General features: G+C 47.0%; 4 protein-coding genes across 29 annotated transcripts; 3 read left to right on the top strand and 1 right to left on the bottom strand.

The window, feature by feature from the left end:
• Positions 1-13748: 13748 nt before the first annotated feature.
• Positions 13749-33006, bottom strand: LOC116449259. Of its 21 annotated transcripts, XR_004242312.1 has the most exons (15): positions 32915-33006; positions 32497-32562; positions 29484-30650; positions 29122-29242; positions 28960-29001; positions 28741-28865; positions 28537-28616; positions 27769-28459; positions 25510-27690; positions 17200-17427; positions 16977-17080; positions 16028-16241; positions 15042-15237; positions 14052-14966; positions 13749-13968 (listed from the first exon to the last, which is right to left on the bottom strand). XR_004242312.1 is itself a non-coding variant. In XM_032120597.1 (7 exons), the coding sequence occupies exons 1-6, from the start codon at positions 22492-22494 to the stop codon at positions 15108-15110; spliced, it is 768 nt and encodes a 255-aa protein (XP_031976488.1). In that variant the 5' UTR covers positions 22495-22959; the 3' UTR covers positions 13749-13968; positions 15042-15107. The 21 variants fall into 21 exon arrangements, 9 of the variants coding, with proteins under 9 accessions (XP_031976488.1, XP_031976484.1, XP_031976485.1 ...); XR_004242314.1 differs by lacking the exon at positions 32497-32562 and having other exon boundaries at positions 29484-29546; positions 32915-33000; XR_004242309.1 differs by lacking the exons at positions 25510-27690; positions 27769-28459; positions 28537-28616; ... (4 more) ...; positions 32497-32562; positions 32915-33006 and adding exons at positions 17577-17771; positions 18153-18277; positions 18858-18999; ... (2 more) ...; positions 20640-20745; positions 21546-21818.
• Positions 33007-33130: 124 nt separating this feature from the next.
• MAJIN (membrane anchored junction protein) lies at positions 33131-48753 on the top strand. 5 transcript variants are annotated; one of them, XM_032120602.1, is made up of 11 exons: positions 33131-33215; positions 33747-33874; positions 35747-35792; positions 37039-37114; positions 39615-39740; positions 41039-41070; positions 41797-41951; positions 44411-44465; positions 47262-47334; positions 47441-47585; positions 48398-48753. In XM_032120602.1, the coding sequence occupies exons 2-11, from the start codon at positions 33774-33776 to the stop codon at positions 48441-48443; spliced, it is 855 nt and encodes a 284-aa protein (XP_031976493.1). In that variant the 5' UTR covers positions 33131-33215; positions 33747-33773; the 3' UTR covers positions 48444-48753. The 5 variants fall into 5 exon arrangements, with proteins under 5 accessions (XP_031976493.1, XP_031976494.1, XP_031976492.1 ...); XM_032120603.1 differs by lacking the exon at positions 33131-33215 and adding an exon at positions 33458-33555; XM_032120601.1 differs by lacking the exon at positions 33131-33215 and adding an exon at positions 33536-33627.
• A 3743-nt stretch (positions 48754-52496) lies between these two features.
• LOC116449524 lies at positions 52497-61263 on the top strand. Its single transcript, XM_032121143.1, has 11 exons — positions 52497-52651; positions 52962-53219; positions 53378-53659; positions 53780-54064; positions 54171-54267; positions 57879-58042; positions 59278-59538; positions 60075-60359; positions 60445-60729; positions 60852-60948; positions 61079-61263. The coding sequence occupies exons 1-11, from the start codon at positions 52573-52575 to the stop codon at positions 61122-61124; spliced, it is 2139 nt and encodes a 712-aa protein (XP_031977034.1). The 5' UTR covers positions 52497-52572; the 3' UTR covers positions 61125-61263.
• Positions 61264-72503: 11240 nt separating this feature from the next.
• Positions 72504-133425, top strand: BICD2 (BICD cargo adaptor 2). Of its 2 annotated transcripts, XM_032120590.1 has the most exons (8): positions 72505-72937; positions 108525-108737; positions 113996-114148; positions 116966-117418; positions 118390-119409; positions 120472-120623; positions 127971-128181; positions 131316-133425. In XM_032120590.1, exons 1-8 carry the CDS (start codon positions 72698-72700, stop codon positions 131319-131321), a joined length of 2448 nt encoding a protein of 815 aa, XP_031976481.1. In that variant the 5' UTR covers positions 72505-72697; the 3' UTR covers positions 131322-133425. The 2 variants fall into 2 exon arrangements, with proteins under 2 accessions (XP_031976480.1, XP_031976481.1); XM_032120589.1 differs by having other exon boundaries at positions 72504-72937; positions 127971-133425.
• The last annotated feature ends 497 nt before the right edge of the window (positions 133426-133922 follow it).

Raw genomic sequence — 133922 nt, 5'->3', positions numbered from 1 at the left:
ACCCTAACCCTAACCCTAACCCTAACCCTAACCCTAACCCTAACCCTAACCCTAACCCTAACCCTAACCCTAACCCTAACCCTAACCCTAACCCTAACCCTAACCCTAACCCTAACCCTAACCCTAACCCTAACCCTAACCCTAACCCTAACCCTAACCCTAACCCTAACCCTAACCCTAACCCTAACCCTAACCCTAACCCTAACCCTAACCCTAACCCTAACCCTAACCCTAACCCTAACCCTAACCCTAACCCTAACCCTAACCCTAACCCTAACCCTAACCCTAACCCTAACCCTAACCCTAACCCTAACCCTAACCCTAACCCTAACCCTAACCCTAACCCTAACCCTAACCCTAACCCTAACCCTAACCCTAACCCTAACCCTAACCCTAACCCTAACCCTAACCCTAACCCTAACCCTAACCCTAACCCTAACCCTAACCCTAACCCTAACCCTAACCCTAACCCTAACCCTAACCCTAACCCTAACCCTAACCCTAACCCTAACCCTAACCCTAACCCTAACCCTAACCCTAACCCTAACCCTAACCCTAACCCTAACCCTAACCCTAACCCTAACCCTAACCCTAACCCTAACCCTAACCCTAACCCTAACCCTAACCCTAACCCTAACCCTAACCCTAACCCTAACCCTAACCCTAACCCTAACCCTAACCCTAACCCTAACCCTAACCCTAACCCTAACCCTAACCCTAACCCTAACCCTAACCCTAACCCTAACCCTAACCCTAACCCTAACCCTAACCCTAACCCTAACCCTAACCCTAACCCTAACCCTAACCCTAACCCTAACCCTAACCCTAACCCTAACCCTAACCCTAACCCTAACCCTAACCCTAACCCTAACCCTAACCCTAACCCTAACCCTAACCCTAACCCTAACCCTAACCCTAACCCTAACCCTAACCCTAACCCTAACCCTAACCCTAACCCTAACCCTAACCCTAACCCTAACCCTAACCCTAACCCTAACCCTAACCCTAACCCTAACCCTAACCCTAACCCTAACCCTAACCCTAACCCTAACCCTAACCCTAACCCTAACCCTAACCCTAACCCTAACCCTAACCCTAACCCTAACCCTAACCCTAACCCTAACCCTAACCCTAACCCTAACCCTAACCCTAACCCTAACCCTAACCCTAACCCTAACCCTAACCCTAACCCTAACCCTAACCCTAACCCTAACCCTAACCCTAACCCTAACCCTAACCCTAACCCTAACCCTAACCCTAACCCTAACCCTAACCCTAACCCTAACCCTAACCCTAACCCTAACCCTAACCCTAACCCTAACCCTAACCCTAACCCTAACCCTAACCCTAACCCTAACCCTAACCCTAACCCTAACCCTAACCCTAACCCTAACCCTAACCCTAACCCTAACCCTAACCCTAACCCTAACCCTAACCCTAACCCTAACCCTAACCCTAACCCTAACCCTAACCCTAACCCTAACCCTAACCCTAACCCTAACCCTAACCCTAACCCTAACCCTAACCCTAACCCTAACCCTAACCCTAACCCTAACCCTAACCCTAACCCTAACCCTAACCCTAACCCTAACCCTAACCCTAACCCTAACCCTAACCCTAACCCTAACCCTAACCCTAACCCTAACCCTAACCCTAACCCTAACCCTAACCCTAACCCTAACCCTAACCCTAACCCTAACCCTAACCCTAACCCTAACCCTAACCCTAACCCTAACCCTAACCCTAACCCTAACCCTAACCCTAACCCTAACCCTAACCCTAACCCTAACCCTAACCCTAACCCTAACCCTAACCCTAACCCTAACCCTAACCCTAACCCTAACCCTAACCCTAACCCTAACCCTAACCCTAACCCTAACCCTAACCCTAACCCTAACCCTAACCCTAACCCTAACCCTAACCCTAACCCTAACCCTAACCCTAACCCTAACCCTAACCCTAACCCTAACCCTAACCCTAACCCTAACCCTAACCCTAACCCTAACCCTAACCCTAACCCTAACCCTAACCCTAACCCTAACCCTAACCCTAACCCTAACCCTAACCCTAACCCTAACCCTAACCCTAACCCTAACCCTAACCCTAACCCTAACCCTAACCCTAACCCTAACCCTAACCCTAACCCTAACCCTAACCCTAACCCTAACCCTAACCCTAACCCTAACCCTAACCCTAACCCTAACCCTAACCCTAACCCTAACCCTAACCCTAACCCTAACCCTAACCCTAACCCTAACCCTAACCCTAACCCTAACCCTAACCCTAACCCTAACCCTAACCCTAACCCTAACCCTAACCCTAACCCTAACCCTAACCCTAACCCTAACCCTAACCCTAACCCTAACCCTAACCCTAACCCTAACCCTAACCCTAACCCTAACCCTAACCCTAACCCTAACCCTAACCCTAACCCTAACCCTAACCCTAACCCTAACCCTAACCCTAACCCTAACCCAAACCCGAACCCTAACCCTAACCCTAACCCTAACCCTAACCCTAACCCTAACCCTAACCCTAACCCTAACCCTAACCCTAACCCTAACCCTAACCCTAACCCTAACCCTAACCCTAACCCTAACCCTAACCCTAACCCTAACCCTAACCCTAACCCTAACCCTAACCCTAACCCTAACCCTAACCCTAACCCTAACCCTAACCCTAACCCTAACCCTAACCCTAACCCTAACCCTAACCCTAACCCTAACCCTAACCCTAACCCTAACCCTAACCCTAACCCTAACCCTAACCCTAACCCTAACCCTAACCCTAACCCTAACCCTAACCCTAACCCTAACCCTAACCCTAACCCTAACCCTAACCCTAACCCTAACCCTAACCCTAACCCTAACCCTAACCCTAACCCTAACCCTAACCCTAACCCTAACCCTAACCCTAACCCTAACCCTAACCCTAACCCTAACCCTAACCCTAACCCTAACCCTAACCCTAACCCTAACCCTAACCCTAACCCTAACCCTAACCCTAACCCTAACCCTAACCCTAACCCTAACCCTAACCCTAACCCTAACCCTAACCCTAACCCTAACCCTAACCCTAACCCTAACCCTAACCCTAACCCTAACCCTAACCCTAACCCTAACCCTAACCCTAACCCTAACCCTAACCCTAACCCTAACCCTAACCCTAACCCTAACCCTAACCCTAACCCTAACCCTAACCCTAACCCTAACCCTAACCCTAACCCTAACCCTAACCCTAACCCTAACCCTAACCCTAACCCTAACCCTAACCCTAACCCTAACCCTAACCCTAACCCTAACCCTAACCCTAACCCTAACCCTAACCCTAACCCTAACCCTAACCCTAACCCTAACCCTAACCCTAACCCTAACCCTAACCCTAACCCTAACCCTAACCCTAACCCTAACCCTAACCCTAACCCTAACCCTAACCCTAACCCTAACCCTAACCCTAACCCTAACCCTAACCCTAACCCTAACCCTAACCCTAACCCTAACCCTAACCCTAACCCTAACCCTAACCCTAACCCTAACCCTAACCCTAACCCTAACCCTAACCCTAACCCTAACCCTAACCCTAACCCTAACCCTAACCCTAACCCTAACCCTAACCCTAACCCTAACCCTAACCCTAACCCTAACCCTAACCCTAACCCTAACCCTAACCCTAACCCTAACCCTAACCCTAACCCTAACCCTAACCCTAACCCTAACCCTAACCCTAACCCTAACCCTAACCCTAACCCTAACCCTAACCCTAACCCTAACCCTAACCCTAACCCTAACCCTAACCCTAACCCTAACCCTAACCCTAACCCTAACCCTAACCCTAACCCTAACCCTAACCCTAACCCTAACCCTAACCCTAACCCTAACCCTAACCCTAACCCTAACCCTAACCCTAACCCTAACCCTAACCCTAACCCTAACCCTAACCCTAACCCTAACCCTAACCCTAACCCTAACCCTAACCCTAACCCTAACCCTAACCCTAACCCTAACCCTAACCCTAACCCTAACCCTAACCCTAACCCTAACCCTAACCCTAACCCTAACCCTAACCCTAACCCTAACCCTAACCCTAACCCTAACCCTAACCCTAACCCTAACCCTAACCCTAACCCTAACCCTACCCTAACCCTAACCCTAACCCTAACCCTAACCCTAACCCTAACCCTAACCCTAACCCTAACCCTAACCCTAACCCTAACCCTAACCCTAACCCTAACCCTAACCCTAACCCTAACCCTAACCCTAACCCTAACCCTAACCCTAACCCTAACCCTAACCCTAACCCTAACCCTAACCCTAACCCTAACCCTAACCCTAACCCTAACCCTAACCCTAACCCTAACCCTAACCCTAACCCTAACCCTAACCCTAACCCTAACCCTAACCCTAACCCTAACCCTAACCCTAACCCTAACCCTAACCCTAACCCTAACCCTAACCCTAACCCTAACCCTAACCCTAACCCTAACCCTAACCCTAACCCTAACCCTAACCCTAACCCTAACCCTAACCCTAACCCTAACCCTAACCCTAACCCTAACCCTAACCCTAACCCTAACCCTAACCCTAACCCTAACCCTAACCCTAACCCTAACCCTAACCCTAACCCTAACCCTAACCCTAACCCTAACCCTAACCCTAACCCTAACCCTAACCCTAACCCTAACCCTAACCCTAACCCTAACCCTAACCCTAACCCTAACCCTAACCCTAACCCTAACCCTAACCCTAACCCTAACCCTAACCCTAACCCTAACCCTAACCCTAACCCTAACCCTAACCCTAACCCTAACCCTAACCCTAACCCTAACCCTAACCCTAACCCTAACCCTAACCCTAACCCTAACCCTAACCCTAACCCTAACCCTAACCCTAACCCTAACCCTAACCCTAACCCTAACCCTAACCCTAACCCTAACCCTAACCCTAACCCTAACCCTAACCCTAACCCTAACCCTAACCCTAACCCTAACCCTAACCCTAACCCTAACCCTAACCCTAACCCTAACCCTAACCCTAACCCTAACCCTAACCCTAACCCTAACCCTAACCCTAACCCTAACCCTAACCCTAACCCTAACCCTAACCCTAACCCTAACCCTAACCCTAACCCTAACCCTAACCCTAACCCTAACCCTAACCCTAACCCTAACCCTAACCCTAACCCTAACCCTAACCCTAACCCTAACCCTAACCCTAACCCTAACCCTAACCCTAACCCTAACCCTAACCCTAACCCTAACCCTAACCCTAACCCTAACCCTAACCCTAACCCTAACCCTAACCCTAACCCTAACCCTAACCCTAACCCTAACCCTAACCCTAACCCTAACCCTAACCCTAACCCTAACCCTAACCCTAACCCTAACCCTAACCCTAACCCTAACCCTAACCCTAACCCTAACCCTAACCCTAACCCTAACCCTAACCCTAACCCTAACCCTAACCCTAACCCTAACCCTAACCCTAACCCTAACCCTAACCCTAACCCTAACCCTAACCCTAACCCTAACCCTAACCCTAACCCTAACCCTAACCCTAACCCTAACCCTAACCCTAACCCTAACCCTAACCCTAACCCTAACCCTAACCCTAACCCTAACCCTAACCCTAACCCTAACCCTAACCCTAACCCTAACCCTAACCCTAACCCTAACCCTAACCCTAACCCTAACCCTAACCCTAACCCTAACCCTAACCCTAACCCTAACCCTAACCCTAACCCTAACCCTAACCCTAACCCTAACCCTAACCCTAACCCTAACCCTAACCCTAACCCTAACCCTAACCCTAACCCTAACCCTAACCCTAACCCTAACCCTAACCCTAACCCTAACCCTAACCCTAACCCTAACCCTAACCCTAACCCAAACCCTAACCCTAACCCTAACCCTAACCCTAACCCTAACCCTAACCCTAACCCTAACCCTAACCCTAACCCTAACCCTAACCCTAACCCTAACCCTAACCCTAACCCTAACCCTAACCCTAACCCTAACCCTAACCCTAACCCTAACCCTAACCCTAACCCTAACCCTAACCCTAACCCTAACCCTAACCCTAACCCTAACCCTAACCCTAACCCTAACCCTAACCCTAACCCTAACCCTAACCCTAACCCTAACCCTAACCCTAACCCTAACCCTAACCCTAACCCTAACCCTAACCCTAACCCTAACCCTAACCCTAACCCTAACCCTAACCCTAACCCTAACCCTAACCCTAACCCTAACCCTAACCCTAACCCTAACCCTAACCCTAACCCTAACCCTAACCCTAACCCTAACCCTAACCCTAACCCTAACCCTAACCCTAACCCTAACCCTAACCCTAACCCTAACCCTAACCCTAACCCTAACCCTAACCCTAACCCTAACCCTAACCCTAACCCTAACCCTAACCCTAACCCTAACCCTAACCCTAACCCTAACCCTAACCCTAACCCTAACCCTAACCCTAACCCTAACCCTAACCCTAACCCTAACCCTAACCCTAACCCTAACCCTAACCCTAACCCTAACCCTAACCCTAACCCTAACCCTAACCCTAACCCTAACCCTAACCCTAACCCTAACCCTAACCCTAACCCTAACCCTAACCCTAACCCTAACCCTAACCCTAACCCTAACCCTAACCCTAACCCTAACCCTAACCCTAACCCTAACCCTAACCCTAACCCTAACCCTAACCCTAACCCTAACCCTAACCCTAACCCTAACCCTAACCCTAACCCTAACCCTAACCCTAACCCTAACCCTAACCCTAACCCTAACCCTAACCCTAACCCTAACCCTAACCCTAACCCTAACCCTAACCCTAACCCTAACCCTAACCCTAACCCTAACCCTAACCCTAACCCTAACCCTAACCCTAACCCTAACCCTAACCCTAACCCTAACCCTAACCCTAACCCTAACCCTAACCCTAACCCTAACCCTAACCCTAACCCTAACCCTAACCCTAACCCTAACCCTAACCCTAACCCTAACCCTAACCCTAACCCTAACCCTAACCCTAACCCTAACCCTAACCCTAACCCTAACCCTAACCCTAACCCTAACCCTAACCCTAACCCTAACCCTAACCCCTAACCCTAACCCCTAACCCTAACCCTAACCCTAACCCTAACCCTAACCCTAACCCTAACCCTAACCCTAACCCTAACCCTAACCCTAACCCTAACCCTAACCCTAACCCTAACCCTAACCCTAACCCTAACCCTAACCCTAACCCTAACCCTAACCCTAACCCTAACCCCTAACCCTAACCCTAACCCTAACCCTAACCCTAACCCTAACCCTAACCCTAACCCTAACCCTAACCCTAACCCTAACCCTAACCCTAACCCTAACCCTAACCCTAACCCAAACCCTAACCCTAACCCTAACCCTAACCCTAACCCTAACCCTAACCCTAACCTAACCCTAACCCCTAACCCTAACCCTAACCCTAACCCTAACCCTAACCCAACCCTAACCTGAACCCTTAACCCTAACCCCTAACCCTAACCCCTAAACCTAACCCAACCCTAACCCTAACCCCTAACCCTAACCCAATCCGAACCCTAACCCGAGCCCGAACCCTAACCCTGACCCCTAACCTGTAACCCTAACCTCTGCCCCTAACCCTGTAACCCTAACCCTACCCCTGTGACCCTAACCCTAACTCGTGACCCTAACCCGTGACCTTTAACCTGTGACCCTAATCCGTGACCCTAACCCTGACCGTAACCCGTGACCCCTAACCCGTGACCCTAACCCGTGACCCTAACCTGTGACCCTAACCCTAACCCGTGACCCCTACCTATGATCCTAACCTGTGCCCCTAACCCCTGACCCTAACCCATGACACTAACCCTAACCTGTGACCCCTAACGCGTGACCCCTAATCAGTGACCCTAACCCATGACCCTAACCCTGACCCTAACCTGTGACCCCTAACCCTGCCTCTTACCCTGTGACCCCTAACCCTAGCCTGTGCTCCTCACCTGCACCTGCACCCCTGGCCTGCACCTGCACCCCGAATCCTAGCCTGTACTCCTACCCTGCACCTGCACCCCTGGCCTGCGCCCCTAACCTGTGATCCTCCCATGCACCTGCACCCCCTAGCCCGTGGCCCTCACCTGCACCTGCACCCCTAACCTGTGCTCCTCACCTGTGCCTGCACCCCTAGCATGCACCTGCGCGCCTAACCTGCGCCCCTGGCCCGTACCTGCACTGCTGCCCTGCAACCCTAACCCTGACCTGGATACTGGGCCGTGACCTGTGCCTGGACCCTGACTGGGTGCCTGGGTCCTGACCTGGACCCTATGCCTCAGAAACCCTCAGAAAAACCCACCTGGAAAACCCTAAATGTTCACCTGGCAGGTGCATACGGATTCCTAGAGGTAGGGGGTGGGGTTATGGGAGGGGTGGGGGTGTGGCATGAGGGGAGGGGCCTGAAACCTGACACCTAGCGCTGTCACCTGACCTGAAACCTGACACCTGGCGCTATCACCTGACACCTGTAACCTGACATCTGGCGCTGTCACCTGACCTGACACCTGACACCTGGCGCTGTCACCCGATGCCTAGCACTGGTCTCTACCTGTGTCACCTGGCCCCTGATACCTGGCACCTACTGCTGACCCCTGACCCCTACTGTGGTCATCTGGCCCCTGCTACCTGGCTTCTACTCCTGATGGTGGTGTGTGGCACCTAACATGGCACTGGCCCCTGGCCCTGTGCCTCTGTGCTCCCTGCCCCTGTCCCTCTGCCCCCTCCACCCTATGTACTACTGTCCCACTTGGCCCCTGAACCTTACCTGCTGGTCTCTGGCCTGCGTGCGTTGTCTCTTGTGTGGCGGGCTCCTGGCGTGGTCCTGGCATTGTATTGGTATTGGGGCTATAGGGTTAGGGTCAGGGCTAGGGTTAGGGGGTTGGGGTTAGGGTTGGGGGTTAGGGGTCATGGTCAGGGCTAGGGGTTAGGGTTAGGGTTAGGTGGGGAGGGTGCTGGCATTGGCTCAGCATTTGGGATTATTGCCTCCAACTGTGGGGAGGGTGCTGGCATTGGCTCAGCATTTGGGATTATTGCCTCCAACTGTGGGGAGGGTGCTGGCATTGGCTCGGCATTTGGGATTATTGCCTCCAGCTGTTGGGAGGGTGCTGGCATGGGCTCAGCATTTGGGATTATTACCTCCAGCTGTGAGGAGGGTGCTGGCATGGGCTCAGCATTTGGGATTATTACCTCCAGCTGTGGGGAGGGTGCTGGCATGGGCTCAGCATTCAGGGTGATTGCCTCTGGCTGTGGGGAGGGCTGCTGCCTGTGGCTGCTTTTGGGGAGAAAGGGGTGTTGTTTGGGGTCCTGGTTAAGGTTAGGTTTAGGGAACAGGGCTTGTGTGTCATACCCCTTGTGTTTGTTGTGTAGTGTGTGATTTTTGAGCCCTTTCTCTTTATTCCCTGGACTCCCCCCGGGCTCTTGGCCTTTATTATGTTCTCCTGCTGCCTCCTCCTTGGGCTCTTGGCCTTTATTATGTCCCCCTGGAATGTCCCCCTGGGCTCTCGGCCTTTATTGTGTCCCCCTGCAGTGTCCCTCCTTGGCTGCCACCCTCTGTGTGTTTTTCTAACCTTTTTTCTGTGGGTGTTGTCCTTCCATGGGGGCTGCGGTGTTCTCCTGGTGCTGGGGGGTCTGCCTGCTGTGGCTGGGTGGGCTAAAATGGTGGCCTGAGGGGTGCTGTGGGGTAGTGCATAAATGGCGGGAAGGGGGGGCTTGCGGGAGGGGGCGCCCTGAGGGGAGCCGCAATGGCGGGAAGGGGGGCCGTGAGGCGGGAAGGGGCGGGGGGTACCCTGAGGGGAGCCGCAATGGCGGGAAGGGGGGCCGTGAGGCGGCGGGGGCTGCCCTGAGGGGACCCGCGGGCTGCAAGGGATGGGGGGGTACCCTGAGGGGAGCCGCAATGGCGGGAAGGGGTGCCGTGAGGCGGCGGGGGCTGCCCTGAGGGGACCCGCGGGCTGCAAGGGGTGGGGGGTACCCTGAGGGGACCCGCAATGGCGGGAAGGGGGGCCGTGAGGCGGCGGGGGCTGCCCTGAGGGGACCCGCGGGCTGCAAGGGATGGGGGGGTACCCTGAGGGGAGCCGCAATGGCGGGAAGGGGTGCCGTGAGGCGGCGGGGGCTGCCCTGAGGGGACCCGCGGGCTGCAAGGGGTGGGGGGGTACCCTGAGGGGACCCGCAATGGCGGGAAGGGGGGCCGTGAGGCGGCGGGGGCTGCCCTGAGGGGACCCGCGGGCTGCAAGGGGTGGGGGGGTACCCTGAGGGGAGCCGCAATGGCGGGAAGGGGTGCCGTGAGGCGGCGGGGGCTGCCCTGAGGGGACCCGCGGGCGGCAAGGGGTGGGGGTACCCTGAGGGGAGCCGCAAAGGCGGGAAGGGGTGCCGTGAGGCGGTGGGGGCTGCCCTGAGGGGACCCGCGGGCGGCACGGGGCGGGGGATACCTTGAGGGGACCCACAATGGCGGGAGGGGGGAGCGGCGGGCGGCGGGGAGGTGCGGTGGGGCGGTTTGAGGCGGCGGAGCGGTGCGGGACCGGCGGGGGGGCGGCGGCGGCTCACGGGGGGCTGGCGGGTGGCTGCAGGCGGCGGCGGGTGGCTGTAGGCGGCGGCGGGTGCCGGACCGGTGGGCTCCGGGTGGCGGCAGGTGCAGGAGCGGCGCGGGACTGACGGGGGAGTGGTGCCGGGGGCGGGAAGCGCTGTGAGGGGAGAGGGGCGGGGCTGGGGGCGGAGCGAGGGGCGGGGCTACATTACGCGCGCGCGCGTGAGGGAAGGGGCGGAGCGTCATGACGCGCGCGACGGGGGCGGTCCCGGGGGCGGAGCGGCGTGACGCGCGAGGCGGGGGCGGTGCCGGGGGCGGAGCGGCGTGACGCGCGCGACGGGGGCGGTCCCGGGGGCGGTGCGGCGTGACGCGCGAGGCGGGGGCGGTCCCGGGGGCGGAGCGGCGTGACGCGCGAGGCGGGGGCGGTCCCGGGGGCGGAGCGGCGTGACGCGCGCGGCGGGGGCGGTCCCGGGGGCGGTGCGGCGTGACGCGCGAGGCGGGGGCGGTCCCGGGGGCGGTGCGGCGTGACGCGCGAGGCGGGGGCGGTCCCGGGGGCGGAGCGGCGTGACGCGCGCGACGGGGGCGGTCCCGGGGGCGGAGCGGCGTGACGCGCGCGACGGGGGCGGTCCCGGGGGCGGAGCGGCGTGACGCGCGCGACGGGGGCGGGGCCGGGGGCGGAGCGGCGTGACGCGCGAGGCGGGGGCGGTCCCGGGGGCGGTGCGGCGTGACGCGCGAGGCGGGGGCGGTCCCGGGGGCGGAGCGGCGTGACGCGCGAGGCGGGGGCGGTCCCGGGGGCGGTGCGGCGTGACGCGCGAGGCGGGGGCGGTCCCGGGGGCGGAGCGGCGTGACGCGCGAGGCGGGGGCGGTCCCGGGGGCGGAGCGGCGTGACGCGCGAGGCGGGGGCGGAGCCGGGGGCGGAGCGGCGTGACGCGCGAGGCGGGGGCGGTCCCGGGGGCGGTGCGGCGTGACGCGCGAGGCGGGGGCGGTCCCGGGGGCGGAGCGGCGTGACGCGCGAGGCGGGGGCGGTCCCGGGGGCGGTGCGGCGTGACGCGCGAGGCGGGGGCGGTCCCGGGGGCGGAGCGGCGTGACGCGCGAGGCGGGGGCGGTCCCGGGGGCGGAGCGGCGTGACGCGCGAGGCGGGGGCGGTCCCGGGGGCGGTGCGGCGTGACGCGCGAGGCGGGGGCGGTCCCGGGGGCGGAGCGGCGTGACGCGCGCGGCGGGGGCGGTCCCGGGGCGGAGCGGCGTGACGCGCGAGGCGGGGGCGGTCCCGGGGGCGGAGCGGCGTGACGCGCGCGGCGGGGGCGGTCCCGGGGGCGGTGCGGCGTGACGCGCGAGGCGGGGGCGGTCCCGGGGGCGGAGCGGCGTGACGCGCGCGGCGGGGGCGGTGACCGGGGCCGGGACCGTGTGACGCAAGCCAGGGGGGCGGCGACCGGGTGCGGGGGGGCATGACACGGGCCAGGGGGGGCGTGACGCATGTGTGTGGGGTGGGAGCCTGTGATGAATGGGGGGTAGAGCTTAGGATGAGTGAAAGGTGTGGGTGGTGTGTGTGCGCACGGAAAAATTGGCTAATTAACTAATTATCCAATTATCTAATTCAATTAATGCTCCAGCTGGGATATATTAGATTTGACAAGGAAATTCAACTCATTTCCTTGACAGAGAATAGTCAAAAACAGCAGTGAGCAATGGCTACAAGAGCCTACAAGAAAGATGAGGAGAGACTGTAAGAGTGGAGTGATAGTGACCCACAAAGACCGTGCTGTACCCGGGCCCGTGCGTGGTCCTCGCACTTTTCCTGCATTCTGATTTTCTGTTCAGAAGTCACTATGTGGCCAAATCTCTGGGTCTGGCTAAACGGTGTTTAGTGCAGAACTGATGTGATGGTCACTCGGAATCGCCCAGAGCAGAAGCCAACTTGCAACTCTGGTGAAACTCAAGTGACACCAGCTGAGGCACATGCTCCAGATAACACACTGTGGGTGTGCCAGGGTCAGGGGCAAATGGTCAGGGCTTACCTTCTCCTAGTTTGAGGCCTGGTTTGGCAGCAACACAACATTCCAGTGCAGGATCAGTGCCAAAGGGAAGGGCTGCACAGATGCCCTGAGCCCCAGTCTCTGCATCAGCAGCAGTGGGTGGGTGGACCTCACCTACTTCCAGATTCAAATCCATTTGTTTGTCACTCCTGCTAGTTTATAGGCTCTGAAAGCTCATTTCAGCTGTTCAGTGACAGCACTAGCTGGTCCATGGATTTAAGGAAGCAGACAGTCTTTGGGAATGTGTGTTGCCATTTGAGACTTGTCCAACAAAAGGGGCACAGGAGGAGGACAGGTGTTAGGGACCGAGTCCGGAGAGCTGGCCGCATAAACGACACGTACACCGATACGATTAAGCATCCTTCTCCCTTTATTGTTCAACTATGCTGACTTATATCTACTTTTGCAAAGATTCATGCCCAGTCCCTCTAGATGGCCTCTAATCAGAGGGGGAGCCAGGCAGCTGTATACCTTGCCAAGGACTCTCAGGGCTGCCTGCAGTCAGGGGCCTGTTCAGGGGCTTTTCCTCAGCAACCCTGCATTGTCCAATCTTTCCAGGGGTATCATATGCCCTTGTTCCATAAGGAATCCCTCTACAGACAGGGAGTTGTCACCGGCCCCGTGCTCATGGGCTGCAGGGGACACCTGCACTGAGGAGGAAATGGAAACGGGAAAGAGGGAAATGCAACCGGATGGGACGCACCTCTGGCACCACACCTCCTCTTGTTCCTGCTGTCCTGGAAAGGCCCAAGTAAATCCAGTCCCTCAGACCTTGCATCCCTGAATGCCAGGAGAGCTGGTGTTTTACCCAGATCCCAGTGCCCTGCACGGCTGCGCTGACACGAGCACAGGCCGATCGCTCCGCCCAGCACCATCCCTCATTTGCCTCCCACGGCTCCCCAGGCGGCCCCAAACCACCCCAGCGTGTCTGTGCCAGGGCCAGGGCCTGCCCCGAGCCCGACCAGAGGCTGTCACCCAGCTCTGCACCAGCTGCCACCCCCGGGAGAGCTGGGAATGCACTGAGAGCTCGGCTCCCCGGGCTCCCCAGCACCCAAACCGGTCCTCAGACACACAGAAATGCCCAACCTGCCCCTCTGGGCACAGCCAAACACCACAATTCCATCATCCCCAAGGAACTCTGGCACTTGCCTCTTCACCTCTGCCCATTTCCAGTAGCCGGGGCTAGGACCGGCCTGTCAGAAAGAGCATTCCCTAGGCAGTTCATCCCAGCCCAGAGGAGAAGAGGAGCCTGTCCCTGACCCACACCATGGGCAGGACAAGGGGGGCCCTAGCTGGCTTTGCCTACTCCAACACCAAAGCTCTTGGTCCCAAAGATGGGGCGAGTTCAGTGGTTTTTTCCTGTCCTGAAAGAGAGCAGAAAAGGGAAGTTAATCCCACTGTGGAATCCAAGACTCCTGCATTTCATATTTCTGCTCTAATTGCTCACCGTGCAGTTTTAGCTATGGAAAAAAAAAAAAGAGAATGACACCATATCAAATAAAAGTGCCCTTTTCCAGCATTTTTATTCCAGGTATTCAAAGGATGCTTATTTCTCTTCTAGCATTGTTTCCCTCATTTTAGGAGAACCGTTTTCATCCCAGACCCCACTCGTCAGTTGTTCGATCCTCTGGCACTGGATTTGGACAAAAGAAGGGACGCACCTGGACTGCAGGAAATCACTGAGAGAAAACCCTTCCAAAACCTGACAGAGAAAAAACAACAGGACACGCAGGAAGACACATCCCTCATTTGCACGTCTGGAATGCTTTTCTAAAGACTTCTCTGCATCTGGACGCTCTTTGCTCTTGGCTTTCTTCACAAGAATGCATTTGCTGCTAAACACGTCTCAGACCCTTATTTGATCGGGATAAGGTGGGATGGAGATGAAGACTCCCACAGGGAATAGCCAGGGAGATGCAGGGCCTGGGAACATCAAGGATGGAGAAGAGAAGGAACAGGGATTGTTTTTCTTGTTTAGAGCCAGCAGTGCTGTGAGCTTGGAGAACACACGGCACCGCAGGGATCCAGGGCAGGAGCGGGATAACTCCGGGATAAGGGGAAGCTGCTCCCACTCCAGGGCTGTGCCAGTGAAGGAGGGGAATTTTTTAGTGCCTTCATTGCACACAGAAACCAAACCCAGCACCACTGAGCTGGACTTCCGTGAGCTGCAACACAAAGCGGCCCCTGGCCTTTGGGGGAACACAACCTCCCCGAGTCACGGAGCCAGGGGATGACACTTGGGAATGATCCTTGCTGCCTGCAGGCAAATCAGATGAGGGAGCCACAGGAGCTCTGGGGTTTCCTGCTCTTCCTGCAACGCCATCGGTCCAGACCAGGAGACCTTTCCTGGAACAGATCTTCCCTGTAAAGGGAGCTGCACCAAAGCTCAAGCCCTCATTTAGAGACCCTTGGAAAAGCAAAGGTGAGAGGGGATTACCTGGAGCCCCAGGGGACCGAGGGGAAGGCGATGAAGAAGCAGACAGCAAAGTGCTTCCACTGCTTCTCACTCCAGCAAGGGGAACATCCCTGGAATTTCACGTCCAGCGTCGCTCCCAAACCCCACAGGTGAACCCACACGTACTCCAAGGCTGATCTCCTTCAAACTTCCAGCAGCACAGACCCACCGGGAGGAACTGCAATCCAAGGACACACATCAGCAACCATCTTCCCGCTTGCCGCTCTCTCCACATTTTCCCTTTCCAGTGGGATGCAGGTGCCACCCCCCAGAGGCAGAAGAACTGCCTTGCAATCCAGTACAAAACCTGCCTGGAAAGCCCAGGATGCCCGGAGCCAGCAGCCGTTTCTCCTGGAGCTCCTGCTGACAGGCATTTGAAGCCTGCTGTGCCTCACAGCTGCTTTTCTGCCAAGGGCATTCCCATCTTTTCTTTTTTAGCCCAAATAAAGGTTTGCAAAGCTGAGTTTTGTGAGAAGTGCTTCATATTTGGATTATTCTTAACTTGGAGTTTCCCTCAGCACCAAAATCGGGGGGTAAACCCAACATGGCCTCAAAGGGCCATAAGATCCCAGATATCTAATCCCCAGTTCCCTCAGGATTGGTTCATTAAAGCTTTTCAGGGGTAATTTGGCAAACTTCAGGGTTTGGTGATTTCACCATCAAAGCCACATGAAACCTGTGCAAAAGGAACTTAACTAAAGCTGGCTAAAAGTGGTCCCTGCTGATGACTCATTAAAACACCCCCTTAAAAAGGAGCTAGGATTGATTCCACACTCACAAACCCCCCTTGCCACGATCGGCGCTCTCTGCCCGCCAAGGACACGGCACCGGGCAGGGACATTTCTCCCACTCCCCGGCAGAGACCTCCTCCTGCCACATCCAGGGAATCGCAGCCGCTCAGGGAACACCAACTTTGTCCTGGGCTGGGAACAGGACAGGGACAAGGAACACTTTGAAGTCATTCCCACCTCGGTGCTGTCCAGACCTGGCAGAAAGCGCTTCCCACACCTCTCCTGGAATTCTCTTCCCCGGCCCTTCCAGCTTCGGAAGGCTTCTGGGGGAGCCTCAACTTTCGGTGCAGCTCAGAAGCTGCACGCGCCTAAAGCATCCCCACGGGAACACGAAGCTTCCCTCGGGCATTTCGTTTCTTTATCCCAAATATTCTCCCCACTCAGCCACAATCTAGAAAGAACAAAAGGGAAAAGAAGGAAGACCAATTAATTCTGACGTAAGGAGTCTTGACTATCCTGACACACTGCCACGTGAAAAAACATCCCTGCCCCTCTAACAAATCCCTCTGATACTGGCTCCATTCAGGATCAATTATTTAAACGCTGTATTAAGGAGCGTAAGGACACAACGCTTGGAATTCTCAAAAACGGCTCAGCTCTCGGCTACTCCAAGCACTTTCCCACCCGGGGAGCTGAGCTGTCCCAGATTTAAACGCCACGTTTGATCCAAATCCGACAGAAATCTGCTCTTGTTTGGTTACTGAGCTTTCCCAAAAGCTGTGCAGTCAAGCCTGGAAATCCTCACTGAAGCTTTGCCATGTCACATCGGGATTTACCCTTGGGAAAATCCCACTCTGAGCACTTGGGTTTCAAGAGGTTGCACCCGATGTTACAGACGCAGAATTCCTGTGGGGTTTGGCATTTCCTGCACCTCCAAACACGTGAAAAGAATGAAGTGCAGAGTCCCAAGGCTCCATTATTGCCATTCTCCTCACATCCCTTTCCTCAGCTGCACGTGGCTTTGTGCCTCCTCTGAAGGGCTGGAAAGGAATTTGGGAACCCCCCCTCAGCTTCTTCGGTTTTCAGCCTTTTCTCTGAGGCAGCCCAAAAGGCAAACAGGAAAAAAAAAACCCCAGAAGTGCACAAAATCCCAGCCCCTCCCAAGATGCAGCTCCTCACACCAAACCTTGGGAGAATCCCTGGTGCTTCCAACACCGCTGCAATCCCACCTGGAGCTGAGCTTACAGGGTGCTCTGCCTAATCCACATGCAAGCCTGGATAGCCCAAAGCCTGCAAGAAAAGAGGAGGCAAAGTGAAGGGGAGAGGGGAAAAAACGGAGTTTTGGGTTTTCCCCGTGTTTGCAACAGGATTGAAGGGCAGGATGGAGAGGTTTCATGGAAAAGAAGTACCAAAGGCTGCTTAATTGCCAGCAATTAGCGCTGCTCAGGTTGAATCCAAGAGGACAAATGCACCGGGATCAAACAGGAGCGGCCGACAGGATGGGTTATGACACAGATCTGTGAAGCTGGAGCCTTCTTTCTTCTCCCGGGCTCTCCCAGAAATTCTCCATGGCCGGACGTGCTCCCGCTCTCCCCGCTGGGGAGGATGGACTTGGATAGCCCGGGTGACTGGTGAGCCTGAAACAAGAAAGTGATGCAGTGATCCAAGTGTTTTTCCAAGGAAATGACATATTCTCTGGACCTGGGATAACCCATATCCCATGGCCTTCTCCAGGAAGGGTCCCAGCTGGATATGGTCTCCCAGAAAGGATTCCATAGGGGCTCACCTTTTGCTTGGAGCTTGGCTGAAGTCCTCAGCAATGCCAGGGAATGTGGCCATTGGAGGCTTTGGGCAGATTTGGCTCATTTGCCTTTTTAGGCTTTGTTTCTTTCTCTCAGCCTTCCCACTGGATTGTGGCTTCCGAGGAATACGTAAAATCCCATTCCATTCCTATTCTTTCGGACAATTTTTTGTACCGTTCCTGTACAAAACGAGGGCCCCTGTTCGGATGCTTTTCCCCACCGTTCCCCAGCAGTTTTATCTGCCACTGCATTCCCTGCGTTGCTTGGGCTCTTCCCAGATCTCTGAGCTCCTTCACAAGGCAGGAGATCGATTTGGCCCAGGAACTAAACCCTCCCGAGGAATTGTCTGATGCCATCTCCGCATTTGACAGCTGATCCTTGTGCTCAAAGGATCCCTCTTTCTTCCCTTCAGCCAATTCCAAGGCTCGCTGCCCCCAGCTGGGATCAGTCCCCAGTCTGATCCCTGCAGTCTTCCCTGCCGGGATCTCCATGGGCTACAAATGTAAGAATTAATTCTTCCCACCCCTGCCCAGTTCCAAAGGATTTGGTGTCTGCCTTACCCGGCTGGAGCCTGCTTCCAACTCTGTTCTTGCTGCTTCTGCTGCTTTCCATTTCCCAGGAATTCCACCAACGGAGCGACAGCGTTTTCCAGCTCCGCCAGGATTCCCTCTGTTGCGTTTGGGTGCTGGAAGGATATCAAAACCAGGGTCTCTGGGGCTTTACTATCAGGAAATTACATCCCCGGATTTGTTCATTTCCAAATATTATCTCTTCCCAACAAAGCACTGGGCATCCAAGGAATACAGAAAGTGATGGGCTGACCACTGCTTACTCCTCTGGAATGTCAGAGCTTGGAAAAAAAGGGCAGTTGAGGCTTCTCCTGGTGCTGCCCGTGAGGTGTATTTTACTTAACAGCCCCTTCCTGTGTCTTTCCCTGTATCCACCAAAAATCCACCCGTTCATTCCCCAGCTGCTTGCTTCCTGCCTCTTTTCCTGTATCCAACAGAATTTTAACAGGTGAATATTCCCCTCTGGAAGAGCACCTTTCATTCCAAACTTAAGAACAAATGAATCACTTCCCTTTGACCGTCCTCAGTAGGATTACACTGAGAGCAGTGGATGGAAAATGATCCTCTCCTGGTCCCTGCTGGATTCCCGGAGCAGGGATTCTTTCCCTCTTTCACCCCCCCCACGGTGCCCTCCTCCCCCTCCCGCCCCACCCCGCACCCTTTTCAGGCTTTGTTCCACAGCTTTTGCCTCCAGACCTCAGATCCTTTCGTTCTCCAGGAGCTCCCAGCAGCTCCACAGCCATTCCTCTCCCATCCTGATCATTTCTCCAAGAATGGAGCTCTGCATTTCAATTGCCTTCTCTTTTCTCTGACAATTCCCACCAATCCAGACCTAAAACTGACACAAGGAACACTTGGTGCCCACAAATCCAAACCCAGACCCGGCCATCCCTAAACCAGCAACTCCCGGACAATTTGCGTTCATTCCAACCTAACACTAAGGACTCACCCAATCCTTCAAAATTCCCAAGAAATATCCCGTTGCCTTCACAGCTCCCAGGGGATTCTGCTTTGTGCTCACAAGGATTTGGGACTTCCCTGAAAAAAACCGTGCAGGGCACGCTGGAATCCCCGATCCCGTGAATCCGGGGAGCGTTAAAAGCTCGGTCCAGCCTGGGCCCCCGGAAATTTTTGCCAAATATCCCCCAAGTCCTTGGGATAACAGAACTCTCTGGTACTGCATTTTTGGCGTTGGAAAGCCTGGAATTACTTTATTCCTAGCGCTGGGCTCTGCATATGGCCGAGAAAATCCCACACAGACCCAGATTCCAAACTTTTTGATACATTTCAGCAAACCGAGAAATTCACCTTCCCTGCTTCTTCTTAAGGGCATCCTTCTCTTCCCTTACCCGGCAGGCTCTCTCCCACTGGGGGTGGGTTTTTCCCTTCCCATGCTAATTAGTCCCTACTTCTAGGAGGTTTAGGCACCTTTCTTCCCTGCGAGGGATTTCTTAACACAGCTACCGAGGCTTTGGGAGTCTTCTTTATCTTCTACTTTCAGGAAAAACACCCTGTGATCCATAAATGCCACAATCCAGACGCCCAACTTCAACAAGACATCCTTTTTACCTAAAAACACACACTCTCAACTCTTAGATCTTTTAAAGTTTTACCCCCGCAAAATTCCCCTATCTTTCCACCACTGAATTCCTCAGTCCTGCTTCCAAGGATTTCTTGAATACCACGGGGCTTTTCTCAACATTTACCCCCCCAACCTTCCCTACGTGCCCACTGCTCATCACCTCATTTTTCCCTCGATGTGTTCGTTCTCCACCCCAGAGAGTTTGTCAAGTGTTGCCTCCAAAATGTTCCCCTTCTGTCCACTACTGAGTTCCCCATTTTGCCTCCAAAATATTCCTTCTGTCCCCTCCAGATTGCATCCACTTTTACCCCCAACATTTTACTTCCTCTACAATATTGATCAAACCTTTTCCACCCCAAGAATGTGCATTCTCTCCCTTAAACAGCACCTCAGCTTTTCCCTCGAAAATGCCCCAGAGGGAAACTCAGATTCAGCCCCCAAACTCCCATTTTCCTACACAAACAGTTCTTGTGGCCCCTCTCAATTCCCCCAGGCTTTCAGCTAAAGGAAGAACTGGAAGCCTATTCCCTCATCTCTGCCCTTGTTTTGCTTTCCCGGAAAACCTTGCGATCCCACACTTTCTCCAAGAGATCTGCTGGGAGTACTGGAAGGTTTGCTCTCTCAGAGCGCCAGGGGGGTTTACAGCACTTGTTCCTCTGCATCTTTACCCTTTTATCAGGTTTCCCCTGGAACGGTGTTGTGGGAGAAGCTTGGAATTACCAGAAATGGATCAGGTTCACATTTCTGCCCCACCAGTTTTTATCTGGTTTGAAATTCCTGGAATTACCCTCAAATGTGCCCTAGAACACTGCTGTGAAAGGATCAATGAGAAGAACAGCCGGAAAGCAGAAAACCACCTCCAGCAGCAGCCAGAATGATCCCATTTCTCTTCTTACCTGGTCCTGCCAGAGCTCCCAACAGCCATTCCCATTCCAAAACAAGAGCTGTGGAAGACATTCCTGCTGTCCGTGAGGGTGAGGTGGCAGTTCTGGATGTTCTTTGCTGTGGAATCAGACAACAAACAGAGTGTAAAGGATCTTGGTGGTCCCTTCCAAGCCAAACCAGCCCGTGATTCCATGCGTGGATCAGCACCTGTGCCAGCTCCATTCCAGAAACCTCCTCCCACTAACCCAGAACTTTCCTTTTTCTGCTCAACATCAGGGATTTGCTGCCGAGTGCCCCGAGCAGGGGACGCCTCAGCCTTCCCTGGGACCGCAGCATTCCCTGGGCTGCCTCAGCACTCCCTGCGCTGCTGTTCCACGCCGATCCCGTGGCCAGCGCCTGTGCGGGCTGCAGTGCCGGGCTCTCCCCACAAGGCGGCAGCACCGGGAGCGAGCAGCCCCGGCCGGTCCCGCTGGCTCGGGGCAGCTGCGCCTTGAACCCGCCCTGAGCCGGCGGGGCTGTGAACACAACGAGAAAAACCCCACCGCTCCCCTTTATTTCACCCTCAGAGGCACAGGATCGCAGCATTTCCTGGGCTGGAAGGGACCCACAGGGAGCATCGAGTCAAAATCCTGGCCCTGCACCCCAAGAATCCCACCCTGTGCCCGAGAGCCTTGTCCAGACCCAAACTCTTCCCCCAAGATCCTGAAAACACAGCGGGGCTGGGAGAAGGATGACCATGGAGGATTTTTTATATAGCTCTCCTTGTATGATCGTTATATAATATTATTAGATAGTCCAGGAACCCATCCCTGTGCCGGGACAGCCATCCCTGTGCCGGGACAGCCATCCCTGGGCCGGAATACCGATCCCCCGCGGCCCCCACCGTCCGCTCGGGGCTGTCCCCGTTCCCCGCTCACCTCCGAGCCCGGAGCACCCGCCCCGGTGCCCCCGGCCCGGCAGCGCTGCTCCCCGGGCTCCCCGCCATTGCCGCTCCCGGCGAGGAAGGGCGGAAGTCGCCGGTACCGCACCAATGTGGCTATTCGACCTTCTCAAGATGGCGGCCGGAAGGACCCCGCTCCGTCTATTCGACTGCCTGAATGCTCCCGCCTGCCCCAGGCGCCGCTGACCCCACAGTCGGTGTCCGCATAGCGGGAAACGCCTCAGAAAACTGCGTGCAAGCGCTGGGCTGGCGTCGGCATTGCGTTCAGGCAGCCAAATAGACGCAGCTTGGGGGGGAGGGGGCCTTCCGTGCCGCCATATTGAGAAGGTCAGAAAACAGCGTACAAGGTCGCCATCTTTAGTGTGGCGGTGACGTAACTTCCGCCCTTCGCCGCCATCTTGGGTGCTGGCAGAAGCCACTTCCGGTCGAGCCGCCATCTTTAGTGTGGTACACTTAAGGGCCCCCGCCGCCCCTCACAAGGGCTTCTGTCTATTCGGCTGCCTGAATCCGGCCCGGACTCCGACGCCGGCCCCGCGCTTTCCGCGCGATTTTCCGCGGTGCTTCCCGGTATGAGAACACGGCTGGTGGGGTCAGCGGCGCCGGAGGCGGGCGACTGCTCCGCGACCGGCGGCAGGCATCGGCAGGGACACCTCTCGCAGGGGCCTAGTGCGTCCGCCATCTTGAGTGTGGCGGAAGTGTAAACCACCCTCTGCAAGGTCCTGGCAGGTTCTAATAAAAACGTCACTTAACGCCGTCCCGAGAGCGCGGAACTGCGCCTTCCTTTCCGAGCCGCCTCCTTGAGAGCGACACGCGGGCGGCTCGATTCCAACCGTGCCCGCCCGGTGCTCCCCGCCCGGGTCGCGCTGCGACCGCGCCTCTGCTGCCCGGCAAAACCGGCCCCGCCGGGCCGCCCCCCGCGCTGTCATTCCTCGCGGTCACCGCCCCGCACGGCGCCCACTCCTTTCCATAGCTGTGGCCCCGCTCACGCACGGCCGTGTCCCTCGGCGCTCCGAACCGCCCTTCGCCCCTCCCCTCCGCTGACAGACCCAGCCCCGCTCGCTCCCGCTCCTTGCCCTTGCCACGCTCGGCAGCCGCCGAGGCCGCCGCCTTCTCGGCTCAGCCGGCACCGGGCGGCAGCAGCGCCGGGGCGCCGTGTCGGGGGCGGCAGTGCCGCGCTCTCGCCACCAGGCGGCAGCAGCGCCGCCCAGCTCAGCCCGGGGGCAGGGACAGCAGAGGGAAAAGCCGGCTCTGGGCGCTCTGCAGCTCCTGCAGCCCGAGCGTCTCGGCTCCTGGGACCAGGCACTTGCTTCTTTCCTTCCTACAGAAAAACGCCGGCTCGTTATTCGCAAAACTTGCTGATCTCTATTCCCAGCTTCTTATATCCCTGTATGCGACAGAGTAGAGAGAGAGGGCTGGCTCATTTCAAAATGAATTTACATCTAAATCAGTAGCACTTGCCTATAGATGTAAAAGTGAAGAACTTAACAGGTTTTAGTATTCTGCACACATCCCTCGCTGGGAGGAATGGTAAAAAGTTAAAAACAAATGAAATTTAAAAAGAAGAAAGTTAGAAACAAAGTTACAACGGCAGAAATTTATAAACAAACAAAGAGGTAAAATACAAGAAACAAACAAATTTCCAAAGGTCGAAAGTTAAAAACAAACAAAGTTAGGAACAAAAAAAAAAAAAAAAATTAGAAACAAAATTAGAAAGGTAGAAATTCAGAAACAAACTCAGAAAGGCAAGTGTTGAGCCTTTGACAGGGTACCCTTCCTTCTCGGACCAGGGTGAAAGAGCAGAGGAGGCTGCTGTTCTGCCAAGTTCTTTATTTCACAGTCTCACAGCTGTCTTGAAGGCAGAGTTCAAATGGGGTTACATGATAAAGCCAAGCAGCAGCAGCAGCAGGCAAAACCAGCTTCTTCTATATGCTCCATACACTGTATTTTTTCTTACAGAAGAGTGGATTCTATTTGTTAATTGACCAGTAAGATTAACACACCATTCTAGTTTTCTTTTTCTTAACCCATCCTGGTCTAATTCTAACAGTCGTAAGCCTCACACAAGTGTCATCTGCCCTTGTTCCATAAGGAATCCCTCTACAGACAGGGAGTTGTCACCAGCCCCGTGCTCATGGGCTGCAGGGGACACCTGCACTGAGGAGGAAATGGAAATGGGAAAGAGGGAAATGCAACCTGATGGGACGCACCTCTGGCACCACATTTCCTCTTCTTCCTGCTGTCCTGGAAAGTCCCAAGTAAATCCAGTCCCTCAGACCTTGCCTCCCTGAACGCCAGGAGAGCCGGTGTTTTACCCAGATCCCAGTGCCCTGCACGGCTGCGCTGACACGAGCGCAGGCCGATCGCTCCGCCCAGCACCATCCCTCATTTGCCTCCCACGGCTCCCCAGGCGGCCCCAAACCACCCCAGCGTGTCTGTGCCGGGGCCAGGGCCTGCCCCGAGCCCGACCAGAGGCTGTCACCCAGCCCTGCACCAGCTGCCACCCCTGGGAGAGCCGGGAATGCACTGAGAGCTCGGCTCCCCGGGCTCCCCAGCACCCAAACCGGTCCTCGGACACACAGAAATGCCCAACCTGCCCCTCTGGGCACAGCCAAACACCACAATTCCATCATCCCCAAGGAACTCTGGCACTTGCCTCTTCACCTCTGCCCATTTCCAGTAGCCGGGGCTAGGACCGGCCTGTCAGAAAGAGCATTCCCTAGGCAGTTCATCCCAGTCCAGAGGAGAAGAGGAGCCTGTCCCTGACCCACACCATGGGCAGGACAAGGGGGGCCCTAGCTGGCTTTGCCTACTCCAACACCAAAGCTCTTGGTCCCAAAGATGGGGCGAGTTCAGTGGTTTTTTCCTGTCCTGAAAGAGAGCAGAAAAGGGAAGTTAATCCCACTGTGGAATCCAAGACTCCTGCATTTCATATTTCTGCTCTAATTGCTCACCATGGAGTTTTAGCCATGGAAAAAAAAAAAGAGAATGACACCATATCAAATAAAAGTGCCCTTTTCCAGCATTTTTATCCCAGGTATTCAAAGGATGCTTATTTCTCTTCTAGCATTGTTTCCCTCATTTTAGGAGAACCGTTTTCATCCCAGGCCCCACTCATCAGTTGTTCGATCCTCTGGCACTGGATTTGGACAAAAGAAGGGACGCACCTGGACTGCAGGAAATCACTGAGAGAAAACCCTTCCAAAACCTGACAGAGAAAAAACAACAGGACACGCAGGAAGACACATCCCTCATTTGCACGTCCGGAGTGCTTTTCTAAAGACTTCTCTGCATCTGGACACTCTTTGCTCTTGGCTTTCTTCACAAGAATGCATTTGCTGCTAAACACGTCTCAGACCCTTATTTGATCGGGATAAGGTGGGATGGAGATGAAGACTCCCACAGGGAATAGCCAGGGAGATGCAGGGCCTGGGAACATCAAGGACGGAGAAGAGATGGAACAGGGATTGTTTTTCTTGTTTAGAGCCAGCAGTGCTGTGAGCTTGGAGAACACACGGCACCGCAGGGATCCAGGGCAGGAGCGGGATAACTCCGGGATAAGGGGAAGCTGCTCCCACTCCAGGGCTGTGCCAGTGAAGGAGGGGAATTTTTTAGTGCCTTCATTGCACACAGAAACCAAACCCAGCACCACCGAGCTGGACTTTTCGTGAGCCGCAAAACAAAGCGGCCCCTAGCCTTTGGGGGAACACAACCTCCCCGAGTCACGGAGCCAGGGGATGACACTTGGGAATGATCCTTGCTGCCTGCAGGCAAATCAGATGAGGGAGCCACAGGAGCTCTGGGGTTTCCTGCTCTTCCTGCAATGCCATCGGTCCAGACCAGGAGACCTTTCCTGGAACAGATCTTCCCTGTAAAGGGAGCTACACCAAAGCTCAAGCCCTCATTTAGAGACCCTTGGAAAAGCAAAGGTGAGAGGGGATTACCTGGAGCCCCAGGGGACCGAGGGGAAGGCGATGAAGAAGCAGACAGCAAAGTGATGCCCCCTCCCCACAAAGGGCACTCTGACAAGAAGAAATTCAGGAGACTGCATCACCAAATAAAATCCTAATGGCAACTGCTTCAATGCACCAGAAGAACAAAGAACTCCCACTCTGCATCCAGCAATCCCTGCTCTGCAGCCTGTCTGCATCTGCTTTTGTAGGGCTTGTGGGGCTTTTGCACTCACTTCATTCTCCAGGGCAGTTCCCACAAACAAAGAATGACTGAATTTCTGCAGACTGTCACTCGGCAATCCAGGGAAACGCACGTCCAAAAGGGAAACAAACGCACGTCCAAAAGGGAAACAAACGCACGTCCAAAAGGGAAACAAACGCACGTCCAAAAGGGAAACACTTTCCTTTGAGCCCTTTATTTCAAGGGGTCTCCTTTTTACTGAGCATCCAGTGAGAACAGTGCCCAGTTGTGGCTGTTATTATTTCTCTGCTTTTGCTGCGTGGCAATATTGTGCTGGAGCTCTGCAGAACACCCACTTCAGCCCTTGTCTCACTGGGGCACACCGAATTGACAAAAAAAAGGCACAAAGATGAAACTCCTAAAGCAGCAGCAGCCCCAAGTCACTGAGCTGCTGCTTCCCAACACCAACACTCTGTGTCTCAGCAAACACTTGCAACACATGAGCCAAGGCCACAGGGGAGTGAAAAGCCCAGAGCTGCAGGCAGGACAAGCACTCCATTGATCAGTAACAAACCAACACAGCTCAGCTGGATGGTGCACTTAAGACTAGACCTGGAAGCATCAGGAAAAGCCATTGGAACACAAGCTCAGCAGCACAGAATCCATTTGTCACCAGCTGATGAGATGGGATGCTCTGTGTGGGACATGTTGTGCATTCAGCTTCAACAATGCCACAGCAGCGCCGAAAAACTTCTGCTTTTAACAGTTGGAGAGGATTTTCTCAATGGAAGTGAAGTTGTCATTAACAGAGGAACAGCACATGATGCACAGCATAACCTGCAATAAAAAGCTTTTGCTTTCCAGCATGTAAACATCCAGGTTACCGGACTTTAGCTCATATCAACGAATCTGATGATAGATTTTTTTAAAATTTTTCTTGGAACTAAAAAAGTAAAATCTTCCATAAAAGGATAAAGCACAAAAATACTCTCTCAGTAAGTCTCAGGAAGCCATTTAATACCTTCCATGTCCTAGGAACAACTAGGCAAAACACTTGGAAAGTGTGAGCAGTAGAAATGTTGACCATTGAATGTTTGGCAGCCGTGTGCTCCAGCCCCTGGGAGGGGCTTGTCCCCCACTCCACACCAGTCCTGCAGCTCCCCAGCTATTTCTTCTTCTTCTTTGGGGGCTCATCCTCAGAGCTGCTGCTGCTGCTGCAGGAGGAGCTCGGATCCGAGCCGAAGTCGGAGGAGGAGGAAGAGCTGCTGGAGGAGGGGGAGGAGGAGGAGAAGGAGGAGGAGGAGGAGGAGGAGCTGTCCTCACTGTCACAGTCCTCGGAGGAGGTAGAGGAGTCCTGGCTGTCAGAGGAGGAGTCGCTGGCTGAGCTGTCACTGCTGCTGCTGCTGGAACTGGTCACACTTTTGGACGTGGGAGAGAACAAAGAGCTGAGCACAGCCCTGCCAGAGCCCATGGCACCGTGTTCTCTGCTCTGCTGTAATAATCCAAAGATCAATTAGTTGCCTTGAAAATTTCCAGGCCTCACCATCTAAGATGAATTCCTGTGCCCTCCCTCCCTTTTCCACTCCTGGATGAGTGGATTTTGGCCATTTGAGCAATGGCAGAGTGGCCCCAGGGCATGACATAGCCCAGCAGGACTGCAGAGAGGGGCAGAGAGGGAAAGCTGGCCAGGATCTCGTTCCTAGCCCTGAGCAGGGGCTTTACTGGCCTGACTGTCCTGTACTACCTGAGCTCTGGGGACAATGAACCTGGCTCAGTCCCTGCCTCACCACTGCCACCGTGAAATTCTGGCACTGCAAGAGTCAAGGGAGGTTTCAGCAATGATTTCAGCAAGGTCAGAGCTGTCCCCAGTAAAAGCTGTTCTTGGACTACTCCTGGCAGAAAGCTTCATTGCAAAGTCCCTTAAAACTTCTGGAGGGCCACAGGGGCAGCAGGCTCACTTCACTTTGATTTCTGCTATCTGTCTTTACCTCCTAAAAATAAAGACAAAGAAAAATGCTGTAACATAGGCAGCATTTACACTTGCCCTACAAACACAAACAGTGACTCACCTTCTTGCAGGAACCCCCTCACCCGGTGTGGGGCGCTCTGCCACGGATTTAATCCATCTGCATCTGAAAGAAAGTGATGACAAAAGTCAAAGGGCTGCATGAGAACTTAACAGCCCCAGCCATCCTGTGTCCATCTAGGAATACCATCTAGATGCCAAAGTACACCCTATATTACAAATTTCAAGTCCCGGGGCCTTGTTCTATTATACCTATAGGCGAGACTGCAGCAGGGCAGAGCAGCTCCAGGCCATACCCATGCAGTGACACAGCAGATGACAAATGAGGGGATGCAACAAGGAGAGAGAACTCTCAGTGAGAAGCATGACTGCAAGCACAGCTAAGGGCTAAGGCAAAAGACCTGCAACACAAGATGCCCAAACACAGAACGCACAATAGACAAGTGACACAACATGCACTGGGACTGCTCTGCCCTGCACACCTCAGCATTGTGATCAAATGTGAGACTTTCCCTTTATGTGGCCTAAGTGGCCGCTTCTTGGGTATCCCCATCTCCAAAGCTGACTCAAAACTCCCTCCTGGCAAGTCCCGACCCAACACCCCGCTTTCATTCCCTCTGTGGGTCATAGCCCTCAACTTATCTCTCGGACATCTGGGGATGTGAATCTGCCTTGGGCCGCCTCTCGCTATCCAGGAAGTTCCTGCCATCGCCACGCTGGTGTGTCTCAGTCAGCTACAATAAAGAAAACCAAACATCAGTACAGGAACTTAGTGGCACATCGGTCAAACCCCAACAATTCTGCTACTCACCGTCTCCTAAGAGGGCCCAGGTCCTCGGGCTGCACGCTCTGGCCATGCTCCGAGGCTGACACCATCATCGCAGGGTATACCTGGGTTGAGTGGAGATAAGGTGTTGTGGCACTGCTGGAACTTGAGTGGACCCTTGCTCCTCCTCCCTCCCTCCCCGACTTGCCACAACTCCTTGGCTGTTGCCGAAGGCTACCCGGATGGTACCTCCAAAAGGAAAGTGTAACAACTTCATTGCAGAGTCCTGTAATACTTCCAGAGGGCTTACGAGGGCAGCAAACTGGGACCATCAGCCAGTCAGCGAGGAGATTCAGCATAAAAAAGTGGACCCCCTATAACACATAAATGACAATGGATGCTTAGAACTGCACCAGAAATTGATAACTGAGCAATAACCACTCATTCTGTCCACCAGTCACCGCTTACCTCACTCACTTGACCTTGGCTGCTGAGATCCAGCTTTACCTCCTAGAAGTAAAGACAAGGAGCAATGCTGTAACATAGCCACTATTTACACCTCCCCTGAAAAGCCGAATGATGACCCACCTTCCCGGGCAAGACGGGGCAAAACAAAGGAAAGGCATGTACCCACATAGGGTCCAAAGGCATCACATTAGTGTGGCAGTTTTCATCTGAAACGCTTGACCGTGACCTCTTTCCGCAAGGGTCTCTGTCATATTGGAATAGTGGTTTGAATGCTGCAGACCACCTGTAAAATACAGAAAAACCAAAGGATGCTTACAGTTTTATCACTAATAAAACAACTCTGGTAGCATTTACTTCAGTGCTGGAATCAATACTTGTCTTGGCCACTAGTACTCAGCCGGCTCACAGTCTCCCCTGTGCCGAGACCTGGCCATGCTGAGCACTTCACATCTTCAAAATGAAACGAAGAGCCGAACATAGAGCCAAAAGTCAGGCCATCGCTCAGAGGTCAGGTGCCAACTCACCTGGTCGCTATGCTCCTCTGGCCTCCTCCATTTGTGCCAGGTTTACATCCTATCCCTCTGCCTCTGCAAAAAAATTATTTGTCAAAGTCACTCAGACACACAGGGAAAGCTTAACTTTTCCCAAGTTCTCATTTGTCAAAGCAAACTGCCTAGGATCTGACAACGGCATACATTAAGACGAACAGCTAGAAAACTGCGAGACGCTGCCGTACCGCCAAACCTCACACGGACTGGCCACAGTTGCTGTGTCCGAGGTGTGACTTGGGTGGCTAAGCAAAGCTAAAGCTTACCTGTAGAGTCTTCTTTCTATTCCACCTACTCCCCACTCTATTCCACAGGGCAGAGCAGTTCCAGGCTAAACACAAACAACACGTTATGCTACAAACAGCATAACACAAGAATGATAAAAAAAGCTCCCAGGGAGAAGACTGACAGCGAGGACTGAGACAATGCCAACAGAGATGACCGATGGTGTGGCAACAATGGACAGAGGAGGCTCTAAGGAGCAGAAAACACGACTGTAACAGAGTGACCTGTTAGAAGAACAGCCGGTCACAATGATCAAGACAGCTGCGAGACAATGCTACATTCAGAATGCTCCTCATATCCTTACAAGCCCCAGGACATTACAACTCACAGGTGGAAAGGATAGATAGCAATACAGCCAGGGACAAGGACACAAAAGGCATCCGACTCTACGCTTCTGAGATGCGATTCCAAGATGCGGCCAAGCCTGCCAGTAAAAGAACAAACGAACATCATGCTGAGAAGCGCGAACACTCAAGAACCTAGAAATGATGAACAATGCTTGCAAAAAGGTCCTCGAGGGAAGAAGGCAGAGATAGGTGATCCAAAGGATCCCGAAGACACGCTAGACAACACGACACAGGCTGGAACTGCTCTGCACTGCACACCCTACGGTTGCAATCAAAAGTAGAGCCGCTACCTGTAGCGGTCCTAAGAGGCCCCTTAGAGGACATCCTTTACCCCTGCACTAATTATTAAATCTCTCCCAGGAATTTCCACCTGGCTACCCTGCTATCATCCCATCTCCAAGTCAAAGCCCTCGACTTATCTTTCGGATGAGTGGCAACATGAATCCACGTTGGATGCAAAATGAGTCCTCCACAGCCATCTCTAAAGATCCCGTGATAGCCTCTTAGTCAGCTAAGATGAAGAAAACCAAAATCAATGCACAAGTTTAGTGGTACATGGGCCCAGTACCAGCAACTCAGCTACTTCCCCTCTCCTAAGTGCACCCAGGTCCTAAGTGCACCCTGGCTTCATCTCAAGTCAAAAGCTGTGGCCATTATTTCAATAGACACCTGAGTTAGCAAAGGACAAAGTTATATGGTGTTCCTGTGAGCATAGTAGATGCATTTATGTGCTTTAAGACATGTAAATGCATCTACTGTGCTTAAGGAAAAGCCTCATGGGGCCCCAAATGGATACCTTTTTCTACCATGCAGCCTTCAAAAGCCCTCTCAGTGCTTCCTAAACCGGCTACCCTACTCACATTCACTCTCCTAGACACAATCCACAATTTACCTATTGGAAACCTGGATTACAGATGTCATCTTTGACTTGGGGCAGGTCCCTTTTGTGCTACAATGAATACATTGAAAAAATTTGCAATTTCATACTTGATGCAACCAGAAGTTACAACACTTCTAAAAAAAAAAAAAACCCAAAACACCCCAAAATTACAGAAGCACCTTACCATCCCTGAATGCTCAGGCCAAAACCACGAGCTTAAATAGCCTCTGTGTTCAATGCTATCTTCTTCGTGATGTCTTCAAAGCCTCTGTTACTTTAGAGGCCAAAAGCATCCACCGAAAAAAAATGCTGAGATAAGCCAAAACATCCCCTCTATTGAAATAAGAGGAAAGCCCTTACTCCCATCCAGCCTAGGGAGGGAATAAACCCCTTTAGCAAAGGCTGAGGTTAATATACCCCTGGCCGGGCCCGCCTCTCATTCCCATGATGCCTGGGAAAAGGGAGGAGTTAATTACCACAAGGTATAAAAGCTCTCAAAGGCGCTACAGCCGCTTGGCTGCTCTGACTTAAATTCAAGGTGAGTAAAGGGCTGGAGAGAGAAAAAAACTCTACAGAGAAATGATCATACTCTCTTTTTTGCTAAAGCTGTACTGAGTAAAAGGGCAGGGACTGGGTAAAAAATAAAAATTTGTATTTTGGCAGCATAGATAGATAAGTGAGATAATTAGTTGTTAGTTTGCATAATTATTAGAGTACAGCTGCAAGAAACAATGCAACAATTTTCTTAGAGAAGGGGAATGGAACCAATTTTTCTCCTTGTTTATTCCTATCAATGGAATATTGAGCACAAGAATGCAGTGTATAAAATGTATTGGTCCTCTTGGATGTGAAAACGTTGGAAAGACAGACATACATCATTAAAGGTGGCTGTGGGCTAGACTCTGTGAACTACATCTGCAAGCCTTCCCCCCTCAGCATTTTCTCTAGTATGGCTAAGAGAGGGAGGTACATAGACTGTTCCAGGCACAATCAGAGGACATCAAGAAGCACAATTGTGGTAAGACCTCTAATTAAAAGAAAAAAAAATTGAATTGTATCTCCAGCTTTTGAGGTCACTTTATCTGGCAGTAGTGCAGGATTCCTGAGGGTGCTGTTCTACTGTTCTAGAACCAACTTAGAGCCTCCCATCTGCTATCGAAGAGCAGCTCAAACAGGACACAGCCCTTCTTGCTGAGATGCACCTCAGAATGCTGGGCTCGTCATTATTAGTGAAGGCTAGAGTCATTAGCGAAGCTGTGTTTTCCACCAGGTTATCTGCTAGAACATCATTTCTGCATAGTTACCGATGTCTTGCTTGTGCATAAAATTGATTTACTTCCTGACTCCCTAAGCTTATTTTGCTTTTTTAAAACAAAAAACCAGTGAAAATCAATTTAAAATTGTTCTGCAGCTGCTGAATTATTCTCTGTATCGTGTCTTTAGCAATACTGAGGGGCGCCATCGTGCAGCTGCTTACAGGAATTGGACTTCATCTCACTGACTGGATGGTGAAGGATGCTGTATCAGTCCCTGGATATCAACACTGTGGGAAAAGGGAAGATCTTTTAGTGCTAGTCTTTCTTAAAGAGATGTAGTATATAAAATGTTCCGGCTATAAAGGGAGGACAACAGGGGCTGCAGAAGAAGTGGAACAGGGAGCTGTGTGGCTCAGAAAGGGAAAAGAAAGAGATGCTGTAGCAGCTAAGGATCGACCCCTAGCCCCTCTCGCAGCAGGTCTAACGTCTCCTGGAGCCTCTGGCTCATCTGAGATGCCACCTCAGCAGTCTAGACCCGGGCAACTCCAGCACCCGCCACCAGCACGTCCTGCCCCGCTACCCCTCAGAGGAAAGGGGCTGCAGAGCCCCATGGCTTTGGGCCATGTCCTTCCCCCTCACCTGCAGCTGGGCTTGGCTGCAGTAGGCTGGGCTCGCCTTGGTTCGGCTCCATTCGGCTCGGTTCGGCTGTGCTCGGCTGAGCGCCATTCGGCTCCGCTCGGCACCGCCCAGTCCGCAGCCCCGGTCCGGCCCCGCCCGAGGCGAGGGCTTGGTGGGCGCGGCGGGGCCGGTGGTCGTGGAGCGGAGCGTGGCCGGTAGGAGCCGGAGCTATCCGGAGGCCTTTCAGGCCGCCCCCGAGCCTAGGAAGGCGGCGGCATCTCGCGTCTGGCAGGCCAGACACCGGAACGGCATCCGCAGCGAGGTCTGATCTTGCCCCAGCGGGCCTGGGCTCTCCACCTCACCCCGGGAGCAGCCGGGCAGTGCCCGGCCGCGGGGCAGCGGAAGGGTGCGGCGGGGGTGGGGAGAAACGAGTTCTCGCGGGCCAGACTCGCGGGCGTTGCGGGGATCCGCGGCAGCGAGGTCTCTCTCGCAGCCGGTGCCGATCGCGGGCCCCACAGGGCTCTGCAGGAGGGGGGGGGGGGGTGGTTAGGGAGGGGAGGAGGGAGATAGTTTGCATTAGTTTTGCCGGTCGAGCTCCGGGGACCTCGGCAGAGATAGTTCCAGGGCTGTGCAGCTGAAGACGAGGTGGCCGTCTGTTCCAGGTCTGTCCTCGGATCCTGCTCAAAAACACCTCGCTATTGGAAGGAACACTCAGATCAGGCGTTTGCTGACTAGTAAGAGTTCTCGCTGCAGATGTCCTCTGGAAGAAAAACTGCGTGTAAACTTTTTATATGACAGAACGAGACATAACGAGGGTTATAGGAATTAACCTTTGTCTCTCATGCTTTCCTAGTCCCGGCATTCAGGGAGAGAGAGAGAGATGTCGTTGAAACCATTCGCCTATCCGTTGCCCGAAACAAGATTTCTTCATGCTGGCAGGCTTGTGTACAAATTTAAAATCCGGTATGGCAACTTCAGCAGGTACGTGTATTAAAGCCAGGAAGTCAGCCTGCAGTTTTTTGACTGCATGTGGCAGTGAGTTGATACAAGACCTTAAATTCATACCTTGGGGGCTACTCATTTCCTGCCTATCTTTCACTGACCAACAAAGTGGCCGTTTAAAAGCTGCTGCTGCACTTCCACGTGCTGGGTAATTTGAGCTGTAGCAAACGCTCCTGTTTCACTACCTTGTGGGAATTTTGTGCTGTTTGGTGTAAAAAGAGTCACTTTTTACAGATAGCATTTTGAAATTCTGTAAGCTTTTGAGAAACTTTAGAGCCTTTGTAATGTTTTAATGCTGTCTGGCAACTGAGCATCACGTGGCAGCTTGCTCTGCAGTGGAGTGAGGGAGAGAACTGGAAGGGTAAAAGTGTAAAAGTAAAACTTACGGGTTAAGATAAAGACAATTCATTCAATGAGTAAAGCGAAAGACACATATGTAAGTGAAGGAGAATAACGAGTTTAGTTTATTCACTGCCTCCCGTGGGTAGGCAGGTGTTTAATCTTCAGAAAAGCGGGGATCTGTCACGCGTAATGGTTGCTTGGGAAAAAACCCGCCACGGCGTTTCCCCCGTATTGTTCTTCCTTGTGTTTTATTCCCGAACACAACATCCTAGGGTCCGGAATATCCCTTGAGTTGGTTGGTGTTAGCCGTACCATCCTCGTTCTCTCCCAGCTTTGTGCGCACTCCCAGCCTGCTCACTGGTGGGATGCATGAGGAGCAGAAAAGCCTTTGATGCTGGATAAGTACTGCTCAGCAGTAACTAAAAGTATCCATGCGTTCTCAACACCGTTTTCAGCACAAATCCAAAACACAAGCACATGCAAGCTGCTACATAGGCTTAAAAGAAAACCATGTCCTCTTCTTCAGTCCCTCTCATGCCTTTGATCCCAGCCCAACCAGTGAATCCCCTGCAGTCAGAGAGCAGGTCTGACATCCTTGTCATTAGTGCCTTGCCTTCTTCCATTCTTTCCGCCCTCATTTCCTTGCCACCATGGCAGTATCCTTTCCAGAATGGTGCTTTTGTTTCCCTGATGATTCATGACCACAGCATAAGCCTTGGGTGGGTGGTATATGTCCTTCTGCTTTGACGCCGAGTAATTCCTTTCATCGAGTCGTTCCTTACAGAGCCAGGAGAGAACCTTTTCGAAGAGGGACTTCTTGTGTCTGTCCATGTTCTGGCCCCTGAATTGTGATCATGGCTGCCTGCCAGACCGTAGACCAGAGAATACTTGCATGCCAGGATTCCTTGTACTCTATTTACTTATTTCCGAGTGACCTTTATGTAATTTGTTTGCTTTTTAATAGGTTCAGATTTTCTTTAAGACCTTCTCTCTCCCTGTGTGTTTGATTATTGGCTGATACCTGGCAGCAAACAGCTTCTGAGAAGATGGCTTCCAGAAGCTGTAGTTGGTATTTGGGAACAGTTTGAGGTAGGCGGTACACAACTCCCAGCATCGCAGGGCCTAGCTCCGGTGCTGTGAAGGGCCATTTCTCTGCAGGCTTGCACAGAAGGGGATTAACAGACATGTGCTGCTAGTTCCTCCTTTCAGTCCCTGAAGCAGAATGTCAAAAAAACTGTCCTGAGGGTTACTGAGGATTGGTTGAAGAGATCTGATCTCTCATCCGTTGTATCCTCAGGCACAAAGAACACAAGCGGGTAGAAAGTTCACAAGGAACAATCCTTGTGGATGAAGGATGTTTAAGAGTAATAGATTAGGAATTTACCTGCCTGCTAAGTACTTTTTCCTGTTCAGTGGGAATTATGTTTTGTTGCTCTTTAAACTCTTGCGTGAAATGTAGCTTCATTGCATTTTGACTGGGATGGTTCAAACTCTCTCTTTGTTTCACAGCCCTCCTAACCTCAATCTCACTGAAAGTGCTGCCAAGGAGTCAGAGGTAGGAGCTGAGACAGGTCCTTAAATGGGTGTTAGGCTGAACAAATCATATCCTTATGGGACTGAGAATGTCATTTCGAGTGTGAGTAATGGGGAGCTTCCCTGGAGAGTCTGAGGGTGAAAAAAAGAAAAATTACATAAATGAAAAATGTTCTTCGACAGGCAAAATTTAATGTAGAAGAGTCATGCTTTTATTTGAAATATTCCAAAGAAGCTACTGACCGTTGAAATTGCACAAATGGAAACTCCTGTTTGCTGAGCTAGTTGCACCCAGGTCCTGTCTAGATTCCTCTTCAGAGTCATTCTTGCAGGAGCTCTTTCCCAGGCTTTCAGTCTCAACCTCAAACCTGACTGTCACTTTCAAGTTGTCAGGCTTGACTAGCTGTAAAACCCTCTTGGTTTTTCAGGTGAGCTGGCTTGATGGAGGCAAATCTAATGCTAAATTGCATGTGCTCTCCTTGCAACTCTCCGTGGAACCAATGGGTGTTCTTTTAATGATGCCATTGCTTTGTGTCCAAGCACAAACCGACGGTCAAAATTGATGAGTTCCATTGTTGTTGTCTTCCTGAGACGGAAGAAAGCCCCTGCCATTACTGAGAAATTGAGATCAATATACTGCCTGCTTAAAAATGCCCCTTCCTATGACTTAGTTTTTAAAAACGTTCCGAGTACAGTAATAGCACAAAAAATATTAGTGAAGAAGATATGCTGATTTTAAGTGATATGAAGAATTACAGGGGTTTTTTTCACTTTTGAAAATATTGAAAGGTATTACTAGAAAGTTTTGTGTTTGTAGAGGAGGAGTTCGTTGGGGCTTAACTGCAGTTCCCTAGTAACTGATTTGGGTCAATATTCAGAGAAAGAGGAATATGTTTATTTTCAAAACAGGTAAATGCTATGTGTGTTTTGCTGGGGAAAAAAAGTTACTTTTTAAACTTAAAACTTACTAAATTTAAAAGCACACCTCCACTTCCCATAGTAATTCTTCTATGTTAGTTCAAGATTAAGATACTCATTCACCTGAATTTCTATGAGTCTGTCAGTGCAGTGCACTTTGAAATGATGGGAGGGAGCGGGGCAAAGAAGGGGAGGAGGAAAAGCAGAATATCTAGAACCTGGTCTTCCGTGATTCATGCAAGCTGTAAAGTAATGTTAATTTTTTCCCAAGCCTTGAAAGCATACTTGATGGTGGAATTGTGACTATGTTTTTAACAGTTTTCCTTTGTTTATTTTTTTGGCCTCTCCAGGAAGTGATTCGAGTAATCCTTGGAAATCTTGATGATTTGCATCCATTTTCTACGGACCACTTCACCATCTTTCCGTGTATCCTTTCTTTCCTACTCGTAAAAGATTCAATGGCTTGTATCTCTTGGGCATTGCATAATTCAACATTTATGTGTAGGAGTGTGCAGATCTTTAGCTGGAGTAGGAATACTTCGATCTTTGTGGTTTGACGTTGGCTGAAAGTATTGGGAACACCTGAGGTGTTACTTTCACCAGAGAACTGATGTGACAAGAGTGTTTTGCGGTGTTTTCGTCCAAATGCCCCTGCGTTCCAAATGAGGTTTAGCCAGAGCAAATCAAGGTGTATATAAAGTGCCAGGAAGCCCACCTCATGCGCTCGCAAGCTCACTCAGTGCATCGTTCCCAAAGGTTCGTGGAACGCAATACGCTCCTTCCAGGCCCAGCAATGCTGGCCCATGGGCAGGGAAACTTGTGAGGTCCCTCAAAGGTTAAACCATGGTGAGCCTTTGGGGATGGAGGGTGGGAGCGAGTGTGAGTCTATGCTCATGTTTCCACAGAGATGGCTGGGAGAAGCCAAAAGCACCTCACATAGTGAGCTTTACAAGGAGCAGTGGTTGAGCTGGGATAATTGGAAGTCCAGACAGACTTTTGAACGCGCAAAGCCTGCAGGACTGTCACCCAGTTATCCTGGTCCCCTCTTAGCGTACATCTTTGAAGCCTAGAAACAAATGTGAAGCAAATGTCATCTGCATAGTATTCACCTTACCGTGCTCACCCCCCTCGCTCCTGTGGGACCGGTCAGCGGATCTTTTCCGTCTTCCCTAAAGTTTGCAGAGGCATTGAGCTGCCATCAGTCTGGCCCGCTGTCCGCAGACAGCACTGTAAAAGCTCTGTGCGATTGCACGGCATAATCGTACAGAAGCTGATACTCGAATATTGGCATGCACAGGTTTTGAGGAGTGTAGTTTCCTGGGATTTCACTTTTGATATGTAAGTGCTGAGGCATTTGAGATTGGATTATTCTAGCTAGCAGCCGTACTACAGGCTCCTCTGCTTTCTAGGTGTTTTTTCATCAGAATGCACGAAGACTGGCCTTCATTTTTTTTTTCTCCTGGCTTGCGCAACTGCAAAGAATTTAGCTGCATCTGCTATGTATTCTGCAGAGTATTAATTTAAATTGACAATAATTTGATTAAAGAAATTGTGACCATTAATATTTCTGTTGCAGTTGCTGTAGTGTAATGGGTTAAGAAGTTACTCTCCTGGGGCTCCTGTGGAAGAGAAAAGTAACTCAGTTAAATGTTAGGGTTTTCCAGTCCTAAAGGTGTGTCAGCTTTTGGATCAGATCTGGCATCACCTCCCGTGATTCTGAGTGCCCAGGGGTAATGAACACCTCCAAGGCATTCCACTCCTGTCTTAGAAGACTGCATTATGCCGCCTAATAGCAGGCAGGAATGAGGCCATCCTCTTTCTCTGTCCAAAGCAGGTACATACGACAGCAACTTAGTCCTGTTGCTGTCAAGAAGAGAGGGTAGCCGAGAGCATCATTATATGGGAGACACCCAACCCAACCGACATTATTGGTTTGCTTCTCTAAAGCTCAGCCAGTTTTGCCTGTGCGTTGAGGAATGTTTGGTTCGCAAACTTGTATTTCTAGAACTTGCAAGTCCATCCAGATGCTCAGCTACCGCTGGGCCTGGTAGAGAACTGTGAGCTCAGAGGTCTGGCACGAGAAGTCGTCTTGCAGTTGGTGTCTCGGGCTCCTCTCTGTAGAGTGGCTCTTTGTTAATCACCAGCTAGGAGTCCTTCAAGCCAAAAACCAGGCAATTTCATTCCTTAAAGGAACTGATTGTATCAATGTTTCATCATCTTCTGTCCCTGGGGTGTTAGTTTCTGCTAGCAAATGTAGACTAACGGTATTTGTTTCACCTGTTTCTCCCTGAGATCAGAGGTGCGTGGGGAGACTTAAGTCCAGCACTGTTTGTTCTTCCAGGCAGAAGCTCCTGGATGTCAGAACTGCACCCGCATAAAGGAATGGCTGTAACTTATCTGTCAGTTACCTTTTTTCCCCCATTTTGAGCTGTGAAGTAAATTTAATGATGCTGCTTCTACAAATCCCAATCCTTTTCCATTTTAAAATAAAATTTTAATATAACTCCCTTTTAATTAGGAAGACTTCTGAGGGTTTTTTGTATTCATAGGTTTGGAAGAGCCTGACATGTTTTTTTGCAGGAGGGTGTCAAGACTGAGAGCAAACACAGTTAAGGGAACGCTATTAATACAGGTGACTGATGGGGCGGTGTCACCTGGATAAGTGTTTCCTGTAGTGCGTTACTGGTGCAGTTTCACAAGTTCATAGTAACAAGGCCGTATTTGTTTCCTTGTGCGCATGTGTAGTGTGCTGTGACTTTTGAAGCTTTAAAAGACATTGTCAGGACTTGTGCTCCTTTGAAATGTTTGTGTTGTGTTTTTAAGTCTTGCCATTCTTCTCAGATTTGAGTAAATGGAAGCGAGTATCAAAGGTGAAATTCAAACATGAGAATGTCCATCTTGTGCCTTATCTTGCCATTCTTCTCAGATTTGAGTAAATGGGAGCAAGTATCAAAGATGAAATTCAAACATGAGAATGTCCATCTTGTGCCTTATCCCTACATTTGCACGTTGTATCTAGAATTGAACTCATTTCAGCAAAACTTCTCTTGCGGTAAGTCGCCGTGGTTATGTTTGGGTAATTTCTGGAAACATCTATGTCTTGCTTTTCTCTTTTCCTTCGCCTACTGTACCTGAATCAGAGAGAGCAAAACCGCATGTGGTGTGACTGTACAGGGAGTTTGAAATAGAGCATAACAGGGTGCTCTTTATTGTCTCGTATTGCTTTTTCCTGAATTTTCCTTTGTCTTTCCAACCACTGCTGACTCTTTAGCTGGTATTTTTGTGAAGCGTTGCCCAGTGGTTCCCAACCTTCATTTTTTAATGTCAGTCACTGGGCTGGAGCTGGCACTGTATATGGAACGCATGGTTTTCTTCCTTGTGCTTGACTACATTTGTTGATGTCGAACATCACACTCTTCATTGCTATTTTCCTAAAGAAAGAATGGATTTTTATAAAAAAATAATGATAGTAATTGTGGTAATAATGTCCTTTGTATAATTAGAAAACATTTTCACCTCCATAGTGTCTCGTTTTCCAGGTTTTCTGTGAATTCCTTGAACAACCTCAGGCCACAGCTAAGGCCTCTGGGGGACTCTTCATTTAAACTCCCCTGTTGTGAAAACTGAGTATTCTTACTATTTCCTGTTCTGATTATCAGGCTCTGAAAAAAGTTACTGGTTTTTTTTATGACTGCTTAGCAGGTAACCTGATCTTTATAAAATGGCCAACTAGTAATTTCTTAGTCTCGCCTATTTGTTTTCCCTATCAAACATCCCATGTTTGGATGTAAAATCTTATAACCGTGGAGAGTTTGCTCACTTCCCTGTATACCTGCTTCAGTATTTAATTGCCCTCTCCAGATAGTACAGCATTGCTATTCTAAAATTAGGAATATGTAAGGCACTGTTGCTTTCAGACTTGATGTCTCAAGTTTCTGTTGGTGAGGACTTTTCTTCAGGGAAATAGGTGTGAATCCCATACATCCTATAGCTGGCCAGTATTCTCTAGAGGCTGTGTTCCAGATGTCTTTGCATCTTCCATCTGGTGCCCAAAGCACGGCGAGACGCTAACTGTTCGTTGGGCCCTTCTCTTCTGAAGACGCCTTTGACGTCTTCAAGACGAGCAACTGTCCCATCCCATTGATACCTGGTGTTCATAGCCAGGAATTCTGGTTCGGAAAGAGCTGTATTTGAAGGTTTTCTATTTCAGTGTATCATATTCAGGTCCAGACTGTTTCACAGTAGTTTATCTTGCTCCCAGAAGAGGAAGTGCAGTGCAAAAATGTATTCTTCAGTTGGTTAAAGAAAGTCCAGTCTAAATATTCACCAAATTTTATACCTCTGTTGCAGGTAAAGAAGTAAACAAGGGCAGCGATGAGCTTGTAAGTTGTGCATTTGGTTTTGTTTTGTTGTTTAATTTATATTCTAACTATTCTTGAGGAGCAGAACACATGTTTTTTGGCAATGCTAGAGTTCTCCTATCTCTAGCAGTTAGTCAGTGTAAAGTGGCACTGAATTCTCACCTAGAACCATCCAAGGGGAGAGAGGTTCTTCTGGCAGTTCTGCTGGGCTTGGAATGCAGTCCTGTATCAGGACCCGAGAGGACCCTGCTGCTTTCAGTTCCATGAATTTTGTGCGAGCCTGACTGAGTGAGCTGTCCAGTGTTTTCTTCACTGGAAAAGTCTGTGAGGTTGATATTGCTGAGTAATTAAGTAGTTCCCTAGGTACTGTGTATGTCATAAACAGCAAAGTTAAGCTTATTTGAGAAGTTTTTGTGTAATGAGAGCTCAGGGTAGGTTTATTTTCAACGTGGTAAGTGTCTGAAGATGGAGCGAATTAATGAAGAATAATTCAAATCCAAATTCCCCCAAGGAATTTTTCTACCTCTGCATTCCTGCTCCTTACATTCCTTGGCGGTCCTCCAAAAATGGAGGAAATAGGATGTCCTAGAAAGAAATATTTTGTTTAAAACTGTTGAGCATAATTCTCTGGCTGGCCTCCCAGTGCTTATTTTAGTCCTGAATCCTTTTTTGCCTTTCAGTGTATAAGCAGAAACAAGTCTTGCAAAATATGAATGTATATTAATTATGAATTTTGTTCTGAAATAGAGAAGTCAAAATCAGTTATCAGTACCAAATTTGCAATGTTTGAAGGTCAAGAGAAGAAATGAAATGTCAGAAAGTACCGCAGTGGAAGAAGCAGTGAAGAGGAGAAGAGTGGAAGTCAGAGCTGAGACCTCATGGCCACAGCCATGTGTGGACAGGTCAGTTGACTCCAAAGGAGTATGCCAGGACACATATTAATGTTTTTAATGTCTCTTGTACCTTCCTCATATTTAATTTCTGTGCAATCCTTTGCCCCATTTTTCTTCTTCCTTCTCTTCCGTAGGTAACAGAATGTAAGCATCATTGTTCATATTGGGAAAGAAGTGGTCCCGTGCTTTCCAAGTTCCCGTACCATTGACCAGAGCTCTGCCTGTTTAACTCCACTGTGTTCCTATCCCTTTTAAGTCACAGTGAGGTCATACCTCAGCGGCCAGATAGAGCAGTGCACTAGCTTGCACACCTGAGCCTGGGACAGCAAGGGAAGAACTGAAACAAGTTTTCCACCTGCTTCCCAGGATGCTCCATTGAGCCAGCTGATGAATGCTGCCCTCTTGGCTCGAGGCCGGTGGCAAAACACGTTGGAACTTGCTCTTTTTCAAGTGCTTTAAAGTCTCCCGAAATCGCACGTGTTGTGCGTACACAGGAGTATTTTTGCACAACTTCACCGTTTGTTTCTTCGGTAGCTGAACTTGTCATGGCGATTCCCAAGTAGGTCTCTGTCTCTGGATTTTACAGAATGGTTGAGGTTGGACAGGTCCTTTGATATCATAGAGTCCAACCCCTCCTGCTCAAGCAGGGTCACCCTAAGCAAGTTCCTTCAGGTCTTGAGTAGACTCTGAGGGTGGAACCAGTGCAACTGTGGGGAGCCAGTTGCAGTGTATGACCCCCGTTCTAGTCAAAAAGGTTTTTCTTGTGTTCAGATTTGATTTCATGTTTTGCAATTTGTGTCCTTTGCCTCTTGTCCTGCCAGAAGACAAGAGGGCTGAGGAGAGCCTGGCTCCCTGTTCTTCATTCCCTCCCATCAGGTGTACATTGGTAAGATCCCACCCAAGCCTTCTCCAGGCTGAACAGCCTCATCTCTGAGCCTTTCCACTTAGAAAAAATTCCCCAATCCCATCATCGTGTTTGCATCGTGGCCCTTTGCTGGGTTCACTCCACTGACTCCCAGTCATGTGCTGGGGTTTCCAGTCCAGACAGGGCACGCAGAGCAGCCTCAGCAGCCTTGAGCAGAGGGGAGAGATCACTGCCTGAGGGCAGTGATTTGTCAGAGCTCTGCCTAATTCAGCTCAGGGTGTTGTTGGATGCGTTCAGCATGAGGGTACAGGCTGGTTCACGGCCGACCTTGGGCTTAGTTCTTGACTACCTCTCAGAGACCCAGTTACAGGCTAGTTACAGGCTGTCAGGCTTCTTTCTTTAGAGAGTGTATTTTTTTTTTTTTAAAAAGAAGAAAATCTATACTGGTACCGAATCCTCAGGACTATGTGGCAAACAGTCCCAGATCCATCACTGGTTGGAAGTGTTTATGCGTACCTTTCCCCTACTGCGTACAGACCGTATCCAATCGTCTACCTTGTTGCCTTATTTCCTACCCAATTCCCAAATGTGTTTCATGCAGAGATTTTAACAAAGTCTGAAGCCAGTTCTTTTCCTGCTCATACAAATGTAGTCCTTTAATCCCACCCCTGGCCCCCTGGCCTGTTTCTAGTCACGGTACAGCTGTTGGAAATGAGGGAGGAATGAGCCCAGGATTCAGAATGCTTTTTGATTTCTTTTAGCCAAGATGCAAGCTGTAGATTAATAAAATACAAGGCCAAAAAGGGCTGTTTCATGGTCCAGTCTGGCAGTTCTCTCTAGGTCCTGTATATTGCCACAGCAGTTACGATTGTAACAATCTGTAGTTCTTAAGTGTATGCTTGAATTCAAAATCAAATTGGTGAGCGCTATCTTCAAGCCTTATGTAATTTTTTTTTCCAGTTGTTACACTCTTAGGCTGAAGAGCTCATTCAGGCTGAGCATCTTCCCTGCCCCGGGAAGGAGTGTGTCTGCTGTAGTGAGACCAGCTCTGTCTTCTCTTCTCTCTGGACAAGCTCTTTTGCTTCTAAAATCTCTTGGGGGATTTGGGTTTTCTTGGCGTGCTACTGAGTGTTGAGAAATCAGAATCTCCAAGTGACACTCCCAGTGATACCGATCACCCCAAGCGAAGCCAGGATGGTTTCTCTGCACGTACATCCCTTCATACTTCCCCATACAGAGTTTCCGCTGCCATTTTAATGCTCCGTGACCAAGTCTTGCCAGATTTTTCTGCGGTTCTTTGCTACCTGCCCTTGTAAACCTTTTAGGATTCACAAGCTTTCTCAGATATCTGCTCATCCCCCTTTTCATGTAACACTTTTTCTCTTTAATTGCTTGTTTGTCTTAGTAGAAAAGCAGAACGAGTGCCTATTTTCATTTTTAAGGAAGACTTTGAAACATGAGTACTAATATAGATTAAAGGTATGTATCTTGAGTAGAGGTACTAAAGTCCTGGTTTCTAGTGAAATACTTGGAGTAGCCATTTACAGGATTGCTTCCTTTTTGTGACTTTTTGTAAACTCAGTTTTTACTTACTTATCTTTAGCACTGGAGCTGACGGTGTTCACCACATGAGTAAACCAGAGCATGGATTTAAAAAGGTAAGCAAGAGGATATTCAGAAACAGACACCACCACCTATTTAGTCCTGGACCCTTACAGTGGCAAGCATGAAAATCCCTGCAGGTCATTTGTCCCCTTTTTCCCTGCTTCACCCTCATAATTTTTGATATTTTTGACTCCTCACCAGACTTAGCAAATGGATGAGTTATATTTTTTTGAGGCGACACAAACTTTTCTGACTGTTGAGCCACAAGCTCAGGGGTAAGCTCAGCCCCTGAGAGCTGAGCCTGAGGGATGCCCTGCCTTTTCTCCAGTACTCCAGTCCTCTGTCATCTCAGATGCCCCTTTATGGAGAACTCCACAAAGGGCCAGCAGTGGGTGCTGGCATCTTGCCACTGGCTTTGCTGTGACCATGTGCCACTCCCCACCAGTGTCCTTCTGTTTGCTGATGGCCATGCAGGCATCACCCTGTTCCTGAAACAGTGCCATGCCTTTTCTCGCTATAGCACCAGAAGGCAGATTCGTGACAGGATTGTTCCAGAGGGATTGGCTGTTGCTCTCTAAAGCCACTGTTTCTCCAAAAACCTTGTTAGGAGGAGAAGATTCTTTCTCTTTTAGCCCACGGGCTCTGAGGCTGCCCTGACAGAGCTGCTCTTAGAGACGCCCTAATGCCTGTGTCCTCCTGGCTCTTGCGCATCTGCCCATGTGCACTTCATCTGTTTCCTGGATGCTCGTTCTAAATTTAATTGAAATCCCTGCCATGCTACCACCTTCCTGGCCTGTTCCCCCTCTCTTAACTCTTTGGAAGAGAGTTTTTTTCCGAGGAGGCAAACACCTTTCTCTTGGGTTTGCCCACAAAGGAAGCCCAAAATTTTCTTTCAGAACAGGGTTTTTTGACAGGTTTGTCGGATTTTCAGGATAGGAAGAAGACTACCTGGTAACTTATTGGGAGCATGCAGTAAAGAATAACTTCTCTAAAACAAGCAGATTTATTTGTCTCTAAAACTTTTATCATCCCCCCCCTGCTTACATTTGCAGGTGTCTGCACATGCCCTCTCTGGCTTCTTTTCTCAGGTACTTGAAACACTCTCTTGGTGAGATAAGGGTCATCTTCTGAAAGATGCTTTTTGTTATAATCAGGGTCTCCAAAATTCCTCTGTTGCTTGTACAGTTTTCAAGATATCAGAGTCCTTGAAAGCTGGAGCTCCAGGTTAGCAGGTTGGACCCTGAAAAATAATATGGCAGGTGGCAGAGATCGGTGCAAGGTCCTCTTGTGTTAACTAATATGGGAGGGCATGTCTTGAGTGCTTTCCGGGTAAACTGGAACTGTGATGCACAAATCAACTCAGCAAATAGCAACTCAGGTGAGAGGAACCTTCTCCAGAACAGCTGCTTGTGCCATCATCATGACTTATCCTTGAAATTGCACTAGTCAAGGCGCCATTGCGCCGAGAGCGATGTCTGGACACAAACTGTTCTGTTGATGAACGCTAGATCGGGTGTCACAAATACTGTGTGAAATCATGGCCAGAATTCTTCTTCCTAACGTGCATTTTTAGAAGTTGAGAGCCAAGTACTTCCGTGACATGCTTTCCATTTGGGTTTTGTTTGGTTTTTTTCTTTTAATTCGGGATGAGAAGAAAGATTAGGTTTAGGATAAAAACATGTCAGTAGCTCCTGTACTTTATCGGCGTTTTTCTGGTCGTTCTTCCAAGGCTCTTGCTCAGTTTATCAACAGTGTATGGCTTTGGTTTCAAATTCACCTGGTGTTTTATAATGCTTCTCAAGAAGGGAAGGGTCTCATTAAACAGGAATGAAATCTGTCTACATAGAACATGCGGGATTGACTTTGGGACGTGTGCACTGGATTCGGAATGAGGAGCATAGAAGTGCCACAGGCACATGACTGTTCAGTGGATGGCATTTTCAGCTGTCATCCAAATGTCTCCCAGGCCTGTGATGGTGACATCTGGTCAGGATGAATGTGGTCAAACCTGCATATCTTTCCACTTACACAGTGCATCAGTAAAAGTCAAAGAAAGAAAGAGATGCTTGGCCTGTCACTCCAGAGAATTTTCCAAACTTCGTTAATGCTCTCAGACTAAACTGCAAAAATCTCAGGCCATCAAAGGTTTGGAATTTTGTGTTCACCTGAGCTTAGCTGTGGTATTTGGGGACATGGTTTAGTGATGGCCTTGGCAGTGCTGGGTTAGCAGTTGGACTTAATCTTACAGGATTTTTCCAACCTAAATGGTTCTGAGATTAGTGCAAGGGAAACACCATCAGGATCCGCCTTTCTTTTAGGGTTTACTCTCTTGTAGAAGCTTACCTGCTGATTTGTTGTGGTTTTATATGCTTATCTTGGTCTTTGTGGTACTTTGCTGATCACCTTCCTAATGGGTATTCCTGGCCCACCTCTTGCTTCTGGCACTTTTCATTTTTGTCTCTTCCAAGTTAAGTCTGTGTCCCAGGATTACGTCTTAGAAGGGCTAATATCCAGGGGCCTGCACTGTCCAGGGTCTATTGTTTCCCACAGCTCTTCTGTTCATGTTTTTTGAAATCTCTGCCTATTGCATAGCTACTATTAGTTCACTGTCTGGTATGCTAAAGCCTTCTAAATGAATTACAGCTTTATGTTATGTCCTGAGGAGGGAGGTGTAACAATACCTTGGTGAAGAAGGTCCTCATAGTAGCAGAAAAAAATTCTCAAATGAATCCACACAACAAAGACTGTAGACCTTGCTTTTTAATACTTTTAGGAAGCAAGCAAACAAAAATCTCTGTACAATAGAATTTAGCATTATGTAACAGTTCTTGGGTTCCTTTTCCTTTTAGAATTCCTCCAATGCAAATGGGCTTGAGTTTAGCCTGGCATCCCATACTAAAGACTGTGACCAAATGAGTTTCTGTGAGTAAGGAGTTCCTGGATCCCACTGGGTTTCATTCCATTGGGTATGCAGGGAGTGTGTAGAGAAGCAAGGTTGTGGTTTTGTTCTTGCTGCTGTTTCTTACAGGGGAACCTGTGGAATTTGCCCTCGAAGAAAGAGTAGCCAGTCAGGCTGAGGGTGCAGTGCAGCTGCTGCAGCAGCAAGTGGACCAAACAGGAAAGAAAGGAAACATGAAGTCAGAAGGAAGAGGTCTTTCAAAGTTCTGGAGAAGGTACTAATCCTGCACAGATGAGCAGATGCAGTCCTGGCTCTGTCCAAGCCTGTGTCAAAAGCTGATTCTGTCAGTTCTGGGTGGTTCGCTATCATTTTGAAGGATGGAGACATCTTTTCTGTGGTTAAACCAAAGTCTCCCAAGGCAAAAAAAAAAGGGATGTCACTTTCTCGTGCTAAGGGGCAGCATTCCCACTAAATGTTCCTCTTCTGAGCTGTCTTTGGGAAAAAAACTCCTGATAAGAGAGGGTCACTGAACCTCCATCACAGCCCTTATACAAAGTGGCTTCTCTCAGCTGAGAAGTGCCAGCTAAAAGGGCCTTCCCGGATGGTCCTTCGGCCCCATGAAGGTGCATGTGACCTTTATTTGGCCACTGAGCAAATCTGGACTTTGTAACTCTGACTCCCAAAGGCACCGTTTTAAATGGAAATTGGTGTCACTGTGCAGACACCTGCTGGCTGCCCAAAGGAGTTCTCTTGTGCTGCTGAGGCTGGATCGTGTGAGTGCTGTCCATCACTGCATGGCACCAGTTGGACGTTGGCAGCTGCTGTTTGGTTGGTTGTTTCTTCGTTAGTTTTTTAGAAAATAAAACTCCTTGTTATTTGTAGTGTGTGCCATTCCTTTAATGACTGAGACCAGACCATTAGTGCACAAGTTATCCATTGTTGCCTCTATTTTTTCAGTTTCCTCCTGTATTGTTTTGTAGTGGCATTGTGTCTTTCTGTGGGATAGAAATTAGATTAGCTCTTTCCCAATTTTCAGAGAAGTATTTAAAGTCTAATGTGCTCTTTTTGTTGTTATTGTTTCCCCAGCATCATCTTTTCGCCACTACAACATCTTTTTGGTGGAAAAAACTGACCTGGAAGTACTAATTGTTGTGGAAAGGTAGATTTGTAGTATGAATGTTGGGTTGCACTGTTTCTTCTGTAATTCAGCTTTTCACGTTGCCTGTCTCAGCTATTAAATGCTTTAAATTAATTTCTACTTTGCTAATATTTTCAAAGTAACGTTCTGAAGATGTTGGGTTAGAACAACATGCTGGGGTTTTCTTCACAGCTCAGAGGGTTCAGAAGAGAGCAAGAAACTTTTAAGATTTTGATCTTTAAGGGTCATAAATTGTGAATTTCACGTTATGTGGTATTCTAATAAAACAAGCATCAGCTTGGAACTGTGTGTTATTTTAATCAGACTTACCCATGCAGAAGATACTCTTTCCCTCCAAGAAGAAGCAGAGGTTTCTAATGCAAGATGGACTCCAGTGCTATGCTTCACAGCATTAAAAAGGTCAAGATTATGGGTAATACTTTGCATTAGATATTGCCACTACACTACAACTTGGGTAATTTTTTATGCATTCACTATGTAATGGGATGAGGCTGGAATTGAAGATTTCAGACATGCCAAGTCCATGCTCAGGCAGCTTTTTGCTGCCATGATTATGCTTTTTAAATGATCTATCATTCTGGAACTACCCCCTGAACCGGGACCCCTTGAGCACATACCTGCCCAGTCTCACATGGAACACTGAGGGGTTGGTACTGTACCAGGAGCAGCATGTGGCTGTTTAACTGTGTCTCAAGTAACTTGCCTGGCAGGAGAAGACTATGCTCTGAGTCAGACAGTGCAACACCTGGGCCCTTTGGCTTGTTCCACCCTGGCCCACAGGCATCCACCCTCCATACTGACCTGTTCTGGTCTGGACTACCCTCAGCAGTGGAACAAAGCTTTCCCTCCAAGAAGAATGGAACAGTTATGAAACTGGTTCCATTTATCTTTTTCTCCTTAGTCCTTTCCCACAAACCTAAGTCAAGGCTGTGTGTACCAATTCAATCCCTTCTGCCCGAGGACTGTGCAATGAGATGCACAGGGCGAGGGGGGACCAGGAAAGGGATGAAGGGTTGATAACAAGCCGGAAGTAAGAGCTTATGTCAGAAGATGACATCCCACTTCCTTGATCTTAGCATAAAAAAGGACCTTTACCAAGAGCTGGCAATGTGCAGCCTGGAGAAGAAAAGGCTCAAGGAGGCATTTTATCAATGTTCAAATGCCTGGAGGGAGAGAGCTGGGACACCAGAGCCTGGCTCTTGGCACTGGTGCCCAAGGGCAGGCCCAGAGGCAGAAAGTTTGACCTGGGACACAGGAGGTTCTGTTCCCCATCAGGAAACATTTCTTCTGTGTGAGAGAGACCAAGCCATGGCAGAGGTTGAGCAGGGAGGTTTTCCTACCTTGGGGATACTTGAATGTGGTCCTGGGCAGCTGGCTGTAGGTGACTCCACTTGGGCAAGGGCTTGGGCCCAATGGTCTCCAGAGTTCCCTTCCAGCCTTGGCCACAGTGTGATGTGGTGAAGAAGTGTTTCCTGAGAGAGTTTCTTTCCCTTGTTAAACCATCTGTATCTTGACCTCTGAGTGTTTTCTCACATTTGCCTTTGTGACTCTCTGCCCTCTCCCCCTGAGGGGGTGGGTGAGCAGCAGGATGGGGGCATCACCTGCCAGCCAGGACCACCCCCTCTTGCCCCTGAGGGGACTGCAATCTGCAGAGAAGCCAGGGGCGAGCACAGGCAAAGCAAGAGGCCTTGCTGTGCACAGACCCTGTACTCTGCACTTCCTGGTGCTTGGCCGGTGGCATTGAGTGTGACTTGCAGCTGTAATGAGCAGGAGAAGTCTGAGGGGAAGCTGAGCTTGGGAATGGGCAGGAACAAAGCCAAATTGGTCTACTTCAAATGAAGTGACCGTTTTGGGTTTGTCTTTGGTCCCCTGGAGTTTGTGGGATTTAGCAATTTTGTATCTAGTGATTACTTCCACCAGTAAGGAGAAATGAAATATGAGTAGATAGAAGTGGATTGATGCACCTCATCTGGACCTACTGGGGACTGCTTGTTATTTGAGTTTTGTCACATGCACCTGTGCAGGACAGAGGGCTGTGAACGGCCTCTCAGCTGCTCAGCAGGAAGTGGCCAACAGTCATCTTAGGGGAGACCATGGGGACAAGTGATCACCTCACAGGACTGCAGAGACAAAAGTCCCCTTGTCTCTTCCCCCCCTGTTTGCCCCGTGACTGTGCTTTGCCATCCTGACAGCCAAACACTCTCCTTTGGGTCTAGGACGAGTGGGAGGGATGCGGACTTTGTGGTATAGGCGGACATCCCCTGTGTCATGCCGCTGGGGAAGTTGGGGCCATTTCTGGGCCTACCAGGCCACCGCAGCAGCCCGACTTCTCTCTGGGACAGCTCCGTGGAAGGGAAGGGGTTCGGTGTCCTTTTGTCCTCATGTCTGACTCAGTGCCATGGGGTGCTGGAGCTCAGCCTGCAGCAGCCCCATATGGGCCTTCCCCATGTCCCTACAGAGGGAGACACCAAAAATGGCAACATGGAGCAGTGACACCTGGTCCCAGTTGTGCTTGGAAGGGTCACATACCAACGTGGATACCCCTGCTCCTGTTGTGTTTGGTTGTTATGGGGTCACCCCGCTTCAGACTTCTCCTCGGCTGTGGTTTCAGCTCTGCCTTTGCCCTCAACATGAGCAGCCCCCAGGAAAGGGGGAGAGAAACTGCAGGTGATGGAGGAGCAGTGGATAGGGGACATCGTGGGGGGAGGCTATCTCTGGTCACCCCATCGTCCCTCTAGCACTGGACACTGGTGCCAGTTTGGACAGAGCAGGGGCATGGCTCCCACCATTTCTGTTCCCATGCACAGGGGACTCTTGGGGAGGTGGACCGGATTCCTCACCAAAGCTGCTGGGAAGGAAAGGGGAGTTGCCAGGCTGCAGCCAATCCTCAGGCCCTCCCCTGTGGGGGTGTTTAGGGCAGAGTTCAGGCTCCCCGACACTGTGGGGTGCAGGGAAGCAGAGAGGCAGCTCCCAGGCTCCATGGCATAGATGGAGCTCCATGGAAAGGGGGAAGCTGCATATCCACTGCAACTCCCTGGAATGGGCCCGATGGTGGGGGTCTCATCCCCATCCCAGTTCGAAGATCCTGTCCAGCCGAGTGCCACTGCTCCAGGAGTCTGATGACTGTCAATGGGAAACGGTCCTTTCCAGCCCCTGCAGCCCATCTTTCCCCTTGGCGGAGACCACCACACTATAGCTGCTCTTCGCTTCTTGCACCCCAAGAAGAGCTCCTGGAGGACTGCTTCCTCCAGCTGTCCCTGCAGCCATCCCTGACCCCACAGCTGTGGTCCAGGCTGGAACTGCTCATTACCTCAACCCTGGGAAGTCCCTTCCCCAGGATCAGACCAGCAGTGCTGAGGGGTCAAGGGATATTGCCATCAACTTTTCTCCATCCCTCTCACCCCTCACAGCTTTCCAAGGCCATGGCCCAGCTCTCCTGCAGGTTTGCCACATCGCTGGCTTATATAACTGTTGCCATCACAGTGGCCTGGCTGTGGGACAGTTGGGAGGTAACAAAGAGGCATGGGACCAGTGCACAGCCTGGGAGCACAGAGAGCCCAGACGTGAGGCCCCATGGTGGGAATAGGGTTTGCCTGCCCCCTGTGGGAAAGACAGCCACGTTGTTGTGAACCCACCTGGCAGCACAGAGCAGGTGGCAATGCCTGTTCTATGTGGGGCCAGATATGCCAGGCACGAGTAAGGGACGCTCCTATCAGGACAATGGATGCAGCGCATGGCCAAGTGACACGTCCACCCGAAAGGGGGGTAGAAAAGAAGACTCAGTTCACCCACATCACCCTGATTGGCAAGGTGCTGCTGCAGCAATGAGGGACTGCTCCTGCATGCAATGGGATGACCTTGCTCCCAATCAAATTCCCCCAGCACTCACAGCCATACTCAGGATGCCCCAGCTCACTCCAAGTGGGAACCTCAGAGCCCTCCCCTAAACCTCAGTGCCAGCCCCATTGGCTGCCAGGGCCATTAGCACCAGCAGAGATGCCCAGGCAGAGCCAGTCTGAGGAGACATCCGAGGCCACATCTCTCAGCAGTCTCCCTGCTGCTGCACCCTCTGCTGCACACTCTGGGCCTCACTGCTGGAACCATGCGGTCCCCTTGCTGCTGCCTTCTCTCTCTCCTCCTCCACCTCTTCCTCCTCTCTGGGACATGGGCAAACCTGGAGGGTAAGTAGGACCTCTGGCTCATATACCTCTACCTCCATGGCAGTCTATAGGGGAGAGGCTTCTTGCTCCCCACCCACCTTGGGTACTCGCTTTCTCACTTGTCCCCTGGCTCCACATCTCCTCCCCAGCAGGGATGTAGCCACGCCAGGTGGGTGCAGGGGATGGGAACTGGGGCTGTAAAGGGTGTAAGGGGCTTATGGGGGGCCCATGGATCCCTGCAACCTCAAGGACCCATCCCTCAGCCCCTCCACTTTGCTCAGCCCTCTTCTCCCAGTCATATCTCCTCCCTGTCAACCATTGTCTCATGTAGGGACCTTCACTATCCGGCTGCTCCAGACCACCACCTTCCAAAACACTTCATTTGTGGACACAGAAGGGCTGGGCCTGCTGGAAGACATCGAACTCGGGTCTCTTGATAAACACACATTCTCCATCCGCTTCTACCAGCCCTGGCTGCGCCCAGCCCTGCCCCAAGCGGACTGGGACACCCTTGAGAACCTGGTTAAGATCTACTTGCAGCAGTTCAACCATCTGGTCAATGAAGGGGCCAGGCAAAGGGACGTCCCCTGTGAGTGCCCAGTCTTCACTGCATCCCCTTTCTGAACAGCAGCTGGGAAGTGGGGAAGGATGTGATAGTGCTGCTGCTGTATAGGAGACACTGACCATGTCTGCAGGAAGGCAATCCCAGCCCCTCATGCAACCTCTCTCTCCTCTCTGCCCCACCAGACCCCTTTGTGGTTCAGTGCATGGCAGGCTGCGAGCTCTACCCCAACAGAACCTCCCGGGCCTTTGCCTATGTGGGTTACAATGGTCAGGATTTCCTCCAGTTGGACACAGAGAATGCCACCTGGACCTTCTCCCAGGACACCAACTTGTCACGGTATGTCCAGTCATCTCTCCAGAACTACACTGCCTTCAGTGAACTGGTGGAAATTCTCTTCAATGAGACTTGTGTCGAGGACATGGAGGTGTTACTGCAGTATGGGAGGGCAGCTCTAGAGAGACAAGGTGAGACCACCCTGATCCTGCAACAGCTGCCCCAAAGCCCCCCCACACTGGGGCCAAGCTGTGCCCCAACGGGGCTTGCCCCATCCTGGCTTGCCCCACCCCTTTGCTCTCATTCCCCAGAGCTGCCTGTGGCCACGGTCTTTGCCCGCACCCCCAGCCTAGACCAGCTGCTGCTCGTTTGCCACGTCACTGGCTTCTACCCCCGTCCCATCAGCGTGGCGTGGCTGCGGGATGGCCAGGAGGTGCCTCCGGGCCCGGTGCTCAACACCAGTGCCGTCCTGCCCAACGCTGACCTCACCTACCAGCTCTGCAGCGTCCTGGCCGTGACCCCCCGTGATGGGCACAGCTATGTCTGCCGTGTGCGCCACCAGAGCCTGGGCACCCGCGCCCTTCTCATCCCGTGGGGTAGGTGCCACCCATGGGGGATGACATGGGGCTCCTGAGCCACCCTGCCCTGCAAGATGGAGCAAACCCCAGAAAGTTCATGGCAGCTTCTCCTTATGTTTCCCAGGGGACTCAGAAGTGGTGCTGATCACAGGGCTCGTGGCTGGGCTGCTTGCAGCCATGGCCGTAGCCGCCATGTCAGTGCTTTGGGTGTGGAGACAAAGGTGAGTCCCTGTCTGTCCCGTGGAGCAGCAGTGAGAAAGGAGGGGAGGAGATGCCCAGGGGATTTCTGCACTGAGCAGCAAAGCTCTTGCTTTGGCCCTGCCAGATGCTGTCTTGCACTCCCACAAGGTCTCTGCCATGGAGCATCCATCAGCTGCTCCCCTCTCATTTCAGAAAGCACCAGCAGATGGAGGAATCAGAGTCCAGGAACTCCATCCTGAGCAAAGAAGCTTAGCTCAGAAGGGAGCCAACAGTCCCCATTCCCTTCCACTGCCTTCACAGCAACAAGAACTACCTTTTTCTGCTTCACCTAAGTTCTGGGCATTGCCAATTACAAGACTAACTCCATTCAGAGATGCACAAGAGAAACCTGGGCAGCGTTTGACTCACTTGAATTTTCTAAACAGACACAAATGCAAGTCGGAGACCTCCTCACTTGTTACACGTGATCATCTCTTAGCTTGTGGCACTGGCCAGTGCACCCACTGACGCTCGAGGGCACCTCGATGCCCAATGGCAAATTCTCCCAGTTCTGGTTCAGTAACACTTTTGTCAGAAGGTGGAAAGCTGTACCCTTCTACTGTCACTTTCTGGTATTTTTTTTCCCCTAAAAATTGCCTTTATTAACCATATTCCAGAAATATTTGCGCTGAGACTGAGCTGTTCCATACAGACTAACAGAACCTGGCCAGAAATGGCTTTACAAAGTGCTGAGTAACACTGAAACTCTGGTGTAATGTGTGGGAGCTGCAGATGTGTATGAAATGAAAATAAACCATTCATATTTTCACTAAGATCACGTGCTTTTCCTTAGCAGTTGCGTGGGCTTGGAGAGGTTTTGATCAGCCACGTATGGAAGCTGAAACACCACTGAATTATTGGCACTAATTGCAGAAAGCACCAAAGCACGGGGAAAAAACAGTACATGTGTGCCTGTGCATATATGAACATATTCTTACATATTGCATAGAAATAAGCAACTGTGCACACGGGGGTAAAGTGACCCCGAGGCTCCTAATAAAGGAGAAAAAGGAAGCCCGTGTCCCATCAAAGATAGCACACACACACACACACACACAGAAAGGCATGTAGTTCATGCTCCCAATCAACTTGAACATGTAGCTTCAAAAGGTTTGGTTTTATTGGACACCTTCCTGCAAAGTTTCCCAGGATAAGTCTGGCAGCCGTGTGCAAGCCAGAAAACCTGGCTGCCTTGTTGCCATGTCCACCACAAATCCAATGGCCAGACCCTGGAAACCACAAAGCTGGGGTCAGGACTGCATTTCTCTGGGAGCCAGAGTCACCTGCTGACATGACAGGGCTCAAGGACCTCACTGCAAGAGGAGTGACACCAAGCCTCTCCCAGCCCCTGCTGACTTGGGACAGACAGATGAAACTCTTAGGTGCAGGCATGCCTCCCTGCAGCCTTGGCATCCACAGGCAAATGGGGCAATTTCTCTCCCAAGCAGAGTGGAACATCCTGCAGCACTCATGGGACAGGGCAGACCAGGAGAGCAGGTGCAGCCAGTGAGGAAACCTGTTGAGGAAAGGTGTTCATGTGAATGACCTCCCAAGAGACCCTAGAGTACCACACCCACAAACACCTGGTACCAGGGAGGTGTCTGCAAGTGTTTGCTCACATTCCCTAAGAGACCTTACAATAACACACCTCACCCAGGCATTTTAAGAGGGTTCTTAAGGCACCTCATCCCAGCCCAGTGCACTGGGTGCTGCTGCCCACCCACTCACCCACCCAGAGTGACACCCAGTGGCACTGCATCGCTGTCCACCCCGTCCCAACTCACCCAGGCACGGCTCAGGGGGTTACAGCCTTCACCCCAGGGGAGATTGCAAGGACCAGTGTCACCTGCGGGGTCTTTGAGGACCGGGGGCCACATGAGCACTTCAAAGTCCTACAGTCCCCTAGGGCAGGGGGAAAGTGAGGACCAGTAATCACTTGAGAGGACTGTAAGGACCAATGTCACCTGAGAGAACTGTGGGGACCAGTGGTAACCTGGGGGTGACTCTGAGGACCACGGTCACTCGAGAGGACTGTGAAGACCAACAGCCTGTGTGGACCAACAACCCTCTGTCCCCTTGGGTCATTTTCAGACCAGAGAAGTGACAATACGAAGGAGGAAGAAGTTGTGAGTAAAAAGGAAAGTGAAAAAAGCTCCGAACATGAGAAGTATATTCAATAGAAAAGTGCAAGGGCTAAAGCAGAACTTTAAAGCAGATCCACTGCAACAGTGGGAGACATCTGGAGGAAATTCTGAGGGGGCAAAACACATCGTGACCACCTGCACAAGCCAGGTGCCCGGTCCTGTCCCATCAGCAACTCAGACACCAGTAGTGTCACATGCACCTGCGCAGGACAGAGGGCTGTGAACTGCCTCTCAGCTGCTCAGCAGGAAGTGGCCAACAGTCATCTTAGGGGAGACCATGGGGACAAGTGATCACCTCACAGGACTGCAGAGACAAAAGTCCCCTTGTCTCTTCCCTCCCTGTTTGCCCCGTGACTGTGCTTTGCCATCCTGACAGCCAAACACTCTCCTTTGGGTCTAGGACGAGTGGGAGGGATGCGGACTTTGTGGTATAGGCGGACATCCCCTGTGTCATGCCGCTGGGGAAGTTGGGGCCATTTCTGGGCCTACCAGGCCACCGCAGCAGCCCGACTTCTCTCTGGGACAGCTCCGTGGAAGCGAAAAGATTCAGTATTTGGATGCTACCGAGGTGCACCCCCCAGACTTCCCCTTGGCTGTGGTTTTGGTTCTGCCTTCCCCCCCAGTGCAGGCACCACCCAAAAAAGGGGAAGAGAAACTGCATGCTGAGGAGAGGAGTCGGGGAGAAGCAGTCGATCAGGGACATTGTGGGGGAGAGGCTGACTCTGGTCACCCCATTGTCCCTCCAGCACAGGACACTGGTGCCAGTGGGGACAGAGCAGGGGGATAGCTCCCACCATTTCTGTTCCCATGCACAGGGGACTCTTGGGGAGGCGGACCGGATTCCACACCAAAGCTGCTGGGAAGGAAAGGGGAGTTGCCGGGCCCATCCCCAGGTGTTTAGAGCAGAGTTGGGGCTCCCCAGCAGTGTCCTACAGCTCGGGACTAAGTGGAACAGCTTGTCACCTCCTCCTTGGGAGCCCCATCCCCAGAATTAGGCAAGTGATGCAGGAGTAGCCTGAGCTGGAGGTGCCAGGAATGGGAAAGGGGGTGACCCAAAGTATCCCTTCTCCCTATGTGGGGGCTGAGAGGACAGCAACCATCTTTCTCCAGTCAGGTCTGAAATCCAAAAGCCATTGTCACCTGCATTGGAGCTGATGCATCCCACAAGAACAGGGATAGGACAATGTAAAATTTGTGGGGAGGGGGAGTCAGGAGAACCCAGCTTAGATCCTTGAAAATCTTTTTTCCTAGTGCTGTTTCCTGGGACTCTCTTTCCCTGCCTTCTCCTTCTGGCTAGGCTTTTCCCAGCCCCAGCCTGTCACGGCACTTCATGCTCAAGACCTTATTTCATCTTTTGTCCCTCCCACACGTCCCCAGCCTTCAGCTTGGGACCTCTGGGCCCCTCCCTGACACATTCATTCTCCTATTGGTGGAGAGCCACTGCAGTGACGGCTGGGCTGGGTTGAAGCTTGGGATCCCACAGGTTCTTCCTCCTCCCACGGTCACTGCTGCTGCTTTTTCAGCCTTGCCGCATGCACCATGCAGCCCCCTCACCTCCTCCTCTTCCTCTTTCTCCCGATCTTCCTCCTTGGGATGTGGGCAGACCCAGAGGGTAAGTGGGAGCTCTGGCTCACCTCAACTGCTTTCACCCCCCCCCCCCAACACCCTGTCAGAGGACCCCACAAATTCTCCTCAGGGGAGGCGTGGCCAGGCCACTGTGCCGTATGGGGGGGACAGATGATCCCCAGCATTGGAGGGCCACCTCCTACTGTGCACCACCCGAACATGTTTGTCCTTGCCCACCCTCTCTCTTCCTGCCTCCAGCTCAAGACTTCTGCCCCACCAGCTCCAACACAGGGCCTTGGATCACAAGCAGATGAGACAAGAGTGGTCCCCAGCCGGGCCTTGGGTGTTGAGTTTCCCCCCAAGATGTCCTCCCCCCGCAGAGAGCCCATGGGTGCCAGGCAGGTCGCAGCTCCACGTGGTGCTGAGGGCCCCTTCCGTCAGCCCCTCGTTCGTTAGGGAGCTGCACCTGCAAGAGGCTGTTTTGGGCACTGCTGTCACACAGAGTGTTTTACCACAACCCCGTGAGACCTTATGCTTCCAGGGCAGGCAGCATCAGACACGGAAACGCCGGATTGATCTCTGGGCTGATGTCCTGGCTCTATCAGGGAGCCCCAAACCTGGACAAGATACCCTTTCCTTCCAACCATCCTCTATATCCTCTGCACTATGTGCAGGTCTTTGGCAGATACAGGTCCTGGCACAGGTGCTTGTCCTGGGGGGAAACATCACCCCAAATGAGCAGCGAGGTGCCCCTTCATCTGCTCTGCACAGTCAGAGAGCAGCACTGGCCAGGAGGGAGGCATGGAGGGGAGGGGACAAAATGCCTAAAATCCTCTGCAGGAAACAACCACTTTGTTGAAAGTAAAATAGAGAAGGAAAAAGAGCAGTGAAGTCAGAGGAAGTTCAGACAGGAAGGCGACCCTGAGCAGAATGAAAAGCTCATATGATCCTATGAAAAGGATCATAGAAGTGCAGAATGATTTGGAGTGAAAAGGACCTTTAAAGGCTATTCAGTCCAACCCCTCTGCCATGGGCGCGGGCACCTTCCCTGCTCAGAGCCCCGAACAACCTGGCCTTGAATGTTTCCAGGGATGGGGCATCCACCATATGTCTGGGTAACGTGCCAGTGTCTCACTACCCCTCGCACTAAAAAAGATCTTTCTTATTATCTAGTCTGAATCCCCTGTTCCGCCTCCAGCACTTCCACTTCCCCCGTTTTCCCTTTAGCACCTCCACACATCTCCTTCCTGCACCCTTTCCCATCTCCATCCTTTCTCCTAGCAGAGCCACAGGTTATCCAGTACCTCCTGACTAGCTTCTTTGCCAACATCAGCTCTGCTGAGGTGTCATGCGTGGCAGTTGTGGAGGACATACCCATCTTTGCACTGGATCCTGCCAACTGGAGCATCCACTTCTACTGGTCCTGGGCCAGCCAGGCTGCAACCGAGGGTGACGGGGAAAAGATATTGTCCCAGTATAGAGTCGCTCTGCGCAATATGATCCGATTTGTGCACGACACAGTTCAGCAGACCAAACAGCACTGTGAGTATGGGAACGAGCCCTGCCAGAGCCCTAGTCCTTCTCCCCAGGTTCCGTCTGTGGCCTCCTCCCCATCAGGATGGCATTTGCACGGTATCTCACAGGGTGCAACAGCTCCTGAAACACTGCAGCTGCTGGAACTGGCAGAAGTGGGTAGGGCAGCAGACCAAAAATACCCCTTGGGGCTTCTGCCATCTGGCACAGGGAACCCCTCTGCATGTCAGGGAGCTGCCGCCAAATTTACTGGAGCTGCAGGATTGACACAGCAAAGATCATGAAAGAGAAAACTGGGGGCAAGTATTTTGGGGAACAGAATTCTTTCTAAGCAAGCACTCCACACTGGTATCCACTCCATTCTTCCAAGGGGCCTGAGGGCTTGCAGGGTGTCCAGGGTCTCCTGAAGCATGGCGTTATGCCCTGCTGCCCATTGCACCCCGCTCTCCACTGCACCCCTGTATGTGCCCTCAGCCACATCCCACCTCATGCCTCCCACGTTTCACACGCTCATGAGACCTCTCCACTGGCTTTGCCCTTGGCAGACCCATTGGTGGTCCAGTTACGTGCAGGCTGTGCGCTGTACCCCAACAGGACAAGCCGGGGCTTCCTGGATATCGGCTGGGATGGCAGAGACCTCGTAGCTTTTGAGGTAGATAAACAGCGCTGGGAGGCCCGGCAGCCATTCCAGCTGGCAGAGCTGGTCAGCAAGAGCCTCAACAGGCAGAAGTCCGTCACAGTGCTCTTGGAGTACCTTCTCTCCATCAAGATCTGCCAGAGCAATGTCCTCTCCCTGAAGCGGTATGGGAGGGCAGCACTGGAGAGACAAGGTGAGACCACCCTGACCCTGCAACAGCTGCCCCAAAGCCCCCCACACAACGAGGCTTGCCCCACCCCTTTGCTCTCATTCCCCAGAGCTGCCTGTGGCCACGGTCTTTGCCCGCACCCCCAGCCTAGACCAGCTGCTGCTCGTTTGCCACGTCACTGGCTTCTACCCCCGTCCCATCAGCGTGGCGTGGCTGCGGGATGGCCAGGAGGTGCCTCCGGGCCCGGTGCTCAACACCAGCGCCGTCCTGCCCAACGCTGACCTCACCTACCAGCTCCGCAGCGTCCTGGCCGTGACCCCCCGTGATGGGCACAGCTATGTCTGCCGTGTGCGCCACCAGAGCCTGGGCACCCGCGCCCTTCTCATCCCGTGGGGTAGGTGCCACCCATGGGTGATGGGATGCAGGCTGCAGATAGCAGCCACTGGCCCTGTGAAAGGCAGCTCCTGACTGGTGCTGCCATCCTCACACAGATGCCCTCTTCTCTCCCTGTCTCAGAAAACCGCAGCAGAGCTCCAACTGCCAGCATCACCATTGCAGTGCTGCTTCTTGTGGCCATAGCCTCTGCCGGGGGATTTTGGTGGTGGAAGCGCAGGTGAGCTCTCCCTCCCATCACCTGCTGTAAGATTTACGGGCATGTAGGTTGGTCCAGGGGTTGCAGCAGCAGCTCCGTAGGGGTGAACTCCCTGGCTGTCAGCATGGTTCATGGTGTCCCTCCTTTGCAGGAAAGGTAACGAGGCTACATGGGAGACCCAGGAATTCATCATTTGAGACCTGGTTGTCCACTCAGCAAAAACCGCTTGCTCTCCCTTCTTACTTCGTGTCCCATCCCTGACCCATCAGGACCGACACGGTTTTGTTCTGGAAAACCACCGCATTAAACAGCTACAAACTTCCCCTAATGCACATAGCTCTCGTGTCTCTCACCCTTCTTCCCCCTCAGGAGCTTTTCCGAGGAAACCCCTCAGTGCACTACAGAGACTCCGTATTGCAGCCAGGAAGACTCTTCCTTTCCCTGGACTGTGGTTGGTCTCCACCCGGCATGTCAGGAGAAGCCAGTCCTCTGACAGCCCCTCCCACATCTCTCCATGGCCAGTGCGTGCCCCTGACAGGGCAGTCACAACCTGAGACCAGACCACTATGGGGCTGCTGAGTGAGATGTGGGATGGAGCAGGCCACGAACCAGGGAGAGATGGAGAGAAGTAAGCTGTTTCACTGAGGAGAGAAGGGGAAGGGAGGACAAGTGACACCCCTGACATAGGAAGGCATTTTGAGCACATCGAGCTGCTCCAGGGCTGATCTCATCCTCTGTCCAGAATGGTTTTAGATCAGGGTCTCCTCCACTCCTGACTCCTGCCCCCATGCCTGCCTCCTGTCTCTGTAAAAGCTGGAAGGATGGGGGATTGTCACCCTTCCACTATGCCTGAGAGCCATGAAAGAGAGACACTGAGGCTCTGGGAGGCTCTGAGCAACACACCTCACAGCAGGACATGGAATGTGGATTGTCATCAGCTCATTACGTATTGTCCGTTGCTCCTTCCTCCTCATCCTGCTCCAGTGTGGAGTCCCACTCATAGGAGACAATCTTCCACAAATTTCTTCAGCATGGGTCCTTTCCATGGGCTGCAGTTCTTCACAAACTGCTGCAGCATGGGTCTTTTCTATGGGGTCAGTCCTTCAGAAACAGGCTGCTCCAGCATGGATTCTCCTCAAGGCCACAAGTCCTGCCAGGAACCTGTTCCAGCACAGCGTCACAGTCTCTCTCAGGCACACCCCCCTGCTAGGGCATTGGGCTTCTCCAAAGGCTGCAGGTGGATGTCGGCAGGTGTGGACCTTCATGGGCTGCTGCAGGACAGCTGCTTCACCATGCTCTTCACCACAGGCTGCAACGAGCACCATCTCTGCTCAGTTGCCTGGAGCCAACAGAGTCCCTGCCTTAACGCGCCCGAGCGAGCTGCCAACGATGACCCGTGCGACACCTGACGTCACCTGGTGCCCAGCAGATCCCCGGCGCCACCGCCCCGCCCGCTTCGCGCTTCCATTGGCCATATCACGGCCCGTTCGCCAATGGCATTCGTGCTCCTCCTGCATCACCGGTCGCCGGGCGGGCCTGGGGCAAGCACGGCGGAGTGGTGGCGCTGACCCGGACCCCCCATCCCTGCCCTCGGCCCCATCCAAACCCCGGCCTGCGCTTCCAAGCATTCACTATGACTTCCCCCCGATTCCTCAGGCCGCCAGATCCAGGCCTCAGCCTCCCCTAGTACTGAAGAGCCGGGAATGACCCCAAGGTGTTTCCCGCCTCAGCTCTAGATTTCAAGATAAAGGCAAAAAACCAGGAGGATGTTTGCAATTGTCAGGCCTGCTTGAAAACTCAAAGCCGTGCTGCGCCACCTGTCTGGGGGAGCCAGAGAGACACGGTGAAATAATCCAACCATTTGGTCCAGAATGATCAGAGCTCTGTGGACCTCACTGTCATCCCATTGTTTCCCTCTCTCTTTCTGTATGCACATACCTATGTGTATGTACACAAAGTGTGCGTATAAAAATAATGAAAAATTAAGCTTTCAAATTTCATACTAAAGCAATAAAGACTCCATTTGGGTAGGTTATCCTGCAATTCCCACTTCTTCTGTGAAACATCTCTCATACCCATTGCCAGTGGGTATGCCAGGCAAGAAATCTGAGACACCAAGGTACAGTCATCTTTGGGGACTGACACCAGCAAAACTGCTTCTAATAAACTCAAGGGTAAAGCCTTTATTGTAAAATAAATTAATTGATGGATATTATAAACGGAAAAGATTAAAACTTACCTGATCTGTGAACCTTTTGTCCCTCATTCAAACATGGTCTCTGAACGCATTCAAAACCTTCTCACCAGTACCTGTTTATTCACAGCTGGCTGCAAACCAGGCACAAACGCCTCAGGGGCCGGAGGGCACCTTTGAACGGATATTTGGACTCTGATCTAGCCGTACCCTATAGCCCTACTAATGACCTTGAGAAAGAACAAGGCCTATACACTAATAATCAGGGTTTCTTAGGCCTTTGGTTTCTCCCAGATGGTCACTAATCCCCAGAAAATGCTTTCCCGCCTAAGTTGTTAATGCCTGATTAACCCCACATATCTCTGCCATAGATACAAGTTTTCTATTCCCCCTTAAAGGCACTGAAGACCCCAATACTTTCCAATCAAGGCACATACTTTCCAAGAGGCACAGCAGCCTATCAGTTACAATCCAGTTACTGGGAAATAAGATCCATGTGGAGTATACCTATGTCAGATGACACTTTGTACATCTGCAGAAAATGCATTAGCCATTAAAAACCTGCTGATCCCAGGACTGTATATACATTCCAGATCCCTCTCTCAGTGTTCCAATGGAAGTTACAATGCAGATGAAGACTGTCAGATTTGGTAACCTTTCTTGAAAAATATGTTTTCTCAGGACTTCCTTCAGCTCAACCAAGCTGAGCAGCAAAGAGCAACCATGAATAAGTGGTTAATAAATTACTTTCTTTTCACTCGTAGTGGGCGACTCAAGTCTTACCTCCTGCATCCATGATAACTGTTAAAAATTACCAAATCCTTCTGGCTATGGCACACGGCACAGGTTTCACAGCATCTTTTTTCAGCCCTGTGGAGAGAGGGGGTATTTTGAGCCCCATTTTAGAGAGAAGGAGCTAAAGCAAAGGGAGAGGAGTTAATCCTCCCTCATTTTGCATGCTCATGTCAAATAAACTGATCTGGTTTTCCAGAGCACATGAAAGGATGTAGGTGACCCTCCCACTACTCCTCATATGGGGGAGATACCACATGCATTTCTGCCAGCAAGGTGTTAAGCTTTTCACCTGATGCCAGTTCCTCCAGACCTGCTTGTTAAGCTTTTCTGTCTTAGGCAATTTCTCCATCACCTTCTTCAGCAATGCCTACCGTATTCCTGGTCTGGAAAAACGAATTACCACCTTCCCTTCCACGCTTTCCACAGTAGCTCAGCAGAGCGGGAAGTGCATTTGCATCCACAATTTATGACAGAGAAACCTAAACTGTTCTTTCCAAGCTACTTCCTGTTTGGAGAAAACATATTTAGATAAGGAGGGAGAGCTATCTCTCTGTCATTTATTTCCTACAAATTATCTGAACTTAGTTAATTCTGGCCTGACTTCTGGAAGCTCATCCATCCTTGGCTAATTACACATCTCTTTATTGCCTTCTCTGGTTTGTAGAGAATAATCAGTAGCATGCTTATTTTAGCTTATCTGGCTGCTGGAATCACTCAGTCCCGTACACCACATCATCTTCCACCAGCTCAGACCCATGTCCATGGTCCATACAGCTCACTTGGAATGTCTCCCTGACTGTAGCCTCTTTTAGCTTCACTTTTGCTACCCGCTCACAACTGTCTGTACTGGGACTGCAGCTCCTGTGAATCCGTGCTTGTGCAAATGGGTTGTGCCTGATGTTTTAAAGATTTGTTTCCCCAGACCTAAAGGCAGCATCGTGTGGAACGGCAGAGAGATAAAGGGCAGCAGTTCTGCTGTGGAAGCCTGGGACCAAGGGCTCTTGCCAGTAGAGGCGACAGTTTGCCACCTGGGGAAGCTGCTTTTCCTTTGCCTGTCTTTCTCATGCTGCTGGAAAGAGAAATGGCTTCTGTGAAGGGAAGAGGAGCATTTTAACTGGCAGTGAGCAAAATTGAAGGCAGTAACAGCTCTAGCAACTGTAATTCTGAGGGCAACACAGATGGACTTAAATACCAGAGTAAAGCTGAAATCTGAAAATCTCTCTCTCTCTCCTTCCTCTCTCCTTTCTCCCTCTCCCACCAGCCAGAGCGATCTGAGCATTTGTGCTAATTCATCAGCTGATTCAGATCTTTGCTTGGAAATTTTGTTGCAGATGACAGAGGTCACCTTAAGTCAACAGTCATAGTCCCTATGATAATAGCCTGAGGATGGAGATACCAGCTTCCTTTAGGTACTGGGATCTGATTTCCTTCATACTGGCGTTTTGGTTTTTTTTTTTGGCAGGGTGGATTTTTGTTTCGGGTTTTTTTTGTGTTTTGGGGGTCTTTTTAAATTTCTTTTGACAATCTGCGTATAGAGACTTCAACCAAAGAGAAATACATAGTATGCTGAGCAATAGTATGCTAAATTTTAATCCTCACAGCTGTGATAAACAGGGAAAGAGCATTCAAGTCATTACTGCAATCTTCATTAAGTATGTTGGTGCTGACAGACTATTTCTCTGGAATTGACTGTGGTTGTTGTGTAAAAGAGAAGGAAAAAGCTTTTATTCTCCTAAAACCCCCTTTGGATATTTCCAAGGTGATTCCTTTTTTTTTCTCCAGAATGAGTTTTAATACTTTGAAAAAGAATGTTTTTTTTTTCTCTGGCATAGGCTACCTGTACTGAACAGTCTAGAGGATTTTAAGTTCATTTTCACCTAGCCGTGAATTTTCTCTGATCTACTTGTTCATCTAAACTGTGTATTAGCTTCAGTGGAACTGTAACCAGGTTCATAAATGATCTGGTCAAAGTTTAAAACCTATTCAAACCTACAAGAGCTACCCGAACCCCACCTTAGAATGAAAGATCTGAATTCCAAGGCACCACCCCCTTGGCAAGCTACACTAGCAAACTGCACTCTCGAAATTTGGATACCTAGGTCGAAATTGGAGAGGTTTTTTCTCCTGGATGAGCTGATCCCCACCATACTGATGCAGAAAAACAGGGTGCCTCCATTTTTAGGACGTTTTTATACCACGGTGAGAAAGCAACGACATTCTGTGGCCCAGCCCTGATGCAAACAGCCTGGAGCTGGCCTGGATGCTGAGTGGGAGCATTATCTGGTCCCTGCATGGGGAGGGACAGGATTGCCTCTTGCAAGGCTGTCACATGGACTGAGAATCCACCAAAACTGAAAGGCTGAGTTGGGGCTGTTCAGCCTGGAGAAGAGAGGGCTCCAGGGAGACCTTAGAGCCCCCTCCCCAGTTCCCCAAGAGGGTTCCAAAAGAGCTGGAGACAAACTTTGGACAAAGGCCTGGAGTGACAGGACAAGGGAGAATGGCTTCACACTGACAGAGACCAGGGTTAGACGCGGTATTGGGAAAGAACTGTTCCCAATGAGGGTGGTGAGGCCCTGCTACAGGTTGCCCAGAGAAGCTGTGGTGGCCCCATCCCTGGAAGCATTCAAGGCCAGACCGGACTGGGTTTGGAGCAACCTGGTCTAGTGGAAGGCGTCCCTGCCCATGGAGTTGGAGGAGTTGGAACGAGATGATCTTTAATGTCCCTTCCAATCCAAACTGTTCTGTGATTCCATGAATCCCTCTTGGTGTCCCCACTGGCTGCCTTCCCCTGCCCTGGTGCGCTTGGCTCCATGGAAGTTCACTTATGCTTCCCACTGTGGGATGGTTTGTCTTGGAATTCTGTTACAAGACCTGCACAGAGATATGGGCAGCACTGTGCGAGCAGTTAGGGCAGGAAAAGACAACAGGCAGCAGAAACTAAACAGAAGACAATATTTTTTTCATCTCTTCCTGGTAGTCATCACCTGAAAGCCAAAGAAAACAGGTTTACCCCGCCTTTGCCTGTTGCTGCCATCCTCTCCCCAGTTATTTCTTTACTTCTGCCCTGTTTTTCCCTTGTCTTTCAGAAGCTCGAGAACTGTATGAACATTGGTTTATTACTAACCAACTAATAACACTCTTGGTTATTACAGCCACCTCTGGCAGTTACATGGCTGCTTCTTCTGTGGCATCGATGTTGTCTTGGGGCGACTTTATGATGTGTATCCCCTATCGCTGCTTTATGCCCAGAAATTAATTTTGTGCCTTTATGTGCCTTTAAACTGAGCCTGAGAGGGGGGAGAGGAAAAAACAGAATGAACTTTTCAAAACAGTTGTTCAAGGACACAGATGCACACTCCTCTGCGTTCTCCTGCTGCAGCAGCCAAGAGCAGAGGAAGCACCCTTCTTGCTTTTCAGCCAGCTTTCGGCTCCTTTTCTCCAGAGGGAGACAGAGAGTTGAACTTTGTTTTCCTGGGATGTCGTTTTTTTCCCTTCTTCTCTTCTGGACTGTTTCAACATCAGAACACACTGGGAGAATTTTCCACTGAGGCCCAGGAGGTGGGCGCACATCAACCAAGCTCCGAGGAGGAGGAAAGAGACCACACCTACAGAAGGACTCTGAAATCTTCCCAGGTTTCTCTTCACAGCGAGAGGTTTTATTATTTAGCATTATTATCCTTTTCTAGTGTGTTTGTTAAATAAATAGTTTTTTATCTCTTTCACTTTCCTCTGAGGAAATTTTTTTTTTCCCCCAAACCTCGTGGGGGACGGGATGGTTGTAGCCTGGCTTCTATCAGAGGATATTTTCCTCTGAATTTGTCCAAACCGGCACAGATGTCCTGCGCTCTCTTGCCTGTTTGGTACTCCTATGCTGAAATGACTTTTCCTTTTTGACAATTTTTCCAGAAAAGCTTTGGCTTTTTGAGTAATTGCTCTTCTCTTTTTCTCCTGCTTAATAACCTCCACGCCCTTTCTTCCCTCTGCTCTTGTCTCAGGTCTGATCATGCTCACCTTCATTTGGAAACACCCCAAGGCTAGGGAGTAAGTGTAATTATGAAAGGCATGATCCCATTACTCTGAAGAAATCACAGCTAATAATGTTCTTAAGAAGTTATGAAAGTGTGTATTGACTCAGTGATGCTATAGGGTGAGGGAAGACTTACTATGTGACATTTTTGCCTTTAAAGTATCACTTTCAAATGAATCTTATTTTTGTCCAAAACTGGGTAAATCCCTTATAATCTCATGTTGTCTTTATTCTAAAATAAAACCAAAAATCTCTGCTTGTGGCAAGCTGCCAGATCAGATTCTTTAATACAGAAGAACATTGTAAACTGTGCTTGAAGAAATTAAAATATAAGTGTTATACTTGGGAAACAATGACTGTATCAAGAGCCATCCTGGCATATAACTGGCACCATAATCGATCTAAGGCAGCCTTCCTGTTACTGTCAGTATTTCCTTAGTTATTGGCAAATGCCGCTATCTGAGAGAGGAGCATTAAGCAGTACGTCAAAATGTAAGCAAAACCCTCTGAATGCTGCTGGTGTGCTGGGGAAAAGGTTTGTCCTCATCAAACTTAGGGAGGGTTCATTTCAGTTACTTTGCTGTGATGCATCTTGCACCCACAAACTTCTGTCCTTGGATTTTTTTAATGACTAAATATTTGAGGGAATCACTCAACACTTCAATATACGATTAAACCTGTTTATACCAGTGCAAGACCTACTGGCTTTCAACAAAGTAGGTGTGGAGTCTTCTCTGCTACGATGCATCTTTTGGTCAGGTCCTCACTCCTCCACACCGCTCTGCTGAGCCCCATCTCTTCACCTGCATTCCCTCCGTGATGACAGATCTTCCTAGGCAGCTGCACCTTCTGTCTCTGAGCATCTAACTCCAGGGTGTGTCCTCTCTGATGTTTGCTTTCCCACCTTCCAGCACTTTGGATTGCCCACCAAGCTTCAGTGAGACTTGCCCTAGCAGATGGGCTGGCTGGGCTTGGGGAGACAGGACCTGCTGTCACACAATGCTAACGCCAAACAGACAGGTTAGCAAATACAAAGGACTGGATGAAGGGGGTTTAGCTGAAATAACAGTTAAACAAAGGACCTCTTGCACTAGCAACAAGAATGTTAACAGCCTTCTTTGTCTCAGTCTTTAAAATCAAGACCAATAGTCCTCAGGATAACCAGCCTTCAAAGCTAGAACTCAGGGATGGGGAGCTGAGTGAAGCCCCTGTAACGCAGGAGGAGATGGTTAGTGATCTGCTCTGCCAGTTAGACACTCACAAGCCTATGGGCCCTGATTGGATCCATCCCAGAGTAATGAGGGAACTGGTGAAAGAACTTGCCAAACCACTCTCAATTATCTGCCAGCAGTCCTTGTTAACTGAAGAAGTTCCAGCTGACTGAAAATTAGCAAATGTAACACCCATCTGCAAGAAGGGTTGGAAGGGATCAAGGAAGGATCCAAGGAACTCCAGGCTTGTCAGCCTTTACCTTGGTTCCAGGAAAGTTTATGGAGCTGATCATCCTGAGTGCCATTACACGGTACATGCAGGACAAGGGGATCAGCCAACATGGATTTGTGAAAGCAAGGTCCTGCTTGACCAACATGATCTTCTTCTATGGCAAAGTAACCCACTTAGTAGAGAGGGAAAGGCTATGGATGTGTCCATCTAGACTTCAGGAAAGCATTTGACACTGTCTCCCATAGCATCCTCCTAGAAAAACTGGCTGCTTGCAGCTTGGATGGGTGGACTCTTCAATAGGTAAAAAACTGGCTGGATAGCCAGACCCAAAGAGTTGTGGTGAATGGAGCTAAACCCAGTTGGGGCCGGACGCTAGTGGTGTTCCCCAGGGCTCGATTTTGGGGCTGGTCCTGTTTAACAACTTTATTGATGATCTGGATGTGGGGGATTGAGTGCAGCCCCAGTAACTTTGCAGATGACACTAAGTTGGGTAGGAGTGTTGATCCTCTCGAGGGTAGTGTTTCTTCTTGTGGAAGAAATGCTACTCAAATTTATTTTGGCATTCAAGATGGTTCCTGTATAATTCTACCACTTTGTTCTCAGTGGATAGCTTTAAAATCTCAACAGGAAAAACAAGAGCAACAATCTCCAGCTGTTGCGCAAGTCTGTATCACCAAGATACACTTGGCCATGACACCTTGAATCAGTGGGGTGGCAGCCAAGCCTTTGCATTCATGGAGTTTGGGGACAGTGGCCTGGGGAAATGGGCAGTGGTCTCTGGCTGTGCTCAGGAGCAGGTGATGGGCACTGGCCAGGCTGCACTCCTCCACTCATTACAAGCTTTTATTACCCTGCATCATTACCTTGAAGGATGATGGGAACCTTAACTTTGACAAGTGACTCTGGTTTTCTGAAACTGGGCAGAAATGATTTTGAATTAGCTATTGCAGTATTTATAAATTCTGCCTTTGCATCTTGGGCAGTTTATAAAATAAAAAAGTGTGAAACCTAGCAACAAGCTATAGTTCTAGAAATGACCTAGAAAACAAATTACACAGTGAAGACCCTTGTGCTATGACGAGTTGATCAGCTCATCTCTATTAACCCCCCCAAACTGGTCAGATGTCACAATTCACTTGTAATCCCAGAAATATCCAGGATGTGAACTGACGCTCTGTGTCCTGAGAGCAAGTCATTACATGCAGGTTTCAGTTTAGAAGAGGGAGGAGTACTGAAGGGTAGCAAATGTGCTTGAGCCCAGAGTTGCAGAGAAAACCTGGAATGAAGGCTCAGAAAGTATGAGGTAAAAGAAAAAAAGCCAGTATTTATTATTAAAAATATCTTAATGAAGAATCAATTGTAAATGGGTGGGACTAGCAATGCTACCTACTTGGGCAGACAAAAGAAAAACCTGAAAGGCCATGAAGAAATCCTAATAGTGAAAAACAGAGTGTGGAGGAGAGGCAACACTGTTATTTTCCTCGCTTAGCTTTATAAAAGAATCAGAGTATTTAAACCCCCTAAAAACATTCTGTGACAGTCGTGATGGTACAGAGGCGCACGAGAGTGAAAATGCCTTTTCCTGAGAATTCTGAAAATAAAAAACTAAAGGAATTTCACAGGAATTTCACATGCACACTATAGGCTGAGGACATTGATTTACTACTTCTAAGGTCCAGGTGACTGTTTGAGTGTCACATCAGTGCTCACGGGACAAATGCATACCTGCACTTGATGCACAGGGAGCTCCAGGCAGTGCCAGGGCCCTGAAGAAAACTTGACGGAAGCAGCCTCGTGACTAACAGGCAGCATTCAGCCATTACACAGCTTATTAAAGGGATAAGTGCACAGGTAGAAGTTCAAAGTAGCTTGAAAAAACCCTGCAGCTGTGAGCAAATATGTTGCTTTATGTTTGAGACCTTGTGGAGTGCTCAAACACGTAATTGTTTTTATTATGCTTGCTATTTGCTCACCAGTTCATTACCAATTGTTTTTGACGCTGGAAGAACGTCCAAGCTGTACTTGCCGTATGAAGGGAGGGTGAAGCTGCAGGGATCCCCTGACCACGGAAGTGAAGCATCTCCCCACCCCACAGGGGCACACACATTCCACCTTTATGGAGCTGTTTAGGAATTGCAATGGCCCAACTAGTAGAGGTTTGCCTCTGCTCAGTCTTCATAACGCTTTAGAAATCAGTTCTACCCGTGGTGCCCCAAAGAGTGTCCCAATCCCTGTACCTTTGCCACCAACTGTGCCCAATGGGTGTAACTTGAAGCAAAGGCTGATGGGATTTTCCTCACAGGCTGGCAAATCCTTTCCAGGCAGCACAGTACAGCTGCCCAAGTGTAACTGTCCCACGGCTGGTCACGGCGGTGAGTCCGTCCTATCGGTCCTTTCATCGGGTAGCTCAGACACCTTGTCCCGTAGCCGTGGTTATCCTCAGGACGTCGCGGGAGACACGGTTTGGTCCCTGTGGGTGGGCGGAGAACGCCTTGCAGCAGGAATTACAGCTCTAGATGCAAAACACCGGGAACAGTGAGATGCTGGAAGCTCTCGGTATGGCGTGGGACTGGTGCCAGCCTTCTCCTGTGACCTTCTGTTCTCTCCGTGCTGCTGTGGCACCGCCCGCCGCATCGGAACGTCTTTCCCCCCCACACGCTCAGGTGCACAGGCCCCATCTTTCATACCGAGTCGATCCCGGCGCTTTCTCAAACCCACCCCGAAAGCCCTCCTGAGCGTGGTCCGGGCCGTCGGGGGGTGTGCACCGGCTGTGTGCACGGGGTATGTGCCCGTGGTCCGGGGGCCTGTGCCCGAATGTGTGTCCGGGGGCACTGGCGGGGGGGGAAGGGTCCCGGGGTGCGTTCCCTGTCGGGCTGGGCCGCCCCCGGGCACCGCCTGCCCTACACTCTCCCCGCCGCGCTACCCGCGCCGCCCGGCAGAGGTCCCTCTCCCCTCCGCCCGCCACAACCCGTGCCCATCACGATGCATGCCGGGAGCTGTAGTCCGGCGAGCTGTGCGGCGCGCGGCGCGGCGGTTGCCGGGGACTCCCGCTCCCAGCGTGCCGCGGGGCGCCGGCCCGGCCGTGCCTTTTGAATGATTTCACTGCGTTCGGCGCTTGCGGCGAGTGCGGCGGCGGGCGGGATTCAGGGAGGATCCGCGGCGGGAGCAGCGCGCGCCTGGCCCGTCGATGGCGGCCCGAGCGGGCCCTGCCATGGCCGCCTGCGGGCCCTGCCGCTGTTAGGAGCGGAAGACGGGCTGCGCGTTCGCCCCTTCGCCCATCCGCCTCGGCGGCCGGCGGCCCCCCCGCCGACATGTCGCTGGCCATGGAAGAGGAGGAGTACGCCCGACTGGTGATGGAGTCGGAGCCCGAGTGGCTGCGGAGCGAGATCAAGCGTCTCTTCCAGGAGCTGGGCGAGACCACCCGGGAGAAGATCCAGGCGGCGGAGTACGGGCTGGCAGTGCTGGAGGAGAAGCAGCAGCTGAAGCAGCAGTATGAGGAGCTGGAGCTGGAGTATGAGACCATCCGCACCGAGATGGAGCAGCTGAAGGAGGTGAGGCGGGGGCGGCGGCAGGTTGGCGGCCTGGGCCCGAGCGCGGCCGTGGCGGGTGGAGGGGCGAAGGCGGCGCGGAGCGGTGAGAGTGGGGGCGGCAGGTTGAGGGGCCCCGGGGCTGCTGAGGGGCGACCGGCGGGTTCCCAGGCTTCGGCCTGGCTCCGACAGGGCGGTTGCACGCTTCCCGAAAATGACAGCTCCGAGGCGCCTGGCTGCAGGCCGGGCCACGACAGGGAAGGGATGGAAAAAAAGGCCTTTCTGCCCCGACCCCCGCTCCTGTGAAGGGGAACGTGGGAGGGAGGTGGGTAAACGCTTTTCTTTCTCTTCCCGTCCCCTTCCGTTCCGCCTCGGGGTCCGGTAGGTGGGCCACCCCAGGGCTGCTGTAGGGCGAGGAGCCGGGCAGGGGTTGCCCCTCCCCGGGGCTGGGGCTGCCTCCACCGCGCCCCCGGGAGAAACCCGAGCAGGCGGCGGGGGGCGATGGCCGGGACCAGGGTGCGGTGGCGATGCTGTCATATGCCTGCTTTTGTGTGGAAGGAGAAATCTTACGTTGGTGTTAATCACTTCCTCACTGGGGACCACCACGAAAATAATATGGCAGACTTCAGTTCACATAGCTTTGTTTTGTTGCAGGTCCTGCCGTTGGCATATTTTTTAATTACGTTATTTTGTAAAGGAAATTCCAGATCTAATCTGTACAGTTTATCAATAGAAACGCTGTATTAGGCAATTGACACATTAAGTTTTTCTCATGCAAGATCTCCTCTAGGTGTAGAATGTGGGAAAAGTGCTGCCCGGGGGACAGTCCGAAAATGGTGGCTTGTGTTCCTTATGAGCTGATCCCGTCAGCCCACTGTAGGGCATGGCCCATGGGAACTTGTCCTGCCTATAGCCTTGTTTGGTTCCGTGATTTGGCATGCAGGCAAACCTTGTGCTGCTTTTAAACTGATTTAGGCTTTGCCTTGATTACAAAACATCTGATATAGCCTAAGAGGTGCATATAGGTGGATTTATTTGACCTGTGAAAATAGTACCCAATGGGGCTTAGCATTAACTTACTCAGTTGGAAATGGATTTTAAGTAAAGTCAGAATACAGTATTTCAAAGGGAAAGTAAATCCTTTTAACAGACTGGTACAAAATCACCTGAATCGGTGAATGCCCTCCCTTCCTGTGTACTGTGTGTCTTTTGGTCTTGTAAATAAAGCTTTCTTTTGCTTTTATTGTGTTAAACAAGCATAAGCAAAGAGGTTAATTACTTTGAATTACATGGCTATAAACTTGTTAACTAAATATGCAAGCTGAACTGATGTGCTGCTGTTCCTAGAGCCACTTGAGACCAGCACGGTTACGCAGCATACAGGAGCAGAAACTTGGAAGTCAAGGGCAGAGGCAGCTGTGGAGTTGAGCTCAAGGGAGAGAAAAGTCAGTAAACCCAGCTGGTATGTGGGATGCAAAACACGGCTGGCATGGAGAGGTGATGGCCCAACCTTATTCAGCAAGGCAGTGCCTGACACACCGGTGGGAGCCAGGTTGCCTTGGTCACAGGTAGTGCTTTAGTCACTGGGCTGTGCCATGTGTGTTTGGACATTATATGTTTTGACTTTCAGATGGAAAAAGGCTTGATGATATTGTCTTTTCATTCTTTTAGGGCTGTAACAATTGAGAAGCTTGTAAAAGAGATTTAAAAGAAAAGGGAAAAAAAAAAAGGCAGAATCAGCAATGACTCACTCCTTTTTGCTTTTAACATTTTGAATGATTTGCTTTGTGCGTGCATGTTCCATTCTAATTAAGTCAAAACCTGGGAGGCAGACAATTCTGGGAACAGCTTGAGGACTGTGATAGCCTACTCAGAGAAAGAGCATTGCTCCTCTAGTTTTCTTGTGATGCTGTGCAGGAGTCTGGTCTGCTGTAGATCTTGTAAACCTTTAGCCAGATGTATGAAGCATATGCTCAGAGGAGGAGTTTATCATCTTTGCTGTTTTATGCAACTTCTTGTTTTTCCCACACTCAGCTAGAGGAGTGCTGCATACAAGACTTACTTCGTGTCAAGCTCCAACCTAAAGGGACTCCACCTTGGCTTACTTAAGTTGTTCTTGGGGAATGTGGGAATCTTGGGAGATTGATGTCAAACTAGAACAGGATTGCTTTCCATCTCTTGCTTCTTAACTGTGACTTCATGCAGCCTTTTAAAATATAGCCCTTTTAGTCTCTGTAGATCTTACTTTGTTCATCTATGTTGAGAGAGCTAAGTGGCACAAAGCAGGGTGCGGGGCAAGCACACAGCGGTCTTCTGTCCTGCTGGGTATTGCAGATTTGGATATGCTTTAATTTGTTTAATACTATGAAGCATCCCTGTATCATGGCCCTGTTCATACCATAGGTAAATGGGTTTTGAGCGTGGGAACTTTGTAATGCAGTTTGTTGAAAGTACAGGCTTTTCTGCTACAGTCATCAGATCTTTCTGGCCAGGTTCTCCTCCCTGCCACACAATCCCTGATGTGGCAGAAATTCAGACCCTTAACCTTCACTGTTGTACCCCTTTGGTGAGTGTCTTTGGTCAGAGCTATACCCCATTTTGTAAAGATCTCTGTACTCTCAGTATTTGCGATCCAAGGTGTCCTGGTGAAAGTGGGGAGCAGCTCTGTCCTTGCGCTGCTGAGCCTCCGCACGAACCCCTTTTTAACTGGGGTCAAGTCTTCTCTAAGTTTGTTCTTTTATTTGTATGTGTGCTGACTTGATCTCATATATCTTTTAAGGTACTTTGTGCTGCATTTCTTCTATAATTTTATTTGACAGAACAAAACTGAAATGCAAACTGTCTCCCCAGGTAGACTTATTGTTATTTTCAGTACCACCTTTGCTTTTGTAAAAGGGAATTAATGTCAAACTGTAATAAAGATTATGATAAATGTTTTCCGTAGTTCAGAGAAATAGGATACTGGTTTTCTTGTAGTGAAATACTACATTGTGTTGTGAACAAATGATTTTATTCGTTTTTTACTCCCTCTAGGAGGTGAACTAACAAATTTTTTTCTCTAGGCTGCGTTTCAGCTGGTAAGTCACCCTGCAAGCCTTTGTGATGGTGCTAACTGTATAAATTACAGGGCTGCCTACCTACCTGAGCTGGGACTTTTTTCCTACATGGATGATGACCTCTTTGTACACTCCAGCTCACAAAAGTGGTTGTCTGAGGATTCAGTTATTTCTTTCCTGATGATTTGTTGGGGAATGTGGCATGGAAGGCATGCTTGAAAAAGAGGTTATCTGTTTCTCTCAGTACTCTGGAGTTGCTTGAGATGTCAGATTTATAACCACCTACTAGCTCAGTTATGAAACTGGCTGCTGTCCAAAGCTCCTTTCTGATTATGTTGTATTCTGATTCTGATCTGGTTATGTTGTATTGGTGGTGGTAGAATTGTGTTTAAACCCTTGGAAAACATGGGTGTTATGATTAATTATTTCTGTAATAATGTGAAAGTTCATAAGTAAACTATGTCTATCCTTAAAGTCTAAAAGCACGTGTCAGTATGTCACAGTTAGCGTGATGTATATGGTTTGTGGTTTTTAAGCGGAGAACAAACTTACGAGAATACTGGCAATGATCTGCACAGGGCTCTTCATTTCTTTGTATGGTAACAGTGGCCCTTGTTTTTGTTTTTTGCCTTTAAGAGTCATGTATTGACTTTAATGCTGCTTTATGACTTCTCTGTGGATGATTCCTGGGTAAATTTGCAAGCTGACTTTGAAAGAAACATTCAGGTAACACCTTGCTGCTTCATTTCCCGTGAAGCTCAAGTGGGGTGTATGATGCAGCTAAGGTAATGTGTCCCAGGCTGTAGTATTTGTACTGTTTATGTTGAGGTGGAGTGTACGGGATCTGTGATCGCTGACAGAAGTTTTGCTTTGCTTAATTGACTTACATATGTACTAGTTAATTGGGTATATTTTATCCAGGCTGGTTTAACATTTTGTTATGTTACATGTTATTAATGTAACATTTAACTGTGCATCTTCAGAAGTGAAGGAGAAATCATTCTCTTTCCTGTCTACCTCACGTAGTGTTGTGTGCCTTGTAGACAGACATTGTAAACTGCTCGCTGACGTAGCAGTGATTCTCCCCACTGGATTTATCAAAGCATTTTGCCAGTTGTACTGCTGTGCTCATATTGTGTGTAAGAACATAAGGGCAGAGAGGGAAGAAACGGCTAGGCTAAAGTTACCTAACAAACCCATGACAGACTGGGATTAGACCCTCTGTGCTCATGAATCAATGCTGAATTGACCAAGTCTTTCTGTTTAATCATGGTAAATAATGCTGTTCAGTTACCTCTAAGGTATACCTCTAAGGCCTCAGGTACACCTCTGCAACCTCTTCCTAATACATATTCAGATGATATATTGATTCCTGCTGAAAGGAAAGGACATTAATGTCATTTGAGATCACCTCTAGCTTTGCAGCACTGTTAAAATCAAAGGATTTAATGCATAAATTAAATGTTTCTTTAAATAGACCTGTTTAGGTGAAATTTAATTCTGGTTGTACATATGTAAATCTAGACTAGGGAAAGTACAACTGCAAATTGAATTTATGAAACTGATACCAATTTTGCACATACTAATAGAAAATGTTATACTTTCGTAAATCTGTCTTGGGGACTTAATGGTGATTGTTACTTGGAGTCCAACACCTGCCACACTTGAAATGTTAGAACACACTTGCTGTCTCTACTGTCAAATCAGACTGAAAACTGTGGGTAGGGTAAGCAAAATAGTCCTGTGTAAATTAAACCTCTTATATTTTGATAAATCATAGTTGCTTTTCCTGAAGAATAGAGGCACACCTAACAGTAATCTGATGTTTGCAGTGATATAGACACTTAGTACTGTGTTTTGGAAAAGCTACATTTCTCACATATCCTTACTTACGAAAAAAACAAAATGGGAAAAATCAAATGTTCCAATTTTTCCTGGTGTACTAGAAATAGTAACCTGTAACGCTTCATGTTACTAAATTAATTTTCTTTGCTAGTGTTCCTTGAACTGCCTTTCTTAAAAATATGACATAATATTCTTGAAGTGATGATTTCAGATTATTTTATGAAATTGCTGAATGTTCTTCTTGGGCTTTTTCTGATAAAATTAACTATACCTTATGTATTAGAATATCCATAAATGTTTGGGTGAATAGTAAGGACCTTCAGGTGGAATTATTTAAAAAACCCCCAAGTTTCTGCAGAAGTGGTTTTCCCTAAACTGGTGTAGTCTCAGCTGAGAGCTGGGTCTTGGGGAAAAGTCACGTTTTACTTTTGGTTTGTGGTGTTTGTGTGTGCCTTGGCCCAGAATGAGGGCTGTCCCTGACCTCCAGCAAGCATTAGATAATTTGTTTCTAAGTTTCTACATTAAGTTAAACCCAAGGTTTCAATGTTTGGCAGCGGTAGTGCAATTTGCTGCCTGTTTTTTCCTTGGAGGTGTGGCAGCACTGAGCATTTGCTGTCCTGTGTGGGGGATATAGTAAAATTACACTGTGGAACCGAGCCAGATTTTCTTTGTTATTTTTCTTTTTTTTTTTTTTTTTTGGTTTTGTTCTTGAATTAGGCCAATACCCCAGTTTGGGTCACAGGCGTGTTGCACGTGGTTGTGCAGGTACCACCTCACCCGGAGTCTGTTAAAGCAGCAGCAAACAAGGAATGAGAGGAGCATCTTAAGCTAGTCTTGCTGCTGAGCTTGGCGGTGAAGCTGCTGCCTGAGCAGCACAGACAGCAGCTGCACAGTGAGCGGGGTCTGTCTGGCCTGGCTGCTGGGAATTAGCAGTCCTGGGGATGCTGCAGTGGTAGTGTTATTGTCAGGCTGGTGGCTTTGGTTGAGGTCTGTCCTGGGATGTAGTCTCTCTTGCAACATTTCTTGTCTTTACACAAATAAATTATTCATTAGAGCCTTGCATTTGGCATCCTTCAATGTGCAGTCCCAGATGAGGGCACCTGAGAGCTGGGGCTTGAAGGTGGAATGGGAGGCTGCCTGGGTGTTCAGAGAACAGGGGCAGACCATCTTAGCATAAGAAACACTAGACCAAAAGCTGCATGCTGGTGGCCTCTCTGCACAGGTGCTGCAGGGGAAGATTCCTTCCAAGCAATATTGCTGAGGGCTGGAGTGAACCCAGAGGGCTTCACAGTGGGGGACATGTGTGTGTTCCCACAACCCTAAGGCAGAAGTTTGTGCAGCCCCTGATGTGGCAGACATCCTGCCTGGAAACTGAAAGTCTCAAACCTACAGTCGCCTGTGTTTTGTCACATGGGCTGTTGCGGTTTCCTCATTTCAAATCTTGATTCATCCTTACAAAATCTATGGGAACGTGCTTGCTAGTTTCAGGGGTATTAATACCCAATTTATCCCTTTGACTTAGGACTGTATTTCTTCTAGTCTGCAAGAGAATGCTAATGATTTGGAAAATTGCCTGATTTTACTAGGAGGGGGCAGGAGGGTGGGAACAGTGGTTCTCAAGTCTGTGCACTGCCCCCGGACTTAACAGGTTCACCATTTCCTCTTTCAGTCTATGGTATGTGAGCTTGTGACTAATCTGTAGCAGCATGGGACCGTAAGATGACTTCCAGAGGGTGATGCATACTCCAGGCATTCATTTGCTTTCTTTCTCTGCTTTTGGCAGACTGCAGAGAATTGTTTGTTCAGATTTGGTAACCCAGCAACAGAGGAATATAATGTGGGTTTGAAATATGATCTGCAAAACCTCAGCAGAGGGAAATGACATAAATCAACTTTGGCATCCAAATGAATGGAGGAGCGTCCATTTCAGAGAAGAGCAGAAGTTTTAAGTACAATAACTGCAAACTGGCTTTTTTTCATAGTTTCCCCATTCTCCAGCTCGTTTTCCTTCTTTCTACCTCCTACTTTCCTCCCCCTTCTCTCTTCTCAGCTGTTTTTACTAATCTGGCTAAAATATACACTAGGCAGCGGATGTCAGGCTCACCTTACTTTGGAGTGGGGACTTGCCTGAGGAGTCTGCTAAAAGATGTGGTCTGTCTTGGCCACAAACAGGTGGTTTTGCTGCTAGGGCTCTGGGCAAGCAGGGACCCACGTGGTGTCTAGATGTGTGCCTGGACATGGGGCTAATTGGGAGTGTTTGGCCCCGACATAGTTGAAGGTCAGTGTGGGATTGGATGTGGATTCTCTGCAGTCCTGTGTCCGTGTTCGGGAAGCAGCTGTGCCATATGAGGACCTATACAGCTCTCACTGAAACAAGTGGTGTGTCTGGTGGGGTGCTGAGTTGTGCTGGATGGACCAGACTCTGTTGTGTGCTGCAGTCCTTGGTCTCCTTAAATTTTTTCTTTTCACCCCTCAAATGCTGCCGGTGTGCAGTGTGAAGCTTGGCGAGCTCCCAGCATGGTGCGGAGTGCTGTGCTGTAGGCAGCAAGACAGTATTTGGTAAGTTCATTAGGAAGTCCTTCTTCATGGTTCAGCCTGTCAGTGCTGCGCAGAACTGGGCCTGTAGTTCATCTCTGACTTCAAGACAGAGAAGTATACTGACCTAAGACCATAACTGGCATCTAACCTGCCCAAACCAAACAAGATTCATTGCTTCCTGTGCACAGAGAGTTTGTTACATCTGATTTTAGTCTCCGAGGTCAAAATTCTCTGTATTTTCTGATGATGAAGGATGATGTTTTTTTGGAACTTGTTCTGTTCTATGAATGGGTAACTCTAAACCATAAGGGATTTTCTCACATCTTGCTGCATAAGGCTGTGTATGTTTTGAGGGAGAAATTTGGCTGTGCTGCCCAGAGTGGCTGAGTAGCATGACATGTCTGTAGTCCACTCAGCCCTCTAGCTCTTGGAAGCTGTGTGAAACTTCTCAACAGTGCAGTGTTAGGAAGGAGATGGAAAGAATGCATTTTCAAGCAGTCAGTATATGATTATTTAGTGGTTTTCTCCAATGTTGTTTGGAGAGAGCATTTGGCCTTTGAAATAGAAGTTGGCTGTTGTTGGATGAGTGTGACTGTCCCCACCCAACAGGCTATGAGCAGAAACAAGCGTGTCATGTAGCGTGTGTCCTCAGCTTTGGTGCATACTATCAAGTGAAGGAAGGTCATCTTGCCAAAACATACCTCCCTAAATAAATTTAGGTCTCTGATTCAGCAGAAATCATCCAGCCGTGGTCCTGATTTAAATTTTTCTCTGGCTCAGTTTAAAACAGTAGCTGAGACTTGTATCCACGTGAGTAAAAGCTTCTAACTTGTATCTTGGTTCACGGTGTTCAACAGCTGTGCAAAGCAATTCCACTTGGCTCCCTTTTGGGGATGCTTTCAAAAAGTATATGGTTTTAACCAAGAAATGGCTAAAATCAAATGTTCCCATGTGTTTTAACTGGATAATAATTTTTCACAGAAATAATTTCTCTTGAAGTGAAGAACAGGGATTGATCTGTTTATTTCCAATCCAAATTTTCTTCTGTCGCTTTTGAATTTTTTACAAACGTACACAATTTAATAGCTGTACTATCACTAACAGCAAGGCTTGACCTATAACAAGAGGTGTTATTTTGTCTCAGCAAATGCCTTCTATGTGATTCTCTTTGTCTTAAAGCTTTTGTGGCTTCCAACTCTGACATTTCTCATTCTAGAAGTCCAGTTTACACACCTGGTAATGGTTTTCCCTCTGTCACTCAGCAGTACTGGGGTATTCTTCCACATCGTACAGCTGTGGTGGTGGGCAGAGGATTTTAAAGAAGAATTTGCATTACAAATACAGCAGCATATTTAGTGTGACCAAATGTATAAGAAAATGCAAACCTTTATGCATTCTCTGAAGCATCAGTATGCTCAAGAAGGCTTTGTGCTGGCTTCGTCCTCTAGAAAAATATGCTGATTTTCTTTCCTCCCCATTATAATGGAATGATAAGATAAGCTCTATGATCTTAAATCAGTGTAACGGCTCTAGCTTTTGATGGCCAGCTTTTTGGTCTTTCATAACAACATGGATGGTTGTTTGTAAATTTGAATGACTGGTTGGTGTTTGAGATGAATGAGATCTCCTAATGTAAAAATCTGTCATATGTGTACATAAAAGATTAAAGGCTGATGTGCAGTTGGGCTCTGTAGCATACAGCATAGCTACACAAAATGTACATTCAACAAAGTGGAAATTAGTTAGCTTGAAATGCATGCAAACCAGAATAGTTTGTTAAATTGAAAAATCCTCTTACTCTGGCAGGGTTGGTTATTAGATGTGTGTTTGGGGAGGTGTTCCTTGAGATTAGCTGCATTGGTCAGAGTATGGTGCCAAGGTTGTGGGTTCAATCCCTGTATGGGCCATTCACTTAAGAGTTGGACTGGTGATCCTTGTGAGTCCCTTCCAACTCAGAATATTCTATGATTCTGTGAGAAGTAGCACAATGCAGTAGATTGCAATTTCAAGTGTCACACTGGATGTATTTCTTTCGTTGTGTATCTTTATTAAGAATTTTACTTAAATCTAAACCTTGCTTATTTTGGTATGATTGCATTTGGCAAACATTTCTGAATTTTTCAGTCTACTTGTGTTAGGGTATGACTGTCTTTTCCTTCTGGCATTTGAGTGATCAAAACATTTCAGGTGGGTAGGAAGGCACTTAGCTGGCCTGTCATGTCAGCTGCAAAGGTTTCATAGAGCCTATGAGGGCAGAATTATCAGGTACTTTTCCTAATGAGTGTGATCCATCTAACATGTGATTATTCAGTTGTGATGAGATCCTCTGGGAAGTCAATGGGAGCAGAGACCAGTCCAATACGACTTTGTTTCGTAGGTGAGTTACGACAGTCTTGCCAGAGAGACTTACTGAAGTGACAGGGACTTAAGAAAACATTTTCTGCCATGTGTTGGGCTCACACAGAATGTGCCAAGATCTGTGCCCTTACCTGTGCAGCAAACCTGTTCAGGGGAGACAAACGGGAGAAATCTGCCCCTGTAGCCTTAAATACAGGTTTTCATTGACAACATCTTGGCTTTGCGCACTCTCTGTTTATTGACTGTTGCCAATCTTAAATGACAAAGTAGCAGGGATTGTGCCTTTAAAAGAACCCCCACAACTAGAGTTGTCTTGAAAGTTAAGGTGACTTGTTTCTTACGTGGACCCAGAGAGGCTAGAAAGTACCTGAACTGCCCTTGTATTTTCCCTTTTTCCTCTCCTGTAGAGGAGGAATTCCATGACTCCAGTAGCTGTATTTTGAATGTCAAATAATTTAAGACTTCTAATACTCATGAGATGGTTTTGTATATGCACATCTGAATTATTAATTGAGCATCTCACCTTGTACAGATGTCTGTGCTCCTAAACCCCTAGTATAAACAAACGCATCCACAAACCCACACCTGTAACTCTGCAGCTGCTTTGAGGTTTTTTTAAATTAAGAGCCTCTGGTGCAACTTTTCTAAAAACAGCTTAGTCTGTGTTGTTCTCTAACTGCTTACAAGCTGGGAGATCTAATGGAAATGCAGATGGACCCTGAAACCTAGTGGCCAGAGCTGCAGTGACCTTTATTCCCCATCAGCAGGAAAGTTATGTGCCAACATGTCCTTGGAGCTGTGCCCTGGTGTTTGGTAGGAGTACAGGCACTGCAGCCTGGAAGTTCAGCAAGGCACCCTCATAAATACTTGGATTTGGTTCTGCAGTTGCAGCACCAGATTTTTGTCTTTTCTCCCTCCTTTATTTTAACTGGGTTGGGAATGTTTTATGGGCAGGAAACGGGAATGTCTGTTTTATGAGCACAGCTGTTTAAACTTAAACCGATGGTAGTATGTTGAGCTCTCTCCTTTTGGAAATGGCCAAAACCCTTATGAAATTGGAATAGCTCACTTGCTGTTTGAAGCAGCAAACTTTTAAAACTGCTGTCTTGTGTCATCAGTTTACAACATCACATATTTCCTTACTGTGTCAATGAGACTGCTAGGGATGTTTCCCTAATTAAATTTGTGAAAAAGTAAATTGAAGGAAAGGGATTTTAGATTTTATGTTTACTTCTGGAATTTAATCTTATTTTAACATGCATTCCTTCTTCAATCCTGTTTAGGGTATGAACTCCTAATTCTTGTCACCTTTGCTCTTGATGAAACTTCCATAAATACAGTCCCTGAGTCAGTGCTGTCTCTCACAACTGTGCTACAGTACAGGCAGTTAAATACTGAATGGATGGATTTGCCTTGGTTTAATGTGACCTTGGTGAAAAATCTTTGAGCACATCAAACCTAATTGTAAATACAAGTTTCCCCGTGGCACATAGCAAACACAATGCTGAATTCTGTATTATACTGGGAGTTAATAAAGTATAAACATGTACTGAATGTCTTGTAACAGGAGGCAGCTACTTGTATTTTTATTCCTTTCATGTGTATGCACATGCATGTCTGGTAAATTCTAGCATTATGAGAAGACTGAAAAAGCTTGAGTCTCTTTTTTGCAAACCATAGCTAAACACAAGAAGAAAAGACCTTTAATCTACTGCTCTTTTTAAGAATGGATTTTGAAAGATGTCTGTGGTCATTCACTTCTTTATAATGAAAGGATGCGTAGCTCACTCTTTTATGTAAGTATTGTCATCTGCCAGTTGAATGGTGGGAAGGGATAAAGGAGAGCAAAAATAATATATGAGCTAGTAACTGGGCTTAGAACTTGTGTATCCTGAGCATTGTCAAAATATTCCCCATGGCTGCCCAAGTACTGTGTTCAACAGGAGCATCCTTCCTGGAGCTGTTCTGGTGGAGGATGTTGCAACCTTCTCTGATACCTTTTGCTGTCTCACACCCCACCTATCTTCCCCCAGCCCTCCTATCCCCCTTGCCCTTCTAAAGTTTTGAAAAGGGTGATGTGTCTGCTTCACAAATAAACTTTCCTGGAGAGTTTAGTTGGATCTGTGAAAGGATTTTTGAAGGCATCTTTCCCAGAAGTGTATTGTGTAGTTGTAGAGCTACGGCTCTCTTTTCTGGCTCCTTGTAATTCCTTCCTTGCCATTACATGGAGGTTTGGCCCTTTTGTTAAGAACCTTTTTGATTATGCATGCTGAACCCAATCTTCAATTTAATATGTATCTTTTTGAGAATTCTGTTTGGTCTTAAAATTGCTTTGTGTTCAGAAGGTAAAAGGGAAGCAATGCATAGAAAAGACAGCAATTCAGGTGGGTTTTTTTAATTTTTTTTCCTCCGAGGATGCTGTTTTCTCTTGCCCTCCTCTGCCCGTTCCTGCATGTATTGTGCACTCAAGAGCCTCAGTCTTCATAGGTTTGGAAGGGAACCTCTGAGGCTGGGGATAGCCTGAGCTGGACAGGCTGGAGAACTGGGAGAGTGGTAGGGAGGTGTGTCTGAGCTCCCCACTCCCCAGTGGAAGATGAAACTGTAGTTGCTTGGTTCATCAACCAGCTCCAGCCTCCTTCCTGCCTTCAGTTGTATGTTCCTCTGTAAATCCTTAGGGCTTTGGGGTTGTTTTGGGACTATTGCTGGTTGTGAAATTGCTGCAGGTGGAGAGCAGAGGACTTGACGTAACCTTTATAAAGTTTCTCCTTTTTCTATTCGCAAGGGGCTTCTACCAAAAGACTTTCAGAAGTGAAGGTTTTTTTAAAAGCTTTTTAAGAAGTTAAAAAAATATTAGGAGTATTACTTGAAATTTAATATTAATAACCTGTTACAAGCCTGTCATTCTTAAAATGTTAGCAATTGCCGTGTGTAACTTGCTTTCAGCTGTGCATGTATTCCAGGTTTTGTCTTGTGTGGGTTTTTCTGTCTTGCTGCATGGGTTTGTTTATGTAATAAACATTACATGGTAATTTCTGTATTCACTATATTAATGTTATAGCAGTGCCACGTGTACAAGTATATGCACAATTGGCTTTAAAAGGAAATAAGCTTTGGCCCAGGGTACTTTATCTAAAGCATAGTTAACTGGAAAGAATGTTGTTCTGCCCTGGGGCAAGTAATGTCCAGACAACAGAGCTGTCTCCTGCTCTTGTGACTAAATACTCCGAAAACTATCTCTAAATACTAACACTAAATTCTAGCCAGCTTCAAATGAAAATTTGTCTTTGCAGACAGATGAGTCAAATCTGTCAGTGGTGGAGAGCTGATGGTGGTCTTACACAAGATTTGCCTGTGAATAGCTTGGTGTTTGTCTTCTCTTGCTCAAGATGGTTTATTGGGGTAAGCATGCTAGGTGCTGTGATGATGAGCAGCAGAGATGGGATGTTCCCATGGGAAGGTGCCACACTGCAGCACGTAGCTGACTTAGAAACTGATGAGAGACTGTATTTTTTTTTGTGAGAGTGAGAGTCAGGTTGCAGTGGTTGGTGTAGATGAAACGGGTTCAGGACGTACTGATGAGGAGCATCTGCTGGTAGGAAGGTTCGTATGTATGCTCTAGACACTTCTGGCTCTTGGTCCAGTTTACGGGGTTGAGTATAACATCTGCTTCCTCCTGAAGCTCTGTCAGGCTTTATTTCAGACACGTTTGACTCAGACACAAAATGCAACATATAAGGCATTTTTGCAAATTTCTTCTTTTAGGGGTTATTAATAACTTCTTTTTTTTGCATGTATGTTCTCTACTAATTGAGTCCAATTTGGGAAGCTACTTAAAGGTGGGCTGAAGCCAAATATCCAAAGTAATGCCTGGGAAAGAAGACCACTTGCACTTAATGGCTAAATTAGAGCAGTGTTTGGGTAGTGGGATTCTTTTAAAACATTTCCCCCTCCCCCCATTGGATACAATGAAGTCTTGTTCTAAGATCGTTCAGTCATCATAGAAATATTTTAAGAGCAGATTTGAGTCATTTGGAACAAATCAAGCTGTGGAGTTGTTCAGCTCTAGCCTCCAGTATTATTTGTGTTGCTGCAGAACAGTCCGGAAAAACTGAAGACAGAACGCTAGCACATACACAAGTAACCATGAACACAATGTGCCATGTGTAACTTATTTTCTATTCTTTGCCCATAGGTTCTGTGGCCTCCATCTTTGGAGCCACTGAAATCCCAACTGGGCAATGTCCTGAGCACATGTCTGGTGGTGACCCTGCTTTAAGCAGGAAGGCTGGAGTAAATGACCTCCAGAGCTCCCTTCCAGTCCTCAGTTTCAACAGTTCTACAGCGCTGTTATTTTGTTGCTTATGTATGTATGTTTTTTGCATATCGTGCTTTAAAATATGCCCCATCGTTTAAGTTCTAAAGTTTGAACTCATTTTTATGATTCATCCCCTCCAGCTCTATTTAGTCAGTGAATACACACACTGAAGGATTGAGTAGCTGAATCTAGATTTTACCAAGTGGAGCATGTGAGACATACTAGTTATTTGTCTGGACTTCTGGAGGGCTGAAGGAATGCTGACTACTATGACACTTGCAGTATTACCCCTTAGGAAAGGAATGCAGAGAAGAGTTAGTTGTCTTCTGTCAGTGCCAGGCATTTAATGGGCTCTATAGCTTTATTCCTGCATGTAGGCTCTCACAGTGTTCCTACTAATCACTCTGATGTTTGGCAATTTTGAAGCCCTTCTCTCGCCCCTGCATGTATTCTGCATCATTCTATTCTCTGTCCTTGTGAACTGCTAATGAAACTCCTTAAATGATGTGAATGAATTGTGGTTACCTTTAACTTCTGTGGGATTCTGGGGTGGGAAAAATTCTGTATTCCAGGATTAATTTTCACTCATGTGAGCCATTACACTTTTGTGTCCTCCTGGGTTCACAGTGGAGGTAAGCACAGTAGTGAATTGGAGGGAAATTGTAGCTAGGACTCTTCATGGCTTGAATAAGGCTTAAGTACATATCTTGTGATTTCTCCTTTCTGAAGTCTGGGAGAATTTTAGGAAGTAGAGAGGGCCTCTGAGGGCTGCGTTGTAGATGTTTTTGCCAAGGCTGCTGGGATAGTGGACTTGAACATTGTCTGTCCTGGAAGTTTGGAGGAAAACTTTCCCGTTGAAATATTCTGTTTTCCAGGCTCACATGGAATAGTGAAAGGTAGGGATGCACAGCTTTCCTGGCAGTTTAATGTTTCAGACAGCTCTTCCACCTGACACTGAATAATAAATCAGCTTGTTCTTATCCTCTCTGTGGAAGGAGACAAGGAGAAATATGCCTACTCATTTCACTTGGGAAACAGGTAGAAACCAAACAATAAGAGTACAGTAAAGAAATGTGGTGGGAGAGAGCTGCTAGTATATGCAGATAGATATAGATATATATATATATATAAAAAATATAACTACTCCACTGGTTTGTAGCTTGTTGTTCTAATGTAGCCTTTGTGGCCTAGTGCCCTAAAATATAAATGACTTATTGGGACTGAAGCAAATGGACCCTTTTAATGTGACACAAAGCCTGTTAACATTAAAATTGGTCTGATGTTCCCTTTGACCTCTCTATTGTTAGGGTTTTGGGGGAGCACATTAAGACATTCATTCCTTTCATGCTCCTCAGTGTGAGGGACTGCAGCTGGGGAACATCTTGGAATCTGGCTCATCTGGGGAGGCTTCTGGGGCTGGCAAAGGCCCTGTGAGGCATCTGTTTGCTTTTAAGGGTCTTGGCTCTGGGAATTGTGAGAACTGGCTTCGAAGAGCATTTATCAGCCCTGTGGTCTGCCGCTCTCAATGTGACTGTGTATGCCCTTTTTTCCACAACAGGCCTGAAAGAGCATTAAGGTTGACACTATATTTCTATGTGTGCGTTACGAGAAATGTATTTTCTTGTTTTTATTATCATTGTTCTCTGTGACAAGGGTCATCTCCATAGAAAGTGATTAATTTGATGAAACTATTTTTCTTGCCCTGGGCTCCATTTGTTGCCTGGTACCATGCTAGTGTTGTCTGCCATGACCGTGCTAGTCATGTGTTAGCTTTGTCTTACTGCACATAACGTTAGGCTTTGTATGAAGAATGTGGCCTTAATCTTCAGTAGGCACTGCTGTAGAAGGGAACAGAGCCTCCACGAGATGTGGAGTTCATGCGGATCCAAGTTTTATTCCATTGCCTCTTACTTCACCGAGGCTCTAAAGCTGGACTTTACTTCTGAAGGATTCCAGAGCTATCAGGAACAGCGCAATACTTGGTGTCTGTGCACCCAGGAATGCTCTCCGTTGCTCAGGCTTAGATTGTTTAACTCCTGAATTGTTTAACTCCTCTTCTTGCGTTTTAAGATCTGTCTTAATGCTAGCTTTGGAACTGGTGCTGCAGCAGAGTGTAGTTGTACTGTTTTCCTGTTGGGTTACTGGTGTAGTGTCTTGAAATTTCAGGTCTGTAGATAATGGGTATATGTCTGTTTCTCTTTCTTATTGCAGTGCAAAAGACTGCAGTAATAATGGAAAAGTTATGTTCGAGGAATTTGAGTAACATCTGTGGGGATGGCTAGAGTTGGTCTTACTTGATTTCTTTCATTTTTTTCTTTAACTTTCTGGCTTTTGTGTGCATAAAACTAGTGTCTGTTTATAATGCAACAAATCAACTTGCTCAAATTCAAGCTCTAAATATGAAATGAACTCCTGGAGAGACAGAGAATTCTTCCTTGTAGTCTTAAAAAATAAAACTGGTCTGCTTCAGTTCTATGTTGGGATCACAGTTTTATTTTGAATTAATTGTGCTTTAGACATTAGTCCTGTATAGATGTACCCAGTGTTTCGTTTGAGAATGAGCAGCAAGGGTAGCAGTGACAGTGAATGCAAAGAAGTGTAATAGTGTCCAAGGATAACTAATAATATACTCTAAAGTTTCTTCTAAGGTGTTTTTGAGTGCAATGCTAGGCTACTTGGTGTTGAACTTTCGAAACTTAAATGTTTAGGAAAGAATGCCCTGAGCAAATGACACAATTACTGGTCAGGTTTTCTTCCAGCATAGGAGACAAACTTCAGCCTTTGGCTGAGAAACTGGAAGCAGTTAGGGCACAAAGAGGATGAGCCTGCCCATTCATATCTGAAGTGGACAAACAGCTACAGGCTCATGTCTCTTCTTCCCACTCTACTTCCTCCTGCACTTGGTTTTGTTCCTTTTCCTTGGTTTTCTGCTGAATTCCATTGCAGTCGCTGATCATCCTGCTGCCGCTGTTACCCTATGCCACTGTCTTGGCTGTCATCTCTTATCGTTTCCCTTGGACAAATACTCTTTGCCTTCTCCTTACAAGATTTGCTTTCTCCCTTTACCTAGTACTTCTCATGGCTCCTCATCTAATTGGTCTTTTTCTGACAATTTTCTTCTCCAGCTCACAGCCTTCTTCCTGTAGAACTCTTTCTCCCCTCACTGGTTCCCAGTAAGTTCAGATGACTCAGCCAGCTGGGCAGTGGCTTCATCTTTCAGGCCTGAGGCTGTCAAAAATGCCAGGCACTGCCAGGCATGGGTGAGGAGTAGAGAGGAGGAGGGTTAAACCTTGGTTTAAGGCCTCGTCTGTGCGTAGAAATCACTACTTTCCATTGAACTTTTAAAAATAAAGCTGGGTTGAGTTAAGCTGAAGTAGGCTTTGGGATGTCCTATGCCAGCCTAAACTGGGATTAATCCAGCACAGATGTAAAACAGACATTACTGCTGCAGCAAAATCTGTTTGAACAAGAATTACATTTTCCTGGGTGCCACTCTGGAAGAGCGTTTAGCTTTCCTCCAAATTAGAAGACATTTGGAATGGGCTACTGGGAGCCCTTGTCAGGGATCTGGCAATCTTCTGTCTGAGGCATGTCATGCATCTGCTTTAGCAGAGTTCTTGTTGCCAAAAAATACAGCATGACACCTCTCTTGCCCTGTCACCAGAGAATGGCAGAGCTGAGGTCAGTGGAAAGCTTCCTCTGCTGACCTGGCCAGACTGATACCAGAAGGCAGGAAGCGGGCATATCCCTGATACTGGATCTCTGCCCAAACCAGCTGGGTCCTGCCGGGCAGAGCTCTGGGTGGTACTGGCAGCTGAGCCCTTCTGAAGGCTTTGGCTCCTCAGTGCACTGTGGCAGCCCCACATGCCCTACCCAGTCTGAATGCCAATGAATGAAGGGTTTGTCTCTGCAGCTGTGATGCAGCTGTGTGCCCCCTGCATTCCAGCTAGTGGCCTTGAGCAGCTGGCTGGGGACAGCACGGGCTGGCTCTCTGCTGCTGGCCTGGGAGCTGTCACTGACCGCTTGGAAGCTTTGCAGGATAAAGGCTTTTCATTGCTGCCAGTGTCTGCCAACTCCTATTGCAATTAAAGGGTAATCTTTTCTAAATGGTGCTAAATTAAGGCTTAATCCCTCCCTCATGCCACATAAGAGGATGAATCCCTGATTTTATGAAAACAGCTTATTGTTTGGGCCACTGTCCAGCCAACCCATACAACAATGGTCCTGGATGGTTTGTCTGTGGAGAGGACTCACACTTTTTAATCCGTCTGCCTGTAGATCCCACTCCAAAGTCCCCTATGAGGTGTATGGAGAAGTAGAGGAGTTATTTACCACTTCCTTGTATGGTCTCTGGTATGAAACTTGCGAGAAGGTTTCCTGTTGCTGAAGTCCTTACCCTGGATGCTGTGGTGGTGGAAGATGACTTTGCCTGTGACTGTGTGTGCTGGGTCCGTGCTGTTGGCTGTCCACTCACTAGCCACCAGCTGTGTGCTGTGTAAGTGTTGCATCAAAGCAAACAGTCCTGGCAGTATGGGTTGGTTTGTTTTAATTAAGGCAGCTGTGTGCATAAAACTGTAGTTAAAATTATTGTTATTTTACATAAGGCTGCTGCCACAATATAAATCAACGAGGGGGTTGACTTTTCACCTCTCTTGCAATTGCTGATCTGGATTAATAAACAACAAATTTCATCTTTGGGGACAGGAGGAGACTGCCTTTTGAGCCCTTGTTAAGACTAGTCTTTTATGCCTCTCCGTAGGGGAACTACTGTGTCTGTAGAGCAAGATGCAGTCAAAATGTTTATTTGCTCGTAAATACATGGATTTGTTTAAAGAAAGTGCAGTCAAATAGGATGGAGGGAGGGAGCAGTAATGAGGACACAAGTTTGTGGGCAGCTCATCTGTGAAACATATCCAGAAGCTTGCTTTGATTCCATGTTTTTACACAAATTCCTTGAGGGGAAAAAAATAATTTGGAGAATTTCAGTGGGATAATTCTAGCAATAGGATCTGAAATATACTATTACATAAAATCCTCTTAAAATCCTTATTATGTAAGACTTTTTTTACCATCCTGTTCACTTATGATTCTATATAGCAGTGTCTGTAGCATTACTACAAAGATCAGACCTGGTGTGGGCTTTCTTGATCTGTCTGCAGCCCAGAAGTAGGTGGCTCCTGAATAATATGGTCCTCACCCAAGTGTAAGAGTGAGTGGTTCTGGCTGGATGCTGGCAGAGGGGTTCACACTTATCACCTTCTCAGGCATGTGACCTTGGGCAACTGAGCTTTCATAAGAGATGTTTAAATTATTATTAGAGGCAACAAAACCTGCATTATGTTCCTACTGAACGTGAGGTCACGTGTTTATCTGTTTTAAGATGCATTTTCAGTTAGCAACCACGTGAAGGGCCCCTGGCTGGAGGATGGTGACAGACATGAATGAATCTGTGACAGACATTCCCCATCTAAGAAAACAAAAACATAGGCAAAACAGAAGAGCTGGCTGGACAGCTGTTATGGTGACAAGTGGCCTTTGAATTTATCCTTGGAGCAGTTAAAGATACTGATGTTGAAGGGCTTTGTGCTTTGATTGCCAGCTGATTGCTGTTACATAAGCATATTGCTGGTGTAGCTGCATTTCATAGCTAGAAATCCAATACTGTCATGAATTCTTTTTTCTTTTGTGCACCCTGCACCTGGCTGCATGGATTTTCTGTATTTTGCATTCTAGCTTGTAGCTTCCTTGGCTGTTCATCTGTATTCTTACTCTAGCCTGTTTGTGTTTCCAACAGCCTTATTCCCTTATAGTTCGGGCAGGATACATAAAATTACATAAGCTTTAATGTCTTTAATGTGCAACCCATTTGGATCAATGCCATGCTGCTGAATTGTCAGGGAGGAGAACCTTCAGCAGTAGGGAAGATTGCCTTTGGGCTAGATTTGGCTACTGATCTCTCAGTTTGACGGTGTAGACTTTTGTCAGGCAGCATGTGTGCAGAGCACAGGCTGGACACTGGCTGCAGCTGGTGACTTGCATTGCTTCAGCTTTGCTTTTGCAGCAGTTCTGTGCTGGTGAAGATTGTGCTGTATTCACAATGGCAATCTTTGTGTGTGTGTGTTAGACTAAAACCTTGTGAGGAGATGTCTACACTTAGGGCCAATAGATAAACTGGAAATTTGTAAGATTCTGGGTTAAACATAGATCTGATTGAAGAAACGTGAATTGGCCAAAGGAGCTGCAAGATTTCATAAAGTGACATGGTTTTGGTTGTTTGGAGAGTTCTAACTGAGGGAATGCTTGGCATATAAACACAAGGGCCTTGCACAGTGCGAGAGGGGCAAGCTCTAAACGGTTCTTAATGGAGATCTGAAATTCATAGCAGCACGACCCCTGCAGTCACTGCCTGGAACTGGTAGTCTTTTGTAACTCTGAACAACACACGATGCTTATTAAAATCATTAAGAGCTGAAGAATGAAGACTTTGTTTTGAAATATTTTTTTTTTTGGCAGTGACCATGGAAAAAAATTAGTATCTGTATTGAGTGAGGTTTTTTGAGTGTGTTTAAATTGTTTTATTAAAACCAGCAATAGTACCAAAAAAAAGTGTCAAAAAATCCTGAACAGAATGGCATACTTGCACATCTGGGAAAGATTTCAAATATATTGAGTACTTGTGTTTTTCCGTGATACAAACAGGATGTAGCTATGTAGCATGCAAAATGGCTTAGGTATCTCTTTTTATAGGGTCCATTTTCTATACTTGTGTTTATTAGTCAAAATCTCTACTATCATTCACTTACATTCCTGTAAATGATAGCAGAACTTAAGCCCTTGGTATAAAATTTAGGGCAGGTAGTGGAAGCAGGAAAGACTTTGTTCTAAAGTTGTATTTCTGAGCCAGCAAATATGACTGAAAATGGCAAAAATGGTACTTGTCAATAAGTTAGCTGGAAGGCCCTTGCTTTTTGCTCCTATGAGGCTGTGGAGTTACTGAGTAGACTGAGGAGGAACGCCTTTCCCTCTCAGTGGCACAGCTAGTTAATGTGTTGCTCTGACAGCCATTAGACAAGGAATGTAGCTTATCCATGCTTTAGACAGACCTCAAGTTTTGTTTGGGAATGTCAAAGTGGTTACGGTTAGGGATGCATTTTATTCTGGCTTCATGTGGAATTTCAAGGTTCATTTTGATGATTATATGTCAAGGAAATAAAGGAAGAGGCTTGTGTTAATCTTGATTTCATCAGTACCTTGGTGTTCTTAAAAAAACCTTTGAAATTCTGCAGAACTGAAGTTGTTCGTCGTAATCGAAGAACCCAGTGTTAATGAACAAAGCCCAGGGCTGGAAGGTTAGGTTGTTTGTGTTTGCCTGAGGGATAACAGGAAATAAGTGTCTGCTTGTTACTTGATGCCAAATGTGGACATATTTATGATTTGAGTGGAGTATGTGATGAAGTCCGAGGTCTGGATGCCAGGTAGGTGGGTATCTGTTTATCATTCCTCAGGTGGTTGGAAAGTGAGTATCTGGAAATACAGTGTTCATGTATCTACAAAATGGAGGTAAATGAATGTGAAACTGGTATAAGGAATTTTTTTCTATCTATAGTACAGAACAAGAATTTACTTTATATTTCAGGGAATGGCCCAGGAGCATAAAAAGCAAGCAGGAATCTTTCTGATGATAGTACTTGCTAACATTCTTTAATTATTAAAACAAGATAGCACTTGAAAGAATCTACATTAGAGGTACTGAAACTGCCCAAGGTACCATCAGGCCTGAACTTTGGAGACTGTGGGTTTGCTCATAAGGTAGAAAACAAAACTGAACTTAAATCATGAAAAGTGTTTCAATGTTTGGAGAGAAGAGGCACTTGCTTTGCAGCTGATAGTCTCATGAGAAAGTGGTGATGTAGGACCTCTCAGATGGCCACAGAGCAGTGACACATCTGAGGATAACCTAGGTGCGGTCACTTTAGGTGCGCTGGATGCTGCTAGAGTGGGCTTGGACAAAGGGGCAGGATCCATAACATCTTCAGCACGTATGTGACGGTGTGCAGGTCCCTCTGTTGTGCTGTTTTAGCCAAAAGTCTTGCTCTTGCCAGTAAGGAAAGTGCCTGTTATTGCTCTGTTTTGACAGGTATTCTGCTCCAAAATAAGCAGAGACTGCTGTAATCCTGACAGGGCCCTGTAAAAATAGCTGTCAGCTTGCTTGTGCTGCCGTGTGCTGGGGGGCTTCCTCCCCTCCTGTGTGGTGCTGCTGGGACCCCTCCAGAGACGGGGCCCTAAGGGAAGCCTCTGCTTCCTGTTTGCCAGTGTTTAAGTCATGCACCGGGGCTTCACTTCCTCCTGTATTTTGTAGTTCTCTCTTTCCTAATCCTCCCCTTTACTCCAGAAAGTGTCCCATGGAGTTGAGCAGATGAAAATGCACTTGTCCTCCCTTTTTTAAGTGATGGTAAAACCCTGTCCCTGAATTGTTTCTGACACTGACACCATTGACAGGCAGACATCTGAGGGCGCTGGGCAGTACCTCACCAGCCACACGGAGTATAGATTGAGCTGGGTGCTCCGGATTAACTGGTGCACACCAGTGACTTGGCTGTGTGGCTGTTGCAGCTGGCAGTTGCTCGCTACAGGGTGTTTGTAGAAATTGCATTATGAGAAGAAGTTTTGTCCCTCTCCCTTCTTGCTTTTTAACCCAGACCTTAAAACAGAGGCTCAAATATGTCTAATGTTTATTTTTTTAAGCAATACACGACCATAATGGGCAATGGTAAGTGAACAAGCTGTAGTTCAGTGTGAAGCGTGGATGTAGGCTACAAGCAGAGGGAATCGAGAGACTCCTCTGGAGTTGTAAGTACTGTGCTAGTAGGACACAAAAGATTATGCTGTTGTATTTGGGTTAAACTCTCTGGATTTTTGCTTAGGTTCTAGGGGGGAAATGAGTTTGTTATTTAGGTGTAACAAATCCTTAATGAGAGGTCAATTAGATAACAAGAAAGTGTCTGCTTTTGCCATGCAGAACTAGCTACCAGTGGTACATTTGATGATATGCCTTGTGCAGTCGTGTGTGCGCATGTGCGTGTGAGAATGGTGGAAGACCACTAAAACCAAAAAGCCTGACTAGTAGTTTAGGTTTTTATAAAGCTCTTCATGCAAAGGTCCATGAACAGCAGAGCTCACATGAGCACAGGTAATTTTGACATATTCAGGAAGTGATTCCACACTTAGCATTAGTCTCCTTTAATACTTCAGTGATTAAAAATCTGCTCAGGTATTTTAAATAATTAGTCTGAGTTTTTAAAATTTATTTTGTTTTCCCCCAAAGTGCCTCATGTCCTGGTTCGTTCTGCTACCAGCAACTAACAGGTATTTATATGTACTGGGCTGTGTTTATGCAGCCGTATTTCTGACTCCTTGTAGAGCAGGGTTTGTTCACAGAAGCCTCTACTATTGTCACATCAGAGGAAGCCTCTATGCTGATAAACAAGCAGCAGGGTAATAAGCTGTACATTACATATGTTTTTCAGGATGCAACTTACTTCCTTGTGTTATTTCTAGAGTGGGTGTGCCTGCGCAGCAGGCAAGCATTGTTCTTAGGAGGATTCCTCATGCAATGAGATCCTAATGCTATTAGCTATTGTATTAAAAAAAAAAAGGAAGACATTTACTTGAGTATCACTGAAGGATTTCGTGCTTACTGATAGCCATACAGATAAAACGTCCTTGGTTAGGGAGCAAAGCCAGTGAAGAGGATGGAAAGAGTTTTCTATCACCGCTCTGTGTGTGTGTGTGGTCCTTTGGTTACCAATAATTAAAGAGCGAGTGGAAGCTGTGCCTTCGCATCCCTAAACTCTCAATCTTGCTCCCAGTTAAAACAATTGTCTTCTCGGTTCTCTAATTATTCAAATGCTGGGTTGGGGCAGAGGAGGTGAGAGAGAGGTTAAACTTAATTTCTTGGCACTGGCTGCGGAGCCAGGGAGCAGTTCCTTTGGTGCCAATTTAAACTCTTGGTTGACCTTGTAGAAGCCTGCAATTAAACATCGGTTGCGTAAGTAGATTGTGCTCATATGTAGTAAGTAATCTTTCTTGTGTGGGAACAAGGATGTTCTATCTTATGCTTTATTTTTATGCTCCTTTTATAGAAAAGTAGTTCATAATATTGCAGTAACTCTTTTTTAATTCTGGAGTTAATCACATTGAAGCACGTTCAGCAGGCTTTTACGCCAGTACATGGGCAGCCTGATACTCCAAATTTCTACAACGTCACTTTGTTTCCTTACTGTGTATTACTTAATGGTCACCTAAGGATAAGTGAGCTCTGCTGCAGGGTTGCGCTGCAGTGACACTCTGGAAGGTGTAATCCTTCTCCAGCTCACACCACAGCATTTTATGGAAGGCAGTGTAGAATTATTTTGTGTGTTAGCTGGGCTTTCACCAAAGAAAGTGTAAACCATTATTTTAACAAAATGAAAGCCAGACCAAGGACTGGATTCTCTCCTGGAGTGTGCACAAATCTTCACCATTGCATGACCTCTTGGAAAGTGCTTGCTGTCAGTATGGAGTGGGCTGACATGGTGGGAAGTGATGTAATGTTTTGAAAAGCCTCACAATTTCACTGAAGGTGCCAGATCTCCTGTGAGCTGTTGTTTGTGAATCTATGCCTGCTGCTTAGTTAAGGTTTCTGTTTGGTCCCTGGAGATATTTGAGTCCTACTCCTAAACTTGTGAAAATGTGAGAGCTTTTGCCATGGTGAGGAACAAATGAGGAGCTGAGGCCTGTATGAGTGTACTGGCATCCAAGTGGTGGCTGGTCCCAGGCTGAGCATGGGCTGGGGCTGTGGATGAAGGAGGTGGTGGTGCTGGGCTGGAGATCCAAGATTGCCAGGAAGAACTTGGTCACACCTGCTACTTGCAGGGCCACACACATTCCCAGTGCATACGCCCGACAGACTTCAGGAAAACCGTTGTGTTCAAATAGAAAAAAAAGATTTTTCTTGCGAGTCATATGTGGGGCAGTTAAACTATTTCCATTTTGGTCTAATGTGAAGGACAGAATGCATATACTGGCTTTGCTAAATATAAGTTGGTTTTAGTAAGTTTATAAGTTGTCTTTGGTAAGTATAAGTCCTCCTAACTTTAAATACAGCTACATACACGTTTAGAGGACTGAGATCTCATTTGATTTTTCTTTCATGCTGTTGCAGAATCTTTTAGTGGTATTGTTGTGTTTTAACTCTATCCAGCCTCCAAACCCCACACAGCCACTCTCTCACTCCCCTACCAGTGGGATCAGGGAGACAGTCGGAAGGATAAAAGCTAGAAAATTTGTGGGTTCAGATAAAGACAGTTTAATAACAAAAGCAAAAGCTGTGCACACAAGCAATGCAAAGCAAGGTATTAATTCACTGCTTCCCATGACTGGGCAGGTGTTCAGCACCTGCAGGAGAGCAGGGCCCCATCCTGCGCAATGGTGACTTGGGAAGACAAATGCCTTCACTTCATATGTCCCTCCTAACCTTCTTCTTCCCCCCAGCTTTATATCCTGAGTATGTATCTGAATATGATGTCACATGGTCCGGAATATCCCTCTGGTCAGTTTGGGTCACCTGTCCTGGCTGTGTCTTCTCCTAGTCTGCCAACTCTCTTTACAATATGGCAGTACAAAAAGCAGAAGAGGCCTCGTCTCTATGTAAGCCCTGCTTACCAATAAACAAAACCAAATTATATCAACCCTCTGTTCAGTACAAATCCAAAACATAGCCGCTTACTAGCCACTGTGAAGGAAATTAACTCTATTCCAGCTGAAACAAGCACAATAATGAAATTTCAGCTGACCCTGAAGATAGCATTATGATGCACAAGGCTCAGTGAAAGGGGACACATTAGCATGTGCATGGCTGGTGTTACTGAGCATTAGTTAGCACGTACCTCACTGTCAGGTTATGTCTGTAGGTTGAAGGTGATATTGAAATTGGCCAGATAGAAACCTTCTAACACAGTTTTGAGTATTAGAAAGCAGGCATTCTTTATTGCAGCCGCGGTCGCTTGGAGTATCCCTCCTCTGTCAAGTGCCCTGGTAAACAGAGTTTTTAACATACGCACTGGTTACATATTCATTAGCTATCCCTGCTTACATCATGTGTACGTGTTACTTTATTTTACATAGTTGCACTCGTTATTGGAAGTCCTTGTATGTTCTTTGGGGTATTCTTTGATGGTCTTCAATTTCTGTTGTCTTTTTAGGTGGCTGTTTCTCAACCGCTGCTTTTGAGTAAGTGCAATATCATTGTTTTGCATGGCTTCTGCTTTGTCAGCCTTATCTATTTCTGCAAGGCTGCATTGTTCCCTTTATTTGATAAGAGTAAAAAAATTGTTCTATTCTACTATCCTTATCAAAGGTGAAGATGAGGAGGAAGGCAGTGATGTCAGCAGAGGTACTCCATGATGCGTTTGCTCAGTTTCCAGTGATTTATTGATCAGGTGCTTACTGAATAGCAGTGGGTATCTTTTCATTAGTAGCACTAGATGAAAGTTTTTTCTTCTATGAATTATGACAATAAAGGCTGTGTGAGGCATGTACTTAAGATAACCCTGCATTGTCCTTTATGAAATGTGTAATTTCAGTAAGATGTTGTTGAGTTTTAAGTAAAGAGCTAACATTTTAAGAAGGAACAGGCTGCTTCTAAGTTTCTAGTGTCCACTGCACCCTTTGAAGGTTCATAACATATCTTCTCAGGACTAATTATGGGCTTTAGTGAAATTATTCTTAAAGGTCAGCTGCGTGTAATACTTAGAGATCACTGCTCCTGGTTTTCAGTTTCTAAAAATTATTTCATTATAGGTAATACCTACATCAAGTTTCTGCACTGTTATTTGTAATGCATGTCCTGACAGGTGCTTAGTTCGAGTGCCTGCAGAGGAGCGACAGTCTTAACAGGACACCACCGTTCAGAGTCCATTTGCAGTCACTTCTTGTTTCATATGCAGGGAAAGATGACCCAATGACCTGCTTAACAGGATCAGCTGATGTTGTGAACTGGCCTGTATGAATAAATAATTCCATCAAATTTAGCAGAAGGGTTTAAAAATTAGCAATTGATGATCAAATTTCCTGCAGCATGACTTCTGGGAAGAGTGAGTTTGAGCTGCGTTTTGATACCACAATGGGCAGGTAAGGGCACCCTTTGCACTTGTAGGTAGAAATTTCTAGCCTCCTCTGCTGTCAAGCTCCTAAACGGTGCTGATGTTCAGCAGCATTAACTCCTTCTCCTGCACGTCTCCATCTTTCTTTCCTTTGAGGTCTCATCTGGAGCTGTGTAGATGTTGCTGGCAGCAGTTCATTGATCTGTTATGATGCACAGCAGAGAAAGATGCCTCAGGATAGCTTGTTTTATGTTTTTCCTTAACACATCAGACATAAAGTTATCCTGAAAGGAGTACTTTTTTCTGTTGGCTTGTGTGTCATTCCACCTCGACTTTCTGCTCTCACGTGCACCTTTTCTTTATTTATAAGAAAGCACAAATGTATGCTCACGAAAACTTCCATTCCTCTCTGGTTTAAACTCAGTAGAATGCGATCGGGTCCTTTCTAATTCTCCTTCCCTGCTACAGTTACAGTAATTTTTATTACAAAAAAACCCCAGCTAAAACCAGAATCCCAAGCCTTGGCTGAGTGCCCATTGCAGTCACTGAGAACAACTGGAGTAGCTGCTGGTTGGTACTTGCTGGAGGGCTGTGCAGAGGGCTGTTGGCTGTGTGGCTTTCCTGGGAAGGTGACTAAGGAAGAAAGCAGCGGCAGGTTTTGAGGTGGCCATGGGGACACCGTCCTGCCCACTGTCTCCAGAGCAGGACATTGGGGATGAGGAAATGCTCCACACCGTCAGTAAATGTACTTTTGATGTCAGTAGTCACATGTGTTTGTGAGTGACAGAGACCACATTTTGGGAGGATATGTATTTAGCTAATTTGTAGCGTGAGCTTTGAAACAAAAGTAGCATTCACATCAAAAGCAGCATTCACATCCGCGAGGGTGGCGATGCCCACAGTCTTTCATGGCAGTGATGAATGACAGTGGTGAATGAAATAGCTTGTGAAGAATGTCCTTGGCTTTTAACTCCAAGCTTTCCAAGACCACTGCTTGGAGGTCAGAGTGGACAGTAATGAGTCCTGGCAGGGCTGGCTTTGCTCCCTTGACACCAAAGGGAGAGAGCATGTGTACCTTGATCACAGTTTGGTGCCTGCAGCTGATGGAAGGGAGGATGAGTGCTGATCTCTGTTAATCAGTACAAAGCCTCCTGAAAATAAAAAAGACTTGAATCACTCTTGAGTAGTGGTAGAGAGCAACTGAAGGAGAGTGTCTTGTTTGATGTTTAGTCTCATGACTTTTATCCTTGTTTTTAAAAAAAGGACATCTTGATTAATGGCACCTCTTTTTATTGGGGGCTTGGGTTCTGTTTAATTTTTATGGGTAAACCATTTTTTTACTGCGAGAGTAGCTAATGATAGCCTTCTGAAAGGGGCAGTTTCTGCAAATCCTTCTTGATCTTCAGCACAAAAGCAATAGAAACCCATCTGCTAGAGTGCTCCCAAACCTCACCACAAAGGTGAGTAGGCACTTCTGTGTGTGTTTCCTCTGGTGATGGATGTACATGGTGCTGCTCTCCTGGTGCATGCATGCATCACTCTGCTTTTCAAACTTGATTGAGAAAGTCAAGGAACTCTTTTCAGACAAGCTCTCCTTTATTGCCTTTCTCATGTATTTATGTCGGCTTTTCTTGTCAATGAGTTTGAAACTAATTCCTCTTCTTCCTAACACGCATCTTGGAGGAATGTGTCCATGTTCTGGTCTGCTTGTGGTGGTGCAGCAGCTGTGTTAATGTGACTGAGATAGCAAGAAGTGCTGAAGCATCTCATAAACATCATTGTTTGAGTGAAGGAAAGGGTTAATGCCTCATGCTGCTTCATCTGTTGAGGGTGGTTACCATCATATAGCAGTGTTTCACTGCAGAGAAAAGGCCAGTGTGGCATTTACTAATGACTGCCCCTGCTGCTTAACATTTCAGCATCATGTTTGGCTGGATGCGCAGCCTAGAAAATGGGAAGAAATGAGGAGATGAACAGGTAAGGGAGGCTTCATTTGAGAAGAAATGAGCATGGGGATCGATAATGTCCAGAAGTTGATTTGTATTGTGGAGTTCTGTGCTCTTTTAAGATTTTCCTCCCTCTTCCTTAGTTTTTCAGCTCATATATAAGCAATTGTGTCTCTCTGCCCCCTCCCTACTTCTTTAAATGGAGAACACAAGCTTGGGTTTACTTGACAAATGAATTTTTAAGCAATTTATCTTATGAAATTCCTTCACTGATATATTTGTGTTGTTTTCTGCTTGCTTGGGTGTGTTTCTGCATGGCACAGGAACCTCCCTGTCATTTTGACTGAGTATGAGGGAGATGTTACTTGCTCTGTTTCCTCATCTGTGTCATCTGAGGGCAGGTGGGCTGTGACTTTCCCTGTCAGTATATCTGCTTTAAGCAGCTATGAGACTTTTTTTTGCCCTTCCCTAGTTGCCATGGTTCAATGTGTGTAAGAAGATAGGTACAGAGTGAAGGTAGTGCCCTAGAGACAGTGCAGGGCAGCCTCCAGAGCCTCTAATGATCCCTGTCCAGCACCTGGATTCTGGTCAGCTCTCAACAGGCCTTTAGGGACACCAGCTCTTTGCAGAGGTTCGTAGAGCGTTTGAGATCACACTGGGTTTGTTGAGAAAAAGCCCTTTCCAGCATCACCTTGGGGGGTTTTATTTGATAGTGGCATCCCAGTATTTTGTGTTAGTCTTGATTTTAGCAGTCTAGTTCAGGAAGTCCCAGAAGATATGGAACCATAACCAGCATACTTTGGATGATTTTTGGGCTAAGTAGAGGTCAGGAGTGACATACCACAGAGGCTAATAAGGCAGAGCTGTTCTGATTTTCCTGAAGGCCCTGGAGTCTTGCTTTTGAGCAAGACTGAGATCAATCTTTGCATCTCCCATATCACAGCAGCTGTTCTGAGAGAAGCATTTGGAATTCTCCAAGAAGCGTATTTCAGAGATTCTTCACATTTCATGCGTTCAGTGAACAGCTGTGCTGTGATAAAGAACTTTCAAAAGGTCATGGTTAAAATCTTAACAATCTTTTTAAGAACTTGATATCTTAGCAGTATGCTAAACTTCACAGAATTGGGAAAACTTTCTTCTCAAAGCTTGGAGTTTTATAGGAAAGCATCCTTCACTGTGCTGGGTTTCATGCAAAAAACTATCTGCATCTGCGTGATTGAGATCTTGTTCCTCCTGCAACATAAATAGATGAATCTGTGTAATCATCAAACCTAGAGGAAGCTTAACCTTTTCTTAAGTCTGTCTTTTGGAAATCAGTACTTTAAACTCAGTCTAAATGTAGTTTGATCCAGGGCTTCATTTGAAGTGAGCTGGGTTTGACCATTTTGCGTAACATTGCAGTTTTTGGATGAGTCTGCCTCATCCAATTGCTGTCCAGATCCTTTTTTCCATTTGTAATTGTTGTGGAGAGCTTTGATTTGTTGAGATTTAAGACATCATTGTCTGAAGATTAAATTTGTATTAATCTCCTTGATTTAGCAACAATATTTTCTGGGCTATTTAAGAATATGCTGGCATGTGTTTTCTACATGCCTTGAGTCTGCTGATGTAAGTAATTCAGCAAACGTGAAATTTGATTTAATAGCATTTTCAGTACTAATTTTGGTAAACCTTCACCAGCAAATTAAGGTAAATTTTCCCGTGGGTTTCATGTTATAATTGGCCTTTGGGAAAGGCTGCCTAGTGTATTTGAAATAAGAGAGGAGAAGGACCTCGTGGACTGGCATGTCTGGTAGGGGATGGCAGCTTGACCAAAGGAAACCTGTCAGGGTTTCAGTCGATTTGCAGCTTTGGCAGCAGGTTATTAGCAAGAGCCTAAAATTAGCATCCAAATGATTTGGTGCACTTCTCTAAGCTCGCTGCCCTCAGACCACATAAATGCGAGCCCCCAGCTGGGAAGTATTTCATGTTTGCCTGGTCCAGAGGTAAATGGCTATACAGAATTTGGGGTTATCTGTTACAGAATTTGAGGTTGTGTGTTGGGGGTTAGAGGTTCATTTATGTTGGTTTCAGATGGTGTTAAACCCAAGGAGGGCTTTTGATGTGTGTCCCGTGCAGCTTTCTGAAGAGATAGTTGTGAGTAAATTGTAACCTTTGTCCAGCAAAGTGCTTTCCCATGCATTGACAAGCACAGCTGAGTAAATAGCAAGACAGCATTTCGGTTCATGAACTCTTTGATTTTGCTTTTGCCCTGATCTTGGGAATCTGGAAGATAAGAACTTTGATAATCCCTTAACATTAGTGTCTCGTAATTCCTAGAGGCAGCTGTTGAGCAGAACATGGTGTTTTGCTGTCGCGATAGAGGGGAAACCCAGACGCTCAATATGAGTGATCAGCAGGAATCCGATGTATTGATTGTACCAGAACTCCTTATATACTAACAATAATAAGCTTTATGCATATTCGTAACGGCGCATTCTAAGTGGTTCACGTCGATTAAGCTGATTCTAAACCCCTCCTTAGACCCCCCTTTCGTGGTCAGCAGTTCTGCCTTTTTCCCTGGCCTTCTAACCACAGATGTCCATTGTTTTGCTGCCAAAACCTAACCTTGCTGGCTCTGCAAATAAACCCATAGTTCAGCAGTAAGACTCAATGGTGGTTCAGTTACTGAGCAAGATCCATGTAATATTCTGTAACTTCAGTTGTTACACAGGATGTGTGGTGCATTGTCTTATGAGACCTTGCTCATCTAGCTGCAAGGGCCTATGTGCCCGTTCCCACGTAGTCAGCTTCTCAGATCAGTAAGCTGCAAAGAATCTGTATATCCTGAATCGATATGTCCCTTTTCACGTGACCAATCTCTCACAATTCCCCCGTTTATATTAGTTTGAGCAAGCAAAACTCTCTGAGTTAGTTGATCTACACGTTTGGCTAAACAAGAAAATATAATGCGTGCTCCAAGCAATAGCAAAAGTATGATGCCGACTGATCTAAGACCTTCTTTTATGAGACTTACGGCTCAAACTCCAAGTCCTCCAAAGGTCCCTTGAAACCATCTATCGAAAGGACTCTCCTGAACAGTGAGCTTTTTGGTATGTTCATTTTGCAGCCCTCACATCAGAAACTTTTATTTTGTGAAGAGATATTCCAAAGCCTATCATTCCAATACAACTGTGAATACTTTTCTTCCCTAGTAGACAGAAATAGAGGTTTTGGAAGAGGAGGAAGAACAGGGTAACTTTGACTTCTGCTTCTGTGTTTTAGATAATGTTAAAGTAAAAATAGATGGGCAGGTGCTGGACTCCAGGATGTATGAAGGTTTAGGGGTTTCATGCATAGCAGTAAAAAGTGAGTTTTCCTTTTACTAGCTTGATTTAAGACAGGTCTGGGCTGTAGCTATGGCAGGTAATTGCATTACCCTGTAATTTTGCACAATTTTGTTAAAAGTTACGTTTCCTGTTCTACACAGGAATTATGAAAATGGTTTGTAACAGTGACGTCTGAGGTTGTTTCTAAGTACGTACAAGAAAGATAACAAAGCTTGGTTAGAATGGGAGTGCTTTTCAAGTGTTCTCTTTTAAATGCATGCAGCTTGAATTGTTCCAGGCTGCCTGTCCTGATGACCATGGCTCTTAAGGAGGTTTCTGATGTTCTCTGTGTGTCACAGTCCGTTTACTCACAGTTCTGTACTCCAAACAGTCATACTCAAGCTAATGGCAGGGTTTCTGCTGACACTTCACAAGCACGCTGGCTGAAAGCAAATAATAGCCTTACTGCGCAGAAATAACTGTAGCCCACAGAGAACAGCGGCTTCCTTTGGTGGGAGTGACCATGAGCTTGTTTCTGTTAGTGTGTGTGAGCAGTTCTGATTTGGTTGGGTCAACTGTGCCAGCTGGGACAAGCCATAATAAAGGGCAGTTTCTGAAATGGGAGCCTCACTGTTGTAGTGAATGGAAAAACCTCTCACACATAAAAATAGTGATAACTTATTGAACTTCACCTTGCCATCACCAGAGAATAAGAGAGTTGTGATTGATGTCTCAAAAAACAGTGAATGGTTGACAGTGGACCATGGAATTAACAACACACCTTCAAGCCTCTGAACAAAAATACACATTCTTATACGGAAATGTGGGAAACCTGTAAACTGATGAAAAACTGTCGTGTAAGAGTAGATTTTAAATACAGAATTCATTGCTGTAGGATTTTACTGAGGCCAAAAATGCATAAACCTCTGAAAAATAAAGGGGTATTTTACATGGATAACTCAATGTTAGTAGCTCTTCCAAATTTACATTAAGCATTCTCCTTCGAGGCTTAAGGCAATCTCCAGCTTGGGGAGATTATGTGGTTTGTTGCACCTTTCTCTGAAGCATCTGGCATTAGCCTCTGTAGAAGACAGGATATTGGATTAAAAAAAAAGCCCAGTCTCATCCTCTGTGGCAGTTTCTGTGTTTAAATACTTGCTGTCAATTGTGACTTGGGCAAAATGATGATAGCTTCTTTCCAGATGTTAAAGACACCCAAGGCCTAGCATCTGCCTTGGAACTTTCACAAGCAAATTAGTCATTATTCTTAAGAATCCCTCCCTTAGTGGCATTACTGAGCTCCTTGATGGAATTATGCCTGGACTCTGAGGTCTGGCTGATCAGCTGTGGCTTTAAGTGTCCTGAGCTTCCATTTGCTATTTTGGCATCCTGCAGCTGAGCAAATTGTGCTACTTCACTGGGCAAGGAGATGCCCATTGTCCCTTTCTCTGTGCCAGAGATTTGTCATTCATGCTGGTCTATAAAAGGTGGATCTTACACTATTCTTTTTTCCTGTAATAAGTTATTTGAGGAGCTGGCATGCTTTTGGTTATCCCTTTAACATTTATGGAGATCTTGGGTATTAGGCTTTTAAGCTGCTTTATTGAAATTCATTTGACAAGGACTCGCACAGATGGTGCTTTCTGTCTGAAATATGATACTTTTTAATTTCCCTTAGGTCATCTTGATGAATCTGGTGAGAATTTCTGCAATGGATATGTCTCCTGTATCTCTGACTTGCTTATCGGAGATAAAAACTTAGTCTGATAGGAGCAGTATCTGGGTGCCTTAAATTGTAGGCAGAGCTAGCATACTTGATCAGCTGTTTCAGCCCTGGTATAGTCAGTAGTTTCTGTGTTATTAATGTGCCTGCTGTAATACACAGAAGTAATAAAACACTGAAATCTGTTTCTCTTCAAAGCAGATTTGTTTTTCTTCTCTGATGGTATTTTTCTGAAGAGCTGGCAAAAGATGATAAATTGAAAATGCATGACTAGATAAGGAGTTTCATGAGATGCTTCTCTGTCCTTGACTTGGCCTGATATTAATGTTGTCTAGGAAAATCTGCCATGTTTTGGCATCCCAAAAAGATGCTAGGGCGCCTGAAAGCTCCAAATACACCTTGGGTTGGATTATGGTGCAAGAGTGAAGATCGCATTTTTAATCTCATTGAGTATGGCTGATCTACCAGGCAGTGTGTTACAAATATAACTGCTGGAAGTGGCCAGCTCTGCTCTCCAACATGTGCCAGTGATAGCCACAGGCTGTTCCGTACCACAGCAGCTGGGGTGTCTGTGTGGGCTGGGGGCACATGTGGAGAACACTACCACAAGGGCCATCACCGGAAAGGGTTTTAAGCAAAATGAAAACCCCCAAAAAGAAATGTGAGGAGGCAAAATAATGCCAATTTCAGGACTAGCCAGAGGCAGGCTGTGCTGAGTGGGTTAGATTTCTGACCTGCCTCTGAGTGCCTTTGCTGGCACACTGCTGGCGATTGATGTCTCGAGCTGGCTGGGGGATTGTCCGCTGACCTACTTCAGCCAGCGTGACCCCACTGGCTTAGCCTGGATCCGGACCAGCTCTGCCGATGTCGCCAAGCCCAGGGGAGGGGGCTGTATTCTCCAGCCAGGAGCAGCTGCAGGGAGCTCCCAGCCTGGGAAAGGAAACAGGCTGCTAATACCAAATGTGTTGTCAGTGATTCTGGTTTTGTAAAAGCAAATCTGACCCCACTATAGAGAATATGTGCGTGCAGCAGTGCCTGGTCATCTTGCAGTCGTCTGGTTGAAAGCCAGTCTTGTTTTAACAGCAGAGTCAAGTCAGTACATTGTTGTTTCCTCCCACAAGGGTTTATATGAGGTTCTGCTTAAGCATTCTGCATCACAAAACGCTGTTTGGGTGCTGCGGTTTACTTTCAAGGGCACAGTGTTGGCCACTTAGTAGCATTTGGAAATCTGACCCCAGAACTGGAGGGTGTAGGAAAAGGTTATGTTCCTTTGCCTCAAAGAAATATATGAGGGTAAATGTTTTCAACTATTTAAAATTGAAGTTACTTATGCAGAATTATAGGTTTACTGATAAAAGATGTGTTTTCTGACTGTCCTAGGCTTTTGGACAGGCCCATACCAACCACAAGAAGGTAGCAGCAGATGGAGAGAGCAGAGAGGAGACCCTGATTCAAGAATCAGCTACCAAAGAAGAATACTACATGAAGAAGGTTATGGAGTTGCAGACAGAATTGAAGCAGATCAGAAATGTCCTTGCCAACACACAATCTGAGAATGAACGCCTTAATTCTGTTGCACAGGAACTGAAGGAGGTGAGTGAAGATGCACAGGGTGCACTGCAGCTTGGATTTGTTACATTTTCTGGTGCTATGTAACCAAAAAAAGGGCAAGATTCTTGAGCTGAAAGGTGATTTGACAGACACATGGCCGCATGTTTGGCCATGCTGGTGCTGTGGGTACTGCCCAGCAGTACCAGTTCCAGAATTGCTGCCTTAAAAAGCAGAGAAACCTGTTTAGGCCAATCACAGAGACCCTTGGATGTACTTTTTCTGCCTCATTCCCAGAGCAGATTTTCTTGCTGCAAAATATTTGTGGCATAATTTCCCTTTTTATCCCTTTTTCCTCCCTATTTTCTGAAGGTGTGGGATTATAACAAAACACTGAAGTGCGCAAAGAGAGGGATAGTAAAGTTTCTAGTCTTGTGTTTTCTCTCATGAAGTGATGGCTTTTATGTAGTTGCTTAACATAATACTTGAAAGTAGCTTTGACCTTTTAGTGTTTTACTACTGAAACCACATATTTTTAAGGGGAAATAATCACTGAGAAGTTACTTAAAGAGTTTAATTACTTATAAAATCTGTAGCTCAGCAGAAGTCTTTGTGGCACTGGTGCAGAAATGATTGTTTTGAGAGCTCAAACTGTTGCTTAAATTCAGACTGGTTAAACTACCGAGAGTGTAAGACACAGATGGATGGATTAAACAGTCAGCAGTTATTACGCCTGAGCTTTCCTACACCTTCCTTTGAAGCACTGGGGACTAGTCTTGTCTAGTCCTGAGCTAGTCAACTGGCCTCCCCTGCCAGGAGGGGAGGCTATCCAAGAGCCCACATCTGAATCTCAACTTATTCCGTGCGACCTCAGCCGCAAGTGTCTCATGTAATATTTTTTAGGACATAGTAACAAATATGTGGATAATACTTGGTGTTAAAATCAATGAGGTAACGTGAGTTACTTCTGTGGAGGTGGGTGGATTCACTGGTGCCTCTGGTTGGGGTATGACAGAGAAGATTTGTGGTGCAAACTGTTACAAGTGATCAAACAGGCCAGTCAACTTCTCCTTTAACTTCGTGGAACAGAATTGGAATCAAGCCTTGTCCTTAGACAGGGAAGCAGTTCTAGAAACACAGACACAACCTTTGTCTATATTTCCCAACCTTTGAGACCAGCTTAACAGAAAAGCTGCCCACCTCAGAGGTAGCATGGTGTCTGTGAGGGATTCCGGTCACTTCTCAAAGTCTGCTAAGCGGCAGAGTTCCAGTCTGCTCCCAGTGTCACTGCAACTGGAGGCGATTTTTCTTTCTGGATACTGCCACATTCCAGTCACCTTTGCTTGGAGCTGCATTTTTCTTTATGAAGCCCTTTTCTTTATGAACCCACAAAACATGTGGGTTTGCAAGATTTCAGAGTGAGTGTTGTCTTGTGCTTTGTTCTTCCACCTCTCCCATTTCTTCTTGTTAAAGGATTCAGTGGCAACCCTTCTAATGGAAAAGTGTCTGAGCTTAAAGGCTCTTGCAGAACTGATTAGCTGTGGGTTTTTTGGCACCTTCTGGGCCCAGATGGAATGCTCAAACAATACCCCACAGCAGTGTAGAAAATACTTCTTGATTCACTGCTGATTTTTTTGAACTGTGCATATGGACGTGTATAAGAAAAATAATAATGCTAAAAATAATGTGAAAATACACAAGTTACATCTGGACTGAGCAGCATGACTGGAAGTCAGCTGCTGGACATGCTCCAAATATAAAAATGGCTGTTTGTGGGTTGGTAAGATGATGTTTTATTGATGATTTTGATGGACTTGACAGTTTTAGGTTAATGGTTGGTGATGATCTTAAGGGTCTTTTCCAATATAAATGATTATATGGTTTTCTTCTACCCACAGCAACAGAATATATAGGAGTTGCTATCCTGTCTGACTGCACTGTTGTTTCTTCCAAAGTGTCTGCATCTTTTTTTTCCATTATCCAAGAATAACGCAAGAGGGAATGATCATACCTAGAAATACTTACTGCATTAAGAATTAAATCTAAACCTAGAATTAGTAATAAATTTGGGCAAACTAAGCTTTGGCTCTTGATGATGATAACGACATGTAAAATCAGGTGTGAGTGTGTTGACTACAGCGGAGAGCTCAAACTGACCCGCGGATCATGAACTGATGGAGTTCAGAGTACCAGAACCCATATCAATGTCACACCTTGTCTTGACAGATCACTCTTTGCCTGGTGACCTGGAGGCTGCTGTGTAGTGCCCAGAACAAAGGAGGGAATCAGCTAGCTGGTGTTTTTCTCTCAATTATTTTAATTCTCAGTGTCAAAGTACATGCACCTTTGTTTATATGCTGGGGTGTAATAGAAAAAGCAGGTGCTAAGGAGCAGGCTTCTGACAGTATTGGCAGGACAGTAGTTGTGTTTTTGACATGCAGGCAAGGGCAGATTCAGACTGGTCCTGAAGGAATCCCTGCTCTTTCTAGTACCAGTGCCGCTCGGAGGGGCCTCTTGCAGAACCCTTCTGAGGCAGAGCTGAGAGTGTGAAAAGGCTGAAGACAGTCTCTCTAGTAGCAGGAACAGGACAGTCTGTGGCCTTTTGATCAGGCAAAATCACTTTCAGATCATGGTCTTTTTCCTGGGCAGGATGGATGGGAGGCTTTGCATAGTGGCGATGTACTCTGGGTTGAGAAGCTGAGGAGTTTGTCAGGTAGATGAACACTCAGTATGATTTTAGGGCCATGAATTCTCCACCCAGCATTTTAATATATCATTATCACTGTATGGGTTTTTTTTGGGTGGAGGTGTGACTTGGTCCAGCTGAGCACCTGGTCAGACATTCCCATGTATTCCAGCCCCTCTTCTCTGCTGTTCTTAAGGCAGAGGAAGAAGAAAGATGCCACTTAGTCGCTGAAGCAATAAGGGTCAAAGGAAGGTTCAGACTCTTCAGTAGGTCAGCTCACCTTTTATAGAGACTAGAGGAACTGTGAAACCTGTGAGAGAGAACACATGCAATGTACGTCTGTCTTAAAGTACATGAATACCACTTTCTATATGAGTAATAGAAAAATCTGATCTAGGAAGGATGTAGTAGCTTTAGCTTCTCTTTCCTGTGGAAAAATCCCACTCTTTGGTCAGTTATATGAGATCACATGGCATCCGATTAAATCTTGCAGCTTGCAAGCATGCACATTTATTTGACAAAAAAATTCTAAGAGTAAGCTAAATGCACAGCTTGCTAACAGCCAATAAATCTGGGTCAGATCTCCTGTCTCTGGTCAGGAGACAAGGGAGCTATTTTTAAATCTGGCTTTCCTGCACACATGGAAATAGAATGATTTTTCTTGTGCTAGACAAACAGGACAATACTTTCACACTAAATAATGAGCTCTTGCTGTTGCATTAAATGAAATAGGCAGGGTTGGACAAAAACCATTCTTTCCTCAGACCAGACAGTCTCGAAAGGCAGTTTCCAGGCATTGAGCTCTGCAAAGATTAGATCGTCCAGGGAGGAAGAAGAGCAAAGCAACCTGAATGGTGGCGAAAGAAGCTCACCAGTAGCTTTGTGGGAGGTCATCCATTGCATTTCACTTACTTGGGAATGGGGAAAATAGTATGATGGTTTGTTTGATCGAGGCTTTTGCAATCGGTTTAAACAGTTTAGATTATCTGGCCGAAGGCGCTTTCTGCCAAAGGCAAGAGGTCTCCACTGGAGTTTTTAGGGAGACATACAGATGTGAATTCATGTCAGCCCTCAGCTTTCCCTGTGACCCTGGGTTTGTGCAAAGGTAGACAGACAACACTTGCTCAGGCACGGAATATGGGCTATAGCAACTTGCATCTTGTAATTTGCACTGGTGTACTGTAGTGTCTGCTTGCAGCAATTTTGATTTCTCAGTGTGCTGTGAAGCTGTGCTCTCTTTGTGGCTAAAAACAAGCAGACAGTTTTATGGAGTCTAATCTTTACCTGATATGTGAGGGAATTGTAATTTAAATTTATTAGAGGATTGCAGGTGGTTCAGTATTTGTGTTCAGAACATGCCAGATTCAAATCTTTGCACATGCTCCTGCTGCAAACATTTCCCTTATCTCAATGTGTTGTAGGTGCCTGTTGATACCTGTGTGGTTACTCAGTGGATCCCAGCTGCACGCTCTCAAGGGCTGAGGCTGTATTTAGCCATCACTGGCATGCCTGTGTCTGGCCAGGAGTGGAGAGCTTGGAGGGAATTTGAGTTTGTAGGCCAGAGGCTGAAGCTTGCTTGGCTGGGCTGCAGGATGGGTGAGATCAGGCAGCAGGTCCCCATGCCCGAGCTGAAGTGACAGGCTGCCTCTGTCAGCAGGTAGCAGTGGTTTTGATTTAGAGCTGTGGAAAACCACCCCATTGCATCATGGGCACGGCTGCAAAAATACTGTTTTTCTAGGCAACTGTATTCCGTTTGCCTTTATCTGAAGCTAATTCTGTTAATGTTTTAGAACATACTTTTCACTTTGTATGAATTAAGTGTTTGAAGATAGGGCTTGAAGGAAAATAATACTGGAAAAAATAAAAGCTAAGTACAGTGAGCCATTCCCATAGCTGGATATGTTCCAGCTCATTTTATTTAAGTGTCTGCATATATTCATGAAAGATCCCAAGATCATACTACAGCAATATATTGGTTTTTACTTCTTGTCTATCTCAAAACAATGGTAACTTTTTCTTTGAAGTCTTTCATTAAGTCCTGCATAAGTCTTGGAACTGAGGGAGTGGAATATTTTATGTCAGCCAGTTTCTAATTTTTTCTACCTGAGATCTTAGATTTCATGAGTTTTAACTCTGTCTCTCTCTCCAAAAGGATTCATTGTATCATACTTTCCACTTATTGCTTTGGGCATAAAGAAAATGTCTATTGAAAAGCAGCAACAAATGCATATCCAAATAAGAACATCTGGAGTCATCTGAATCTGTCTTTCTCTTGTGAGGAGGTCCTTCTTGTTAAAGTGGAAACAGATTTGAGCACTGACTTCTGGTCTGGAAAACTTTTGATGGTTACTACAGCAACACAGGTGTGAATGCTGCTTTCCTTGCTTGTTTCTTGACTTTTTTCTGAGTCAACGGTGAGAATTTGTGAGAAAAGCAAGAAAACAAAATCTAATTATTGTGTAAATGACTTGGTGTTCTGTAATTTCAGGGGGTGAGGGGAAGAGTTTGTTTCAGTATAACTTAATTAATTAGCGCACATAAGAAAAGATACAAAATTTTGGAATTTAATCGTAGTTGACCAAATTGCCATCATTTGGGGGTTTGTTCGTTTTTCCAGGTCAACCAGAATGTGGAGATCCAAAGGGCCCGCCTGCGAGATGATATCAAGGAATATAAATTCCGAGAAGCACGTTTGCTCCAAGACTACACTGAGCTTGAAGAGGAAAACATCTGTCTCCAGAAACAAGTGTCTGTCCTGAAGCAAAATCAGGCAAGTTTTCCAACCAGTGAGCATTGCTTCGGTAGCACCAGTTAATTTCCTGTGTTGCAGTATGGTTCTGTCTCATTTGAACACCCAACTACTTATTTTCTACCTTTGTACTACTTTTGAGACTGTAAGCTCTTTAGCACCAAGAGTTGTCCCTTCTGACTACTTATACAGTCATAGTACTTTATTGCATCTACTTTGACTTCCACGTCCTTCCATCACCTTCTCTCTCTCTGATGGAAGCAAAGTCTCTATCACTCTGCTTTGTTACTTGGTTTAGTCCTTTTGCTACAGTAGTTTTTCAGTGTCTCTTTACAATGCCCTCCATCCATCTGTCTTCCATCCTTTCCCTTTTACAGTATCTGGAAATGGGGGTGTTTCTGAAACGTATGTTTCAATTGCTGCTTAATCCTTACATTCTCTCTCCATTTCTGCGTTCCTCTTCTCTTCTAGTTACTTTCAATAAACTTGAAATGCTGTTATAGTTGCTCTGCACTGTCACACCTGTGTGACTGCTTGTCTGAAAGGTCACATTTAATTGTGCAGTTCCAGCTATTTCCAGAGTTTTAGAAAACTGCATTCTTGGAACTTCTTAAGAACTTCCCGGAATTATCATTTGTGGAGCTAATTAGCTTAGGCGTGGTCTTGGCGTGGTTCACTTATCTATCAGTGTGGGACTTGCTATTTTTATTCTTCAGGTGCTTGTCAGTCCCATTGCATAAATAAAGCTCAGGGTTCAACTGAGAAAGTGAAGGACATAGACAACAAAGACGCTGCGAGGGCTGGAGCCTCTCTGCTCTGGAAACAGTTTGGGAGAGCTGGGAGTGTTCAGCCTGAAGAAGAGAAGGCTCCAGGGAGACCTTCCAGTACCTAAAGGGACTCCAAGAAAGCTGGAAAGCGACCTTGGACTAGGGGGAATGGCTTCCCACTGCCAGAGGGCAGGGATAGATGGGATATTGAGTAGAAATTCTCGGCCGTGAGGGTGGTAAGGCCCTGGCGCAGGTAGCCCAGAGCAGCTACGGCTGCCCCATCCCTGGAAGTGTTCCAGGCCAGGTTGGACAGGGCTTGGAGCAACCTGGTGTAGTGGAAGGTGTTCCTACCCACAGCAGGGGGAGGAACAAAATGAACTTTAAGGTCCCTCCCTGCCCAAACTATTCTCTGATTTTACAATTCCATGATAATATTCCTAAAATAAAAGTTCTTGAGAAAACTCAATGTTAATATCATCTGTTGTAGTCAGCACATAGTAAAATCTCTTTAGGATTTGCTGCAGAACTCCTTCAGTGTTCTCAATGAAAGCTGCCCTGTCAAACTAGATATGTGGGATATTGAATGTATTTTATTTATCTCCAAGTGAAACTCTATGTCAGGTTTTATTACTTTGGGCCTCACTACCCAAAATGGGGTTCCAGGTTGGACCTGTTCTCACCTGCATATATTTGGTCTAATTATGCAGTTTTGGGTGCCCTGACATCGTGTAGTAGGGACAAAAGGGGCTGTTGTACTCTAGAGGCACACTGGAAGAGAGAGGGAAATGGTAAAATCGAACCTATGTAGCTGGTTACTTTTGGGTTTTACCTTTTTTTCTTGTTCATCATATTCAGCAGGTGAAAGTTCCCAGTTCCATGTTCACATTCTAGAATAACAATATTGGAGAATGCTGCCATTCTGGGCTGAGCCGAATTTAACCTCAGATGCTATCTTGATACTTGCTAGTAGTTATTGACTGCTGTATTTGTATTCTGGAAACTTTGAAAATAGACTACAATCTGAAATATTTTATCTCAGTGGAAGTATACAGAACCAAGAGCTCATTCTTTTCATGGCAATGGATTATTTAATTTTCTACCTTGTCCTAATCCTACTTGATGAACTTTTAAGTATTCTAGTTTTTAATTATTCTAGTTACTGATGTAACTAGAAGCAGCCATCAAGTTTTCCCAGGCAACACTGAATTAACGTACTTGATTCCTGGTTTGTAAGTTGGGTGTGGTTCACCATTCCCAGGTTGCTCTATGTTGACATCTAAAATTCATTTAGCAATTGGCAAAAAATAAATAATGTGACATATCATGTGGTATGATTTCCTTTCTTTCAGGGTAGGGAAAAATATTCTTTGTTTGCTTCCTCCCTGCTTCCCCCAAATGAATAAAAATTTTACATTAATCGTTTGTGTACATAATTTCAATGCAAGAGAGGTTTAGAAAAGTGCAGTATTAAAGGTAATACATAGCATGCCGTCAAACTCATCAACATGAGTCTCAAGTGTAGAGTCTGAATTGTAGCCCTTTCAAGATGTGCTGAAATGATGATGAGAGAAATGCTAAAGCATTTTATTTTGAATGTATAAAAGCACAGCTCGATCACAGTTTTAACCCAGTGGTGTATTCGAAAGGCAGTGAAGCAGAGTGTCGAAGTGTACCTTGGTCATGCCAGGTTTTGGAAAGGTGAAGCTTGACTTTGTGGGAAGGTTGGCCAGGGAATTTGTTAATCAAACAAATGTTTGCATGCAGTGCTAGGAAAGCGTTTTGGTATGACTCTGTATCAGACACACTGTATCTCCCACCTGTCCTAATTGAACTGGAACAGATCAGCTCATTTGACAGTTTGCTTAGTGAATTTATTCTATGGGCTCTGTGAAGGTAAATTACATAAGCCATGTTCACAGTCATAGTGCTAAAACCAGACTCCAGAAATGGAAAAAGTATTCTATTAGTACAATATTTTAAGTGAAATTAAACATTCAAAAGCAAAATGACTTGTTGCCTTGCAGGCAGACATTTTCATTAGAGGTTTTCCCCCCCATTTGTATATCTCCAGGTGGAGTTTGAAGGCTTGAAACATGAAATCAAAAGGCTTGAAGAGGAAACAGAGTTTCTCAATAGTCAGCTGGAAGATGCCATCCGACTGAAGGAGATCTCTGAGCGCCAGCTTGAGGAGGCCTTGGAGACACTGAAGACAGAGCGGGAGCAGAAGAACAACCTTCGGAAGGAGCTGTCTCACTACATGAACATCAATGATTCCATGTACAACAGCCACCTGAACATCTCTTTGGATGGGCTGAAGTTCAGCGATGAAGTCACAGAGCCCAATAATGATGAAATCATGAATGGATTTGAACAAAACTGCCTCAGCAAACTCAGCAATGGCAAGAACAGTACTTCAATGCCCAAGAAAAATGAAAGCTTCCCTCCAGCCCCAAGTCTGGTTTCAGATCTTCTGAGTGAATTAAACATTTCTGAAATCCAGAAGCTAAAACAGCAGCTTGTGCAGGTAAATGGGTTTCCTAAAGAGCTGTGCACTTCCAAATAGCTCCTAAAGTTCATTTGGGATGTAATTTCAGTCTTTTCAGTATCTCACATGGCCACCATACTGTTCATACTGTATTTTTAAAGGTTTCAATTGATTTAGAATTTCGGGATGTTAAATGTTTGTCAGTGAAAAACCGCAGGTTTTTCTTTTCCGTCCTTTTTTTCAATGCAGTGAAATTGGCAGTCATGTCCTTTCCTTGGTGGAAAGTTCTAATGCATCTCCTGTGCAGTACTTGCTGTGTCTACTTCATTATGTCACTAGCAAGAACAATAGTGGTTTGTTTCAAAATTGAAAGTTACTCCTTCATCAAAAAGAGGTTTTCTACTTATATTTTCTGTAATTAGTTCAAAGAGCATGAAGTCTTAATCAGCACCAAGCATTTCTGTGCTACATTTGTGCAATTAGGAGGTTGGAGAGTTTAGAACAAGGTACACATTTCTGTTTCCTACTAATATTTTGTCAAGCATGTTTTAAATTATCTTCTATAAGAAAAAGCCCTTTGCAAAAATACTGTCAGAGTTTTTAAAAATGAGAAATTTAAGAGGAGAAGCTTGAACAAGTTTTGGTATTTCTGAGTCTTTCATGAAGTTCTGAGCTTTCACCATAGACTAGCTGCATATTTTCTAGAATTTACTTGATAATTTAGATGATAGCAATAAACTTCAGCTTGTCTTTAGCTGAAAGGAAGTTTTCACAGTGAGACCTTCAGCTAGGGAATAAATGTGCATTTTGAAGTGGAGATAAGAAAGAACTGGCAATGAACACTGTACTTGAGATAATTTTAGAATACACTGTATAGCCTGTCCCATAATGTGCAAGTGATTGGTTTTCTGTAACCATATGGACCGTTGGCTAAGTTGCTGTCTCTTAGAGTAAAACCATTTAGTTGATACAGTTCCCTTGACATAGATGTCTGTGTTCTTGCATTTCAGATGGAAAGAGAAAAGGTTACTTTGTTAACAACACTGCAGGAATCTCAGAAGCAGCTGGAGAATACACGGGGAGCCCTCTCAGAGCAGCATGAGAAAGTTGGCAGGCTCACTGAAAATCTGAACGCCATGAAGAAGCTCCAGGCCAGTAAGGAGCGTCAGTCTGCCCTTGACAATGAAAAGGACCGAGATAGCCATGAAGATGGAGACTATTATGAAGTTGACATCAATGGGCCAGAGATCCTGGAGTGCAAGTACAAAGTGGCTGTGGCAGAAATTACTGACCTGAAAGAAGAGCTCAAAAATTTGAAGGCAAAATACAAAGAATGTGAGTCTAAGTATGAGGAAGAGAAGAGTAGATACGAGACTGAGAGCCAAGCTCTCACTGAAAAGATCACCTCACTGGAAAAGTCCAGCAGGCACGATAGAGAACAGATGACCAGGCTGGAGAAGGAGCTGAAGAAAGTCAGTGATGTTGCTGGAGAAACACAGGGCAGCCTCAGCGTGGCCCAAGATGAGCTAGTCACCTTCAGTGAAGAGCTGGCCAATTTATACCACCATGTCTGCATGTGCAACAATGAAACTCCAAACAGAGTGATGCTGGACTACTACAAGGAAGGTAAAGGTGGACGCAGTAGTCCAGACGCCAAGGGAAGAAGGTCTCCCATTCTTCTTTCTAAAGGGCTGTTAACTATTGAGCTGGGAAAGGCAGAGAATGGAAGTGGTGACAGCAGTCCATCCCCAGTGTCATCTTTGCCATCCCCTGTGTCAGATCCTCGAAAGGAACCGATGAACATTTACAACTTGATTGCTATAATTCGGGATCAGATCAAACACCTGCAGGCTGCTGTGGACAGAACAACTGAGCTGTCCAGGCAGCGCGTTGCCACTCAAGAACTTGGGCCGGTGGTGGACAAAGACAAGGAAGCTCTCATGGAAGAAATCCTGAAGTTGAAGTCCTTGCTGAGCACCAAGAGGGAACAGATAGCAACTCTGAGAACCGTGCTGAAAGCCAACAAACAGGTAACCAGGTCTTAGGGATTTGAAGGTTACAGTGTCAGGGAATTAGGTCATAAGCACAAGAGAATTTATCTTTGAGGTCATTCTGCCATTCCCTCAGCTCTGTGGAGCTTTCGTTGCTGGTATTCAGCTAGTCCGAGGCTGAAGCCGGCTGTTCCGTTAGAGGTCCATTAAGTGGGACCCAGCTGTCCCACTTAAAGCCGAGCACTGGGGCTGTAACTGACTTCAGCTTCTCACATACTCCAGAGACTTCATTAAGGTTAAGGTAGCTTCAATCTACTGTCTGTCTGAATTAGATCAGGTTATATTTAATGTAGGACACCTAAAATGAAGAGGTGATCTTGCTTTCTACTTGAAAGAATTCTAGTACTTACCCTTAGAAGTGTTCTGAAATTTAAGTACTGTTCTCTCTCAAACTGCAAAATAAAAGAGAGCCTTTCAAGGAGAGAATGTGATACAAGAATGTGGTCAAAATAACAGGGGTGAAAGGTAAAATCAGTCTTTGGGGATTCGACATTCAACAACATTAGCAGTGCAGTAGATGAAAATAACTGCCATTAGAGCACCACATGGCACGCTTCGCTTCTCTAAAGTTAAATTGAAATTGTCTTTAAAAAAAAGTGTAGTGTTGTTTAAGAATGAAATAGACACATTAAGTTTTCTTTTTCACATTTTAATAAAGATGTCCCAAATGTATGATAGGCAGAATGCTATAAGGGTTAGAGAACTGTGCTAGTGATTGACAAACGCATTTAAATATCGAGATACTAAGTAGATTGTTTTGTTCCTTTGTGCTGCTAGTAGATAGGTTTCACTACGTCTATATTATGTAACTTCCTTGATGCTGCTACATGGTTAATGGGAGTAGGAGATGGCTATGTCTGTTCCCAGTGTTCAGAAATGAAATTTTATTTTATCTGTACAAGATAAGTTGACCACAAATTTAACGTTCCAGTACAAAGTAAATGTTTCATTATGTGAATAGTGATTAAAAATCTTCTAGCCAGCCATTTGATTAAGAGTTTCATTAAATGTTATGATTCTGTTCTCGCTGGTAACTAACAGACTGCAGAAGTAGCCCTTGCCAACTTAAAAAGCAAGTATGAGAATGAGAAAGCGATGGTTACGGAGACCATGATGAAGCTGCGAAATGAGCTGAAGGCTTTGAAAGAAGATGCTGCCACCTTCTCTTCCCTGAGAGCTATGTTTGCTACAAGGTAAAGAGTATAACGAACTCAGCAAAATTTAATTATTTGCTTGTGTGAGGAAGAGTTGAACATCCTTTCCATCCACCCTGCAGAGAGTGGAGTGGTGCGTTCTTTTTCCCAAGGTCATTGCTTGCAAATGTGTGTGTCTGTGATATGCTCCTGTTGCTACAAAACATAAAGCTGTTGTGGCAGTATTTATTCAAGTTGGCTGAGAGATTACCTGCTATTCCTAGTTCTTGAAGCCGTTAGCTCTGAGAAGGAGTGATATTTAACAATGCAAAATGAGCATTTATTGTACTCTGAAGATGGGACTCTGCTTTACCTTGATGACCTAGAAAAAGGTAAAGATGTTGCAAACATCTTGGTATTCTTAAGTTGTCCGTCCTGCAGTTGGCGTCTGTCATTTCATTGACCTGCGTCAGCTGATTTGGTTGCTTTGTCTTTGGAACTTGCTTCTGCTTCTTAGTTGTGCTTTGTGGTGTTAACAGACCTAAAACCCTGCTGACACGTAGAATCACTGAATCATCAAGTTTCGAAGAGATCTTTAAGATCATCAAGTCCAACTGTCAACCCAGCACTGCCACTTAACCCCTAAACCACATCACCCAGCACCGGATCCAGATGCTCTTTGAACACCTCCAGGGAGGATGACTCCACCACCTTCCTGGGCAGCCTATTCCAATGCCTGGCTACCTGAACAGTGAAAACATTTTTTTAATATCTACTCTGAATCTCCTCTGTCTCAGCTCAAGGCCATTTCACTCTCGCTGCAGGCATGGCAGAAGAAATTGGCCCCACCTCACTACCACCTTTCAGGCAGTTGTAGAGAGCGATGGGGTCCCCCCTGAGCCTCCTCTTGTCAAGACTAAACAAACCCAGCTCCCTCAGCGGTTCCTCATGAGTTTTCACTAGCCTTGATGCCCTTCTCTGGATGTGCTTCAGCCCTCCAATGCCCCTTTTGAGGTGAGGGGCCCAAAAAATGAATGCAGTACCCGAGATGTGGCCTCACCAGTGCCCAGTACAGAGCCAGTACACTTTATCTAAAAATGGTCGGTTTCAGCTCGGGGGGATTCACAGGGACACCCCTGGCAGTGTTCATTTGCCATGAGTCCCTAAATGCATTCCAGGCCTTGCCTTAGAATGCTGTTTAATGTAACCTAGACACCTGCTTTTAAGCTAATCCACAGGGATTGGGGGAGTCTGTATGTGCTCTGTGCTGCTTCTTTCTTTTCGGTCTCTGGACACTTCAAAAAAGGGAAACAAAAAGCCAAGAAGGGTTTTCTCTGTCACCTGCTAAAGAGCACCATAGTAAGGAATCACAAGGATGCAAATGAGGATTCCTCATTTTCAGAGGTACTTCTGCAGCAGCTCTCATGTTCCTTGAATAATCTTTGGCTTCCTGGCGATTCAGCCTTCCTCAGCTGTATTTATGCATAGAGTAAGTGTGGAAACCAAGGAATGCTAAAGGTTGAACTGCGGCAGTTTGTTCTGCCAAGGAATGGAATACCCTGTACAGTCTGGATTTGTCCTATTTTCTTTCCTCTCCCTCTCTGTTTCTGGAGTGTAATTAATATGCAAAAATTGCAATACCTTTGTTCGTTGTAGATCAGCTTCAAGCTGGGAGGAATTGGAAGCAGAATAAAAGTTTTTCTGAAAGAAACAGACTTAGGAGCTCTGTCCTGACATTCTCACAGGGAATTGTGGGTGAATAGAGGTAGAGTGAGCTGTGTTTGGAGATGTACAACAGACTCCCCTGCCTAAATGAACAATTGTAATTTCTATCAGTTATTATGATATGCTTGATAACTGTAGTGAAAAAAATGAGCCAGGAACAAAGGAGGACTCAAAAAACTGAGGATGGAGTGAGTAGAGATGTGGCCTTCAGAGCCTTTTGTCTTAGGAGCATTCCTGAGCCTAGCATGGCAGCCTGGCCTTGGAGTCTGTGTCTAGCCTGAGATGGTGACAGTTACACGAGATCGTGAAGAGTTGCTCTGTTCTCCCAGTGTGCCCCGTGTTTCAGATGCCACAGTAGCTATCACGACCTAGTACTGCAGGTGGGGTACTGTCATCCCTTTCACTCCTGATCCCTGGTCAAGGAGGGTTAGTAGCTTGGTGGTTGGCCAAGTGCATTCCTCTCAGTGACTGTTTCATTTAAGTCTCCATTTTGGGTAGGGTAAGCTTGCAAGTGGTGTTCCTAGGTGCTTTGGTGGAGATAAGTTCAAAAACTGTTTTGAGGTCTGATTTTTAGTCATTTTTCAAGTATCAGAAGTATGTAACAGCCCAATTTGTCCTCACTGTTGTAAACAGCTTGCTAAAGGAGCACCTCTTAGCAGTCCCCACAGTAAGAGTTGTGTTTCTTCTCTGGCCAAGAGGTTTGTATCAGCAGAGACTAATAACGAGTGATGGAGCCTTTACCCCTCCATGTTTGTTTCAATGTTGCGTTCAAGTGTGGGACAAAGCAGATTGCTGCACACGTATTTTCCACAGGAAGATACTCATTTTGTCGGATGTAAGAGAACTGTAACAATACATGAGAGTTGGAGGCTGGGCATGAATATAGTAACTGACCTAATTTCCTTTTCAAAGTAGGTTAATCCTACTAATTTGACAATACTATCAGCTATTTTTAATAAGTAATGAAAATACAGTAACACCTCAGCTGGAGACAAGGGGAGGCTTGCGCAACACGGATTAACAGCTCCCAGCTCTGATGGACTGCCGCAGCGCTCTAGACAACACTGTATGTCTAAAACAAAATTGTTGTACAGAGGGTAAGTCAAGTTATGAGTAATGTACAAAGAGCACATATTTGCAGTTAACTCACTTCACTTGGGTCTTTGTTCAAGTGTGTATGAATCAAAAGGCTGCTTTCAAGGTGGTGTTGAGTATTTATTGAATTTGCTGTGCCCAGTGCTGTGCAATGTTTATTGTGACCACCAGCAGCAAATAGGAATACAGTGATTGGGAACGGTGGGTCCCAGATCAGGGTTGATACTGCTGGTGGTATTCAGATCATTTCAGAGTGATGTAGAGAGCAGAGAGCTAGGAGCTACCAGTAGCTTTTCCTGGCAAAAATATTTAATTTTCAAAATATATTTTATGGTAGGCTTGCGTTATTTTTTTTAAGGTCCCATTTAGTAGGCTAAGAAAATTGAGATTTTTTTAACGCAGAACAATATAAAGCCCTACTTAAGTGTAAGAAGAAGGGTTAGTGGCAGATTTGACATCAATTAATTCATCTTCCTCTAAAATATTGTCAGGAGAAAGACTGATTCCTTTCTTTGCAAGATGAAAGAGCTGCTCCCAAGTGCTTTGAGGGAACTTGAAATGAATATATCCTGTTTTCTAACGATTTAGCATGGGAGTGAGGTATGATCTCCTTGTCTTGTAGGTAAAGATACATTTCTAGATTGCATGTAAGAGTTTGTTACTCAACCTTACAAGCAAATCAAAGCACAGGTTTCTTAAAATTGATTGCAGGGGAAAAAAATCACAAATCAAAAGATGAGAAAAATCTGACTTAGAAGTTCAGCTTGAGGCTTGTTTTGGTTAACTTTTCAGTAAGGAAGGAGAGAGGGAGAAAACGGTAGGTTTCTGCTAGTTTTCTGGAGAACATCTCTGAAGCTGCAATTTCCAGAGTACAATGCCGGTGCTGATGAAGCACAGGTCCACAGGTTCATCCACCAGCAATTTGGGTTCAAATCCTTGAAGGATGGTTAGATGCAAGGCAGAAGGCCAGTATTGCCATCCCTCCACATATTTGTATATAGCTTTTTTTGTTTTTAAAATTCTAGTTGTTGTTTCCTTAAGCTTCTTTTTTTGATGTTGTTAATTACCAGTAGTAAGAAAATGGGCAGCATCCAAGCCTTGAGTTCACTATCTACTTAAAGCTGTGAATATGTGAAAATACAACAGGCTTATACTAATTTCATATGCTTACTAAAAGCGTGAAAACTAAATTATTTTCTTTCAAAGGTGTTTTTAAACGAAATACATCTTCTGTTCTGATTTTATTGAATATATAGCTGGGAAGTAGCCTAGCACATGGCAAATGGAATTGTCAAAGGAAGGAGCTTTTCTTTTCAATCAAACAAAGCAGTAAAAATACACAGAGAACAAAGATAAGCTGCCATAACTGCTGCTGCCAGCTAAAGCAGGTCCAGAGCCTATGTCATCCTAGATGCTTAGGGAGGCAACATTGCTGGGGTTTTTTTTTTGAGAAAATTAAATTGAGAGTCAGCGAGCAGCATGAAGGAAGAAAGTGGGGCCGATCCCAGTCCATTTCTGTGTGCAACATCTTGAGCCACTTCTAGGAAAATTCTCGCCCCTTTGTTCCAGTAAATGATTGCTGTGCTTTGTACAGTGTGGTGTTCTTTGACTCTGGACAGCCATACGTGCACCAGGACAAGGTTTGAGTTTGAGGCTATATGATTCCTTTTGGATTAAAGATTTAGGAAAGCAGGTTCAGGATGCAGGATGGTGTGTAGGTAGAGTAGTTAACACTCCTGCCTCTCCCCAGTCATCTCTTCTATAGGAGAGAACAGTTGCTCAGGCACAGTTAAAAACCGCAGCTGCATATATGGTACTGATAACACTTCCCTTTTGTTGGGAAGGAAAAAAGAACTTCCTGAATAGAGTTCTATAGAAAACAAAAAACCAAACAACCAATATAGGTATTTGAAATAGTGAATACCTTGTCATTTCTAAGGACAGTCAATTGATGTTGTAAACTTTCATGCTGACAGGAAGCTCTGTGAGATAATGACTTGCTACAATAATCTTTTGGAGTCAAAATTCTGGCTTTAATTACAGCTTGGCTCACATGGGAAAGACTTCACTGCTTTCTAGACTATGCCAGGCTTATGTGTCACCAGTCAGCCTTTGGCACAATTGTCTGTGCTTGGTCAAGAGGCAGGAATGTTACCAAAATGTATGTAAGACGGTGTGGGAAGTCCCTGTTCTGCTTTACTGCAATGGTTTTGTTTTCTCTTTCTTATCTCTTTTTGTTCCAAGTGGGGTGGGGATGAAGAGATCTGCCCCCCCTTGCTTTGGCTGGCCTGGATTAACACTTCTCTGCTGCATGTCAGATCGAGACAGCAGCAATCTTGACACTGCTTCACTGAGCTGAAAGTTTTGGGGCTACATTAACTTCATATTCTGTACTAAAACGTGGATATGTTTTGATTCACAAGACAGAAGCTGGAAAAGGGCAGGGGGGAAACCTCCCCATGTTTTTATGTTGCCCAAATCTTTTGGGACAGCAATACTGAGCGTGAAACAAGGGGAACAGGGCCAGGTCACTCCAGTGACAGATCATATTTTGCTGAAGCAATCACATTCCATTCCTCAAGGAATTGGTAATGCTGTTCTGGACAGCGCCCTGGTTTGCACTAGCAGAGCTTCGAAGGAATCAGTTTTGAGGTGTGTGCAGAAAAGAAATCGGAAAGGTCACTTCTGATATAGCCAGACCTTGCTTTTCACCTCACATGTCATGAGTGTGTTTGAAAGCTGGGGGGAAACCCCATAGCCTCTCAGACCTCCCAGGAATCTTTAGCCTGTGCCCTGCTCCCACCCCTGAGGGAAGAAAACACCTCTCTGACACTCTGGAGCAGCAGGGCACAGAGTCAGTAGGATGCTGGGAGCTGTTCAGTTTTCTGGCCACGCCCTCCTTCTGGAGCTGGTGACACCTTCCCTCAGAGGGGAAGAGCTCTTATGCTTTCAAGATTATTTTAGTATTTTCAGACTTCCCAGGGCTGTTTCCATCTCTCTTCATCTCTAATGCTGAAATGTATTAATGGGACAAGATCTGGCCCTGAGTCTGGCTTCCACTCTCTGGAGTCTAGGAGTTGCTGTAGGGTCCATCTGACCATGCTGAGAAGGGCAGGTGTTGGTGTTCCAACAAGTTTAAGGTTCCTGAGTTTGTTTTTTTTTTTTTTAAAGAAAGACCCCTCACATAATTGGTTTCCCCTAGGCTGCACAGTGTGAGAGAGGCTGTGAGGAGCTCCAGAGCAGGATGCCCAGAGATGCAAGGGGGCAGATTGCTGTGCATGTGGGGGCCCTAAACTCACACAAACTTCCTGGTCTGTAAAGCTGCAGTGCAGTTATAGTTCATGCAGTTTGATATTTATATTTCTGAGTTACTGTTTAATCTCTCTATGTATTCAAAAATAAAAAACTGGGTTTTTTTCTTTTTCCTATTTCTATTCCCAAGCAAATATAATTAGGAATGTCGGTGTAATCCTGGTATTTAAAGTCAGGGAGAGTAGAATTTGAGGCTTGATAGAATAAGCACAGCTGGTGAATCTGCGTATCAATCCAGTTTTGTTTTGTTGGTGGGTTTTTTTCAGTCTGCTTTATATTACCTAACGATATATGTCCCTTAAAGTCAGGGGCTTTTCCATTTCAATATTAGAAGGAACTTCTCTGCTGATATTTTTGCTTTTATGAAGAAGCTGTGTTTTACAGATGGTAAATTCCAGCTGGTACCTATGAATATTTAGTTCTCTACCTATCTGCATAAATGTTTGTCTCTGTGCAGTGAATATGCACCTACATATAGACTTAAATTTTTCAAGTTGCTCATGGTGCAAGTTAAGCAGCTTCCAGGCTCAGTGACAATGACTGTAGATGGAACAGCTTGAGGCATTCATACAGCTTTACCACAGCCTTCCCACTAACTCAGTTCCTCTAATTGTTTTAAAACTGATTTTGGTGGTGAGAACAATTATATAAAGGCCACTTGCTATTGAGAAGACAGCCACTATTTATAGCGTGATCAGAGTAGGTTAAAGTAGAATTCTGAAAGATGCTTGTTTTTAATAGTGCTGGTTAGTCCTCACTGGAGATTTGTTACTTGGACTTTGTCTAAAGTAACAAACGTCACAGTTCAGGTGTTCATCAACTGATATTAATGGCCATTTTAGCACTGGCCATTTCACAACACTCCTGTTGCTGCCCTCAGACCCTTTCCAACCTGAAGCTTAGAACCACTGTGATCTCTGTTAAGCAGAGACAAGAGTAGTATGACTGCATGGGGTCTACTTGCAGGAGGACATCTCGCTGACATTCAGACATAAATACAGTTACATCAGGCTGCATACTTCCACTCTTCAAGGATGCTGTTAATTATACACCATCTTGAAAGGCATGAGCATGAAGTGCTGAGTAAGGGATTTTAAGAACCCCAGTGAGAAGTAGTTGTGGTTGTCTATAAGCTTGGTTGAAGTTCCTATTTAAGAGTGTGTATGTAAGCAGCTGCAAAGCTATCACTGCTGTGCAGGTGGGACACAGGGGTTTATATTGGAAGGTGCTTATAATGGAAGCAGGATTGCTAAAGATTGATGTATTTCATTGCAGATGCGATGAATATGTTACACAGCTGGATGAAATGCAGCGACAACTTGCAGCAGCTGAGGATGAGAAGAAGACTCTGAACTCCTTGCTTCGGATGGCTATCCAGCAGAAACTGGCCTTGACCCAGCGCCTGGAACATTTGGAACTGGACCATGAGCAGTCCAAAAGGGTGCGCACAAAGTCTGCCTCCAAAGCCAAGGGCAGTAACCCCAGTGTAAGTCACGTTCGGTCCTGTGGAGACAGGTCTGAAGGATCTGTCCTGAACAACCAGGTGTTTTGTAGTGAGAAATATAAAATCTATTGTGACTAGGACACATGTCTAGAAAAACCATATTCTCCATCTTATTTTATGCTGTAACTGTCAGCGTAAATCCCCACTATCTAACGTTGCAGTGAGTTGATTTGTACTAGTATGTTGTTGAACCAGGTAATACAGATTGTATTATGGTGGTCTTAACTGTAACTAATGCGTAAGTATGGGGATGCTATTAACAAGTTAATAGTGGAAAGCAATTAGCTTTTTCCACAATTAACATGTCTGGGGTTTGCTGTTTATGGTAAGTGTTAAGAGTACACCTGATAGAGTATGTATCTGGTGTTACTTACTGTAGTCTGTAGAGCACAAATGTGATCCTTCCTCCAGGGTTGCAGCATACTTCAATAAATGCTTTTATAGGCAGAAACAAACAGAAAACCTTCCTTGTTACTCTGGCTTAAGTGGTGAAAAGCAAAGGTTAAAATTAGAACTATGTCTTGGGAATGCAGAGCATTTGGAAACTAGAGTCAAACTTAATTTGCCTGTTGTAGCAGATGTTAAATACTTGCTATTGTATCACCACTAACCAAAGTCCTAAAGCTTTTATAGGCTATAAAAGCTAGAAAAAACCTTGGTACATTATTTACACTCTGCGTCCCTCTCTTCAGAGGGATAATCAGAAGAAACTTGCACAATTATATTAAAAATATGCAATATTTACTCCATCTGATACAAAATTTAAAATGTTAAGAATTGGGATCCTACCTGGTAGACAGTACGTCTTTAAGAAGTTATGTCCTGAAAGGATCTTTGTGGTCTTATGTTGCTCTTTGCAAGCATAACACTTTGGAAAGAACCTGTCTGAGACATCCTGTACAGGAAAGAAGCTGTAGCCACACAATATATATGTGTAGAATTAATATGACTGTGGTCTAGCATTGTTGGTCACAAACAGTTTTTCTCAGCTCTCAGTATTAACCTGAATAGGTAGCATTTCAGAGCTCTGATCATTTATTTAAGTACACAGATGATACTGCATTCCGTCTGCAAGCCATGTGTTTCACAGGGCTCTACATTAGAGGCACAGGAAATTGATCCAGATCATCCTGCTAATAATGATTTATGAAGTAGGTTAGTGCACATACTAATCTTTAAAAACAAATAAACCTTTGTCTGATATTGAACATTTAAGGGGCCTTTTTACCCACTTAATTACAGTAAGTTTGATAGTATAAAAGTGTACTTCATAATTGGTGCCTACATAAGAGAAAAAGATTGAAAATGTTGCTTCTAAAATTGAGGAAAATTTGTGGAGCACTAAAAGGCACAGTTCTTTGTTTAACCCAGAGTTTGAAGTGCCTAGCCTCAGACTTTATTTTAATGTAAAGCCCTGTTTGTTTTGTACTCTTTTGAATACTTTTGTATGCCTATAGTGCTACTAAAAGCAATGCGAGCCTGTGCCGGTGAGTGCTGGGTAGTGTGGTTCCCAAAGCCATTCTAACCCTGTGCTGTGGTTGTGCTCCTCTGCCCGTCCCTGTCGATGCTCACAGCTTGCTCCGTGCACTGCCCGTGCACACTCAGGAGATATCCCAGTGCTAACAGAAGCTAATAAGAGCATGGCTGGTTTTCCCACTGAGGGGAAACCATGGGAGATTTTGGCTTCCTAGGTGTTTTTAGTCGTGTTGGGGGGAAGTCTTCTAAATTAATACAGTGAGATTTTAAACAAATGAAACTTTGCTACAAAGCTGGGAACCATGGAAATGCTGCAGCCCAGAGCCAGAATTGCATTTATTGATCTTGAGAGGAAGAAAAAACCCCCAAGTGATTAAATTCTAATTCATTTCTAAAACATGACTGGTTGGGGTTTAAACAAATTTCAATTCTGGTTTTAGAAACTAGGCCCTGTGTGTCTGTTATTACTTCTTTTAGAAAATACTGAATTCTCCTGAATTTGAGCTTTAATATTGCTAAATAGCAGGTTTGATGTTTTGGAAGAGATGTCTTTTATAATTTTCAATCCTGCTTTTCTCTTTGCTGCACAATCTTCCAAAAGGCCTTTATTCTTCTCATTCCTGCATTAAATACAATTTAAAAATACATGGTGAAAGCAAGCTTTTGAGTGCTAACTTTCTCTGCACTAATAGACTCAGTAACAATTCTGCTTCCACCATAGTAGGGAGCTTTAACACAGTTTTTGCTGCTTCCGTATCCCTAATGACAGTACTTTTGCAAAAGTACTAATGGCAAAAAGGTAAACTGGGAAAACTAATTGAATGCATTGTTAAGTTTTTTTTCAAATTAGTTGGAATTTTCTGTAACAATTTCGGTGTTACCAGACAGTGACTATTGCTGTGAGGCTTGGCTCATTCTTTCAGTTCCGAGTATGAACAATTTTGCTATTAGCCCAATACCCTTAGTGATCATTTCCCTTTTCAGTCATCTCTGCAAATATTTAAAAATCCCTAAGAACCAGCCTGACTGCTGTTTGAGTCTATCACTGTTATGGTTTATCCTGTCAGGAAAAGAACTGAGGAATGGTGTAAAGTGACTTGATCCTGCTGTTTGTATTTTTAGGTAGTATTTAAGACTGAGTCTTTTAATTCTTGATTAACAATTTCTTGAGACGTTCATTTGCTGTAAGTCTTTCGTATCAGTCTCAATGGGTTGGGGTAAAGCATGGAAAATTCCTTAAGCCGTCACCTACCTCTGCAAGCAGGCTCTTCTGGATGATTCTCTGCATAGGCCTGCATGATATACTGACCTGCATGTTTCTGGAGAACCTAAAGCTTCACTGAAAACACTTCTTGCACACTCACTGCTTTTAACTTATGCTTGAAGAGCAAAGCTTTATTCAGTACTTGTAAGAATCCTTCTTTCTGCAAAGCTGTTGCTTCCAGGCTGAGCCCACAAAGCCTTGTTCACCCAGTGGGAAGGCATCTGTGAGCTGGAGTGGCTGCAGTTCCCCCAGCCAGCTAACAGACCCTCAGCCAACTAACCTGCCTGTGCAGCACATGGGGTTAAGTTTTCAGTTGATTGAGAAATAAACACTGATTTTTTTTTTTCTAATGCTATTTTGTTTTTCCATTTTTCAGCTATAGAGTAGTCCCTGAAGAAGGCCTTTCCAACAGTGCAACAGCATTTCTTAGCCCTCCTCACTCTGGTTCAAAGTGGTGGCCCATTGCACACAGAATGGAAACCACTGACCTGATCCTAACTTTTGAAAACACCTTTTCCTATATATTACCTGAAACCTTCCCTTTCTGCCTGAAGCTATAAAACAAACAAGCTTTACCTATAAGTGCTGCTGCAGTAAGAAACCTTACAAGTGCTGAAGAAACCTACTTCAAGTGTAACGCTCACCATGTTAGTCTGTGCTCTCCTGGAAATGTCGGATGGGGGAATTTACTTCATTGCAGATGCTCATTTTTTACCTGATTGTTAAACCTGTGCACTTTTGATATTTTTCTTTAGCTTCTTCAATTACTTATGTAGAAGAGTTTATATAAATGCAGTGGTTTGTGCTCATAGTCTCTCTCCAATTTGAAACTTGTGACTTATGAATTATATATCAGCATGTGGCAGAGATTTGGGGGGGAACGACTCTAGATTGTGATTAGAAAAGTTTCAACAAAAAAGCAGGAGCTCTGCTAAAATACGTGCTGTGCTTCAGCATCTTTTTTTTTAATTAAAATGTTATGCTTTATATGTTTAAATTACTGATTTTTTTTAACTGCCATGTTCATTAAGAAATCCAGGGTATTCAAATTCTGGGGTTTTTTTCATATTGTATTATTATTCTTAGGAATAGTTCAATGTAACAAGAAGAAAACTTGACTTTGCTCTGGTTAAAACAGTAATAGGCACTTGAAAAATATTAAATAAGTAGTATTACCTATAAATTCCAGAATTCCTGGGTTTTAGGAAGTTGAAGTATTATCGATTAACAGAATTTTATACAACTATACCAGTTAAATTCCAAATTGGAATTGTTTTGTTACTTTTTTCATTTTATTGTGCCAAATTATGGTACATTTAGAAAGAAAAATTCTAAAGTGGTCAGTGATAGGGTGTTATCTATCAGCGCCTTTCTGTCACTCATTATTGCCAGTAGTGCCTTTGATCATTTGAGGGGAGACTCTTAGAGTAGCGTAGGCTAAGTCCTGTCACTTAGGAGGAATGGAATAGCTGGTTTGGAATTTGTTAAAGATGTGGAGCAATAAGTGCTGAGTGAACTCCCATTTCGCACATTTTTAATGGTAGTCTTACTATAGAGATTATATATTCAAGGAATTGTAAAAAATTCTGTTAGTCAATGATATTTCATCATGCAAATCCTTGCAAATTCAGGGGTATAGAGGGGAAAAAAAACAAAACTACAAACCTGAACAAACCCGACTACACTTTGGGAACCAAATGGACTTATATTGAACAGATGAGCAGTGTATGACCACGTTTATGGTATCAGTCCAGGAATGCGTCGGGAATGTCTCTTACCTGTGGGCGGTGTGCGGTGATGGGTGCAGGAACCACGGCGCTGTGTGCAGATGTGAACTGCAACACATCGGGATGTCCTTTGCATGTTGTATCTATTTGTGATTTCAACAAACAGAAACAGAGAAGCGCATCAACAAGCCATGTCAGGCTCTCAATGGCTTGGTGAGGCTCATGTGGTTGATTAAATTGGTACTTCCGGAGGGGAGCCCTCCCACTTCTCAAAAAAAGTACAAATTGACCTAATATTGACAGTGCGGAAAAGATTTCTGTTTGCTGGAAAAAGCGTTATTATTCCTAGATGTGGGGACTTATATTTCCATCTTCTGTTACAGTATTGAGTCATAAGAAATATTGTTGCATTTAAAATTACTACATTTGTATGTGGGTATTTATTTGAAATGATGTCAAAGTACTGTATTATGTTCTATGTGCATTACCTTTTAGCGGTGGGTTGGTCTCCATTTAACGTCCTGTGCATGTATTCTTGCCAAGTAACCTTTACACAGATCTGAAAAACAAAAAAGTTAAAGAGAAAATGTGGAAACTTCTTAAAAGGATAACTGTGTGTTGATTGGATAACCTTAGGAGAAGGGGTAGAGGGCAAAACATTGCTTCCAGATTAATAAAACAGTTTTTAATCTAGGAAAGCAATGTGCCTGCGTAAAGGTAGTCACATTGGCAGGAGCAATAAAAGAGAAAAGGAATTGCGTGTTCTGCCTGTTGGTTTTGTGGTTTAAGAAGGTGCTGGCTTAAGTAGTCTGCTGAAGGGATTTTCAGCCAGGGGCCAAATAAATACTATTTTTTATCTGAAAGAAACGGAATACTTCACATGAAGTTTTCTGCAGAATTAGAAAATTAATTATTTGTGCTCACATTCAGGGGGCACCATCCTCTCTTATTCCATGAGATCTTCGTGGATTAGTTTTGGCCTGGATCAGACTGGTTTAATGTGTGGCACTGAACAACCATGCAAACACTTGTACTGGTACAGGGAAAGTAAGGGTAGGACTAAGGCTATGGTGTCAGTGGTGACAAGTTGTCCTGAAATTACATCTTAATTTCTCGTATACTCTCCAAAATACTCACGTACTCTTAGGGCTCCATCCAGCCTGGCCCTGAACAGAACTTCCCTGGAAGTGTTTCCTGGCCCTGAGCACCCTGGTCTAGTGGGAGATGTTCTGCTCGTGGCAGGGATGCCAGCAGGG

This window comes from Corvus moneduloides, chromosome 11 (assembly GCF_009650955.1).
Source record: "Corvus moneduloides isolate bCorMon1 chromosome 11, bCorMon1.pri, whole genome shotgun sequence".
NCBI classification, from domain to species: domain Eukaryota; kingdom Metazoa; phylum Chordata; class Aves; order Passeriformes; family Corvidae; genus Corvus; species Corvus moneduloides.
Note: the sequence above shows the minus strand (reverse complement) of the source record. Positions and strands in the feature narration are given on the sequence as shown.

Bases quoted from the DNA above. Each gene is read 5' to 3' on its own strand.
- LOC116449259 (XM_032120591.1), bottom strand. From the start codon at position 22,005: ATGGCGGCTCGACCGGAAGTGGCTTCTGCCAGCACCCAAGATGGCGGC. The intron at 18,278-20,639 runs GTAAGAAGAGAA...ATATCCTTCCAG, and splicing joins GGGAGCTCTGGCAGGACCAG to CACCCAAACGCAACAGAGGG. The intron at 17,428-18,152 runs GTAAGGCAGACA...TTCTTGTTTCAG, and splicing joins TGGAAGCAGGCTCCAGCCGG to GCTCACCAGTCACCCGGGCT.
- MAJIN (XM_032120602.1), top strand. From the start codon at position 33,774: ATGTCGTTGAAACCATTCGCCTATCCGTTGCCCGAAACAAGATTTCTT. The intron at 37,115-39,614 runs GTATCCTTTCTT...CATTCTTCTCAG, and splicing joins CCACTTCACCATCTTTCCGT to ATTTGAGTAAATGGGAGCAA. The intron at 44,466-47,261 runs GTAAGCAAGAGG...TTTTCCTTTTAG, and splicing joins CAGAGCATGGATTTAAAAAG to AATTCCTCCAATGCAAATGG.
- LOC116449524 (XM_032121143.1), top strand. From the start codon at position 52,573: ATGCGGTCCCCTTGCTGCTGCCTTCTCTCTCTCCTCCTCCACCTCTTC. The intron at 59,539-60,074 runs GTGAGTATGGGA...TGCCCTTGGCAG, and splicing joins TCAGCAGACCAAACAGCACT to ACCCATTGGTGGTCCAGTTA. The intron at 60,949-61,078 runs GTGAGCTCTCCC...CCTCCTTTGCAG, and splicing joins TTTTGGTGGTGGAAGCGCAG to GAAAGGTAACGAGGCTACAT.
- BICD2 (XM_032120589.1), top strand. From the start codon at position 72,698: ATGTCGCTGGCCATGGAAGAGGAGGAGTACGCCCGACTGGTGATGGAG. The intron at 117,419-118,389 runs GTAAATGGGTTT...CTTGCATTTCAG, and splicing joins TAAAACAGCAGCTTGTGCAG to ATGGAAAGAGAAAAGGTTAC. The intron at 119,410-120,471 runs GTAACCAGGTCT...GGTAACTAACAG, and splicing joins TGCTGAAAGCCAACAAACAG to ACTGCAGAAGTAGCCCTTGC.